At 47.2% G+C, this 140960-nt stretch overlaps 4 protein-coding genes and 1 pseudogene across 9 annotated transcripts; 3 read left to right on the top strand and 2 right to left on the bottom strand.

Moving 5' to 3' along the window:
• The first annotated feature begins 35440 nt into the window (after positions 1-35440).
• DELE1 (DAP3 binding cell death enhancer 1) lies at positions 35441-51261 on the top strand. Its single transcript, XM_016205566.2, has 13 exons — positions 35441-35605; positions 36219-36333; positions 36428-36551; positions 38533-38680; positions 39615-39764; positions 40020-40108; positions 40210-40306; positions 42978-43120; positions 44565-44723; positions 44813-44905; positions 47360-47519; positions 48060-48299; positions 49035-51261. Exons 1-12 carry the CDS (start codon positions 35575-35577, stop codon positions 48296-48298), a joined length of 1548 nt encoding a protein of 515 aa, XP_016061052.2. The 5' UTR covers positions 35441-35574; the 3' UTR covers position 48299; positions 49035-51261.
• A 6198-nt stretch (positions 51262-57459) lies between these two features.
• On the bottom strand, positions 57460-71244 carry PCDH12 (protocadherin 12). The gene is made up of 4 exons (XM_016205565.2): positions 68047-71244; positions 64665-64762; positions 62568-62719; positions 57460-58280 (listed from the first exon to the last, which is right to left on the bottom strand). The coding sequence occupies exons 1-4, from the start codon at positions 70924-70926 to the stop codon at positions 57811-57813; spliced, it is 3600 nt and encodes a 1199-aa protein (XP_016061051.2). The 5' UTR covers positions 70927-71244; the 3' UTR covers positions 57460-57810.
• Positions 71245-84811: 13567 nt separating this feature from the next.
• On the top strand, positions 84812-104147 carry RNF14 (ring finger protein 14). 5 transcript variants are annotated; one of them, XM_016205562.2, is made up of 9 exons: positions 84812-84918; positions 88297-88424; positions 89651-89820; positions 91160-91311; positions 94352-94879; positions 95768-95996; positions 98573-98745; positions 100523-100653; positions 102751-104147. In XM_016205562.2, exons 3-9 carry the CDS (start codon positions 89667-89669, stop codon positions 102806-102808), a joined length of 1425 nt encoding a protein of 474 aa, XP_016061048.1. In that variant the 5' UTR covers positions 84812-84918; positions 88297-88424; positions 89651-89666; the 3' UTR covers positions 102809-104147. The 5 variants fall into 5 exon arrangements, with proteins under 5 accessions (XP_016061048.1, XP_016061045.1, XP_016061046.1 ...); XM_016205559.2 differs by having other exon boundaries at positions 88297-88470; XM_016205560.2 differs by lacking the exon at positions 84812-84918 and adding an exon at positions 85207-85364 and having other exon boundaries at positions 88297-88470.
• On the top strand, positions 86281-87870 carry LOC107531486 (small ribosomal subunit protein uS2 pseudogene; annotated as a pseudogene).
• A 9796-nt stretch (positions 104148-113943) lies between the features above and the next one.
• Positions 113944-125040, bottom strand: GNPDA1 (glucosamine-6-phosphate deaminase 1). 2 transcript variants are annotated; one of them, XM_087816297.1, is made up of 7 exons: positions 125033-125040; positions 124014-124143; positions 120696-120797; positions 119125-119307; positions 117944-118128; positions 115986-116160; positions 113944-115350 (listed from the first exon to the last, which is right to left on the bottom strand). In XM_087816297.1, the coding sequence occupies exons 2-7, from the start codon at positions 124135-124137 to the stop codon at positions 115250-115252; spliced, it is 870 nt and encodes a 289-aa protein (XP_087672423.1). In that variant the 5' UTR covers positions 124138-124143; positions 125033-125040; the 3' UTR covers positions 113944-115249. The 2 variants fall into 2 exon arrangements, with proteins under 2 accessions (XP_087672423.1, XP_016061044.2); XM_016205558.2 differs by lacking the exon at positions 125033-125040 and adding an exon at positions 124465-124575.
• Between the last annotated feature and the right edge of the window lie 15920 nt (positions 125041-140960).

Below are 140960 nucleotides of genomic sequence, written 5' to 3'. Positions count from 1 at the left end.
TTGAGGCATCTGCAGACCCCAGCCAGACCTGCCAGCCACTGTTACAGTCTTGACTCTCTTCTCCTCTCCAACAAAACCAAAGCCAGCCCCTCTAGTCAAATCCAAAGTCTTTGGCCCAGCATTTTCAGCAAAGGGCTCAGGTTCAATCTCCTTTCCCCACTTGCACCCGGAATACCTGCCCCACATTTGGAAATCCTATCCCAGGCTCTATGACAGACCACACTCACCCCACTGAAGGCAGGCTTTGGTGCACCAGGAATCCTCCCCAGGTTTCTCCACCCCACAATGGCCTCTCCTGCCTCCAACTCACAGCTGCTTATTGTCTGCCCCAATCCCTCAGCAATGAATCACTGCTACCTGGGACACCACAGCAGTGATTCATTGCTAAGGGATCGGGGCAGTATTGTGCACCTATTCCTGAGTCCTCCACCTCTCCAGGCAAACACCAAACATCCTGAAGGAAGGGACAGGGCTCCCTGCATTCACTCTCCAGGTCCCACCCATGCTCCTTCACAAATCTGAGTACTCTCTAGCTGCACTTACAATGTGCCAAGCCTTGTCCTGGGTACTGGGACACAGCAGCAAACAGGACAGATGCAATCTGCTGTCATGGATCCGTCAGTGGTTCTAACTCAGTGGCCACTTGTCAGTTTTGTGTGGTTGTACCCATTTGGCACATGTAAGGCAGCAGCAGGGTGGAGAAGAGCAGGGACTGTGACATTGAACAGTCTCAGGCAAACCCCAGCTGCTCACTTCCTGACTACATGAGCTGGAGAAAATGATTTAGAGCCTCAGTTTCCTGATCTATAAAATGGGAATCACACTACCTATTTCCTAGGGAGTTTGAAATCATGTGGGCTAAATGCCTAGTAACAGTGAGCATTCAACAAATGCCCCCTAGCCCAGCCAGGCATGGCTCAGAGGTTGAGCACTGACTTAGGATCCAGGAGATCGTGGTTTGATTCCCAGTCAGGGCACATGCCTGGGTTGCCGGCTCGAGCCCCAGTCGGGGGCATGCAGGAGGCAGCCAATCAATGACTCTCTCATCATTCATGTTTCTATCTCCCTCCCTCTCCCTTCCTCTCTCTGAAATCAATAAAGATATATTTTTAAGAAAAACAAAAACAACAAGTGCCCCTAAAAGCACAATTGTAGTTACGTAGTTGTTTGGGAAATAAACTGTATTGTTTGTCTTTCCTACAAGACTGAGAAGAGAGCAGGAGAGCCTCTGCTTTGTTTACTCCTAAAGCCTCAAGATCCCACCTTGAATGGGAATACAGTAGGCACTCAGTAAGGGCTCCTGAATGACTGATTATTTTAGCTCCCAGGCTTAACTTGTCCTGGCACTTTTGGTGTGGTCCTTGATAGTTTTCTTGCCCAGTTCCCCTACTGAGAACCTGCTGGGGTCAAATTTAATTTTTCTCTGGTTATGTCCATAGTAGACTCTCAGCAAATGCTCACTGAACATACAGATTCCTTACACAAGTTAAACACTTCACTTCCTCGCCATGGCCTACCCAAAGCCCAGCCCCTCCCTGGTCACTTCTCAGAATGTGCTTAAAGTATGTGAGATCATTATCAGATTAGTGTGTGCTTGTTCCCAACGACAATCTTAATGTCTTCAAAAGAAGGAGGAATTTCCCTGCCCTCCCTAGGCTTCCATTCTGGAAGAGACAGAAAATTATCAAACAAACTGTTATACAATGTAAAAAAAAAGAACTTATATGATGTTCCATTTGGATTTACTCTCCACCCATTTTCCCTTTACCTTCATGGACCAGACACAGGGCTTATCTGACCACCATGCCCGAACCCAAACACACCTGTCTCCAAAGAACCTCATTCCCCTCTGGGCACCTTATTCTGCCTCACCCTCACTCCCACCCCACCCCCACAGCGCACACACAACGGGATCACTGTGCGCACCAATTCCATGCATAAGTCTTGACAGGGTTGGGGTTACAAGGGAATTACCCTAAACGTGACAAAGAGGAGAAATAAGGCAGTGATTCGTTGCCTCCACTCACGCTCTTCAGATCAAGGATTCTTACACTTTTTGGGTCACATTCCACCTTTATGAATTTTATGAATCTATGGTTCAGATTTTTCCAAGAAAAATGAATGCTCACAAATTTTAGCTACAAATTCAGAGGTCCATGGTTTGTCAGAGTTAGGGTGACTTTGATTTGTAGCTTGGGTTTCCTTCCCCATCTCAAGGTCACAACCTGGGGGTCTAACCCCTCTGGCCTCCCAGCAGTACAATTCTCTCTCTCTCTCACTCTTAAAAGATCCCTTGCCAACCAGCAGAGGAGCCAGGAAGGGATCATGGTATTCAACTTTTGAGCTGGAAAGAGAACCACAAAAGAATATCCAAGGCAAGGAAGGTAGGGGGGGAGCAGGGGAGTTCCTGAGACTTACAAAGGATATGGGGGGGATGGGGTTGGGGAGGGTACCCAGAGTAGAGGCTAGAGTTGAAGAGGGTTTAGGCCCTTGAAGCACCTGGAGAGGTCCTTTAAAATGAGGATTTTTCTGGCCCCACCCTTAGGAATTCTGATTCCAGAAAAAGGACCTGGAGAAATCTCCCCGCAGCAGAAAGCAATGGCCCTGAACTTCTGGAATCAACTTTGAGATACACTAAATCCTAGGAGTTCAGTAGTGCTAACTCTGTCATCACCGCTTTTATCCTCGTCTTGCCTGTCATCACCAGGACCCAGTTAACCCTCCCTGATATTTTACTGCATTTACATATATTATTTCATCTAATCCTCCCAACCCTCTGAAGTGAGTACTATTTATTATTACACGGCTCCCCACAGCACAGATGATAAAATTGAGGCTCAAAAAGAATGATTAATTGTCTTAGAATTGAGAAGTAGTCACAGAAGTAGAAAGTGGAAGTCAGGGTTTGAGAAAGACAATGCCTCTTCCTATCTCAGAGACTGAGGGAAAGGTGGATGGGGGAGGGGAAGTCAACAGAAATCACCCACCAGGCTAGAATATGTTTGCTATGTACCCCCACCCCAACACACACACACACACCCCATCCCTGGGCTGCCAAATCTGCCAGGCAAGGAGGGAAACAGAAAGAGAGAGCCTAGGGTTCAAGGCCTGAAGAACCCCAGGCCTCCCAGGCTGCTTCAGGGACCCTAGGGATGTAGGGAGATTCAGAGCAGCCACGAACAGCAGTGAGGCAGCCCTTCCTTACCCCTGCTCCCACCATCCCTGAACTTTGTCCCAGTGGTTAGTTATTGGGAGTCATTAGAACCCAACGGCAGCCTTTGAAACGGTTAGTGCCTTATCTGCCCCTCCCCAAGCCCTGGCTGCCTTCCTGGCAGGGTTGTCCCACCTCGGCCCAGTGACATGGGCAGCCAGGACCCTGAGAAACCAGATCTTCAGCAGGGATACTGACTCGTCCTTCTTAGGTCTAAAGAATACAATGAGATGAAGCAGAGTCCAGGGAAGGTCAAAGAAAAACAGTATCTGTGTCAACATCTGGGAAGGGGGGAGAGCAGAGGTGAGGGTTCACCTGGAAACGTCATTTCCAGCCACCTCGGGATCAGGGTCCACTTCCTGCTGAATGCTGAGGCCACAGAGGAAACACAGAGATAGCTATCAATATCCCAGTGACCAGGTCAGCCCTGGATCCTGCAGTCCCCACCCCTGCACTGTTACACAACAGGCACCAACAGGGAGCACAAGACATCAAGGGACTAAGTGAATGTCTGGGCGGGGAGGGTAAGTAAGCAGGGCTGTGTGGGGTGGAGCTGTTCAGAGGCCTCCCACAGTGAACAAGTGCCAGCCAACCCTCAGCTCCTCTCCCTTCTCTTCCACAACCTTCTATTAACTTTTGCAGGGCTTCCAGGCACCTGCATTCTTCAACCAGAGTGTCAGGGTTCAAACCATTGCTCCACCACTTCCTAGCTGTGTGACCTTGGCCACGTGACTTCACCCTTCTGAACCCATTCCCACACTGTGAAATGGAAATAATACATCCTGCCTCTTGAAGTTATTTGAGAGGAATTAATGAGTAAGGGCTGATGCATCAAGGCCTATTACATTATAACGGATACATAAACATGCATGTGGGCATATGTTCTTATCACTGACTAGAGCACTTTATTCCCAGCATCAGGCATATAGTAGGTACTCATTGGTTCAATAAATAGACAAATCAATCCCCTGCCAGTTGGGAAGACCTATGAAGACAAGGGTGGTATGTATATTACTACTGTACTGCATGCTCACCAACCACCACGGGCCCCGGCAGACAGGTGCTCCACACATTGCTGAAAGAATCTCGCTGCAGCACCGACTCTCCTTGCTCACGGCAGGGGCAGCCCTCCCCCTGCAGCAGGAGGGCCTCCTCCATTTCCTCTCCCCCAGCCTTGATTCCCACTCAGCCACACCCCCACCCTTGCAGGCCCTCTTCTGGCCCTTCCATCCCACTCTTCCCAGCAGTTAGCTCACTCCCTCCATCTGAGCAGCTACAGCAGCAGCTCCTCTGCCAAGAGGACGCCAGACCAACATGACACCCCTTTTTCAGCCGATCCCGTTTGGAATCGGGGATTGGGTGCGGGGAAGCAGGAAAGCCAGACCTGCTCCCCTGCCACACTGTCCCCGGCATCTCTGGAGGCCTTTCTCACCCCTCTCCCATCAGTTCCACCCCATGCCCTGGTCTAGCTGTAATTAGAAATTTCAATCTTTCCAGATACCACGTCAAGAAAGTAACACCCTGCCCCTCCCCTGACACACACCCAGGCCTCTGGGCTGTCACAAACACCTGCTGGGTGCCCTCTTTCCTGGCAGTAAGGCTAGGGTTGGCCCAGAGCAGGTAATGGAAAGCTCCCTGAGTCTCCCGGCACCACGTCCTGGACCCTGCGGGCCAGGGCACCCTCTGCCTGCACCGCGGTGGTCAGCCGGCGCTCCCCGCACACACCCAGGGCGCGGGGCGTCTCCTTCCAGCGAACACAGGAGTGTTGAGAGTGGGGGAGAGGGGGCGATGGCGACAGTTCCTCCACCATCCTCGGGATCGGGCGGCTCCACCCCCACCCCGGCGGCGCCGGGCCTCGGGGAGCTCCAGGCGAGTTGGAGGCACCGCGCGGTGAGAACGCGCCATGGCCAAAGGGCCCCTTGCGCCCCCCGCCCCAGGGGCCGCCGCGGGGAATCGCTCCTCCGCATCTCCGGCCTCGGGTCCCCCGCAAGCCCGCGTCTGCCGGAGCCACGCAGCGGGCTCCGGGAGGGGGCGGGAGGGATCTGGCGCCGGAATCACAAAGCCGCGAGCCAGGCCCGGAGGGGACGTTCTCACAAAACGACCCTCTCACGGCGGGCGGAAAAGGGGTCTTTGCCCCCGCGTGCAATCCTCAAAGACCTCCACGCCGCCCCGACTATTTCCTGCTAGCAGGAACAGTCGCCGACCACTCCTGGGGAAACTGAGGCCAGAAGTCTGGGCTGGCGAGGACAGCTGGGGGGAAGGGGGTGCGCGTTCATCTCACCTACCAATTTTGCTCCTGCCCGCGCCGCGATCTCCCTTCTGGCCCCGGGGCCTTGCAAGGCGCACGGGACTCGGGCCTGCCGCCGGGAGCCCGCGGAGGCGGCGCCCAGGTGCGAGAGGGGAACAGGTGTGCTGGGGACCCAGGTGGCTCCGGGAACGCAGCTACGCGGCCCAGGGAGGGTCGCCGACACCTCGCCAGGCTCGCGCCCTCTGCGAATGGGCCCAGGGCTCCGGAGCCCCGGGAAGGCGGGATGGCGCGGCCAGCCAGGTCCAGCTGGTTCCGGGAACACCCCGCCGGCCCTGCCCCGAGTGGGGGTGGGGAGGCGCCGGGGGGAAGTCGGCCCCGCCGGCCTCCGGGTTCCCGCTGGGCGGATATTTACAACAACAATGTGATTACGGAGAAGGGGCCTTGGGGGCTCGCAGGGTGGCCCCGGCTTCCCCGGACGGAATCCGGCCTCCGAAGGAGAGGGACAGAGTGTGTGTGTGCGTGTGTGTGCGTGTGTGTGTGTGTGTGTACGCTGCACGGTGTGATGTGACACTGTCGGTGCAAGGTGTGTGAGACACCCACAGATAAGACGTGTGAAACTGTGGGTTTCGTGTTTGTGACCGTGAGGCGCCGCTGCAGGTGCCTGACCGCGCTGGGGTGTGTGCCCTCCGGGCGTGTGCCGAGACGCCGGGGTGTGCGTTTATGTGGGTGCAGTGGAGGGGTGCAAGCCGGCCTGTGATGTGTACCTGTGTCTGGCCGAGGGGGCGGTAACGTAATGTGTGTTAGGGTGTGCTCCTTAAAGGAATATGTGTGTGTGCGTGTGCGAAGCCAGGTTTTGCGTGTTCATCTGGTGAACCGCGGCCGTGAGACTCTTACACGAGGGCACAGGATTGTGTTTGTGTCCGAATGTCACACCGGCTGTTTCCGCCGCTCCGTATGGCCACCGGCTGTGTGTCCCCGCGGCTGAACGCGCCGGCACTGAGGCGGTTTCCGAGCCGGCGCCGGTGCCCAGCGGGCGCGGGTGTGCGGGCGGGTGTCTGTGCGCACGTATGAACGGATGTACGTTTGCGTGTACATATGTCCGCGGTCTGGTCCTCAGGGTGCCCGCGGGGAGCTGGAAGTGCCCGAGCGAGCAGCGCTGGCTGCCCAACAAGTGTGTGTGTGCGTCGTGAATGAGGGTCCTTGCTGTTTCGTCCTCGGGGAGGCCCCGCAAACTGAGGGCTGCGTTCCCCCAAACCATCTCCATCCCGCGCGCTCCTAGAGTCTCCTATTCCCGCGGCTCCAAGCGAGCATGGGTGCGGGACGCCGAAGCTGGGGTCCGGTTCTGAACCCCCTCTCCCCGCTCGGCTTCTCGCCGCGGACCCTGGAGGCCAGGGTGCCCCGGCCGCAATCCCCACCCCGAGCTCCCAGCCTCTCCCACCTCTGTCCCTGCACGCTGAGGACCCGCAGGGCCCCCTTGGCCTCAGCTCGGGTGAGCGCCCCTCCCGCAGCTCCCGCCGACCATGGCCGCTCCCGGCCGGGAGCCACCGCCACCGCCGCCGGATCCTTACCCGCCTCGGGGCAGCGCCGGCAGCGGGCCTTGCAGTCCATGAGCCACCACCGGCCCCGGCCCGGGCTGCGGCTCGGCACGGCTCGAGCTGGCGCTGCGGTTCAGGCTCCGGCTCCGGCTCCGGCTCCGGCTCCGGCTCCCGCTCCGGCTCCGGCTCCGGCGGGCTGTGGGCGCAGCAGCCCCGGCGGCTCCGCGTCCGCGCCGCGCTCCCGCTCCCCGAGTGTGAGGCGGCAGCGGCGGCGGCGGCAGCGGCGGAGCCAGCAGCCAGCAGAGCGCACAGCCGTCCCGCCCCCTCCCTCCTCCCCCCTCCAGGCTCGCCCGCCCGCCTCCCGCCCGCCTCCCCGTCCCCCCCGCCCCGGCCGGGAGGTGGAGCTCCGGACCGCTCTGGTCCCACTGGGAGGGGACCCCGAGCGCCGCTCCCCAAAGCCAGGATCCCCCTTTGCTACCTTCCTACTAGCCGGGCCCGGATACACAGGCCGTCCCCCTCCCTGGCTTTTCACTTTACACTTATCCTACCCGAGCCCCCATCTGGGACCCCTCCCGAATTCCCTTCCTAACCTCACTCCAGCACCTGTCCCTATCCTGTCCCCCGGGAAGTCGAGGCAGAGGAAGTGTCTCCCCTAGTGCCTTCTTCCAGGGCCATCTGCACCTCCAGATCCATCCTGTTCCCGCCAGGACCCCCAGATCACCCCCAGTGGCCCTCCCTTCCCACTGCGCTCGGGGCAAGTCCACCCCTCCCCCTCTGGCCGAAGCCGCAGAGCGGTCAGCCTCGGTGGCCGCCGCTAACCGTGGAGGTGGGGCTGTGGAGGTGGAGGGTAATGGGACCCAGGGCCTCCTCTAGAATGAGAAAGGGGGAGATATGCAAATGTGAGAGCGAGGCGACGCGCCCGAGTGGGGCTTTTTGAGGGTCCCCCGATCACCTGCCCTCAGGGTGGCAGGGAGCTGTGGTCCCACACATTTACTAGTGACATACGCACATTCACACAGAGTCACACGCGTCCCTGCCCCGCGAGGCCGCGCAGTGTCACATGCCCTCGCAGTGCCGCACGTTCCCTGTCACACTCACACTCACCGAGTCACACACAGTGTCACACGCAGTGTCTTACACATTTGGATACTCTTGTTTCCCTCGCCCAGCTCTGGCTCTCTGGCGCCATCTAGAGGTCTCGGAGCAGCTTGGGAACTCCCTTCGTTCAGGGCTTGGTACCGCAGGCTCCCTAGTGCCCCAGTTCGATATGACCTCCCGCCTTTCGCCACCTAGACGCACACGCAAGGCGCTCTAGGTCAGAAGAACGAGGAAGGCTGTTCCTGGCAAGGCCTGGCGCTGGGTGTGGAAACACCTGTTATGGGATGACTGGTTGCTGGGCCTCTATTTGCCACAGCCTCGAACTCCCCCCCTTGCCCTCCCCCATTTTCCCACCCATACCACTCTTCTATTCCTTGTTTCTTTCCTCTGCTTCTCCCATTCTTATACCTGGCCTCTCTGTGGAACACTCTTCAGGGTACGGGTGGGAGCTCTGGCCAGCTAAGGAGGCAAGCAAGGACTGCCCAAGATCTCTCCCAGAGCAGCTCCCCTCAACTGGACTCCCTTTCTGGCCTGGGCCCTAATCTAGCCCCCCCCCCTCAGCCCCAGTGGCCCAGATCAGGGGCTCTGGATGAGAGATGGGGTGAGCTAGTGAAAGGAGGATCTGTCCTGTAAGTGGCTTCTCTCTTTACCCCGCGAAGCTCATACTCTCCCCATCACTGAGCACAGCTCCAAGGAAGGAATCAGTGGCCCAGAGAGAAGAAATCTTCCACAGAGGAGCTGCCCCAGCCTCCCTGCCCCCAGCATGTGCCTGCTGCCCACTGCAGCAAGCCCTCCCTGGTCTGCTTGCTGGGAGTCATTCAAAGGCTCCTCTGTTCTCCTCCTTTGCTCCGGGCTGAGCAAGATAGGCAGCCGCAGAGCTGGGCAGGAAATGCTAATCTCCCAGATGTTCTCCTCCGTCCCCCTTGCCTCACCACCATCAAGCCTAAATCCTGCACCAAGTGGCAGGAGCAGAACTGGGACAGGTCAAACCAAGGTGTGCTCACTGTTCTCCCTGCCCCCATCCCCTCCTACCCAAGCCGGGCTCTGTGGGGCACCTGAGCCTGTATTGTACATTTGGGGATCAGAGCTGACTTCCCCAGGAAGGGGGTCTGGCAAAGGACAGGGACTTGGAGGTGGCATTTGAAGAGGAGAGAAGCCAGTCTCCTGGCCTCATACCATACTGGGAGGGGAATGGGGTTGGCAAGTAGAGAATTGGAGAGGGGGTCTCCTGAAACTGATGGTGCCTGAGATTCCAGCTGAAATTGTGGCCTGGAATTGAAGTCTTGGGGATGCTAAGTGTGGGAGTGGTTGGGATGTTTGTGGCCTAAGGCTCTTGCTGTGACGTGTGTGCCTGGGATGTAGCTAAGAGGACTAGGATGCTGTAAGGCCTGGCATTGTAACAGAAAGGCTGTTGCCTCTGATTGCAGTTGGACTACTGTAGTGATGCTGTGATACTGTGCCTAGGTTACAGTCAGAATAATCAGGTTACCAGAGAGGCTCTTGCCAAGCTGTGTGTGTGTGTGTTTCTGTGTGCATGTTGAGGAGAGGGCTGCAACTGTAATTCCATTGGGCCTGAAGCTATAGGCGTGAGGCTGGCACACCTGAGACTGGTGATAGTCGAGAACCTGTTCTCTGCTAATATGATGTAGGTGGCAATATAGCTGGATCCATTGCCTAGTTCCTAGGAGATGAGAGGCTGTTGCTAGGAGTCTGTTCTTGGGAGGAAGGCTGTTACCTGGGATAAGAGCAAGCTACTGTTGTGTATTACACTGTAACTGGGATGCTATTGGTCCTGAAGCCATAGCTGTGATGACAGCGTACAGGGATTGGCTATAGCTAAGATGCTGTTGCCCAGGCTTGTGGCTGGGTTGTTACTGTGTGCAGGACTCTAGCTGGGATGCTGTTATGCCTGCAGCCATATCCCTGAAGTTCGAGTGTAGCTGGGAGGCCATTTCCTGGTAATATAGCTGGACCACTGTTGTGTAGGGGCCAAAGCCCAGACTATGTTGCCTAGGAGATGAGAAGCTGTTCCCTGGGATGCTGTTCTGGGAGGCAGGATGTTACCTGAGATGGGAGCTGATCTGCTGTTGGAACTGATCTACTGTTGTGCTTGGGACATTCCGAGTGGCTGTTGCTGCGTCTGTGGCTGACTGGGTGGGGGAAGGCAAGTGAATTCTGCCTTGAGGTCTGAGCGGGGGCTGCTGCTCTGGGGAGACCAGCAGCTGCTCTGCTCTGGAGCTGGGAAGCCTGTTTTCATTACTGTTTTAACTCTTTTTTTAACCTTGTTTTTCTCTAGGCTGCACTTTCGCTCACTCATTAATTTTGGTATTTTTCTCACGGTGTCTCAGCCCCTGTCACGGCTGCCATGGCAACAGGAGACAGTGTGCACAGTGCCAAAATATCTGATCAAAAAATAACCAAAATAAGCAAACACCAAAACGGCTGTGCTGGGGGCTATAGTCAGGGGAGAGCCAATGGCTCAGGTCCAGGAAATCCTAGGTTCCCAAGGGACGCCTTTCACCACCCCCTCTTCCCAGGGAAGCTTTGCTGAACCTTCTGATAACCTGGAAGGCTCCTTCCCAAGGGACCCCACAATATTCTTCCAGGACTCAGAGACATCCAATGGTCCCTGCCCAAGAGGAAGCCTTGCCTGAGGTGGGAGCCTTGGGAGAGTGTGAGGGCTGGGACTCACTTCCCAGGAGCTGAGAGTCAAGCCTCTATGAAGCTCACTACCTGCCCTAGCCACGCCCACCCACCTACCCCTCTCCTGGCCCCTCCTTCTTTAGGCTTCAGATTTCTCAGCTCCCACCCCCTACTTGGCCACCTCTACTTTTTTCTTTCCATAATCAGATCCTGACAGGATGGACAGAAGGGAGGCAGCTGCAGCCTCCAGGCCCACCCCCAGCTCCTCAGTGGAGGTGCTGGGGAGGGACGCCACTCCTAAGCTTCTGGCCTCCTCTAGCTCCAGTTGCCTAGGGCACATTCCTGAGCAGCCCTGAACCCCCACACCCACTTCAATTTCTTCTCCTATTTCCTGGGGCCGTCCAGTTTCCTGGGGGCCTCCTTTTTTCAAGTGGGCATGTCCCCCAGGAAGGGTAAAATGATGGACCCTCGCGTGAATAGCAAGGGCAGAGCTCTTGGTGCTGCTTGTGTCCCTGACTTACCCATTAATTTCCCTCTGAGGGTGCTTGTCTAGATGTCTGGAGCGGGGAGAACCGGAGGAAAAGCAAGGAGCCCCTCAAGTCCGCCTCAATCACATCATTCAATTACATCTCTGGCCCCTCTTCCTGATGCCCGAGACTCCCCACCCCTAACAGGGAACGTCTCACTCTCAACAAGTTTCCTCCCCATCTGGGAGTAGCGGGAACTCAGCCTGCGCCTCACTTTCCATTCCTCTTCCCCCTCCCCCTCAAGAGCAGTACTGGCCTTGGCCTCCTGGCAGAGCCTTCCTGGGCCTGTTTCTATAGAAACCGGGTAGTCTGTGCATTGCGGGAAGGGGAAGGGAGACCGGAGCAGGGAGGAGAGACCAGACCTCAGGGAAGACCCAGAAGTAGGGCCACGGGCACTGAAAGAAGGGGGGAAGCTGCCCCACCAAAGGGAAGGTGGGACCTTGATTTGGGGAGGGGGAGAAGAGGTAGCAGAAGTTTCCTAGATCCTGTCCCCATGCACCTTGCTGTGCTGCCTCCTGAGGAAGAGCCACACAACTGTTTTCTCTCCAGGTGCAGGGAGGTGGGGTCCCCGTCCCCCCCAATCCCGTTTTACCAGGACCTGCCTGATCGGGATGAATCGCTTTCCTGAAAGCCGCCAGTCTCTAAGACAGGGATCATAGGGTGCCTTCCTCCCTCAAGCGTGCTCTGGAGGCTGGGCAGCGGGGACCCGGTGCCCGCCGCTGACCCCGTGGCGTGCGGCTCTCAAAGGCTCCATTCATCTCCGGGGGCTGAAGGCGCCATTGTCCCCGGGGGGGGGGGCAGTGGGGGGTCTCGACTCAGAGGGAAGGAATGCGTCTGGAGAAGTTGCCCCCAGGGCCCCAATCTCCAGGTCCCCACCAGATCTGCATCGGGACCCCTTCGCGACCCCGAGCCCTTTGCCTCGCTGGCTCCCAGCAGCCTCCGCGCGCCTCCCGAGGGTGGGGACTGCCCCGCGCAGCGGCGGCCGCGCCCCACCCCTCCCGCCAACTCCCGAGCGGCCTTTCCGGGGCTGGGAGCTGTCCAGCACCTCGGGTCCTGACGGGCGGCTGGGTCGCCTAGGCGCCATCGGACCAGAGGGTGTTCAGGGCCAGCCCAGGGGGCTCGGGGGCCTCCACCCCGGCTGAGGCCACAGATCACACGGCCTGGGTGGGCACGAGCGCAGCTCCGCACTGGGGATCCCTCCGTGCTGAGAGCTAACCCCAGGAGCAGCTGACCCCTGCCCTATCTGAGCAGAATTGAAGGGTCAAGTGCCCGGAGGCCACTCGCTTGGAATTCGGTTTCAAACTCGGAGGAAGAAAGAACCCTGAGAGGTCAGGCCCTGGCACATCCCTTCCCCCATCTCTCCGCGCCTCTGTTTCTGTTTCCCTCCCTCTCCCCTCCAGCCTCCTCTCCTTCCCTCCCTGCTGGGTTGGGGGGCTGCTGAATTATCATTTCTCAGCTCTGCTAATGTGCTCCCTGCTGTGGGAAGGGATCATAATTCTGGGAGATGATTAAGTTTCAAATTGTTTTTCTTTGTGTTGTTGAAGATGAGGCTTTAATATGGTCCCTCCCCAGACAGGGGGCCTGGCCTGGCCCCAGCCCCTTGCTCCCACCCCTCCTCCGCTTGCCTTTTCCTCTCTGATAAGCCAGGTTTGGGACCATGTCCCTGAGGTCCCCTCTAAACTTTTGTGTATGGGGGTGTGGTGGGGGTTTGGACCTACCTTTAACTCGGAGGGGAATACATATAATATAGTGGCGAGAAACCCTGGTTTTGAAGTCAGACAAGTCAGAATTCAGATCCTAACTCTGCCACTTACTACCTGTGTGGCCTTGGATGAGTACTTAAACTAACTGAGACTCAGTTTCTTCATCTATTAAATGGGGATAATTTAATAATTGCCTCTAGAGTGGCTTGCGTGGATTTGCAGTGATAATTCATGGAAAGTGCTTAGCAGAGCGCCTGGCTCCTGGTAGAACTTGGCAAATGTTAGTGGATATTAGTACCCACAAACTCCATCCTCTCCGATCCTGCCCCCCCCCCCCCTTGTTCTTCAGTTCAGTAAATGTATATGGAATACCTGCTATTTCCCAGGCACCGTGTAGTAGAGATTGTTTCCCAGGAGCGAGGAGGTTGGTTTTCTCACTTATCTGCCCTCAAACACCTCTTCATTCGCCTCCTCCCCCCCTTTCAGTTCAAGATCCCCCCATTACACCCTCCCACCCACTTCTTCGTTGCTCCCACTCCGCTCTTCCTTCCTTCACTGCTGCCTTAGTGCTTCACCCTGGTTCTTATCCTCCTAACACACATGCATCTTCTACCTTCTGTATCATTCTTCATCCCATTTGGGGCCATCCTAGTAAATAAAGGGGTTGAATTTTCAAACTAGAAGAGAGAATCCTGAGTCCCGGTGCGTGCGTGTGTCTGTGTGTGTGCGTTTGTCTAAGGGTCACACACAGTAATTCACATTCCCTGGTGGATCTGTAGCCAGCTTCTGAACCCCTCACATCTGAACCATGTGCTTATTTGCCCGTCTGACCCCAATGTATAAATCATACGCCCCTTGAACTATAAGTCTGTTTCTTTGCCTAACTACCTACCTGCTCTGCCCTGCCTCTATCTTTGTTAGACCTTGAAAGGGAAAGTCTGCTGACTGTCAGTAAGAGAAGCTGGTTTATGATAAGGTATTTTTGTCTCTGCTCACTAGCTTCCTACCTTGCACTATTCTTGCATTTATTTATTTATTTATTTATTTATTTATTTATTTATTTATTTATATCATGAGAATTTATTTCACTCATTTTTAAAAATTTATTGTTGCCCTAGCCAGTTTTTCTCAGTGGTTAGAGCGTCGGCGTGCAGACTGAAGGGTCCCGGGTTCAGTTTTGGTTGAGAGCACATACCTTTTTTGCAGGTTTGTTCCCCGGTCCTGGTCAGGACACATGCAGGGGGCAACCAATCAATGTGTCTCTCTCACACTGATGTTTCTCTCTCTCTCTTTCTCTCTCTCTCTCTCTCTCTCTCTCTCTCTCTTTCCCCCTTCCACTCTCTCTGAAAAGCAATGGAAAAAATATCCTCGGGTAAGGATTTTTAAAAAAAATTATTGTTGACACTATTACAGATGTCCCCATTTCCTCCCCCTTTACCCACCTTCACCCAGCCCCCTCCCCCTTCCCTCTGGCCATCACCACACTGTTGTCCAGGGGCTATGCATATATGTATTGCTTTTTTTTTTTTTTTTTCCATTTTCTGGAAGAAATCTTTTCACAACTCTTTGAGGGCTTGTTTCAATGCAGAAAACAGAACCTACAGTAGGTATTTTTAACTGAAGGGATTTTAATATAGGGAATTAAGTGTTTACAAAAACATTAAAAAGACTTGTGCAATGGACTCCTAGAAATTGTACCAAGAGAACTAATATCAGTAGGAGAACTAATACTTAGGCCATGATCAGAAAGATGGGGACTCAGAAGGCCACCATTGGAACCACTGAATTAAAGAACACAATGCCAGAGATTTGCCTTTTAGGAATTAGGAAGAAGAGACCAGGAAGCTGGAGTGGCTCTTACAGGAGAACCCCATGTCTCCAGGATCCAGTTTGCCAGCAGGAAGCCAAAAATAGCAGGAAGAAAGCCTCTTCCTCCTTTCTGCCTTCTAGTCACACAAGTACACTTAATTATAAAGGACTCAGAGAAATGTACTTCAGCCTTCTAGTCTCTGTAACATAGTAGAAGGAAGTAAGAATGGAGGACGCATGTCAATTGACAGCATTCAACACTAATTTAGACCCTGCCCATTTAAGAGTTCACAGATCAGAGGAGGTAACACCAGGAGCAATGCAGGTTGAAAGGATGAACCAGAAAGTGCCTGTGACAGACCAAATTTCATCCACATGAGATCTGGGACCTTAGTAGTCTTAAAGTGATCCCAGACCTAATTTGGAGCTATAGAGTTCAGGCTCTGCTAGTCACTGGAAGAACAAAGCTGAAGTCAGTGCACTGGGGAGAGAGGAAGGCAAAGGAGAGACCACGACCCAATGTCCAAGACAGTTCTCGCTTCCTGGGAGGGGTTGTACACAATAATTCAGGGCCCTTAGTGCAGTCCCAAAAAAAGAGGGCCCATGCTTGGTGGCAGTTTCTTTCTCACACTGATTGGTTTTGGTTTCTGTGGCCTTATGTGGCTCACTTGTCACTTGCCTCAAGACCAGTGATGAGCCCCCAGGATCACCATGGGGAGTAGAGAAGCACAGAGGGAAGATTAACATGGGCCTATCTCCCAAGCAGGAGGTCCTGAGCCCAGGAGTGTTTTGCTGGGAACATCGAAGAACTGGCACCTTCTACTTGCCTGTATCTGCTTCTTCCTGTAATTCCAAATGTTTTGGCATCTTTCCTCTTCTCTGACTCCAGGAATCAAGGTGCTTCTAGGACAAGGAAATAGTGGCAGCTTCTAAGATCCCAAATAAATCCCCAGTCCACAAATGATATCAGTTTATATCTGCTGAGTGAGTAGTAAAGTCTAAGGATGAGGGGCAGGCTGGCATCTCCTCATGGGCTTAAAATGAAAGGTAGTATATCCTGGTGGATAAACATGTGGCCTCAAGAGTCCTGTCCCGGATCAGCTGCTTTTTAGTTGTGTGACCTTGGGTCAATATCTTTGAACTTGTTCCCCATTTGTAAAATGGGAGTAATGTGTACTTACCTCACAAGATGGTTGGAGAATTCATTGAAATAATTATATATAAATATGTACAAAATGTTTAGCCACATGCCTGGAATATAGTAACCTTATAGCTGATAGTATTTTTGTTATTATTATTGATACCGTATGTTCTCAGCAACAAACATCTTCCATTTTACCAGTAAATATCTGGAAAAGGGGGTCCCTCATGCAAGGCCTGCTCCAGAAATAGGAGCTCTTAGTCACACTGTGGAAAAGTGGGGAGCTGGGCCTGTTCTCTCTAGCTGAGGAGTCTCTGTCCCCTTCAATCCTAGTACTGGCTCTCTGTGGTTCCATCGGGTATTGCCCAGGAAGGGGGACATGATGTCACTCTGGTGGGTGAGGAAGGGAGAGACTGGTGATCTTCAGAGGCCCAAATCAAAAGAGTTTGGAGCCATCTGCTCTGACATTTTGTGCCCCTTTCCTTCCTTCTTTGCTCTTTTCCCTAAACCTTCCAGCTTCATTTAAATTTTATTGGGTATCTGCTATGTACCAGGCACTATGCTAGGCACTGGAGATACAGTGAAGAGCAGAGAGAAAGGCAGCCCCTAACCAACTGAAGTGCTCCGTCTACAGGAACCACGAACTATACATAATCGTGCAAACAATCACTTAATTACAGTTATAATAGGTGCACCCACGGAAAATAACAGACAGTAATGAGAGTGAATAGTGGGGTTACTTAACCTCCCTGATTAATCTCGGGGGGAAAGGAGAGGCAGAGAAGGCGAGAGCAGGCCAGAAGCATGAGTAGGAGTCAGCCAGGAGGGGAAGAGCCCTGGGTAGAGCGAGCTTCTGCCAAAATGTTAGATGACAACTTTATGGTGTGTTGCCTTGACCAGAGGTGTTTGATTCTTAACTGGGGACTCCCAAAGGCATAACTATTTAATGGTGGGATTTTTGAGAGGCATGTGACCCAACTAATAGGATCAGGAAGCCTTCTCAGCAGCATCCAAACCCAACCATGTGGCCAGGAGGCTTGTCTCTGTGTTTATAGTGAGTGTGTGTGTGTGTGTGTGTGTGTGTGTGTGTGTGTGTGTGTGTAGGAGTCTAAGTGCATGTTTGTGACTGTGAATGTCAGTGCAGGTGTGTAGAGATAAATGCAGAGCTGTAACTAATAATTTTTATATTGGGGCCAAGCAGCTGAAACGTATCTTTAAATCCACAGATATGCTATCTCACGGGGGAGTTGGGGGAGAGCAGAGAAGGAAAGCTGCACCCTCATATGCACATAGGAGCCCCCAGCAGTTGGATTTCTTACCTTTGACCTTGGACATCCCAGATCATTTATGTCTGCCAAGTGTGGGGGACAAACTAGCCAGGCCTGCTAGGGAAGCATTGGCATTGAAGGAGAGGGAAGAGGAAAAGCTTTAAAATTTGCATAGTCTTTTAGAAAATTATTATTTAAAATGTTGGCAGCCTCCATATTTTTGTTCCTGGGCCCCTGGTGAGAGTACCTTTATTGAAACTTTGAATGTATGCAAGGAGATGTATGTGTGTGAATATTGACTGCATGTGCTTATGTGTATATGAATTGGTGTTTGGGGACCACAGTGGAAATTGTGATAACTAAGAGCCCTGTGAGTTTGGGGCCAGCACACCTGTTTGTGTGCTCTTTTCCTCCCACTATGCCTGTCTCTGCTGGTCTCATGAGAAGCAGAGGCTGGTGTTACCTGCTGGTCAGGGCTGAGTCCCTTCACATTAACAACAGACTGAAAATGTACTGACTGCAACAAGGCAAACAGAAATAATATGCTCATATTCTACTTCATTCCATAAAGCAAGTAGAACCTGGGCCCATTGCAGTGAGTGAGCCTCAATAATTCATCCCAGCTGCCAGTGTGGTATTGACATAAAGCTAATTTAACACTGGGGGAGCCAGGGGACATAAGGAGCAATTATGCTTCACCTGCAGCCTGGTCACTTTGCTAGCTCTCTGGTGCTATGCTGAAAAGCAAACTCCCGGAGTGAGCAAAGGGCTGGGGAGGCCCCTGTCCCCTTCCCTCCTTGCAGCTGGCTGTCCGAGGCTATTGGAATGGTGTTCTATTTTCTTCTTGATAATATCCTTGAGTAGAGACTTGCCACCCCCATCTCAGGATTTGAACTTCCCAACAGTGAAGGATATGTTTCTTAGGTGGGACCAAGTTCTCTTTTGTATTTCTTTCCTAGGGATCAAAACCACCGGCGCTTTCTATGGGGTTTGACAGTTGGAGGAGTGAGGCTGAGGCTTTTCTTTCTAGAGAGAGAGGGAACCCATGGTTAATGTCTTAAATGACATCTGATAACCCTTTTGATTTTCTTTGGTCTCAAAAATAAAAATCACTCATTCAACAGCCAAAAAAATGTGTATTGAGTTCTTATATTTACTTATTCAGTAAATGCTTGGTAAGCATCTACTGGTACTAGGTGAGCCAAACAGTCTGGATCCTTACCTACATGGGTTGGCTGTAGGGTGGGAGAGAGACATTAAACAAATAAACACACAAAGAAGTATATAAATGCAAGCTGCGGTTAATGCTACTTATTTCTATTCAGGTACTTATGCAACCATCAACTCAATGAGAAGGAAGAACAGTAAGGAGCAGCTTTGGAATGGGAAGGCTCTCTGAGCCCTGACAGATGGGGGCCTGAGAAAGAGGGGCAAAACTAGACGAAGAGAGAGAGAGGCAGGGGCATACTTAATGCTTTGCTCCTTGCTGCAAGCAGATGGTTAAACTTGACCAGAGCCCTGGTGGGAGAAAAGGAATTGGAAAAGAGAGATCTGAGTTCAAATCCGTTTTGCCATTTTATAGTTGAGTGGCCTTGGGCAAGTTACTTCTCTCTTGGGCAAGTTACTTGAAGGTCTCGGTCACCTCATCTGTAAAATGGAGGATAACATTTCCTACTTTATAAGAGTTGTTATAAAAATTAAATAAAATAATATTCTAAAGTGCTTATCAGTGTTTGGCATATGGTGAGTGTCAATAAATTACTATTATGGCCATTTTGATTGTCCTCAAATGCTCCAAGTTCTATATTATTCCCATGTTTTGGCACAATTTGCCCCCTTTGCCTGGATCACACCCTGTTCCCTTTACTCACTTATACTCACCTTTCAGGTAACAGCTGAATTGTATTTCCCAAGGACTTCCCTGACTCCTAGATCAGTGGCTCTCAGACTCTGCACGTAAGAGTCATTGTGTGTGTGTGTGTGTGTGTGTGTGTGTGTGTGTGTTTATTACAAAGCAGATTTCCAGTTTTTACAAAGTACCATAGCAGTGTAAGGTGATAACCTTAGGGGAAACTGAAAATGAATGAGAGATATACAGGAACCGTCTGTACTATCTTTGTAGCTTTTCTGCAAACCTAAGATTATTCCAAAATAAAAGTTTGTTTTTAAAAAGCAGATTCCTATGAAAATCAAAATCATAATGAGTTATCAGCTCATACTATTAAAAAAACACACCCAGAAAATAACAAGTGTTGGCAAGGATGTGGAGGAAGCCCTTGTGCACTGTTTGGTGGGAATGGAAAACGGCCACTTTGGTAAATAGTATGGTGGTTTCTCAAAAAAGTAAAAATAGAATTACCATATGATCCAGCAATTCAATTTCTGGGTGTCCACCCAAAAGAATTGAAAACAGGGTCTCAAAGAGATACTGTATGTTCATGTTCACAGAAGCACTATTCACAACAGCCAAAAGATGGAAGCAACTCAAATCTTCACTGACGGATGAATGACTAAACGAAGTATGATATATACATACCATAGAATATTACTCAGCTTTAAAAGAAAAGAAAATTCTGAAATGTGCTACAACATGGGTGAACCTTGAAGACATTATGCTAAGTGAAATAAGCAAGTCACAAAACAGCAAATACTATATGAGGCATCTGTGTGTACGACATGCCATGAATAAGTGGTGTCCACAATGTCCTGCCCTCAACAGCCCCGCTCAGCTCCTGCAGACTCATGGAGTCAGTCCGTCCATCTCATATTTGGTCTTCCTCTCTTCCTGCCGCCTTCTATTTCCCCCAGCATGACTGTCTTTGCCAAAGGACGCTGCCTTCTCAGGATGTGTCTGAAGTAGGACAGCTTCAGTTTTTGTCATTTTTGCCTCTGGCGATGTTTCAGGCTTAATTTGCTCTAGGACCCACTTGTTCGTCTTTCTGTCAGTCCAGGCTATCTGTAAGGCTCTCCTCCAACACTATATTTCAAATGAAGTATCTAGAATAGTCAAATTCATACAGACTGAAAGTAGAATAGTGGGTGCCAGGGGTTAGGGGAGGGAAAATATGGAGTTATTATTTAATGAGTGTAGGGTTTCAGTTTTGCAAGATAAAAAATTCTGGATATTGGTTATACAACAGTGTAAATATACTTAACACTATTGAACTGTACGGTTAAAATGGTTAAGATGATACATTTTGTGTTACATGTGTTTTACCACAATTTTTAAAAATATTTTTAAACAGAAGATTTCTGGGCCCCACCTTCTAAGCTTTTGACAGTGCAGAAATTAAAAAGCTGATCCTAAAATCCATATGGAATTATAAGGGACCCTGACTAGCCAAAACAATGTTGAAAAATAGTAGCGAAGTTGGAAGACTCACATTTCCTGATTTCAAAACTTATTTCAAATCTACAGTAATCAAAATAGTGTGATACCGGCATAAGGATAGACATGTAGATCAATGGAATAGAACTGGGAATGCAGAAATAAACTCATATATCTATGGTCAATTGATTTTCAACAAGGATGCTGAGACCATTCAATGGGAACAGAATACTCTTTGACAAATAGCATGGGATGACTGGATGTATACATGTAGGAGGAGGAGAAGAAGAGGGGGAGGGGGAAGGGGAAAGGGGACGGGGAGAAGAAAATTGAATCCCTACCTCACACTGTATTCAAAAATGAATGTGGATCAAAGACCTAAATGTAAGGGATAAAACTATACATCTCTTAGAAAAAAACATAAGGGTAAATCTTCATGACTCTGAGTTTTGCTATAGTTTCTTAATATGGCACACTAAAAGCACAAAAAAACAAACAAAAAAATTGATAAATTGGACTTCACCAAAATTAAAAACTTATGTATCAAAGGACACCATCAAGAAAGTGAAAAATACCTTTCTTTCTTTCTTTCTTTCTTTCTTTCTTTCTTTCTTTCTTTCTTTCTTTCTTTCTTTCTTTCTTTCTTTCTTTCTTTCTTTCTTTCTTTCTTCTTTCCCTTCCTTCCTTCCTTCCTTCCTTCCTTCCTTCCTTCCTTCCTTCCTTCCTTCCTTCCTTCCTTCCTTCCTTCCTTCCTTCCTTTCCTTGCAAATTGTATATCCAATAAGGTTCTGGTGTCCAGAATATATAACTCAATGACAGAAAACAACCCCATTTAAAATAGGCAAAGCACTTGGATAGACATGTCTCCAAAAAAGAGATGCAAATAGCCAATAAGTACATGAAAAGATGCCCAACATCATTAGTCATTAGGAAAATGCAAATCAGAACTACTATGAGATACCACTTTATACCCACTAGAGTGGCTATAATAAAATTTTTTAAAAAGAAAAATAACAAGTGTTGGCAAAAATGTAGCAACCTTGGAGCCCTTATACATTCCTGGTCAGCATGTGAAATGGTGCAGCCGCTGCGCAAACAGTTTGGTAGCTCCTTAAAAAGAGAAACAAAATTCCCTTGTGAGCCAGCAATTCCACTCCTAGAAATATATCCAAGAGAACTGAGAACAGGGTCTCAAACAAATACTTGCACATGAATATTTGAATATTCATAGTAGCCATATTAACAATGGCCCAAAGGTGAAAACAACCCACATCTCTGTTGATCGATGAATAAATAGGTAAAAAAAAATGTGGTACATACATATAATGGAATATTATCCATCAGTGAAAAGAACTGAAGCACTGATATATGCTCCAACATATATGAATGAACCTCAAAAACGTTATGTTAAGTAAAAGAAGGCAGACACAAAAGATCATATATGCCGTCATTCACGTGAAATGTCTAGGCTAGGTAAATCCATAGAGAAGGCAGGTTAGTGGTTACAAAGAGATGGGGGAGTGGGCATGGGAGTGACTGCTTGATGGGTATGTGGTTTCCTTTCGGGGTGCTGAAAATCTCTTGGAACTAGATAGAAGTGATGATCACACAACATTGTAAATATCCTAAATGCCACCGAAGTGTACACTTTAAAATGGCTAATTATATGTTATGTAAATTTTACTTCAATTTTTTTAAAAATAGCAGATTCCCGGCCCCACCTTCAGAGCCTTTGACAGTACACCTGACATGAGGCCCAGGAATCTGAATTTTCTACAAGTACCTCAGATGCCTTTCACCTGAGGTGGTCCAGGGACCATATCTTGAGAAACATCACTAACCGGTGTTAAACCTCCTGATGAGCTTCTCCCATAGATTCCTGAGCCTCTCCTTTTGTAACATACCTCACAACTGAAATTATTTATCTGAGCTTTTCCCCTAGACTGTAAACTCCTTGAGGTCTTCTTCATGCATCATAATATCCCCAGCATTTAGAAAAGCGCCTGGACATTACGTGTCCTCAGCAGATAGGGGATGAGTGGAATTACTGAACTGGATTTACTGGAAGGGGGCAGAGTAAAGGGGGAAAATCCTACGGAGTCTCTAGTCTTATAGTCCAGGTGGTGGGTTCAGAGTTTAGCCTCCCTTCTCTCATGACTTCCACCACGTGGCGAAGTGGATCAGGCCCCAGTGTGAAAATCAGCACACTCTGGCTGGGAAAGGAGGCTTCCCCAGGACCCTAAACTGGGCTCTCCTTAGGGAGGCACATCTAGGAAGCTCCTGGTCAAGCCTGGGCACAGCAATCTCAGTTCGGAGACCCTCACACATGGCATCCAGAGGTACACCCCTCTGCTGGCATCTCCTAGCTAGAAGACTCGGGCGAGGTTTTCTGGCCGCCTAGCTGATCCCAACGCCATTTGGCTGGGTGACTGCTCTTAATCTTGGCTGTTTCCACTGTGCTGTAGAGCAGAGTCAGCAGAATGACTTCCCTCACTGTCACTGAGCTGGGCCTGGGCCATCCTACTGTCACCTGGGCTGACTTCTAAGGCCTCATCTACACTGCAGGAAGCATGACGCAGCCAAGCTGAAGCCTCATGCCTGGGCCTATCATGTGGGGCCTGGACAGACGTAATTGTCTCACTGCTCTTACCCCTCTCATCCGGGCACCCCCCCTCTGTGTCTTCTCTGAGGGGGAGAGTGAAGCTTTCCAACTCTGCACTAGGCTTATGACTGTCAATTAATCCTAAATCAGTCTCCGCGCCCCTCCCCCCATTTACCGTTTCACACAGGATACCATAAAAGTGGGAAGCTAAAGTGGTTCAAAGGAAAAAATAGGGCCTTTTCCTGATTTTGTCATTTTCTTAATTTTTATTATGTGGCCTCCTCCAAGGCCCCAAATCTTTCCCTCAACATGAAAAAAGTCACTTCCATTGAACACATACTATACACCAGACAATGGAGCTTAGTGCTTTGTACGCATTACCCATTCCTTTCTCACACAATACTACCAGGTAAATGATATTTTATAAACTTAGTTGTGGAATATAACAGGTATACAGAAGATGTCTAAAACACATACTTGTCCCTATAGCATTAATATATTACATATTATTATTACATATATCTGTGATAAACTTTACCTTGCTTTTCTTTATAGTTTTATTACCCATGTATACATTCCTAAATCATATAGTTTAGTTTTGTCTATTTTAAGTATATATAAATGAAGTAACACAATAAATATTCTTTTGAGATTTTTTTTGCATGAATCCTTGTGGAACTCATTTATGCTGTTTCATGTATCTAAAGTTAATTGATGTTTATTGGTTTACACACCATTGGTTGAAATACCAGAATGTATATTTCCACTCAAAATAGATGCCCTTTTTGGGCATCACTAACACTCTTGCACATTAGGTCTGATGTACATGCCTATAATTCTCTAGGGTATATAATTTGTAATAGAATTGCTGCATTATAAGCTATGGGTATCTTCGGCTTTAATGGACAAGCCCAAAAGTTGCTTTTCAAAGTCATTGTGATAAGTGTATTTATCCCTCTCATTTTACTGATGAGGAAACTGAGGCTCAGGAATGTTCATCCCTAGCCCGGGGTCACCAGCTCTAAATGGGGAGCTGGGGTGTACACCAAGTCAATCTGACTTTGAAGCCCAGGCTCTTAACCAGCTCACTACCTACACTCTGTTTTAATTTAAGTACACTCAACTGCTATAGCTAGAAAGCCAGTCATAACTCAGTAGCTTAAAAAATGTGAATGTTTATTTCTCTCTCACATAATGGTCTGAAGACAGTGTTTCAGATCAGCAGGCTGTTCTGTTCCACATAGTCATCAAGAAATCAAGGTTACTCTAGGGCCTGTCATGGGGTGCATGGTTAAGGCCATATTGTTGCCATGTTTGAGATCCAGCTGGTGAAAAAGGGGAAGCGTGTGTCAGGGTTTCTATATGTGTAAGATTCTGTGAACTTGGCCCTGAAGTGGTCCACATCTTTTCTTTACTTAGTCACCAGCTCAATTCTGCTACCATGGAAGAAGCTGAGGTTGGATCTTGGTGGGTAATTATCCATCTCGCTACAGTGTATTGCCTCCCCCCTTCTAGTATTCCAGGGCTTGCTTCAAATAATTTCCCCCTTCCTTTCTACCTCATTGCAATCTCAAGGACAAATCATGTGGCTAATGAATAGGCTTTAGTTTAAGAAGGCAATGGTTTCATTCTAGGTGATTGTCAGGCAAAGTGAACAGAAGTGCCCTCGCATACTATCTGATTCTTTTCAATAAACATATTTTGAGGGCTTACTTCCTGTAAGACACTGAGGACATGCCTAGGCATCATTGTTTACCACACATGGGAGTTTCAGAAAACAGCACACATAAACGAAGGGTTAAGGGCATGTGTACCTGCAGGATGAGCTTAGAACCAAATCAGAGGCCCAGATATGCACCCCTATCCTGCCCTGCAAGGAGAGTCCTACCCAGTGCAGCTTGGGCTGGATGGGATACACTTAGGGAAGGAATGTGCATTCAGTACATGCTTCACAAAGGAGGGTGTGATGGAATAACCTCCCACTTTGAGGACTCCCCTCATTCTACTCAGGACTGAAGATACAGCCTTGGGCCTTAGCAATGGTAGGTCTTAAGGGTCTTGGTCTGGGGAAATCATGGTTTCTTGGCATTCAAATGGTCCCATTCCGTGGTCTCTGGGTCTCTTAATAGCTAGAAGCAACCTCAGATAGAAGCGGCTGCCCTGTGAGGAGATGAGTTCTCTGAACCTGTCAGGGAACCCTGCAAGGAGAGGTAGGAGCCTAGATGAGATGACCTCTAGGTCCCTTCCAAACCTGGGAGTATGTTCCAAGCTTGAATGGATATTGGTCAGACATTCCGAACCCTAACTTCATGGAAAAGAGGGCACCCCCTTTCTGCCAGGCATATGGCATATCCTGGGAAACATGGATGAGCCGCTGGGCAAGGGGGTGGGAGGTGAGATAGGATAAATATCAGAAAGACCTAGGAGTGTGTCCTGGCTCTCTCTTAGCTACTCTCAGTCTCAGTTTCCTCATGTGAGAAACGTACCTGTATTATCTAAGAAAGAAATAATAATTATCCCCATTTTACAGATGAGAAATCTGAGGCTCCTAGAAGTTAACTTGCAAGTAGAGTAGGGATTCAAACTAAGGCCACCTGACTGGAGTTGAAGCTCTCAATGACTAAGATTCACTAGGAGGGGGAGGGCATGTGGGATGGTTTCGGGGAGGAGCAGATCCTCTAACGTTTCACGCTGACATCCACTGTTAGATGTTTCCTGGTTTCCAAACTGTTAAGCCCAGAGAGTAAGTGTGTTCGAGTGTGAAGGGAATGCATAGTGTGAGTGGGCAGGAAGAAAAAGGAGCTGAGACTTAATGTGACTAGACTCCCGCTGTGTCTTTCTCGGGTTTGCAGCCTCGGGCAGGCCCGTGGCAGGGGGTCCGGGGCGCCTGCCTCCGCCCCTCGACGGGGACCCCAGCAGCTCCTCTGCGGCGCGCCGCTGGCTCCCTTCCCCCGGCAGCCAGGGCTGGGCGGGGGCAGGGTGCGCTGCGGCTGCACAGTTTATGCTCCTCCAGAGCTTCCGAGTCAGATTTCCCCAAAAAGCCGTATTAAATAAATAAAAGGAAATTCAGCAGATGGGAACATGAATCAATGAAAACTCCCATATGAGCGCAAAGATTTATGTCAAAAAACAAAACATCAACATCTGGGAGCCGCCGCGTCTCCCCTTGGCTGCTCGTTTGGAATGGATTCTCGGTGTCGCTTTCTGCCTCTCGCTGGCGCTGGGAGAGGACAGAAAGAAATAAAGAATTAAACCCATTTTTTAAAAAAATAGTCATTTTTAATCAGAAATGAACGCTGTTTTCCCCCTCAAGGCTGGAGGGAACGTGATCCGGGCGGCGGGGCTGCGGCGCTGGCCCCGGGAGCGCGGGCGGAGAGAGCCCCCTGCCGGACGCCGCGGGCTCGCTGCCTCCCGCCCCCCGGCTCTGCGGGGTCCGTCACCTCCCGATCTCGCAGCTGCCGCGCCGGCGCGAGCGCGCAGACCCCGCGCCCACCGCACTGCGGCCGCCCCGCAGCTCCGCGCCCGCGCCCGCGCCCGTCACGTGGGCGGGGGCCTGCCGGGGGCGATTCCGTCCGAGCCCGCACCGCCTGCAGTTCGGCCCGCCGCTAGGGAGCTCCTCTGGCCAGACCGGACCTCGGCGTGGGTTCCCCCAGTTCTGGGGAGAAGGATCTGGGACATGCGGTGAAAGGGGAACCTAGGCCATGAAGAACTTGCAGCTCAGATCAAAGCCCGCACTTAGCTCTTAGGCTGCGCCACACAGGGGCTAATTGGACAGGCTTTGGATCGGATGTCTGGGTTCAAACCAGGTTCTGCCACGGCCAACCATTTGACCTTGAGCAAGTTAAGTTTCCTGAGCCAGACTTTCATTATTTGTACAGTGGGAATAGCACCAGCCTCTTAGGGGAATTGTGAAGAGTAAATGATAAAACACATGTAAAGTACTTAGCACAGTGCACACATACATAAAACTGAATAAATGTTAGCTATCGTCATTAGGATCAAGGCTCAAATTATCATAGCCTACAAGGCTTTGCATAACCCACGATCCCAATTCTGTGGCCTTGGAGAGGCCACTGACCCCCCTCCACTGGACACCAGCAGCATGACCTTGCCTTCCACCCAGCAGCCTAGTTCCCTTCCGCCTCAGGACTTTTGCATGTGCTGCTTCCTCTGCCTGGAAGGCTCTTTCCCACCCTCCACTTCAACCCAGCCTGCTTTTTCTTTGGCCTCAATTTACTTGTCATGTCATTCAGGAAACTCTCCCTGATTCTTCCTTCCCTCAAATGTAATCTGTTTGTGTTCTCATAGCAGCCTGGGATTCTCCTCGCTAGCAATGCTCCTAGTTGAGATGTATAGATGTTGTGTGTTTAACATCCATCACCCCCTGGACAGTTCACTCCCTGAGGCCAGAAGTCCACCTTATTGTATTCACTATAGTATCCCCGGGCCCCAGGACAGTGACTGGCCTAGGCCTTCTACTTGTGGTGAATGACCCAGAGTGGATGGTGGGACCCTGAGGCCAGAGGGAATCTTGAGTCTTCTACATTATTTCACCAGTTTCTTCCAGCAGTAAACATGTATTTATTAAGCTCATCTACGCACCAGATCCCATGTTGGGCACCAAGGACACAGAGCCATACAATTCTATCTCTGACTTAATGGAGTGTATAGTCCAAGGGCAGAGACAGACATGTAAAGAGAGGACAATACAGGTGGGGTGTAGATAGCAGTCGGGGTGTGTGTGGGGAGTGGGGATGGCTGTTCCTACAAGGACGGGGCCCTTGGCTCTAGGTGCTATGGGCGGGCTAAGCTGCATGCTTTACCTGCAGTGCAGTATGGAACCTCACCACTATCAGGCCTGTTTCATTCCTAGTGTACAGACGAGGAATAAAGAGCGTAAGCCACCTGCCAAGGGTCACAAAGACAGTAATGGCAGAAGTGACATTCGAACAGGGCACATTCTACTTCGGAGCCAGAGCTCTTAACTCCTTGGCCACTCTGCCTCCTAGCAAACGGCTGCGGGGCCACCCTCCCTGCCCACAAGCCCCACTCTGCACCAGTGAGAGCGGGGCATTGCCGCTTCCCACATCCCTGCCGGTGGGAACGCTGCCACCCAGAAGCGGAGGTGAAGACGGGAATGAACACAGGGCCGAGGGCCAGGTGAAAGCTGCTCCCTGCATTGAGCTTAATGAGGAATGTTCACAGGGCAGCAAAGGAGACCGGCAACAGCTCAGCTAAAAACAGGAGTGCCTCTGGCTTCGGTGCTGCCAAATCCCCAGGCTGGAGGGAGGCCCCAGCCTAAGCCGGGCTCAGCGCCCTGAGGGTGCTGCGCTCACTTTTTACACCCACCTCAAAGCTCCACTGATCCTGCTACATCTCCTCTCACCACCCCTGGGGCTTTTTTCTAAAGGTTAGATTCATATCGTTCATTTGTTCTCTTAAAGGCAGCCTAGCCTGCTCTCCCCGATTCCAGGACTCAGCCAGCAAAAGGTTTGGAGGCTTGCAGGGGAACTCTTCTGAGTCTTCTCTGCTGAGGCCTGGCTGAAATTAGATGGGGGTTCCTTCAAGGATTCGATGCGACCACCCCTCTTTTTCAGGTCATCCCACCCTCCAGCTCTCAGAAAGCTGCATCTTCCAGTGGTACCTGGAGAATTCTGACAGGTGGAGCTGAGGTCAGAGCAGGACATCTAACGGAAAAGTATAGCTGGTGATGTAATACTAGAACCCAAGTAAGGGAACAAGGGCAAGCTAATAACTGTCACCACTTATCGAGCCCTTTCTGTGTGCCAAGCATTGTGCTAACTAAGCACTCTGCATGTGTCTGTCTGCTCAGGGGACCCTCACATCAACCCTGTCAGGAAGGAACCATTATTATCCCCTTTTCACAGATGAGGAATTGAGGCTCAACAAATTCAAGTAACTTTCCCAAGTTCACATAAGTAGGAAGCAGTGGGAGATTCAAACTCAGGCCATTAAGACTCCCAAGTCCAAGCTCTTAACCACTCTACTCTCATTTGAGGGTCAACCCAGAAGGTAGTTCAAGAAAAAAGCACTTAACAGAGAACTGAGACATGGACAATGCTCACACTCAGGGTCAGGAGTCAGAAGAAGCAACTGGTACAGAACAGAGAGAGTTTGTCCACCACTAGACAGAGCCAGGCACTGGGCACTAAGAATGGCAGTGGAAAAAGACTGGCTATTTTATTGATGAATGGTGCCATCCAGGAGCATGAGGAGCTAATGCTCAAAAGCCTGAACTCCCTGATGGTGTGTAGGTTACAGGCCGTACAGGGCAAACTCACAAGACACGGTGGGCTAGGAATTCGGTGTCATGCTGGGAGCTGACAGGTCAGAGGTGAGGTAAGGGTAATGAATCATTTCTTCAGGTCTTCAGGACAGCTCTGAGGTCTGTTCTGGTTTCATGGGAAAGTAGCCAGGGACCATGCCACCTTTGGGTTCAGGAACTGAAACATAACTTAGGTCAAAATGTCATCTTTAGTCTGCCAGAGGTCCCAAGGGCATGACCATCATCCAGGCTACTGTCTTCTGCTGCCTCAGGGGCTGCTGATTATCCAGGGGAAAGGCTAGGTCTCTCAGGGGTATATATATTAAGATGGTTTCTAGAGCTAGGATTTAAAATTAAATTTAATTGAAGCCATAAGACCTTCATTTTCATAATGACAGAAACAGAACAATCAAGGGGTAAATATGGGAGACACCTTGCAAGGGAAGCTGGAGAGGGGACAGATTCAAGGGACTGATGAAAGGATGGCGATTTTTATAGGACCTGGTGACTAGCTGGGTGTGGGAGTGTCTGACACCTTTGGGGTGTCTGTGCAGATCTCAAGAAACCCAGAAAGGAAGCTAGAGAGTGGACTCACTTCGCTGGCTCCTGAGTCTACAGTCCTGGTCTTTCCTGGGTTCCAGCTGCACCCTGCCTTTGGGGTCCATGAGATGTCCCCCCACTCCTCTGTATCCTGATAAAACTTTTCTAAAGAGCTAACTTCAATGAGTTTCTAATATTTGCAATGAGAATCAAAACTAATGTGGGAGAGGACAGAGAAGGGAGCTGAGCCAACCCTGAGTTCAAGGTTTCTTTCCTGAGTAGCTCGGGGAAATGGTACAAGTGGCGGAAATTAGGAAGTGCGGAGATGAGGTGGTTTGCATGGGAGATTTAAGGGGTAGGCGGTCAGCCGAGTCAAGTGCTCTGGAGACTGCGCAAACGCCCATGGTGGTTAATGAGGTGGTCTTGATGACCCTAGTGACAGCCCTGTCAGAAGGACAATCATGGAAGCTGGGGGATAAAGCTGAAAGCGACAGAGTTGTGAAGGAATGGGGGGAGCAGTATGTGTGTTACTTAAGAAATGTGGCCATAGAAAGAAACAGGATGGTAGCTGAAAAAGGCAGGAGGGTTGAATAAAAGACCCCCCCCCCCCCGCCAAGATAGGAAAGGCCTGTGTATATTTTACAGAAAGAAAAAACTAGTAGAGACGTGTGTGCTTTGGCATGAGGGTCAGGATCATTAGACAGGACAAACAGGCAAGATTCTGGAAGAGACAGGAAGGGAATGGGACTGAGAGCACACAGACTTTGGCCTCAGAACAAAGGGAAGAGCGAGACCTCTGCAAATGAGACTCTGTCCTTGTCATGGCCTCTACTCATACTCAGTGCCTTATATTTATTTGTATAGCGTGGAACTAGAAGTCCACAGCTGTCCTCGCAGCTGCTCTCAAGTTAGATCCTTCTTCATTATCGCCATGTATTGACCACGTACCAGGCAGTTTATGTGTTATCTCATGAGAAGGGTACCATTCTCATTCCCATCTTCCAGATGATGAAACCGAGGTAAGAGATGCAATTCACTTGACTGAGGTTACCCAGCTGGTAAGTGGGAGGACTTTGCTGGATGCCAGACAAGCCAATTCTAGAACCTGTGCTCCTCTGTGCCGCTTCCTGAGACTTCAAAGAGTTGAAAATGGTTGCCCCTGGGGAGTGGCACTAGGGAGTAGAAGCTGCACGTGGCAGGGGTGTGCTCTGTTTTGTTATAAGCCTTGGAGTACTATTTGACTTTTTACTAGAGTAGGTGCTCTCTTAACCAACCATTACTTAACTGAGGGGTAAAAGCCACTGAGCCTGGCATGCTCCCTGCTCTCAAGTCACTTCACACTTAGGTATGAATTGTTTGACCACTTGCCCAACCACATGTGCAGATCCTACTGGGTAGCAGGCTTTCTATGACATGTTCATTTTAAAGTTAAAAAACAAAAAACTTGCCCTGGCCGGTTTTGCTCAGTGGTTAAAGCATCGGCCCTTGGACCAGAGGGTCACGGGTTCGATTCCTGGTCAAGGGCATGTACCTCAGTTGCAGGCTCAATCCTTGACCCGGTCAGGGTGCGTGCAGGAGGCAACCAATTGATGTGTTTCTCTCACATTGTTGTCCCTCCCCCCCTTAACTCTCTCTAAAAATCAATGGAAAAATATCCTCGGGTTAGGATTAAAAAAAAACTTGTACAAAGGAGTTTGCATTTTTAAAAATCCTCACCCAAGGACATGCTTAGAGAGGAAAGGAGAGCGAGAGAGAGAAAAACATTGATGTGAGAAACACTTATTAGCTGCCTTCCACATGCTCCCCGACTGGGGATCTAACCCGCAATCCAGATATGTGCCCTGACCAGGAATCGAACTGCCAACCTTTTGGTGCATGGGACTACGCTCAAACAACTGAGTCACTCGGGCTGGGTGAGGTTGCATTTTTTTTATGATAAAAAGTCCTACTAATAAAAAGCAAAAACAACTGATAGCAGTGCTGAGGTGATGACAGCCTTCTCAGTGATGGTGAGGTCACTGGCTAGAAGGGACATGGTGAAAATAAGAGCTTGATCCCTTCAATCCATCACCCACTCAGCAGCCAATATCCTTTTTAGGGTCTCTCCAGCCTGATCACCACCCTGCTTCACTTCTTGATGTCCTATACCCTCAGGACAGAGTCCAGGCATCTTGAAGGGCTTACAAGACTTTATGACCTAGGCCCATTTACCTCTCTGGACTAAAGGGCTGTCACTATCCTATACCACTACCACCCCTTGGACAACCACATTGATCTAAAATTGTGCGCTATTTACCTCCCTGGGAACTTGCACCAGCTGTCTCCCCTGCCAGAGTTGTGTTTTCTCTTCCCCTTCCTCATCTGGCAAGTTTCAAGTCCTCATTATTCAGGTTCATCAGTTTAGATGCCGCTGCCTCCAGGAAGTCTCCCAAGGACTTACATACCTAGGTTATGAGCCTCTCTTAGGTGTTTCCATAACACCCTATACTTTTCCCACTAAAGCACTTGCTAATCTCCAAAGAGCTCTTAACCACTATTCAAGCCCTTGTGTCTCCCCCTCCCACAGTGCTGTGGGCTGATCCTGTGAACTGCTCTAACCCAGAATCCAAAGTGAAACTGTGGGTTCCGGGCCTAAGCCTTAAGAAGCCCGGCAGCTTCCACTTTTGTAGTTTTAGAAGTTCTGGGCCACTGTTTAGGAAGTTCAGCTACCCAGCTGGAGGGGCCGTGTGGAGCATGGCAAAGTGGCTCAGCCCTCCCAATGTCCCAGTGGAGGCTTCATGACTCCAGCCTCAGCTGCCATCTGATAGCAGTCTCATGAAAGACCCCAAGTGAGACTAGCAGAATTGCCCAGCTGAGTCCAGTCAATTCACAGAACTGTGAGAGATAATGACTGTTTAAAGCTACTAAATTTTGGAGAGTTTGTTACGCTGCAATAACTAAAACACTGTTCTCTATTTTAATTGTCTACTGAGTTCGTTTGCCCCGCTAGACTATTTTCTGTGAAGGCAGGGACCACGCTCATTTTTAAAATATTGTTATATACTCAGGACACTCTCCAGCACAGAATAAACTCTCATATATTGGATTCATGCAAATTAAGAATGTCTACCAAAACAAAGGCAAAAACAAAGGTCTAGAACCAGCACTGTGGTGGGTACACAATGGTATCAACAAACGCTGGTTACGTCGACATCTGGATGGTAGGTTCACTTATCTTTGTAGAGGGATTGAGTCAGATTGACTTTGGGTCACAAGCCAACAACACAGAGCAATCTTTAGGAGAGAATGGGCAGTGGCTTGGGCCTGGAAGTTCAGGCAAAACTAAAGGCAGGGGAGCAACGTTGCTGTCCTTGGTGCTCCCCTGGGCTGCACTCACTAGGTGACCTGGTGCGCAGTGAGGCCGCCAGCTGCCCTCGCCATCTACCCACCCACATGGGACTGTCAGTAGTGTTCTCGGGCTTCTAGGGACAAGAGGCATCATCAGGCTATTTTATATGTGGGAACAGACACCTTATCTTCTTCAAAAATTTTCAACTAGCTTCAAACACGAAGGGGCCTCAATGTTTGTATGTGGAATGAATACCTCTCCGCTAGAATCAATAAATCCCATGATTGAGGCCCGGTGCTCTGTATCTATAATCATAGCACCACAAGGCGTCCAGTTAAATCAACAGGCAATGTTTGAACATCTTCTGTGGACAGTTTATGTCAAGCCCAATGTGGGATGCAAAATGGGAAAATGCCATCCCTGCCCCGAGGGAGAGAACTGGAGAGACTAGACTTACACAAATGAGGTAATTAAATAACAGGACAACATATAATTACTGCTAAATAGTGTGGTAAGAAATTAAGTGCTACAGAACTTGGGAAAAGGGGAGAGCAGTGAGGGCTCCAGGAGTTGGGGAGTTGTCACTGAAGCACTGGATGTGGCTGGACCTCGAGGAATGAAATGAACTACAGACAGGCTGAGTGGAAAAAGTGCAGAAGTCCCGGGAGGAACAGTATGCTGATTTTATTTTGCAACACAAGGTATGTGAAAAGTAGTTGCCCCCAAGTCCCAAAGCAAGGATGTTTCCTGAATAGTTCCTTAACAGTCACACTTCTGGGTCTGTATTTATTCAGTTTCTTCTGCTTGCAATGCTGTTCTCCTTTCTCCACCTGGCAAACTCTTACTCATATTTAAAGGTCTAGCTTGGATGCAACTACTTTTCTGAGTCTTTCCATGGTCGCCCATAACCCAGGGCTCATGCTTCTATTGGAACATATCTATTTCTTTTGCCTACTCCCCTCCCCTCCTACAATTAATAGCAACTTACACTTACTAGGCTCTTACTATGTGCCAGGAACTCTGCTAAACATTTTTAATGTACTATTTTATTTAAGCCTCACGTAATTCCATGAGATATTATTTTTCCTATTTTATAGATGAAGAAACCGACGCTTAAAGTGGTTAAGTAAACTGCTCAAGAACACAAAGCTAGGAGGTAAGAAAGCTGGGATTCAAATCATGTGGAATTCCAGAGGCCACTCTTAAAAACACTGGACCACGTGCTACTGGAGGCCACAAATGCTCTTTACTCTGCCTTCACAGAGTCTAGGGTGGTGGCTGACATATGGTTCAAAAATTGAACAAATTAATACATCTGTCTGGTTGTATTAATTGCCTGTGTCTAAAAGTAGGTACCCCCCAGCATTCTTTTACCCGGGGTGGAGACTTCCACTTACCCAGGAGTCAGGTACCTGGGGGGAGGGAGTAGGAAATCTAAAACCTTGTCTTTGAATTTGAGCTCCTTTATTTTATGGATTCAAGTGCGATGAGAGGAATAATTCTATTCCCAGCAGAAGAACACATCCATGGCATTCGCTGGGTCTCAAGATGAGGGCTCAAATGAACAGGCAGGTGTTTGTACAGGAGGTGAGGTGGGGGAAAGGGTTTCTCCCCTTTATTTGAAAAGCAGAAACTCAAGTTGTTCCTGTCACACCAGTTAGGACCAGTCGAGATCACTCTACCTGACCTTCTCCCGAGCAGACTGAGGCCCAGACCGTGGAGGGGGCTGGCCCGAGGCTACACAGTGCAACAAAAGCCGAGCCAGGGCTGGAACCCCGGCATCAGAACCCCGCCCGTGCAGCTCTTCGCGGCCTACCAGTCGGCCCGGCCCCTCCCCTAGCACAGGGCCTTGCGCCGGAAGCGCGGGCTGCGGCTTCCTTTGCGGGATCCTAAGGCTCTTCGCACAGTGGGTCCCGTTACTCCCGCCTCCTCCAGCACCGGGGCCTGCGGAAGGCTGTCCCCCTTTCGCGTCTCCACGGTGCCTGCAAGGCCGCTCTAGCCCCGCTTCTCAAGCGGTTCGGCTTGGCCACCTGCGGTGCCTCCGCGAGCCCCGCCCATTCTTGTGCGGGCCGCACGCCACGCGCGGGGTCCTTGCCGCAGTTCACCTCCCGCCAGCCCGGGACACGCCCACACCCCCACTTCCTCTCGCTGAGTCCCGTCCTTCCGGCCGGGCTCCTTTGTAATTGGCTGGCCGAGAGCTTCGTGGGGTTCGGCGTCGCGGAGGGCGCTGCAGCGGCCGCTGGCGCCGCTACCCCGCGGCTGGGCCGCGCTCTTTCGGTTGCGAGCCTCTAGGGTGTTGGTGACGACATGTGGCGCCTCCCGGGACTCCTAAGCCGAAGTGAGGGGCGTTGGAGCCGCGCGTCTTGAGGCAGCTAAAACTTGGAAGTGGCGGGGGGGGGGGGGCGAGGCCCGCCAAAGCAGTAGGGGGCGGGGTTAGAGCTGAGGAGAGGCGGGGCTGCACATCGGAAGGCGGCTGCGGGAATTTGAGGTGTGGGCGGGGCTCGTGGGAAGAGGGTAGAGTTTACCAAGCCTTAGCGCCTGGAGATGTGTGTGCCTGTTGAAACGTGGGGGGAGCCAATGAAAGGGGTAGAGGCCAATAGAGTAGGCGGAGATTTAGAGACAAAGTGCTCCAAATATTGAGCGAGAGTTTGTGTCTGAATGCCTGGTCATTTTAGAACAGTGGTTGTGAGCCCTACGAGAACATCAGAATAGCCTGGGGAGCTTTAATCAAAATGTAGATGCTCCACTCCGAACGATGTGGTTTATGGGTTCTGGGGTGGCACGCTAGAATCTGTACTAGACAAATGATTCCCACGTGTGTCCTTTAAGAACCTCTGCAGGGGCAGATGCCAGAGATTCCTGGGGTGGGGCACTGTCAAGTGTCAGAGGTGGGACCGCCATTGCCTCAGTCTTGTTTATGTTAAGGTGACTGATTTTTGTTGCTCTGCCAGCTTTTCCCCGTGTGCTAGGACCTGGCCTCCGGGGGGTGACCCCCAAGTCCACCAGCCCAGATGGGTCTCAGACTATCTCCTCGACCCTGCTGGTCTCTGCGCCAAGCTTTGACAGGTGAGATACTGCCATTCTGTCACCAGTCTCCTCACCTGGCCTCCCTCTCCCCCTACCTGGGATAGAACTTAATGGCCTCTATTACATCATCTAGGTCAGGCCCCCATGGCCCAGGTCCAGGCACAAGCAGGGGCCCAAGGTCCCATGGATGGAAGGATGCCTTCCAGTGGATGTCTAGCCGTGTCTCCCCAAACACCTTGTGGGATGCCATATCGTGGGTAAGGCTTCCTCAGTCCTGTCCTTTACCTTCAGTGTGGATGAGAATGATCCTGCATGGAAGTAGAGCCTAGAAACAGGAGCTAGGGCATCATCGTACCCATACTCAAATTTTGAGTAACCTGTGGCATTGGAGCATAGTTAGGGAGGTAGAGCTACTCCCCATCCCCTACCCTCCTTGTATTTATTCCTCCTCTTATTCAGTAAACATTTATTAACACCTCTCTGAGCCATGCATTTTTGGTAGGCACTAGGGAAGTAGCAGAGAACAAGGTAGATATGATTTTTGCCGTCATGGAGCTTATAATAAATAGTGCTAAATAGCTAATATCTTACTTGTTAATGTAAAGTATTATATGTGCAACATCTTCTTTAATCCTTGCAAAATCTTGTAAGGGAAATATCTCCATTTTATAGATGAGGAAACTTAGGCTCTGAAACTTCAGGTAACATGTTTAAGGTTACACATCTTTTAAGTGGAGGAGCCAGATTTTACTCTGGAGCTTATACTCTTACCTACCATGCTCTCTATAGCTTGGTTGGTTGCTGCACCTAGTATGGCTTGTAAAAGCACCTAGTACAGATTTTGGCCCATTATAGTTGCTCAGTAAATGTTTGTTGAATTTGATCTGTAAAGTCAGATGCTCAATCTAATAGGGGCAGAATCTTTGTCTTCCAAGTTGTGCTTATAGGTCATCAGAATGTAGTTGGCACACATATCACTCTTGGGTCTGTCACATCTCATCCGTATCACTTCTATGCTGTGTACTTTGGGCAAGTGACTTGATCTCTCTGAGTCCGTTGTCTCATCTGTAAATGGGTGTCATTAGCAGAGCTGTGCCTGGAGTGTCTCCATGACAAGGGCACTTCTTTCTGGGTAGCTGTGGACTAGAGGCATAGCCTTGGAGAAGGGAGCATTTTCCCATTTTATCAAAGATCCAAACCCTAAGGCAATCCCACAGAGAGTCCTTTGGGAAACGACCTGGATCCCAGGGGTCCTGATGCCATCCCTCAGCTCCGTCACTACAGCCTGTGTGAAAGGGCCTGAGCATAAGCTGTCCCCTGTGCCCTGGGTACATGTCCCTGTTACTGACAATGCCAGCATCTTTTCTTCCTTCTGGCCTCAGCTCACACATCACCCCAGGTGGCATCCCTATCTTGTCAAGCCTCCTCTTACACTCCACGTAAACCCTGATTTGTTTCCTTTTGGAATTTAGCATAATTTGTAGTTATTATATCTATTTCCCTGTGTACTTGGATTTTTGCCTTTCTCCCTTAATGAAGATAATAAACTCTACCAGGGCAGAAACTCTCTTGTTTGTTACTGTACCCAGTGCCTGTTGCAACAGTAAATATTTGGGTGTCTCTTTCTATATACAGGAAGGGACAGGGAAAACCAAGCAGTCGTTGGGCTAGGAGCTAGCTTAGGTCTTCTGCAGACCTGTTGAAGAAGAGACACCAACAAGCCTGTACCTGTGAATGTGTGTGTGAAGGGGTGGCTTGGTTGGGACGGGGGGAAGGGAGGAGCTGGGCCAGGTTAGAGAAAGAGTGAGCCTGGTGGGGAGCTCTGACCCGTCGCTGCATTTGTGACAAAGCCTCAACTTCCCACGTTATCTTTTTGCCTGCTTAGACTTTGTTTATTCAGTAACTCGCTCATGCATTTATTTAGCATGTATATCTTAGCACTGTACTTAGTGCCGGTGATGCATTGGTGAGGAAAACAGACATGGTTCCTGCCCTTGTGGTGCTTTAAGACTAACAGGAGAGTCAGACCTTAGCAAAATAATTGCAGAGATGATTGCCTAAGTACCAGTATGATCGGGGTTCCAGAGGGGAAATGTGGGTGCTGTGAGAGTATGGAGTGGAGGAGCTGCCCTCACCAGGAGTCAGGAAAGGCTTCTTGAAGTGATGTTTGAGCCGAAGGCTGGGACTGTAGGAGCTGACTGGTGGAAAACTGTGTCCCTGATGTGCTGTGTTTCCCAGGGTACCCTGGCTGTGCTGGCGTTGCAGCTGGCAAGGCAGATCCACTTCCAGGCATCGCTGCCAGCAGGACCTCGGCAAGCAGAGCGTGGCTCTTGGCGCAGTCCCCTGGACTGTTTCCTCTCATCTCCCTTGTGGCATCCATGCTCCTGTGAGTTCTCAGTCCCGGGGACAGGAGGGCTGGGCTGGGAGTTTCTCTGGGCCAGGAAGCATCTCTGGACACACCTCAGGAAAAGAGCCATCAGCAGCTCCTTGCCTTTCCTATCTGAAGTCAGAGGAAGGGGAATGTGAGGAAGTTCCATCCACCCCTGGGTGTGGGCCACATCTCCCCTTCAGTGTCCTCCCATCACCTTCCATGGAGGGAGCCCCACAGGGTCCAGGATACTTCAGATACTGGGTGTGGCTTCCTGCGTACTTCTCAGCCAATTAGGTCATTCTCTGCTCAGTTATTCATTAATAAATGAATCTCTATTGAGTAGCTGTTATGTGCCACGGTGCAGAGGCAATAAGCCAATTGGTTAAGGCTCTGGAGTCAGACTGTTGGAGTTCAAGTCCCAGAGCTGCTGTATACTAGTCTTGTGTCCCTGGACAAGTCACTTTAAACTTCCCTGTGCTTCAGTTTCTTCATCTATAAAATAGGGTAATAATGAACCCCATTCTATAGGTATCTTGGGAAGACTAAATGAATTAATATATGTCAAGGATGTATATGCCTAGTACATAGTAAGTGCTCAGTAAGTATTAGTTTAAGTTCTTGTTCTTATTATATAATCATTATCAGCATTCCTGTCAAACAGAGTGTTAGGTGCTAGGGCTACAACGCAGAATAAATAAAGTAGATGCCTCCCTGCCACTGGAAGAATTCAAGCAGAAGAGTGATCTGTGCTTAGGGCAGGAGATCAGCATAAATGGAGCTCCTCTAAACCCATGCAGAGGGAAGCCAGTGAAGGAAATGGAGGAGGAGGTGTCATAGGAGTTCCCAAATTCTTCCTTTGGTCCCCAAAACTTCAGGGAGGACTCATTCAAGCCCAAGTAGGCTGTACTGATCCCCTCCTCATGTGACTGCTGTCGCTGGCTCTTTCCAGCGCTACGGAGGCACATTCTCCCCAGACCCGACAGCCCAACTCCCAGGCACACTGCCTTCACGGAACCCAGGCTGGGCCAGGAAGAACCCTCCACTCAGCCTGAGAGCTTCTCCTTGAGAGCAGCTGGTGTTCAAGATCCCTCTGAGGAAGGTATGTCCCCACCTCCTAGAATCAGCAGAAGGCGGGGGGATGGTGGGGAGTTGGACAGACGAACATTTCTTGCTGTATGTGCCAGGTAAGGGGCTTGTCATTCTTGTGAGGCCCTATGCTTCCTGGGGTAGTTCAGAATTATTGTGATTCCTGGCAGTGGTGCTTGATGGAGGGGCTGGGTGACTGGGAAAGTGGGAGAAGAGGAGAAATAACTTTCTCCTTTGCCCTGGCTGGGTGGCGGCCATTCCCCTGCAGATTCCAGTGATATTGGCTTCCTGCACACCAGCAGTAGCTTCAGCTCCCAGGCAAAACCAGCCCAGCCCCAGCCCACTGGTGAAAAACAGGTATTGTCCAGATTTGACCACCTGGATCTTTCTAACACTGCCCCGGGCAGTGGCAACCCCAGTGAACCTTTTCATGGTGAATCTTCGTATTTCTTCCCCAGGAACAAGATAAATCAAAAACGCTTTCCCTCGAGGAGGCTGTGACTTCCATTCAGCAGCTCTTCCAGCTCAGTGTCTCCATCGCTTTCAACTTCCTGGGTAACTAGGTGGACCTTGCCTCAAAGCAGGCGGATGGGAGAATGGAAAGGGTATGGAGAAGGTCAAATAGAGTCAGGGTAGGGAGTGGTTTAAACCAGGGAGAGTTTATTTTCTCCCAAGTAGGTAGACCAAATCTGGCATGGTGGCACAGTGGTGTCAGGGATCCATTCTCATTCAAACCTCTCTGCCATTCTTAAAACTGGCTCCTATCTTGAGGTCCTGTTTGGCTATTCTAACTCCTGCCCTCATATCCATATTCTAACCAACTGGAAGAGGAAAGGTGGGAAAGCAAAAGAGCCACTCCTTCCCTTTAAGGACATCACCAAGAAGTTGCACAAATCATTGTCCAAAATGTAGGCCTATGGTCACCACTAGTCGCAAAGGAGACTGGAAAATGTAGTTTTTAGCTAAATGACCATGTGTCTACCTGAAAAATCTACTACTATTTAAGAAGGAGAAAATAAATCTTGGAGGACACCTTGCACTCTCTGCCACACATAGGCAAGAGCAGGCTCCTGCAGTTCAGAGTAAGCCCTCAAGTTCATGAATAGGAAGTTCTTAGCCACGGAGACTCCAGATGCCTCTCCACCATTTGTCCGGGTTTCCATAGAGACTTAAGCTTCAGGCCTTCTAGTGTGGAGACCCAGACTCTGAGCAGTGTCTGTTGGAGTCTAGTGGGCAGGCAATTGAGAGGCTAGGATTCATTCAGAACAAATTTATTGAGCATTCTCTTTTTGCTTAGCCCTGGTCTAGGTGTTGCTTAGCCCTGTCTAGTGTTTCACAAGACAAAGTCTTTACTCATGGAACTACTATGGGAGTTGGGGGAGAGGAAAACAATAAGTTGGCAAACAGAATTTCAGATGGCAATAAATGTTACAGAGAAAATTAAATGTGGGGATGTATTCATGATTTGGGCAAGGAACAACTTTTGATTTGGAAGCCCTCACTGATGGGAAGATCCTTGAGCTGAGACCTAATTAACAAAAACAAGCTAGTCTTGTTTCTATCTGGAGAAAGAGCTTTTCAAGTAGAAGCAACAGCAAGTACAAAGTTCCTGAGGCAGGATCCATTTTGCTTTTCAGAGGAACAAAAGGAAGGTAAGTGTGTCTGGAACTTAGAGATCACAGGGAGAGTGAATTCAGAGAATCAGGCAGGGGCCAGATCAAGTGAGCTTTTCTGAGTCATGGCACAGTGTGGATTTTCTAACCGAAACAGGAAGCCATTAGAGTGTTTTACACTGGAGCAGGAAGAGGGGCAGTCACATTATCTGATGTACTTTTTCCAAAGATCTCTCTGGCTCTTGTGTAGATAGATGTGGATTGTAGGGATGCCAGAAGGGGAACAGGAGACTGTTACTGATGACTAAGCAAAATGGGATGGTGGCTTGGTCTAGGTTAGAGACAGAGGAGACTGAGAAGAGTAGATGGGTCAGGATGTGTTGATAGAGCCAGTGTGGGGATTGGGGACAGGGTGGGATCCTCTGCCCTCTCAAGTCTTTTCAAGGACAAGAGGGCTCTGAATCCTAGACTGAGAGTTTTCAGGCAGCAGGGAAGCATCTTCAATTCACTGCTGGTTGAATGCAACCTGGCTTCTGCTTCATTAGCTTTTTGTGATTTTGATGGGCAGACAGTCTCTTCTGAGAATTTTCTTGCTTATCCCTTCATTCATATATTCATTTATTCAGCAACTGCTAAGCACTGTGACAGAACACAAAAGGAGCATAAGCCATAATCATATTTTGCATTTGTATAGAGCTTTCACCCTATGCGAAGTTATTTCTTCTACATTCTTTTTCTGCATCTGCCTCCAGGATTTTACTTTCTAATTGAGGAGACAGGGCTCCTCTTGAAACAGTTTAGTTTGGAGAAAAAGGCTTGTATATTAAGTAAGTGCCAAAAAAGGGTTTCAAGCCTGAGTGTGGCCTGTAGGTTCTAGAGAAGAAACAGGATGTGAAGGCCTGATGGTGGAGGCAAGAAAGATATCCCAGGCAGGAAGCACAGCTTGAGCAAGGGTGAGAGCTGAGAATTGGCTGTGCCCATTTTCTCTCCTGTTTTTCTTTTTGTTTGGAGGTTTTAGACACACCTGAGTTCAGGTCTTTGGTCTTAAATTATCTCTCACAGTGTCTTCATAAAGCAATATTAACAATATCAGCTGTGTCGGGCTGTGTTGGTTACAAACAGCCTAAACCCACTCTGGCTAACTCAAACACAGAAGGAATCTGTTGAGACCTGCTGACCTGCCAAGCCTCAAAAAAGACAGGAATCAGGGAAGCTCTGGGGACCCAGAGGGCAATAACTGATAGTGTCTTCAAAGTGCTATATTCAGAATAAACCTGCAAAAGCTGTTTTTTCCCCTCACCGGTCACAAGGAGATCAAGGGTCAGATTCCTGAGGCAGGTTCTCATTGGTTGGGAAGAGAGGAGGCACAATGATTGACAGCACTGTGGGGAGGGCTGTTCCCAAAGGGAAATCGGGATGCTATTACCAAGAGGATGGCGTAGACGAGGGCAGAACCCACTGATGTGTGTGGCAAACCAGTGAAATGTTCAGAGGATGAAATATATGCAAATGTCCAGCATAAAAAAAGGGAAGAAGCCTGTGGGTACCTGGCCGAGGATGTGGGGAAGTTCCCAGAGGAACTGTGAGTGTCTATGCTCTGTGCTTTCTTACAGGAACAGAGAACGTGAGGAATGGGAACCACACGGTGGCCTTTTCCTACTTCCAGAAAGCTGCACAGCGTGGCTACAGCAAAGCACAGTACAACGAGGGCTTGTGCCACGAATATGGCAGAGGCACCCCCAGGGACCTTAGCAAGGTACTGCACCTCCTCTCCTGCCCCAGACCCATCCCCTGTTCCTCAAGGCCCAGAGTGACCTCCAGAAATGAGCAGTGGGCAGGGCATGGGGGAAGCCTGGTCTCTCTCCCAGCTGTGAGATAAACATTTTTTTTTTTTTTTTTTAAATATAGCTTTATTGATTTCTGAGAGAGGAAAGGAGAGGGAGAAAGAGATAGAAACATCAATGATGACAGAGTCATTGATCGAGCCCTCAACCCGGTCATGTGCCCTGACCGGGAATCGAACCCCGATCACCTGGATTCCAGGTCGATGCCCAACCGCTGAGCCACGCCCAGCCGGGCGAGATAAACACTTTTAAAAAGCTCTTAACTTCTAGCCTGGCTGGCATGGCTCAGCAGTTGAGCACTGACCTGTGATCCAGAAGGTTGCAGTTTGATTCCTGGTCAGGAAACATGCCCATGTTTTGGGCTCGATCCCCAGCAGGGGGTGTGCAGGAGGCAGCCCATCAATGACTCTCACTGATGTTGCTCTCTCTCCCTCTGCCTTCTACTCTCTGAAATCAGTAAAAATATATTTTTTAAAAAAAGCTCTAACTTCTGGGAATTTAGACTTCAAACTCAGGCAGTCCAGGGCCCTTGTCTTTCTTCTTTGCAGCTGTATCCTCAAGGCCCAGAAAGTTACTTTGGTGTGTTAATTGATTCTAAAAAAGTAGGATAAGTACATAAAGATGTTATACAAGAATGTATTTCTTGAAATTGTATATGATGGTAAAGAAAAGGGAAGCAACCAGAAGTTTCCTCAATAGAGAATTGGTTTAATAACATCTATGTGGGCCTTAAAAATAACATGCTAGTCCAGCTGGCATGGCTCAGCAGTTGAGCACCAACCTATGATCCAGGAGATCGTGGTTCGATTCCCGGTCAGGGCACATGCCCGTATTGCAGGCTCGATCCCCAGTAGGGGGCATGCAGGAGGCAGCCAATTAATGATGCTCATCATTGATGTTTCTCTCTCTCCCTCTCCCTCTCAGATCAATAAAGACATATTAAAAAACAAAACAAAAACGTGCTAGATCTATATTGGCAGGGAAAGACATTCATGGTGTATTATATGAAAAAATAGGTGAGAAAATAATGAAGGTAATTCTCCCCCTCTCCTTATATACACACATTTATGTGTGTGTGTAAATATATATAATGTGTATGTGTACATGTGTAAATACATGTATATGAAGAAATTTGCAAGGCTGTGCAGTAAAATGTTAACAGTGATCTTAAGGAGGCAGGATTTCTTGGGATTGTGTTTCTACTTTTCATTTTATCTGTATTTAAAACGTTTTGGCTTATCTGCGTTTTCTGACTAATCTATAATGATGATGTATTATTTAATTAAAATAATGTTTAAAACTTTCACTCAAAGCAAAAGCAGGCTTACAGTAACTGTGTTTCTCTCTTTGCCCCAGGCAGTCCTTTGTTACCAGCTGGCTGCCAGCCAGGGCCACTGCCTGGCTCAGTACCGCTATGCCAGGTGCCTGCTACAAGACCCAGGCTCCTCGAGGGACCCTGAGCAGCAGAGGGCAGTGTCCATGCTCAAGCAAGCTGCAGACTCAGGCTTGAGAGAGGTGTGTGCTATGGGTGGGGTCTCTCCTGAGCACTTGGGACATGTGGGACCTGGCAGTCACCAAAATATGTTTTGCCTTCTTGACCACAGGCCCAAGCTTTCCTCGGGGTGCTTTTTACCAAGGAGCCGTACCTGGATGAGCAGAAAGCTGTGAAATATCTTTGGCTTGCTGCCAACAATGGGGTATGACATCTCCAGTAATCTGGCATGTTTCGGATCGAATCTGATAAAGGAAGGGACTTTGGAACTGGTACTGAGTTCTCTTGTGCTTAGGGAAACCTTTTGATAGGAGTATTGGGTTGGCTTCAAGCCTCTCACTGACTTACCGTGTGACCTTTGCACAGGCCTAGTGGTGTGCTAGATAGAGCTGGCTCCAACCAGCGCGGGAGAGCTGTTGGTGGTGTAAAATCAACTGTGCACCATAGAACTTGCTAAATGCTATAGAGCAGGGCTTTTCCCCTGGAGAGCCAGGTGTTAAATGTTAACCAGCACACTGTTGGGCCAGTCGCCTGTTGATACAAACCTGTTCCCTAATCTCTAAAGTTGGGATAATAGTGCCTGCCTGTCTACTACTTCACAGTGGTGTTGTGAGGATCAAAATCTGACTAAGATAACAGGTATGAAAACACTTTGTCAGTTGTACACACAAAAGGTGCATCGTTACACGTGTGATAGTCTAGGGAACTCAGAAGACGTGGAGTAAAGACCCCGAGCAGGTGCTGGGGGTGGTGTCTAGCTGTCTGTGAACCAGGGGCATCGGCATCAGGCAGCATCACCCAGAGTTTGCTCCACAGAGCACTTGTTTCATGGGATGTTCGTAAGTAATACGTGGGAATTTGGGTTGGGGAAATACTGAATTAAACAGGTATCTTTAGTGCAGGAAATCTCTGAGCTTTTGGTCACTGTGAATCACTGAGAAGGCTTCTGTGGTTTGCTGTACTCCTTAAGTGTATTTGACCAGTGTGTTTCTTTGTTGTTAATGCTTTGTTGTTTCTTTCTTTAAAATATATTATATATATATATAATATATTTCAAAGAAAGGGAGAGGAAAAGAGATATAAACATCAATGATAAGAGTCATTGATTGGCTGCCTCCTGCAATCCCCCTGCTGGGGATCGAACCTGAAACCTGGGCATGTGCCCTGACCAGGAATCGAACCATGACTTTGGTTCGTAGGTCGATGCTCAACCACTGAGCCGTGCCGGCTGCGCCCAAGGATATTTTTTCCATTGATTTTCAGAGAGAGGGAGAAGGGAGGGAGAGAGAGAGAGAAACATTGATGTGAGAGAGACACATGGACTGGTTGCCTCCACATGGACTCTCTGTCATCAGCATACTTGCCCTTTTTCACTCTGTGTTGCCCAAAGTATCTGTAGTAGCCGTCAGAAGGGACTGGTGTCACCAACCAGTACTGTCATCTGTGCCTGTCTTCCCTTGAAAGAGCCAGAGCCTTCACTGGGCTGAGTGGGCTTCATATCCCTGTGCTGGACACGCAGGGCACCTGCCCGCTTTAGTCACCCAGCATGCTACGAGGAGAAATGCGCGAAGGGCTGTCAGCTAACCCTGTGTTGGTGCAAAGGCCTCACACTTATTCACCCCACTAGGAATTTTGTCTTTCTAGGTTTGTGCAGGGTGGGTGTTTTGACCTTATAAATATCCAGTGCTGCTTTCTAAGCCAGTCTATAGCCATGAGTCCACCACATTTATACACTTATTGCATAGACTTTGGTCAGCATGTTATAGAAACTCCTTCCAGAAATTTAACTGTAGAAGAGAAATTGGACCATTGGGAATCAACCAAGTGTTTTGTTTTTAAGTTGGAAGATTGAATATAATGAAAAAATTCCAGTAGAGAGGGAGAGATTAATGATGAGGGCAACTCAAGGTATGAAAATAACAACAGTCATCGAAGTACTTTTCATATATTAACACATTTCATCCTCATGACAATGTAATAAGGCAGGTGCCATTATTATGCCCACTTTATAGATGAGGAAACTGAGGCACAGAGAAGTGGGCTAACATGCCAGAGGTTGCACAGCTGGTAAGTGGTGGAGCCAAGGCTGGAAGTGGGCAGGCTGGCTGTGCAGACTGGGCTTCTAACCTGACCTGACACTGCCTCTCCGAGGTCATAGTTCTCAGTGAGTAGAGAAAGGATCTCAAGCCTTGGGCAGAGAGGGGCCATCCTTTTAACCTTTCAAAGGAGGAGAAATACTTCCTCTGTAATGTATGCTGTGCAGCCCTCTTGGTAAATTCAGGAAGGCATTTGGGAAGCCAAGCCCCACCCTTGCTCCTGGCTCTTTCAGGATAACGTAGGAGCCTGACTCAGGTTTCCCTTAGCTGGGCCGAGTGCTTCCTGCAGACTTCACTTTGCATGCTTTTGGCACTAGCCTTAGAGAAAGAAGCTTATACACTGCTCCCTGGACTCCCTGGGTGGAGGGACCCTTGGCTCCATTGTGTCAGATGGGCTCAGGACCTTTGGCTTTTCACGGTTGAGATCCCGTGGCACTGGGAGGGTCCACACTCGGCCTCGACCTGCGTGGATGAAGACCCAGCATGCCTGACTGCTCTGCCTTCCTCCTGCCTTAGCATTTCAGGTTTTCAGTCCTGCACGTGTATCTCATTTTTTCCTTTAGGACTCACAGAGCAGATTCCACTTGGGAATTTGCTATGAGAGGGGCCTTGGAGTGCAGAGGAATCTGGGAGAGGCTGTGAGGTGTTACCAGCAGTCTGCGGCTCTGGGGAATGAGCCTGCGCAGGAGAGGTTGCGGACCCTCTTTTCCATGGAGACAGCAGGTACAGACACAAGTCAGAGCCCACAGGATTCCTCCCCTGAGCTCAGTACTGGTGACGGAGAAGGGGGTGGCAATAGCTCTTGGTCTCCTTGCCATTTCTTGCGCCAGTGGTGGGTAGGAGCACAGATTTTCCAGGCAGACAAACCTGTTTTAAGCCCGGTGCATCACAGAACTTGGACTCCATGTCCTTGGACCGCACCTTGTTTCTTTGCCTCTGAATGTGAAGGTCCAAGTAGTACTCTATTCATCCGGTGGCTGTAAGGGTTAAATGAGATGACTCTAAAGGGCTTACCCACTTAGCACAGCCTGGCACACAGTAGGTATTAAGCAAATGGTAGCTGCTCTGGTGGTTTTCCAGGGAGAGACGATGTCCTGAGGCTGCCTCGGTGCCCTGAATTACCCTTCTAGGGCTCTGAGAGCCCTGTTCACCCAGGAGTCACTTGGGCTGGTGTGGGTTAACAGTGCCAGGGGGAACCAAGTCTTTAAGAAGTCCTTGCTCCAAAGTAGGAATCCAAGAATAAGCTCTCACCTCTCCTCGAAGCCCTGGAACGCAAGGACCTGGCAGTCACAGGATTGAAGTCCTTCTCCAGCCCCTCCCTCTGCAGCCTGAACACCCTGCTGTCAGGAGCCTCACGCCTCCCACATGCCTGGAGCACAGGGAGCCTTGGCCTCCTCTGCAGAAGTGGCTATCTCGGATCCAGCTCCAGAGACCCCAGCAGGGCTGTCCCCCAAGACCCCTACCCCTTGGAAAGGAGTCTCGTCAGACTGGGTTTTGGCTAAGGTGAGATCAAACACAGTCACTGGTACCTCTTACTGGTGCTTGGGGGAAGGGCAGGGAGTAAGTTGGATGGCAATAAAAACAGGTGTCAGTATCCCTTTCCAGGATGAAAATTCCAGTGGAATTTCCAGGTTCTTAAGCAACTTCAAGTGCATGGCTAATAAATGACTTTGACCTTTGCCCCCAGTTGGTGGCCTCACAGATGAGCAGTGGATACAATTACAAGCATTTCTGGTCTATGCACCAAAAGGATTCATTCAGTGACCTGTGAAAAACTACTGAAGGCTCCGGAAACCCTGGTCCTCACCTCAGTCCTCGTCTTTGAGCAAATCAGTCACCACCTCCTTCCCCATAGTTTCCTCAAGCTTAGACTACATTTTTGCCAGCATCTGATACATGTGCCTCTGGTGGTTCACAAGAGGATTTTAGGTGGTACTCGAATTGATAGTTTTTATTTTAGTAGTTGTATATTTAATATATAATGTAAAAATGTGACTGGCATATTGTAGTTTCACAGACAGTAAGAAGAGGGAATCCAGTTAAAGGAAAACATGACATTGCATAAAGGGGAGCGGGGACCCAGAGAGGTGGCAGAAGTCCTGAGGAGGTTCCATGAACAGCTAAAACTCAGGGAGTTGAGGCAGTTCGCTTTTGTTCATCTCCAGCAGATTCATGAGTGTATATTTTGGAAGGAGTTTCTTTCCTAAATGCCTGATGTATCTGCTTGACCTTTTTCAGACTCTTCACTTCAGCCCTAAAGATGGAGCCTGTGGGTTCTCAGAAGAGATACACAACTTGAGTCCCAAAGAAGAGGCCAGTTATCCACCCACCTTCCCAAACAACCTTAAGTACCTGCCCCAGCACAGGAAAGAAGAGGAGAATATCTGAAGACCCAGGTTCTGGCCATGTCACTTTGCATGGCCGTGTCACCTTGAAGCAGTGGGTAGCCTGACTCACTGCATTGCTTCCGCAGCTGTAGACCAAGGGCAGTGGTATCTCCCCTCCTACCCTGTGGGGCTGGTGGGGCATTTCACTGTGGACCAGACCTTGGTCCTCATGTAGGCCTAGGAGGCCGAGTGATGGTGTGTTTACATGGCTGTGTGAGTCACCAGGCCAGGAGAGGAGCCAGGCCTCCTGACCCCTGGCCCAGGGCTCTTCTGCATTGTTCACCCTGTAATTTTACGTGAAAGCATTTTTATTGTCCTGCCGACGTGGGGGAGTGGATGGAGATGGAGCACCTGGACTCTTGGAGCAAGAGAGTGTGGATTTTGAGATCTTTGTTTGTGAAGGGTGTGCCAGAAATGGATGGGAGTTTAATAAAACAGATACGGGATTATCTCATCACTCTGCCCTTGAGTGTGTTGGGGAGAGCCAGGGAGATGGGCAGGGTGAGCTGAAAGCTGAGGCTCCATTCTCATCTCTAAACTTTCCATTAACCAATTTAAAGGGTCTTAAAAGCTTCTCCAAGACAGAGACTTAGAAAAAATCAGTTCTGAGTCAACGCTAATGACTCCAATTACTGAATTTGTGAATAGCTGTGCCCTGGCTTTTGGATGTTAGCCCAACTTCAATAAGCATAGATGTGGTTGAGAGGAGTATGGGAGGGACTGAAGACCAGAACCCCTAGTGATTGTTCAAATGGGAAAGACCACCTAGCTTGGCCAGTTCAAAGGTGGGAGGAGTTGGAGGAGTTGGAGGAGGGGTCCACATTACCCTCTCTGTTGCTCACCCCTTTCCCCAACCTCTAGTGGTCCTGCCACACTTTCCTGTCACAGTTGGGGTCCTAAGCTTCCTCTAGCTCCACTGCCTCCCCTGCCTCCTGCAGTTTTTCCAGGGCTGCCCTGCACATTGGCCTCACCCTGCCCTCATGTGGGGGCAGCAGCCTTGCCTTCTTTGTATTCTAGTACCCTCAGCACTTAGTACAGGGCCTATGCAGGTAGGGGCTCAGTGCACACGTTGGTTAAAGCTCAGGGTTTTAAGCTGTGCAGTGCACTAATCTCACTCACTGCAAAAAAAAAAAAAAAAGTTTCTGTGGTCAAATTAGTTTGGGAAGCGCTGCACTAGACATCCCCTTTTATAGATTCACAATGCGCATCAGCATATTCAAGGTTCCAAGAAATCCTGCAGTAAAGAACTTGGTTAACCCAATGCTTCCCTTGTGGAGTTGAGCACAGAGCCGGCTCCCTGCAGATTGCCCATGAGCCTTTGTCTGGTACCTCTGTAAAATGTCACATCTGGTCCTCTTGTGGAGCCTACGCACCAGCCTCTTCCCCTCCTGTTGCCGTTTTGGGTTCTCTGATTACCACTGCCTCCTGACCATGCCTGGGGCCAAAGGGCAGTTCAGACTGTCCAGGGACACTGGGTATCCTGTGGTGATTGCCAGATTTGGCCCTCCCTCCCCCTCAGTCATTACAAATTAAGTACTGATTCAATTTGGGGTGCCCAACATAGAGGTGGATATTTTTAAGCTCTTATGGAGAGGGAAGGACAGGAGAGTCGTGAGATGTTGTCAAGGGACCAGAAATCCTTGACTGTTCAGTCACTGCGGTCTCTACACAACCACAGGGGATGGGCTTCATCCAGAGCCCCAGAACTGCTGTGCTTTTGCCATTAAAATTCCGCTACTAATGACTCATTGTCAGTGCCCTGAAAGGAAATGTGAGGGGAGAGACAGGGAGGTGGCCCCTGTCAGCACAGCCAGCCTGGGTCAGGATACTGAGTGACCAGAGGTTCAGGGCCTGGTGCCCTCAGCAACAAGACCCTTGTGCAAGACTTTGCTGCCTCAGTTTCCTTATCCCAAGGTGCTCTTTTCAGGGAGCCCTGACACTGCAGTGGGGACAAGGCTGTTTGGTTCATTATATCTTCAGCATTAATGCAATGTTCAGTAAATATATATATATTTTTAATTTATCTTTATTGTTGAGAGTATTACAGGTATCCCATTTCCCCCCCAATTGATCCCCTCCACTTCCACCCCCTTCCCAGGCCTTCACCCCGTTATTAACTGTTTCCATGGGTTATGCATATAACTTCTTTGATTAATCTCTTCCCACCCTCCACCCCCTTTCCCTCTTTCCTCAGAAATATGATTGTCTGTTGCATGCATCAGTGTCTCTGGATCTATTTAGTTTGTCAGATTCTTATGTTCATTAGCTGCTTCTTAAAGAAGACCCTTCAACTTTTCCTGTAGTGCTGGTCTGGTGGTGATGAACTTCTTTAGCTTTTTCTTATCTGTGAAGCTCTATTTGACCTTCAATTCTAAATGATAGCTTTGCTGGGTAGAGCAATCTTGGTTGTAGTTCCATGTTTTTCATCACTTTGAATATTTCTTGCCACTCCCTTCTGGCCTGCAAAGTCTCTGTTGAGAAATCAGCTGACAGTCCTATGGGTGCTCCCTTGTAGGTAACTAACTGCTTTTCTCTTGCTGCTTTTAAGATTCTGTCTTTGTCTTTAACCTTTGGCATTTTAATTATGATGTGTCTTGCTGTGGGCCTCTTTGGGTTCCTCTTGTTTGGGACCCTCTGTGCTTCCTGGACTTGTAAGTCGATTTCTATCCCCAGGTAGGGGAAGTTTTCTGTGATTGTTTTTTCAAATAGGTTTTCAATTCCTTGGTCTCTTTCCTCTCCTTCTGGCACCCCAGTAATACGAATGTTGGGCCTCTTGAAGTTGACCCACAGGCTCCTTATACTATTTTTATATTTCTGGATTTTTTTTCTTTTTGCTCTTCTGGTTGGGTGTTTTTTGTTTCCTCATGTTCCAAATTGCTGATTTGATTCTCAGCATCCTCTGCTCTACTGTTGATTCCCTGTAAATTATTCTTCATTTCAGTTCGTGTAGCCTTCATTTCAAATTGGTACTTTATTATGTTATAGATTTTCTCAGTTATTTTCCTAACAGTCTGCTTAAACATCCTTATAAACAAAATTCTGAACTCTGTTATCTGTTAGCTTGCTTGGATCTATTTCATTTAGTTCCTCTTCTAGAGATTTCTTCTGTTCTTTCCTTTGTGACATGTTCCTTTGACTTCACATTTTGGCTGCTTCCAGGTGTTTGTTTCTATGTCAAACTTCTATGCTTCCCTTGTGGAGTTGAGCACAGAGCCGGCTCCCTGCAGATTGCTCTAGGTACAGCTGCTATGTCTCCTGGAATTCGTAGAGTGGAATTCGTAGTAGGTGTCCTGTAGGGTCCAGTGGCTCAACCTCCCCAGTCACCTGAGCTGGGCCTTCTAGGTGCTGTGTGGGCTGTGTGCACTGTCCTGTTGTAGTTGGGTCTTGGTTACTGTTGGCGTCCCTGGGAGGAACTGACCCCCAGGCCAATCAGCTGTGAGGACCAGCTGCAACTACAGCCAAAGAGCTGTTGTGCTGGAGACACCCCTGTGGAGCAGGATTTACTTCAGTGGAGCTTTGGTGTTCACCAAGTGCGCCCCTTGAGTGTTTCACTCGTGGATGTGGTAGGGTCGTAATCCAGCATGGTTGAGTCTGACAACCAGGTGCACTGTCTCTGGGGTCTCCCGGGAGGTGCAAATTCAGCCTGTGCCAGTACCTTGCCCAGGGCCACCCAGCATGAGCTACACAGCAAACGGTAGTTGGCTGCTACTTGTGCTGGGCTTGGAGGTGTCTAGGAGAGGCCAAGCTATGAGCCAATGCAGCTGCTCCTAGTGCCAGGCCCCGGGGCCGCTTATTAAGCTGTATGGGGCCCACTGCTGCTTGTTTAAGAGAGTTTAGGAAAGGCCTAAGCATGATGCTTGAGAGGCCACTTGCACAGAAAAGCCCCTGGAAATGGCCTGGATGAGCCTGCAGGTGGGGAGGGGCGGGGCCTCCGGGAATCACGGGGCGGGGCCAAAGGTGAGAGTCAGGTGCTGGCGATTCAAATATGGCGCCTGCCTGCCGGCTGTGTGCGGGGAGGACTCGCCAAAGGAGAATGGCCTCTTCCAGCCCTTCTGCCGGGGAGAAAGCTGTGCCTCCACCTCTCGCCCGGATCTCAGGCAGGTTAGTTCCTCCCCGAGTGTCCCAGGTCCTTTCAAGCTGCTGCCTGGTGCTGGTCTCAGAGGGAGCGTCCGAGTGAGTCCGTGCGCGGGCCCTTTTAGAGGAGCTACTGCGGCTCCCGCAGCCTCCACGACCCTCAGCCACAGTCCCCGCTGGTTTCACAGCCCGGAGTTGTGGGGACGTCTCTTCCCGGCCCTGGAGCCCTGGGCTGGGGGCCTGCTGTGGGGCTTGAACCCCTCACTGCTCCAGGAAACCCCCACTGCCGAGATTCCCTCCCGGGTTTCAACCGCGGCACTGGGTGTGGGCCCGTGGCTGCGTCTGCGGGATTCAGCCCTGATCCGCCTGCGTCTCCACCCCTCCTACCGGTCTCGGTGCTCCTTCAGTTCCCTGGTTGTAGGGCTTCTGTTCAGCCAGATTTCAGGAGGTTCTGAGTGCTGGTGGTTCTGTATTTTAGTTGTAATTTGATGTGGTTGCGGGAGGCGGCGGGTGCAGCTGTTTCCTACCCCATCTTGTTTCTTATCATCCTTCAGTAAATATTTAGTGAATGAGTGACCCTGCATTGCCACTTCTCTACCCAACAGCAAGCCTACCCTGCATCTAGTAGGTGCTTTAAATATTTGTTGAAGAGATTGATTCTATATGCCCCACCCCCTAGTCCTACTTTTTTAAAAAAATATGTGTTTTTTTCATTTTAGAGAGGAAAGGAGAGGGATGGAAACATCAATGGGAGAGAAACATTGATCAGCTGCCTCCTGCACTCCCCCTACTGGGAATCGAGCCTGCAACCCCAGGCATGCACCACAACTGGGAATGGAACCAATAACCGCTTGGCTCAACCATTGAGCTACACTGGCCAGGCCCTAGTGCTACTTTTTATGCATAGTAATTGCTCATCAAATACAAAATGTTTGTTGAGTGTTTCTGATCATATTTCTCTCCTTGCCCTACCCATTATAATGCACCCAATACTTACTAGGGCTGGAAAATGCTGACCTATTTTCTAGGTACATACTACGTGCCCAGCTGAGCCTCCCCCCTCCTGTCTTCTCCGTTTTGGGATTTGGTTCTCTCCAGTGTTACAAGGGTGGTGGTTGCCGTGTCACTCTTTTTTAAAAAAATATATTTTTATTGATTTCAGAGAGAGGAAGGGAGAGAGAGAGAAACATTAATGATGAGAGTCACTGATAGGCTGCCTCCTGCACCCCTCCCACCAGGGATCAAGCCCACAACCCAGGCATGTGCTCTGACTGGTAGTCGAACCATGACCTCCTGGTTCATAGGTCGACTCTCGACCACTGGCCATGCCAGCTAGGCTGCCATCTCACTCTTGTTTCAGCCAGAGGAGAGGTAGGGTCAGTGAGCTGCCAAGCTGAAGTCGGGTGACAAGGCTGCCTGTCAATCTCTGAGCTGCCCCAGGCTCCATGTGAGCGCTGCATTGCACTCCTGGTGCTGGAGAACAGCTGACTGCTGATTAAAAAAAAAATGTCCCTCTGCGCTTTCCAAATTAAGATGACATTTAACTGAGTGCTTGCTGGCTCCCCTGCTCCCTCAGTCTCCCAGGGGACAGAGCCCATCTTGGTGGAAACCGTTCTGAGCATGTCCAAAGTCTCAGCTTTGACATCTTGGCTGATGTCAAGAAGTTTCTGTGACCTTCCTGTTCAGACCACTCAGTTCTGTCCCCCATACCCTGTCTGGTGTTAGCGTGCTAGGAGGGGGTTCCATGGTGCAGGCAAGAGTACAACCCCCAGTACCTACACCCCCACCTCAGCGTAGCTTGGCCCGTGTGTTCTTAAGGCTTTGCAGGGAAGGCTGAACTGACGACTAACCTAGAGGACTGCAGTGATCCTTAACCTTATTTAGGTCACAGACCACCTGAAAATCTGATGAAAGCACTGACTCCTTACGGTAGAAAATGCACCTCCCAATTTTATAAGCAATTCAGCAGGTTCGGAGACCCTGAAGCCCACCCAGGGGCCCCAGGTTAAGAACCCTTGTTACATTAGAATGAACATCATACTAAATCCCAGATCTAGCCCGGCTGGGTGTGGCTCAGCGGTTGAGTGTCGACCTAGGATCCAATCTGGGCGATCAGGGTTCCATTCCTGGTCAGGGCACATGCCTGGGTTGTGGGCTAGATCCCCAGTCAGGGCCTGTAGGAGGCACCCAATCAATGACTCGCTCATCATTGATGTTTCTCTCTCTCCCCTTCTCCTTTCCTCTCTCTGAAATCAATAAAGATATATTAAATCCCAGATCCAGATCCTAGCCCAGCAGCAAACCTGCCCCGTGGCTTTGGGCCAGTCAGCCTTTTCTGTCCTGCCATTTCCTTGCTATAAAATGTTCAGACTCCTTATAACTAAAATTACCCATGTCTGTGGAGGTTTAGATCGTGACTTAGAGCAGTGCTGCACAACCTTTTATAGGTCATCTGTTCCTTTGAGAATCTGATGAGAATTTTGTATCTTCTGCTTAGAAAAATGCCTGTACACAAAGTTTTGCCTAGTATGCAGGGGGGTCCAAGGACTACAGATTTAGGACTTTTGAAATAGAAGGAGGCAGTGATCCAGTGTATCCAATGATCCAGTTGCCAGCCATGGTTCAAGGTTCCTCAGGTCACCTTCTCCCCCCGTCTCTCTTCCCCACCCTTCCAACATCAGCTCTGCACTGAAAATCCAATAGTAAATGGGAGGTCAGCACTGTCCAGTGCTGTGGTTTTCAAGCTTGCTTTCACATATGGAACCTTTTTTTTCCTAATAGAGTCTTACCTGGAGCTCCAATATAGGTAAAAGGGACTCTGAAGCACTGTTCATTCATTCATTCATTCATTCACTCATTCATTCAGTGAGTATTCACCATATGTTGCTTTGTGTGGGTACCTGGCTGGTCAGGCTGGAGACCCTGCCTGCTTCATGTCCCTGGCCTCTCATTGACGGGAACCCAACAGCTTGAAAATCACAGATCTTATAAGGAGAACACTCTCGCCTTGAGTGAGGAGATCAGAGACCCAGAGACCCTGCCCCTGAAACACATTGCTTTTGGGGGCTCATTTTCCTCATCTGTAAAACAGAGCAGTGGGATAAGGAAGCCTCGCTGGATCCTAAGTATGCGTGGCTTCCAGTAGCCCTAGTTAGGAGCATGAAGGACCCATTTATGTGGACAGCGAAGTGAGTACTGAGCTCCACAGGAGAACAAAAGGAGGACTTTTTGCCCTCAGTGTCCAGGAGGGCCCCAGGCTACCGAGAAGCTAGCTGAATGACAGCTTGGAAATTTCCAGGAAAACGATTGCGGCTGAGCCCTGGGGAAATATTTGCTCTTTCTTCACTCCCTCCTCCCCTTGGAAGGTTTGCTGCTGTCAGTGTCCATTTCACAGAGCCGGTTCACACCCTCCTCTCGGCCTGAATTCACAGGCCCACACCTGCTGTGACAGGAATATTTACCTACAAACGGTGGTTTCTGGGAAGGTGACTTCTGTAAGTGACGGGCTGCTCACTGGGAAAGGACAGGATTCTGCAGAGGCCCAGGCCTGCAGCAGGTCAGATCCAGGACCCTTTACTCTGGGCTTGGAAGTGTAAAGACATGCAGGCCTGAGCAGCTTGGGAACTTTCTTCAGCAGTTTCTGGAGGGGAGCTCAAACAGTTCCACTACTGGCAAAAGCTCACCTGTGGGGGCTTTCCTGATCCTTTCCTTGGCTGGCAGCCTAGTGTCAAGGTCAAGGGCATGGGCATGAGTTTTGGTGTTGGACAAACCTGGCTCCAGATCCTGGCTCTGCCTCTCCTCTCTGCTTGATCTAGGGCAAGACACTCAGCCCCTCCAAGGCTCAGATCCTTATCTGTGGAATGGGGATAATAACACCTCCCTCTCAGGGTTGTCAAGAAATTATTAATTAAATTCTATTGTAAGCCTGGTGCCTGGCTCACGTAAATGCTCTCTATAAATAGTCACTCTTTTCTTAGCCCTGATTTTCCAGCTGAGAAGCAGATTATTTGATATCATGGCAATAGAGGAGTGGGGTGAAGAGTGCACATGCCCATCATGTACCTGACACTGCACACTCCTGTCCAGGCCCAGCTCCTGTCCAGGCCCAGCCTGACCCACTTGACAGGGAGGGGAGCAAAGAACCATCGCTCTGTCACTCATTCCCCGTGGGAGGTGTACTCAGGGGAACAAGCCACCGCTTTTCCTTTATTAGTAGGTCAGAGGGCTTCGCCTGGCACCCCAGGATCCAGCCCCCACCTCCCGGTATGCAATAAGGCTGTCCTGTCTTGCTTGTGACGCTCCTTGGCATCTCTTCCGCCGAGGACCTGCCTTCTGTGCTCTGCATGTGTTTTGCCAGCAAACACTTGCCCACAAACTATCTCCATTCTCCAAAAAATTCAGCTAGCTCCCAGCAAGGGGCTGCTTTGGTCAGCCAGCTGCTAATCCTTGGGCCCCTGCCCCCTCTGTAGGGTGTCATCAGTCACCCTGAAGTTCTCAAGCCACCTCTGCTCAGAGTTCAACAAGTTTAGAAATCAGAGTATGTCCAAGGATCCTCAGGGCCTGGGCTCTCTAACATCTCCTGGGGCCCCTGGTTCCCGGATCCACAGGCCCCTGCTGCTGCTGCTACTGCTGGTCCTGCCCTCGGCCCCCTTCTTTCCACCTGGGCCCCCCTGGACGTCCGTGCCCAAGGCCCCACTGGTGGCCAGGTCTAGGCTGAGGGTCCTCCCGCACACGGAGAGCCGCCGCAGCGCCTCGGAGGCGGCCTCCACGGGCACGCTGGCCCGCTGCTCCAGCAGCATCTCCAGCAGCGAGCTCATCTCCGAGAGGAAGGTGCTGGCCAGCCGCGTGCCGGCCGGGCTCAGCTCTGGCCCCGAGCCCTTGCCGAATGTCTGGAAGGTCCTCGGCTCCTCCAAGGCCGCGGTGTCCGGGGAGAACACGTTGTCGCGGTAGTTGGTGGCAAGGGGCAAAGAGAGCCTGGCCATCCAGGCGGGGTCTGGGGCACTTAGCCGGTCCAGGGCCAGACCTGCGGGGGGAGGAGAGAACATAGTGAGGGCTGGGCCCACGGAAGGGCAGGGCGGGGTGAGGTGGGGTGTGGGCAGGGCCAGGGCACTGAACAAAGGAGGGAAGGGAAATGGCAGGGGACAGACGGGGTAGCCAGAGGGGGACAGGAAGGAAGAGGCCCTGACAGGGAAGCTCGCTGGGCAGGAAGGCGGCTCACTGAAGTTGCCCAGGAGCTGAGAGAGGAGGCAGGAGGAAGGCCTAGAATTAGAAATCGGCCTGTTTGTAAAGAACGCCTGGGCCGGTGGAGTGTTTCAGGCCTGGGTGTCTTTCACCATCCCGTATAGCCAGGTGCACCACTGAATGGGGAAAATCCCTTTTCTCAGCCAAGGCTGGAGTTTCTGGCTTGGTGCTGCCTCTGTTTGGTGAGCACTTATTAGGTACTTCAGGGCCAAGCAATTTACATAATTATCTCATTTGACCTCCACACCACCTTTGAAGTCAAGAGTATTATCCCATTTTATGGATGAGAAAATGATAAAGTTCTAAGAAGTTAAATCACATACCTACTAGGCAACCAAATCCAGGTTTGATGCCAGATCTGGTGTCTTTGAAGCCCCCTGTGACTGCACCACCCTATCCACCCTGTAGAGCTGGCCCTTCTTCCCCCTGGATGCTCCAGGTGCCCACGTATGGCCTCTGGAATTCCCAGGCCTGCTAAGGTCACCACCTGGCCCCGGGCTCTCAAGCTACAGAAAACCCTGTCTTAGAGGCAGGCTGGAAAGGGGCTGGCTATCAAAGGGCTGTCCCAGGAAAGGGACAGGGCAGTGAAAAACTGTGTCCTGGATCCCCAATGCCACCATCACACTTCTCCTTTTCCTGTCTCAAAAACTAGTCCCACCCGCCTGGAGTGGCTCAGCAGTTGAGCATCCACCTATGATCCAGGAGATCGTGGTTCAGTTCCCGGTCAGGGCACATGCCTGGGTTTTGGGCTCGATCCCCAGCAGGGGGTGTGCAGGAGGCAGCCAATCAGCATTGATGTTTCTATCTCTCTCTCCCTCTCTTTCCCTCTCCCTCCCTCTCTCTGAAATCAATAAAAATATATATTTAAAAACAAAAAAACCCAACTAGTCCCAGGCCTGATGGTAGAGAACAAGCAGAGGAAAGAATGTCTTGTGGTTTAGACACTGGTCTTAAAAAAAAAGCACAACATCTACTTTAACACGTACTTAATGTTTGCTTAAGGTGAGCTGCTTTAAAATCTGTACATACTGTTGGAGAACGCTGAAGGTACAGCCTCTGTGAAAAGCAGTTTGGAGGTACCTCAAAAATTAAAAATGGAACTGCTTTATGACCCAGCAATTCCACTTCTGGGAATGTATCTGAAGAAACTTGAAACACTAATTTGAACGAATATATGCACCCCTATGTTCACTGCAGCATTATTTGCAATAGCCAAGATTTTGAAGTAGCCCAAGTGCCCATCAGCAGATGAATGGATAAAAAGCTGTGGGACATTTACACCATAGAATAGTACTTGGCTGTAAAAAAGAAGGATCTCTTACCCTTTGCGACAGCATGGAGGGACCTGGAGAGCACTATGCTAAGTGAAATAAGCCAGTCAGAGAAAGACAAGTACCATAAGATCTCACTTCTATGTGGAATCTAATGAACAAAATAAACTGATGAACAAAATAGAAACAGACTCATAGAGAACAGATTGACAGCTGTCAGAGGGGAGGGGGTTGCAGGGCTGGGTGAAAAAGGTGAAGGGATTAAGGAAAAACAAACAAACAAATAACTCAGACAGACATCAGTATGGCAATTACAGAGGGAAGGGGTGGGGAGGTAGTAGAGGTTAAAGGGGAGATAAATGGTGATGGAAGGAGACTTGGGGTGGTCAACACACAATACAATATACAGATGATGTATTATAGAATTGTACACCTGAAACCTATATAATTTGACTAACCAATGTTACTCCAATAAATCAATAAAAAGGAAAAAAATAAAAAATAAAAAAATAAAATCTGTGCATAGGATAAAAGCCTGGAAGGAGATATGTCAAAGTGTTAACTGAAATGACCCCCAACAGGAGTGATTTATTTTATTTTTACCTGCATTTTTCTACATTAAATATTGTTTGTGTAATTCGGAAAAGTTATTTCAAAATACAGCTAATTGTCGTTTATATTGATATAAATGAGTCTCGGTCTCGCCTTGTGAGCATGGGACTGACTGTGCAGCCTGTGAGGCAGGGTCAGGCCACCTCCCAACTGGTCCAGCCCACGCCTGGGACTTAGTGAACATTCACCGAATGATTGAATGAACAAATATTAACCCTGGACATTTGGGAAATGTAAACCTTAGTTCCCCGAGACTCTGGGGTAATAAGGTTGGAACGCCTTTGGTGGTACAGAATCAGGCCTTTCCTTGTGCAGGGGCAGAGAGCTTCAGCAGAAAATCACTGGCGTGGGTGAGAATGGCTGAAAGGCGATGGTGAGTTCACTCTGTGGCAGGTGGGCGCTGGGCCCACGTGGGTTTGATTTCCTCGCTTTGCTGCTTATGAGCAGTGTGACCTTGAGAAAATTGCTTAACCTCTCTGAGCCCCCTTTTTCTCTCATAAAGCGGCGAAATAGCAGTGCTAATTTTGTTGGATTGCTGTGAGCATTCAGTGAGCTCATGCAACCAATAAAATATTATTGTCACATCCTCAGGTGGGGCTTTTATCTGACACAGCCAAGATCCCAATGTCAGACATACTCCCCATGGCCTCATCGAAGTCCAGCCCTATGAGCAGCTCAGGCTTATTTAGCCCTGCTGCCCCCTTCATGAGGCCTCCCCTGTGCTGCTTCCCAACAGGGATAGAATGTGAGCTATAGAGGTCATTTTAAGTTTTCTAATTGCCACATTAAAAAAATAAAAAGGAAAAGTGAAATTAATTTGTAAAATATTTTTATAAATATCATCATTTTATCACGTAATCAATATTTTAAAAATTGAGATATTATAAATTCTTTTTTATACTAAGTGTCCAAAATCTGGAGTGTATTTTGTATTTACATCACATCTCGGTTCAGACTAGCCCTTTTCACATGTGGCTAGGGGCTGCTATATTGTACCTCACAGTTCTGCATTCTAGACAATACAGTCCTACAAAACTTTCTACATATGTGCTGTCCAAAGTGATAGCCATTAACCACATGTGGCTACTGGGCACTTGAAATGTGCCTGGTATGACTGAGGAACTGAATTTTTCATTTTACATGTACTTAATTTTAATTAGATTTCATCTTACTTCATTTTAATTTAGAGTCACACTGCCTGTGTTAATAACCATTGGCTGCACAACCTTGGAAAAGAAAATGACTTAACACCCCTGCCCCTCAGATGTTTCCTTTGTGAAATGGGGATAACGAATAGCCCCCGTCTCGTAAGGGTTTCCTACGAGGCACTTAGAACAGGGACTAGCGCATAGAAAGCACTAAAAAAATGGTAGCCTTATTTTTTTAACCAAGGAAAAGGAAGTGCCTGCCATGCCTTCAGCATGTTTGCGGCCAGATGGAGTGCACAGGGCATGTCCAGATGAGAAACAGATAGTTAACTACAGAAACAAAACCACAGCTTAGGGGTGGCTGGGCCCATGGATGGAGGCCGCAGGGTGCCCACAGCAGAGGGGGCAGCTAGCAGATTCTTGAATTATTTTGTATATATTTTCAAAACTAATTGTTTCTCCAGAAAAATTATTTTTGTTTCAGTTAGAAATGTTAGCACATTCAAGAGTTGATTCGGTTCTCAGGGTAAAAGGATATTTAAAATACACCAAAGAAATTCAAAGGAGTGGTTTAGGAGGTAAGGCGACGTGTCTTGATGACAGGCAGGCCCAGGCTGACTCCCCTTCAACTACTAATGAGCTAAGGGACTCTGGGCAGGCTGTTACCTCTCTGAGCCTCAGTTTACTTATCTCTAAATGGGAGCTCATAGTATCTACCTCCAACGACTGTTTGGAAGCTTAAATGAGATAATGTATATAAGGTGTTTCCTGTACCTGGCACACACAAAGAACTCAGTAATCATTCACCATTTTTATGATGAGTTGTAAAGTGAATAATTAAAGTAGAATCTGGTCTTTAAACAAACAAAGACCTTCTGAAGCTTCAGGAGAAGTAAAGTGTTGCTGATGTTCTTCCCCAGAAAGAGAATGGTTGTGTTTCCCTGTAGTGGATTGGAGCAGAACTCTGAAGCATGGGCATGTGAGTGGACTGTGTGTGGAGCCAGAAGGAGGGTTGGGGTGACCCTGGGGAGTCCCTACCTTTTTTGGGGTCCAGCAAGCTTGACAGCTCTTCTTCTAGCAGCTGCTTCACAGAGAGGTCCTCTTCAAGGTCCAAGGGTCCTTCTTCCTGGTCTGGTTCTGCCTGGCCACCAGCCCTGGTACCTGGGCCATCTGTGTCTGGGATTGGACTTCTGCAAAGGAAACCAACCCAGCCCACAAGTGAGAAAGTTCACACATAGGTTCATTCATTCCAGCTCATGAACATTCTTCTATTCGTGCCGGCATTCATACACCTAAATAGGTCCTGGATACACACAGTCTAACCTTAAGAGTTGGACAACCTGAGTTGCTTGATCCCAGCCCTCCTGCCTACTCTGAGTATGTGACACCCACCTCATGGGGCATGGTAAGGGCCAAATGAGATGTTATATGTAAAGAGCTTAGCGCAGTGCTGGCACATGTGGTTACTCACTATTGTCCCTCCCATTTCTTCATATTGCCTGGCACAGAGCAGGATGTTAATAATGTCAGTTGAGCCAATGCAGTCATCCACCATCCATCCATCCATCCACCCATCCATCCAACCACCCATCCACCCATCCACCCATCCACCCATCCACCCATCTACCCATTCATCCCTCCATCAAAGTATGAGCTCTAGTGAGGGCAGGGATTTTTATCTGTCTCATTCCCTGCTCTCTCACCAGTGCTGAGAACAGGGCCTGGCACATAGTAGGTACTTAATACTTTGTGGATTGTGTGATTGAATGTTCCTTCCTCCTTATTTGAGACCAAATCCTAGACCAGAAGGTCAGGTCGATAGAGGATACAGCTGAAATGAAGCCCCCAAAAGCTATTCAGAATCTACTAACCCCCCCCCCCACTCCTACAGTCTCTTCCCTGGCTCCTCCCTCTCATAGACCCTTCTTGTCACCTGGGGGAGGCCCGTTCCTGGGACTTCCTGGCATGGGGGACAGGCCTGGCCCCTCATCATCCCTGCAGGTGCTTTAAGGCCTGGGGGTCTTTTCTGCTTTTTTTTCTGTGGCGATTTCTGCTGCATGGAGAGATCAGCAGGGAGGTGGCAAGTTTGCAAGTAACACTGACAACAACTCCTGTTACTGAGCAATTACTCTGAGTCAGGCCTTATGCTTTGCAGGGTATGTGCACCTTTTCATTAAACCTTTCACATAGTAAGGGGTTCTCTTGTTACAGTTCTCAGTTTACAAATGAGAAAACCAAGACTTGTGAAAATTATGCAGCTTGCTCAAGGTCCCCATGGATTAAGTAATAAAGTGAGAATTCAAATTTAGGCTGCTGTGACCCTGGAGTACTCACCGCTGCTTTACACTACCTCTCACTATCTTTGCAAAAAAAAAAGAAGTTACAAGTTGATACAGTCAGAGCGCTGAACCAGGAGTCAGGTTTCCTGAGAGCTGGTCCCAGCTTTGCCACTCATTGGCTATATGACCTTGAACAAAGGCACTTTAAGAGGAAAGGACTTAGCATTGCTTGTGTACCTACTATGTGCCCAGCTCTGGGCTATGGGTTTAGAATACATTTGATCATTAAATCTTTACCCCATCACTACAAGGAAGCATTCTGACTTTCCTTTTAAAAATGAGAAACCAAGACCTTGGGGATTTATCTGACTTGCTCAAGTTTACATGACTGGGTTGGATCAAACTAGTTATAGCCTCAGTTTCTCCATCTGTAACAAGGAGTTAGATTAGAAGTCCTCTTGAGGTCTCTTTAATTCTAGGACAGCCCAAAGGTACACACCCACACATTCATGTCCTTAGCCAGGGGCCTTCAGATTATGTTTAAGGGTGGAAAGAAAGCAAGCTGAAAGGTACAGATTGGAAGTCCATAGCCCAGCACCTTTGCAATCAGGGGACATAATCAGAGCCTTGGGGATGAAGTCATTTCCTTAGTGACTCTGTCCTATAAATACTATAAATACAGTTGCTTCAGGACCAAGCAGCCTGGGCTGGGGGAATGGATTCTGTCCGCTGCACTCTCCCAGGGGAGCAGGTCTGGGATGTGCTCACCACCCTTCCTACTGTCACAGAGACTGCAGGGGGAGGACAGGGGAGGAGAGGGGGGCTCGAGAAGCCTGTGGGGACTACGTGTGCTTACCTGCCGCCGCAGGGCTTGGCCGAGTACTTATTTCCCCGGTGGTTTGGTTTGGGCTGGAATTGGCCCTGATGCAGCAAGGACAGCAGCTGGGAGATTTGCTACAAGACAGGAAAAATCTGTTGACTCCACACAATTCCGACCCAGCACACTTCCTCGCCGGATGTTTCCCTCAATGCCGGCGCTTTCTTTTTATAGTCTTTCCTCCAGTTTCAGATGATTGTGTGATCAGATGAGGGATGGTGAGTGGGGAACCCGAGAGAGGCAGGGACCTGTGCATGCAGGTTCCCTGCTTTGCCTTTGTCACCTCAGGACCTGGGTGTCTGAGGGAGAGAGTGGGGACCCTCTGGGCTCATCCCCTCTCATCTCCCCAAGTGACCCGCTCCTGTTGGAATCTGTGGGGGTAGAGGTGAAATAGGCATTTCCTGACCATAAATTCATTATTACTTTGATCGGGATTATTTTAAACAGTTATTTCCCCCCTTCTGCAGTATTCAAGCATGCAGCCAATTTTTGTGGGCCAGAGGCAAGACCATGTTGTAGGGAAGGCAAAAATGGTGTCATTTAATCATTCATTGATTCATGCTTTCATTCATTCAACAAGTATTTAGTAGGTGTGTGTTTGTGCCTGGCCCTGCGCTCACTTATGAGAATAAGTGTGAGAACAAGACCCAGTGTCTGCCCTGAGGGAGCTCACAGCCTCTCAGGGAACCGGTCAGGGGAGGCAGGGCACGGGGCTTACTATAGGGGGTAGCATGGGCTTGAGAAAGGATGGGGGTCTGTGGGAGCAGAGGAGGGCCCCTCACCCAACTTGGAGCAAAGAGGAAGTTGTGGGGTGAAATGGGGGAAATGTATTCACTTCTTCCTACAAATGTTTATTGAATTCATACTGCATGCTAGGCACCTCTGCTGAGACCACGAGGCTCCGTAGGAGTCTGGCAAGTGGAGAGAGGGTGAGGGTCTGGGCCAGGGGTGAAGGGTGTTCCAGACAGAAGCACTGAGCACGGAAAGGTCGGAGGAGACGGCTAGGGAATGGGGCAGAAGTTGGAAGGGATGTCAGGGCCAGACCCTGCAGGGCCTTGGGAGGGAGAAGGCAACAGACCACGTTTTGGGAGGCTGAGTTCTAGTTCAAGGTCATTTCTAGCTTGTGTAATGTCAAGTAGGTTTTTAGTCCTACCCAGATCTTTCCTCATCTCTAAGGTGGAGACTTCTTCATGGGTTGTCAGGATTAATTAGATGGTTTGAAAGTTTAAAATGCTCCATGAATGCATGGAGTTTGGGGTGTTCCTCCTAAAAAACACTGCCTCTGCCTCCTGAGCCCACCCCCACCCCTCCCTGGAAGGCCCACTGGCCTCTCTGGGCAGTTCAAGACAGAAAGTGCCAATCCCAGAGGGGAGTTGGGAGGGAAGGTGGTCAGGACTGGGGTTTCAATGTGACGGGAGGGTCAGGGTCCCATTACCTACCTCAGGGCAGATCCCACCTCCTAAGGCACCTACCACCTTTTCCTGAGTGACAGCCTGTATTTCAGGGACACTCCCTGAGCGCCATCCCCTGAGCTGAGCACTGTCATTCAAGGTCACGTCGCAGTTAGAGCCCAGACTCTGGAGTCAGTTAGACTCAGGTTCCAATCATAAACCTGCCCTTTCCCCAGTTCCCACCTATGAGGCCTTGAGGAACTACTTGAGCATCTGAGCCTCTACTCCTCAGCAGTAAAAAGGGAATTACAATGAGATCCAGGCCAGAGAGTGCTTGTGGTTGTAGGATTAAATGAGTAAAGTATATAAGTCACTTATTAATAGATCTTATGATAAGCACTTAGTAACTGTCAAGTTGTATAGAATCTCATTTAGTTTTTACAAGTCTCCCAGGGGAAGAGATACCATGACACCCATTTTGCAGGTGTATAACCTGAGGCTACACAGCAATTAGTGGCAGGGCTGGAGCTTGAACTTGGATCTGACTCCTTTGTGGCACTGTGCTGCTGGAAAGACAGCATTAGGCGAGCTGCCTCTTACCCTAGGGTTGATCCCAAATGGGCACCCTTCTTGCCATTACCCCAGTGGGGCCAACCATAGTGCCTGCTCTCTGCTGTCTCTGTTTACTATCAACCAGCTTTTGGCACAAAGAACTTATTCAGTAAGCATTTGATGAATGAATGAATGAATGAATGAATGAATGAATGAATGAATGAATGAATGGCTCTGGGCAACCTCTGGGGCCACATAGAGCCCAGGGCAAGACTCCTAAGAAAGCAGCTGGGCCCTCTCCAGGTGGCTTCCTGAGGAGGGGGTGGGGGAAGGAAGCCGTGTCCTTGCTCCACAGGAAGCCTCAGCTGATGGCCCGGCCAAACAGAAGTGTGCTTTGGACAAGCAGCCTGACAAAGGGAAAATTGTCTGGGGTCCAAAGAAGCAGATATGAGTGTGGTATCGGCACCATCTCTGAAAACACTTCCCACTTGTGTCTAATAAACCCTAGGCCTCTAGACACTTTGCCATTTATCATCCCATTTAATCCTCAAAACCCTGGGAGATAGACACAGGGTAAGTTTGCCATCACAACCCCCACTTTATAGATGAGAAAAAAAGGGTCGGATGTTAAAGGACTTGCCCAGGGCTGCCCAGCTCCTAAGTGGCTATGCTGAAATTTGAGCCCAGATCTGCCTAAATCCCAAGTTCCAAGGTTGCTTTCACTGCCCCATCCTGCAGACCCAGCCGGCAAGCTCTGGGGCCTCAAGCAAATGATATGCAGCCCCTGAGCTTGGGCAATGATGCCCATGCCAGCCTGCTTCACAGGGAGGTTCCCCGGGGGGAGATGGAAGGAGCTTTGCAGAAGACATCATAATCATTTGCTGAAAGCTGTCTATGTGCTGGACACTAACCTAGAGTTCTCTCATTTTATCTTTAAGCAAACTTAGGAGATGGGTGTCGTTAACATGGATGTCTTCAACAGAGAAGCTGAGTAGCCTTCATATGCTTCACAGCTAGAAAGCGGTAGAGCCAGGATTTGAACCCAGGCAGCCTTGCTCCAAAGCTTATATTCTTAATTCCTACCTTTGCTGTGTATCTACTTGTGCCAGGCTCCCTGAGCAAGTGCTGTAACTGATTAAATCCTCAGAACAACTCTGTGAGGCAAATACTTTTATAGTCATTCCAGTTTTACAGATAGGAAAACTAAGGCTCAGAGACAGTAAGTAACTTGTCCAGGATCACACAGCTAAATTCTGTTGACACCAGAGCTATGCCCTGAACCAACACACTCAATGCATCATAAAGTGCCCTGTGAGCCTAAGGAATGAATATGAGGATTGTGAGGGTAATGGTGGAGTCTGATGCTGTTAGTAGTGACCCAGGGGTGACCAGAGAGAGAGCTGCCCACAGCAAGGTACCTGAACAGGAGGTGAATCCACAGTGAGCTCCTCTACAGGATTCCTCTCGGCGAAGGCAGCCACAGACAGCCGGACCAGGCTCCGCAGGATCTGTCGGGGGCCTGACTCTTTCTCAGGGGCCACTTTGCCATTGAGATTTCGCTGCCGCCTCAGGGTTGCAGAGGTAGCTGGTGGGCTCAGTGGGACCTCCTCGCTGCCCTGGTCTCCAGGCGGCCTCCCTGTGGGGCTGCCTGCCACCTTCGGGGGCCTCGAGTGGGGCTGGCCCAGTGCAGGCTGGGGCTCGGGAAGGTTCAGGTTCTCCCGGGAAGCGTTCCTCTGCCTGGGGTGATTGAAAAGGAGGTTGACCGTGTCCTGCAGCACCTCTGGACACTCGGCCAGCGCTCCCTGGTTGCCTTGATTACGCAGGGTCCTGTACAGGGTCGGAGTGAGGTGAAAGGGGGTCTGCAGGCAGGGGTCCCAGCCTGCTTCCATTATTGCTTCCTTGCCCACATCCTTGGGGGGCTGCCCCACTTCACCAGGCTCATCCACCTGGCTCCTGAACACAGGCACGAGGTGGATGTCTGCCTTCTGAATGTGTTTCTGGGGTCTCTTGGGCTGGAGGCGGTAGGTGGATTCAGCCTCCCGACAATTATAGGCCCTGTTGTCCTTCTTTTCCGTGCGACAGATGGACATGACCAGAGCCAAGATCAGCCCGAAGATGGCCAGCAGGACAACAAGGCAAATCACTGTCAGCACTGATGTGCTCAGGGCCCCAGGATCATGGGCTGAGTCCCTCAGGTGGTCCACACTGGTGACGAACGAGACCCTCAACAGGGCTTGGGTCTGTAAGGAGGGGCTGCCACGGTCTTCTACCACTATCTCTAGCTCCCACTCTTTCCCAATGAGGCTGCTGGCATTGGTGATGTTGATGAACAGCTGCCCCAGGTGGGGGCTGAGAACAAAGAGGCGGGCTTCATTCCCACTCTGAATGCTGTAAAGGACCTCTCCGTTTGCCCCTGAGTCTGCGTCTTGCGCCACAATGGTCACCAAAAGGAATGGCTGGGAGCTGTGGGTGGCCAGTGATGCTATGTCAGCACCCACTGGACCCAAGCCATTGGGAGTCTCAATGGGCACCAGAAGGTGGCCGGTGGAGGCATTTACAAGCACTGAGAGGCTGGCTTTTCCATCACTGAGTAGGGGATGAATCACCTCTGGGGCATTATCGTTGTCGTCCAGGAGGCTGACCCATACAGAGATGCTGGATGAGAGCTGGGGCTGTCCCCTGTCCTCTGCAATCACGTGGAACTCAAAGCGGGCCATCTGTTCATAGTCCAGTGACCTCTGAGCAATGACCGCTCCCGTGTCTGAATCAATGGCTACCAAATGAGAAACTGGGGAGTCCTGGATTCGATATGAGATTTGTCCATTAATGCCCAAGTCTGCATCGTGAGCTTTCATGGTAATGAGGTGAAGAGAGGGTTGGTTGTTCTCCTTGGTGGAGACCTCATACCTGCTCTTCTCAAACACGGGTGCATTGTCGTTTACATCACTGATCTGAATGCTGAGCTGTGTCTCGGCTGATAAGGGCTGAGGACCCTGGTCTTGGGCAAACAGAGTGAGGGTATATTTGGGCCACTGCTCTCTGTCCAGCGTGGCATTGGTTAGCAGCATGTACGTGTTGCCATTGGTCCTTTTCAGCTTGAAGTGGCCCAGCTCTTGTCTCAGCCAACAGTGGACCAGACCATTGTTTCCTGAGTCCAAGTCGTTTGCCATGACGAGAGCAATGAAACTGTCCTTGGGGAGAGCTTCTGACACCATTGAGGGCTGGGAGGCCCATGTGATGTCGATGCTTGGGGCATTGTCATTGACATCCAGAACCTTGATGAGGACTTTGCAATGGGCTGGGATGGGATTGGGACCCAGGTCCCTTGCCTGGACATGCACCTCATAGGCAGGATTCTTCTCGTAGTCTAGGGGTTGACGCAGAATCACCTGGCCCGTTTTGGCATCAATACTGAAGGTGTCCAGCACCTCTGGAGGCACGTGCTTACTGAAGAAGAACTCCACCTCCCCGTTGGGGCCTTGGTCAGGGTCTGTGGCGGTCAAGTTTATGAGGAGAGTACCAGGGGCAGCATCTTCTTGGATTTCCAGTGCCAGTGAGCTCTCAGCAAACACAGGGCTGTTGTCATTGGAGTCCAGGACGTTGACTTTGACCAAGCTGGTGCCTGACTTGGGGGGGTTCCCACTGTCATAGGCAGTCAACACCAGGTCAAAAAACGAGTGGATTTCCCGGTCCAGCTCCTTCACCACCACGAGTTCTGCGTGTTTGGTCTCATCAGGCCCCACGATGACATCCAGGGCAAAGTGCTCACTGGGAGACAGGGAGTAGGAGTGCAGGGTGTTGGGGCCAGTGTCTGGGTCCAGAGCTCTGTCCAGGGGGATCCGGGTGTGCAGAGAGGCACTCTCAGAGATTTCCAGCTCCTGCTCACCTTTGGGAAACTGTGGCTGGTGATCATTGATGTCCAGCACCTGGATCTCCACATGGATGAGAGCCAAATCCCCTGTGGCAAGCACGTCAAAGGAAACCAGGCAGGGGTCCCGCTGCCGGCAAAGCTGCTCTCGGTCCAGCCGCCTTCCCGTGCTAAGCAAGCCATCCTCATAGTCCACCTGGATGGGGAGCTCCTGAGGCAGCTGCAAGACCTGGAAGGCAGCGCCCCCTCGCCCACGTCTCTCCTCCCAGCCCAGTTCCTGGGACAGCTTCCCAATCACGGTCCCAGGCGGCACTTCCTCTGACACTTGGTATTTCACAGTGAGAGTGGTCACCTCCTGACAATCCCCTGAAAGGAACAAGTAGCCACCTGGCCCCAAAAGCCCCAGCAAAAGTCGCAGGAGTTGCATCATGCTTACCGCCAGAATGGGCTAGATGCAGAAACCGCTAGAGGTCTCCAAAGGCTGGGAAGTCCTCCAGTGTTTCTGGGGGGGCTCGATTAGCCCCGTTCTGCCCCCAGACCTGCTGGCACAGCCTTGTCCCATAATTAGATGATGATGGAACTAGCAGGATTCCCAGGCAAGGCCATCTTCATCTGAAGAGATCCAAGAGGTCCCAGCACCGATGAAGTAAATTGCCAGGGGCACCCGTTGGTCCACTGCAGCCAGTGATGGGCAAGAGCCGGTCCAAGAAGGACTTGACCCAGTAGAGCAGGATGTGGGGATCTGACTTCCAAACAGTTGCTAGGCTGGGGAAACAGAGAAGCAGCTTTTTCCTATGGAAACCCCACCTACAGGAAAAGGGAGGGCTGTGAGTTTCAATGCCAAATAGAGAAAGAGAGCGCGCTTCCCGTGAAGCCCAGTGGCCTGCTGCTGAGGAGGATGCCGTAGGGCTCCGGGGACAGGCCGGATGGGAAGGTGTCATCCACGCAGCAAGGTGGCCGCTGAGGGAAACGAAGCCCCTCTGTGGCCAAGTGAGCAGAGAGCCTGAGCCCCTGCCTGCCGCCCACGGCCTGAGGCCTCTCCTGGGCAAAGTAATGCTCCCTGTCTCTTCCCTGCCTCGTCTCTCTTTGTGCCCAGCGTTTCCCTATTATTTCTTCCCCACTCTTATCTTTCTCCTGCACTCATCTACCTCTAATCTTAACTCTGTCCTCAGCACCCATTTCTGTCGCATGGGAAGCAGCTGTGATTAAGAGAGTGGACATCAGAGCCAAACTGGCTGGGTTCAAATCCTGACTCTGCAGTTTACCAGCTGGGCCGCGTGGGACAAGTCACTGCGCCTCTCTGGGTTTCCACCACCTCCCTTTCAGAGCGTGAATGGGCATAAGAATAGTAGCCCTCCGGCAGGAAATCGTGAGGATGAAATGAAACGCAGGGCCTGCGCTGGCCCGAGTCACAGGTAATGAGGTCATTGTTAGCAGAGGGTGTTATGACCCGCACAGCTCCTCCCACCTGTGGCTGGCTCTGGCTCTCACACTGGCCCACAGGGACCCGTGAGCGTGCCCACGGCCTTGGCTCCTGAAGCGCAAGGCCCTCCCTGGCCTGACCATGTGGCCTCCTACCCGCTTCCCTTCCTGCTTCCCCGCCTGGACGCCCATTGTTCTCTGCATCTGGTCCAGCCTGAGCCCCTGTCTGGGGAATCCCCCGGCCTCCAGCTCCTGGTCTTGGAGGTTTTGGACTTTTCCCTCTCCCACACCTTCCTCTCCCTTTCCCCCCCTTCCTCCAGTTCTCTCCCCACTGCTGTTTATGGCAGAATCCCCTGAATGATAACTCCCTGGCTGCCTCCTCAGCACTCCTCCTGGACATTTTAAAGGGTGCTCTCCCTCCCATTGCCCTCCTCGCAGAGGTGAGGCCCAGGAAGGAGGTGGGTGGGCAGTTTGCTTGGGTGGCCTTTGAGGTGGCTTGCTGCTTCTCAGTCTGCTGTCCCCAGCCTTCTCCCATGCTTACACCCTACCTCGAGGTTGAGTCCAGGGATTTATAAAGCATTCGAAGTAGTGGGAATTAAGGGCCAGCTTCCCCTAGATAGGTATTTGCAGCTGAGTCCTTGGGACCAGAGGTGCCCTGTTGGGACACAAGTGGCTCCAATCAGGGCCTGTTGGCCTGGAGGCCTGTGGTCATTAGGACAGGGGTGGCTGAGGGACCTCCCTAGACTAAGCCCCACCTCCACCCCCTCCTTCTCCTCCTGCTGTTTCTTTCCCACACCCTCTCCTTTTACCCCAGATCCACTTCTGGAAGTTTCCCAACTGTCTTACTAAAGCCGTGAGCCATAGCCAGGGGTCATTTCCTACAGCACAGCTCTGGGGACATACAGAACGCTCCCCAACTTGGAGACGGTGCACAAGTCACTTACCCTCTCTGGGCCTCAGTTTCCTTCTCTGTAGAGTGTGGCTGCGACTCACTTCATGAGTTTGTGGTAAGGATTCAATGAGATGATGCAGGTAGGGGCTTGGCACCGCGCCTCATACAGAGAAAGCTCTTGATACAGGAGACTATGTTTTTACCTTGTGTTCTTTTCCAGGTTTTATGCCTCGGTAAGAGAGTCTTGCATTTCTCCCTTCACTTGGGAAGCTCATTTCCCAGGGCTCCCCGCCTTTCAATGGGCTGCCTCGTCTCATGGCACCCTCACGCCATGCCTGTGGGTGAAGAACCTGGTAGAGAGGGTTAGGTAAGTTGCCCTCCAGAGGGCCCCTCCAGCTGCACTCTGGAACAGGGATTGGAAGGGGATAGAGAAGAGGAAGGGAGAAAGGCCAGTTGGGTGTAAAAAGCGGGGAAGCCTTGGTGCAGAAAACTCTGGTGCTGAGAATGTTTCCAGAATGCCACCTGGTGGCCAAAGGCAGAGGAAAAGGCACAGGGACAGAGAGGTGGGCGCCCGGAGATCACAAACATCCACAACTCCTGACTTGTGCTGCACAGAACACACAAGACCACAGTCGCTTGTCTTAATGGGAAACCTCATGTGACCCAGTGCCTACAGGGGGAACGATGGAATTCATGACTTTATAGGTGTTCACATCTCTATTCTTAAAAGGACATTGTTATAGATACGCATGCTCTGTGTGCGTATGTGCGCGTTGCCTTGACTGAGACCATGGATGCGAGAAACTGGACTCACGGGTAATGAGAAAATTTGAATTTGGATTTCACGGGTAGTTTTATTGTTTTTGTTTGTTTTATTAACACTGGGGGCGTGAAGCTAAGACAACCCTTTAAGAATCCAAAGCCAGCAAACAAGGCCCCAGACTTTTTAAAGGCAGTTTCCTCTGGGAATGGGGTCCCCTTAGTCATTTTCGCTCCTCCTTTCTGGCTGCAGGGGCCAGTTGATCACTGGCAGCCACATGTTGGGGGTGAATGGAGCTGCCACTGGAGTTTGTCTAGAAAGCCTTCATCACCCTGAGTTTTGAAATTAGGTTTGAAACAACTGAGCACAGCCTCCCTCAAGTCTGACTTTTTTTTTTTTAAGGGGTAGAATTGAGGTTGGTACTTGGAGGCTTTGCGTACCACCAGACTTGGGGTTGTTCACGTAAGTCCTTCGCCACAGAGAGGGGTTGGAGGCTGAAGTGGGAAGGGCAGGGGCCAGAGGATCTTTTCAAAACACTGGAGTCCTAAGGAACCTTGAGGAGTGGGACTTTCACCCTTGGGGGATCACAGGCCAGCTGGGAGGCTAAGATCATGTCCCACACTACAAATGTCCTGCTGGGCTGGCTGGCCACCCCGGGGCTCCTTGGGAACCTGTGTAGCTGCTGCCATAGTCGCCATCACCAAGGCAGGGCTTCCTAAAGTGTGCCCCTTCCTCCCTCCCTCCCTCCCTCCCTTCCTTCCTTCCTCCCTCCCTCCCTCTCTCCCTCCCTCCCTTCCTTCCTTCCTTCCCTCCCTTCCTCCCTTCCTCCCTCTCTCTCTTTTTGCAAGATCCTGTTGAAGCTAGAGCAGTCTAGGCGGGAATCTTGACTGTGAAATTCAGGTGAATGTTCAGGGTTGCCTGCTAGTGGCATGGCACTTTGTGGTCTTTGTAGGGACAGATGTCCACTCCCACACAGTGGCACCTCTTTCTGGGTCCAGTACAGAAAGAAGACTGCAATTTGCAAAGAGAAATTTGCCAAGAAATAGGATGTTTCAAGAAATAAAAAGGCTTTCTGTCCGGGTTAACACACAAAGGGAGCCAGATATCAGAATCATTTGGAAAGTTTTAAAAAATACCAGGGACATGGCAAGAAAATGCATACTTTCCCTTTTCCCAGCCAAAGAGAAGTTTATAATTGTCAGCTCCATTTCCTGCCCCTCTAGAAAAGGCTTCATCTTTTAGATGATTTGGGACAGAGTGGGGGAAGTTGGTCCTTTTTGCTGGAGACAGAGATCTAATTGATCTACTTAACAAAAGGAAAAGTAGATGGGAAGAGGAATGGCCGAAGGTTGAGGAAATCAAGGAGGGGGGGTGCACTAGAGAACAGTAAGGAAGTAGATTGAAGATAAGGCCTTTCGAATGAATTGTTGTAAACTAGGGATCTCCTTTATGGTTTGCAAGAAAAGACAATTTATTTTGTGCTTTAATAACCACAGAACAACCCCCAAACTGGACTGTGTAAGGGTTACACATATATTATGTTTCTCTCCCCAACCTGCATAGGGGAAGCGGGCTATTTCCAGCATATAGATTTCAAATCTGATATGCTAGAGGTCATTTCAACATACACCCCATCTCCACCCCAACCTCGTTGAGAACCACTGACTTAGAGCTTCTTAGAAGCACCAGCAACTTTGCAAGGGCCAAACTCTACAGCCTTTGGGCTTTCTTGCTGAGCACCCTCCTGGTCCCCACCACTCCCCGGAGCCTGTCACTGCTCAGCAGAAGCTCTGTGTACACCTGCTTCTTCCCCCGGGTTTTTGCAGATTCTGCTTGTCTGATTCCGCCTTTGGTTTTCCTTGCTTCTGACTCCCAAGGGTGGGCGTGGTCCCCAGATACGGTCCCCACTCTCTCTTCTCATAGGGTTATTAGCCCAGAAATAGGTTTCCAGATTTAACAAATAAAAATACAGGGCGCCCAGTTAAATTTAGATCAGACAAACAATAAACTTTTTTTTTAGTGTAAGTGTTTTTAATCTGGCAGTCCTATCTAGAAATAACGTAAGCTCTCCACACAGGTTTCTTTTCTGCTTTTCTGTGTGTGGTTTGGTTTTTGTTTTGTTTTAGAATTCCGGTTTGCTCAGTGAGTTTGAACATCTATCAGTAAACACAGAAATCAAACATACGGACTGGGAGCATCATGTGAGCGTGAATATTCAGAAGCTGGCTGTGTTGATGGCCTTGTTCCGTTTTCAGCATCTCTGGTGATCCAGGATGGAACTGTTCTCCCACTGCAAGAACCACCCTGCGGGAAGCCTGGATCACACTCATTCATTAACTTACTCAGTCATCCAGGCGCTCATTTATCTGGTGGAATTCAGCATGCTCTTCTCTATTTATAAGGTCATTTTTTTGGCAAGGGAAGTAGCTGAAGTTGACCCACTTTTCCTTCCTCTAACCATCGGGTTGGTTTTCTTTCTTCACATTGAATCTAATCAGCCTAATTCTCACCTTGCTTCGGAAAGGCTCTAGCAGGCAGGAAAATGCGCCTTCCCTGGTTACATAAATCCTCACAGGGCTTCCCTTTATTAGCCTGTGCCAGCCGGGAGTTGAGCCCGGAGCTCCGAGAGAAGCCCCCGCACACTGATTTGTGATGGCAGCTGCTGCTAAATTGCACCCCTCTTTCCTTCTTGCAGAGCCGTGGTACCTTGGGGTCACAGAACTCTTCACTGTTATCCGGCGGAATAATAATAAAATGCCAGGTTGTGAGTATAAACATGATCATTCTGCGCCTGTTACTGTAAATCAAATTTTACTTGCTTCAGAAGCACAGAAAACATCCTATTCTGTCAGCCACCCCAAGCCTTTTTAGGAGCCTGTTTTATGTAAGCCTGGGGTGACCCGAGGGGCTGTCTGAGCTGCACTGACCAGGGAAGCGGGTCACACAGGTGATCTGCTTATTTCTCTTTATAGATGCCACTGACCACTTTCCTTGAGCAAAGTATTAACTTGATTTAAGCATAGCCGCAGGGTTAAGACGTGTGCTCAAGACTCCAGTTGCCTGGGCTCGAAGCTTGGCTCTGTAATTTACCATCTGGGTGTCGGTGGCAGGTCGCTTAATTTCTCTGTCATCAGTCTCCTTAGCTTTAAAATAGGGATGTTGGTGACGGTGACCATGCTACGGGGCTGCTGTAAGGTTTAGCTTAGTCAATACACAGCATTTAGAGCAGGGCCTGTGACACGAGTAGCACTCAGTTACTCACGTTAGTCATTTATAATTGTGCTTTTAGTGTAGTAGCTTCCTTTCTTTTTAAGGATGAACCCCCATTTTAAAGAAAACCAAATTTTTCAGACTCTCATGTGATAACAGTAAAACTTTTAAATTCTACAGGGTGAGCAAATACACAAAGACAGGAGACGACAGGAAGTCAGTGACCCTTCTGTGCTGGGCCAGGGCTCACCACTGTGCTTTCCTCTCCCAGAGTTGGGGCAGGGTTTTCCCTTCCACTTTGCTGCCCCTCTGTGTGTCGAGGCTTGTTTTAGGGGTGCTTGTGAATGATGGCCATTGAAAAGGAGGCCGTCCCTACTGGGCAGGTGGGATGAGCTCAGCAAAGTCTCTGGATGCCGATTGGGTGCCAGCAATGGATGAGATATAGTCTCATGTCTCATAGCCTGTGACTCACTCCTGCTTCTCTACCCAATGCCTTGGGTCTTGGCCTCTGGTCCAGGTCACACCCCCCATCCTCTCCTAGCCCTCGACTCCATCATCTAGCATCCCTGAGGACCGACCATGGAGTTGGGCCTCTTTCTCTCTCTGTGTTGTCATTGTCACCTATCTCTATGTCATAAGCTCCAATTCTAACTTCCCTAGGACCTTCCCTTTTAATTATTAAGGCCAGAACTATTTTGTTCTATCTGTATTTGTTACTAGAAAACTTAATTCTCTTATAGGCTACAGGAGAGGGTCAGGCTGATGAGGAATTGGTCCTATTCCTGCATGTCGCCACTGTATGGCACGGATCAAATCACCTGACCCCTTAGTGCCTCAATTTCCTCATCTGTAAAACGGAGAGACAAAATTACCTTAGTCATAGGATCCTGGGCGTTTAAATGAGATAATGCATGCAAAGTGCTTAACACAGTGGTGGGCTGGGCACACAGAGAAAGCTCAATTTATGGAGTCTAAGAACAACATTTATTTAAAAACTCTTTATCCAATCCTGACCTCAAAACTGAACTCTAAATGTTTAGTCCGCTTTAAACATTCATCCAATTTAACACTGCTTTGAAATTCTCTCTTCTGTTCCCTCCATCCTGAAACCTCTGACATGAGGTCACAGCATGATGTCACAATTCACCTCCTGCTCCAACTCTGTGAGAATTTCTCGAGTTGGTCCTTAGGCCCCCTCACTGTTTGCATCTGGGAGGTCTCTATAGGATTCATGGTCTCACCTCGGAGCACGCTGAGGTAGGGCTGCATGCGATTTGCTCTTGGTTTTATTTCTTTTGGCTAAACCTGAATAATGACCTTAATGAATGACTTCAGAGATTCTTCTTCCTGCCTTTGCATTTTTAAAGAATGCGTTTCTGCTTTTGGTATTTGTTACAGGGATTTAGGTTTCTGTTCTGTGGCAGTCAAGATTTACAGTACAGGAAAATTAAGAGTGATTATTTGCATTTCAAAAGTTTTCCCTCCGTGGCAGCCAGGTAAGCCCCTCCAGTGCCCCAGTTTACCCACTTGGTTTTTCTCCTGTCCTGGGTACAGGATGAAGCAACATAATTTGTGGAGCTTAATGCAAAATGAAGATGCAGAGCCTCTTGTTTGAAAATTATTAAGAATTTCAAGATGGCCATAGCAGATCATTAGACCAAGAGCAGGGCCCTCCTAAGCCTGAGGCCCTCCTGAGCACCGGGCTGTGTGTGTGACCACCCAGGTGGGGGGGCCCATGAAGCCAATCCTACATGGTAGGCAGTGGTGATTGATATCTTTAGGATGCTGTACGCTTGGGCTAAAGACCTAACTCTGCAAGTTGCTTTTCTAGGGGTAGAAGTACATGATCAGGACACAGAAGCTTATTCGGTTACTAGGGGCACATTAGTATGATGGTTCCCAGGGGCAGGAATCAACATCTCAGCATTCCACTTAGATGTGCTTTGTACCTAAATAATTGAGATATAATTCACATAATATTCACCCTTTTAAAGTATACAACCCAGTGGTTTTTAGTATGTTCACAAAGTTGTGCAACCATCACCACTATCAAATTTCACAATGTTTCCACCCTCCAAAAGAAACTCCATCCCCGTTTACAGCCACTTCCCATGCCCTCCTGGCAACCACGAATCCACTTTCTGTCTGGAAGGACTTGTCCGTTCTGAACTCCTCATATATGTAAATGGAGTAATACAATATGTGGTCTTTTGTGTCTCACTTCTTTCACTTAGCATAATGTTTTTAAGGTTCATCCAGGCTGTAGCATGTATCAGTACTTCTTTCCTTTTTATAGCTGAATAATATTCCATCGTATGGATATACCACATTTGTTTATCCACTTATCCATTGATGAACATTTGTGTTGTTTCCACCTTTTGGCTATTGTGAATACTACTGCTATATGTACATCTATCTACACTATATACAAATAAATATACACAAATGTAAATATATACAAATGTAATTATACATTTGTTTATAGATTTTTGTGGTAATATATATATTTTTTAATGTCTTTATTGATTTCAGAGAGAGGAAGGGAGAAGGAGAGATAGAAACATCAATGATGAAAGAATCATTGATCGGCTGCCTCCTGCATGCCCCCTGCTGGGGATGGAGCCTGAAACCCAGGCATATGCCCTGACCAGGAATCGAACTGCTATCTTCTTGATCATAGGTAGATGCTAAACTGCTGATCCATACTGGCTGGGTTGGGGACATGTTTTAAATTCTCTTGGATATATATTTCTATAGGAGAAGGTCTTATTGTAACTCTATGTTTAACTTTTTGAGGAGCTATCAGACTGTTCTCCAAAGCAGCTACACCATTTTTACATTCCAACCAGCAGTGTATGAGGGTTCCAATTGCTCCACATACTCATCGACACTTATTACCTATCTTTGTATTATAGATAACCTAGTGAAAGTGAAGTTGTTTCTCATTGTGGTTTTTATTTGCATTTCCCTGATGATTAGCAATGTTGAGCATCTTTTCATGACCATTTGTACATCTTCTTTGGAGAAATTTCTATTCAGATCCTTTGTCCATTTTTAAATTGAGCTATTTGTCTTTTTATTGTTGAATTGTAGGAGTTCTTTATATATTCTAGATATTAGACCTTTATCAGATATACAGTTTGCAAATATTTTCTTCTATTCTGTGGGTTGTCTTTTCACTTTCTTTACTGTGTTTTTTTAAGCATAAAAGTTTTAAATTTTGATGAATCCAATTTATCTATTTTTTTCTTTTATTGCTTTTGCTTTGATGTTATTTCTGAGAAACTATTGCCTAATCCAAGTTCATGAAGATTTATTCTTACATTTTCTTCTAAGAGATTTATACTTAGTTTTAATTCTCACATACACATCGTTGATCCTTTTTGAGTTAATTTTTGTATATGGCATGAGGTAGGGAACATGTAATTTTAATTCCTGCTCAGGCTCTTAATAATCATGTGCCCCTTGGTAAGTTCTTGAACCTCTCTAAGTTTCAGTTTCCTCATTTATAAAGTGGGAATAACAAATAGTACCTAAATCATAAGGTTATAGTGAAGACAGACAATGTACGTAAAGCACTTAGCGCAGTGCTTGAAGTACCCTAATTGCTTGGTAAATGTGGTATAGTTATTATTGTTTTAAAATGAACAATGAGAGAAAAAAACCAGAGATTCCAAGCTGGTGGTAGACTGAGTGGAAGCTACACTGATACTCTCCCAGGACCAAACTGAAATTACAACTAAAATATAGAAAAACCATCCTGAATAATCAACTGAAGATGAGCTGGAGCGCACCCTCATAGCCCAGGACCTAAAGCGGAGACCACACAGAGACTGGTAGGAAGTGTGGACCCACGAGAGGGCTGGCTGGGCTCCCACAGGCAGCAGCTGGAGGTCCAGAGGGATATCTCAGCTGTGGGGGTTCCCACTGAGAACCCTGGGGCTTAAACTCCAAGCTGGGCTCCCCAGCCTAGAGCACTGGAACTGAGAAAGGTGCCCACATAACATCTGGCTGTGAAAAGCAGCCGTGTTTCTCTCTGCCAGGGAGATACGGCTGGAAATGCAGGCACCCTCTTAAAGGGCCAACACACAAAGTTTCCTGTGCAGCCACTCACCTTGGGCTTTGGCAGAAGGAGGGCAGAGTAGACTGGAGCAGTGTGAGAAGAATCCGGGTTTCAGGCTCTGGAAAGAGAGTTCAGGGGTGGCCATCTGGAATCCTGTGCTGGGTGATTCCCCCATACTGCCGAGGACATCTTTCTCAGGCAAACCTTTGCCAGCCAGGCAGCTTTTGCCTGGGGGAGAAAGCAATTGCCCTGCCCACTGGAAAAACCTCTCACCCCACCCTGTGTTGTTTATGCCTTGCTGTAGTCTACAGCCTGAGGCTTATTAAGAAACTGAGATCAGACTTAGCTGGTTTGGCTCAATGGCTAGAGTGTAGTCCTGCGGACTGAAGGATCTTGGGTTTGATTCCGGCCAAGGCATGTACCTCGGTTGCAGGCTTGATCCTTGGCCCAGGTCTGGGCGAGTGCAGGAGGCAACCAATCGATGTGTCTCTTTTACATCGATGTTTGTCTCTCTCTCTAGCCCTCCACTCTCTCTGAAAAGGAATGCAAAAAATATCCTCAGGTGATAAAAAAAAAAAAAAAGACTCAGCTTGCAGAGAGACTGGTGCCCAGACTGGGGCCAGGGGTCAAGCCTGCAACCGAGGTACATGCCTTGGCCAGAATCAAACCCAGGACCCTTCAGTTCGCAGGTAGAGGTGGACCTCTGGGTGCCTTGAGTCTTTCCCTGATCTGCTTCTGGACCCAGGGCTTAGGAAAAGCAGACTTTGGTGTGCGTCTTGGTCCTGTCCAAATGTATCCAGCTCCAGCGGAGGGAACAACAAGCTCCAAAGAGGGTACTCAAGGCCAATCACAAACAGTGTGTGACATTGGTTTGTCTGATATTGGCCTGCACCAGAGACCCTCCAAAAGACTGAGAGTCCTAGCAGATCTACCTAATACATAGAAACAAACCCAAATAGGCAGCCAAAATGGGGAGACAAAAAAACAAGCCCCAAATGAAAGAACAAGAGAAGTCTCCAGAAAAATAACTAAATAAAATGGAGATAAGCAATCTATCAGATAAAGAGTTCAGAATACTGATTATAAGGATGCTCAACAGCATGAGGAAAAGATATGCAAACTATGAAGGAAATGAAGAATGACATAGCAGAAATAAAGAATACATTGGAAGGAATAAACAGCGGATTAGAGGAAGCTGAGGATCGGATCAGTTAATTAGAAGACAGGGTAGAAAAAAAATCACTCAATCAGAGATCCAAAAAGAAAAAACAATTAAAAACAGGAGGATAGTTTAAGAGAGCTGTGGGACAACATGAAAAGTAACGATATTCACAACATAGGAGTGCAGGAGGGGAAAAGACTAAGCAAGGGATAGAAAATTTGTTTGAAGAAATAATGGCAGAAAACTTCCCTAACCTGGTTAAGAAAAAAGTCACACGAGTTCAGGAGGCACAGAGAGTCTCAAGCAAGAAGAACCCAAAGAGGCCAACACCCGGACACATCATAATTAAAATGACAAAAACTCAAGACAAAGAGAGAATCTTAAAGGGAGCAAGAGAAAAGCAATCTGTTACCTACAAAGGAGCGCCCATAAAGCTGTCAGCTGATTTCTCATCAGAAACTCTACAGGCCAGAAAGGAATGGCATGAAGTATTCAAGGTAATGCAAAACAAGGATCTGAAAACAAGACTACTCTATCCAGCACAGCTATCATTCAAAATAGATGGTGAAATAAAGAGCTTCCCAGACAAAAAAGGCTAAAGGAGTTTATCACCACTAAACCAGCATTGCAAGAAATGTTAAAGGGACTGCTGTAGTAAGTAGAGAGAGAAACATAGGCAGAAAGAATTAAAATGGCAATAGATAGGTACCTATCAATAATAACCTTAAATGTAAATGGATTAAATGCTCCAATCAAAAGGCACAGGGTAGCTGAGTGGATAAGAAAACATAACCCAAGTATATGCTCTCTATAAGAGACCCACCTCTGAACAAAAGAATCACACAGTATGAGAGTGAAGAGATGGAAAAAATTTTTTTATGCAAATAGCAGTGAAAAAAGAGCTAGGGCAGCAATACTGGATATCTAACAAAATAAACTTCAAAATGAAGACCATAAAGAGAGACAAGAAAGGTTATTACATTAATATTAAAAGGATCAATCCAACAAGAGGATATAACCCTGATAAACATATATGGACCCAATATAGGAGCACCTAAATTCATAAAAAATCTTCTGGAGGACTTTAAGGGAGAAATAGACAGCAATACAGTCATAGTAGGGGACTTTAACACCCCACTGACTTCACTGGATAGGTCTTCCAGACAAAAATCAACAAGGAAACAGTGACCCTAAATGACACACTATATCATGTGGATTTAATTGACATTTATAGAACATTCCACCCCAAAGCTGCACATTCTTCTCAAGTGCACATGGGACATTCTCAAAGATAGACCACATGTTAGGACACAAAACAAGTATCTACAAGTTCAAGGAGATTGAAATCATATCAAGCGTCTGCTTGGATCACAATGGCATGAAATGAGAAATCAACTACAATAAAAACACTAAAAAACATTCAAACACATGGAGGCTAAATAGCATGTTATTAAACAATTTCCTCCAAAAATTAAATATGGAACTGCCTTTTGACCCAGTGATCCCACTTCTAGGAATATATCCTAAGAATCCTGAAACACTAATCAGAAGGAACTTACGCACCCCTATGTTCACAGCAGCACAGTTTATAATAGCTAAGACATGGAAACAGCCCAAGTGCCCATCGGTAGATGAGTGGATAAAAAAGCTGTGGGACATTTACACCACGGAATACTACGCAGCTGTAAAAAAGAAAGGATCTTTTATTCTTTGGGACAGCATGGAGGGACCTGGGAAATACTATGCCAAGCAAAATAAGCCAGTCAGAGAAAGACAAATATCACTTACAAATAAGCCAGTCAGAGAAAGACAAATATCACAAATGATCCCACTTACATGTGGAATCTAAAGAACATAAGAAACTGATGAACAAAATAGATTAAGTGACATAGAAGCATGGAACAGACTGAGGAATCTCAGAGGGAAGGTGGGTGGGTGGGGAGAGATTAACAAAGAACTTGTATGCATAAATGGTGATGGAAGGAGACTTGACATGGGGTGGTGAGCACACAATACAGTATACAGGTGATGTATAATTGTACCCTTGAAACCTATATAATTTTATTAACCAATGTCACCCTAATAAATTAAATAAAAAATAAAATAAAATGAACAATGAGTAAATACTTTCATCATGGAGGCGCCAGGAAGACGGGCAGCGTTTCTAAGAAGGCAGTTGGGATCAGAGGAGGGAGAGGAAGCTTGCTTACGTCTCCTTGGAGGAGCAGGTCTGGGATTGTTACGGGAGTGTCAGCCCACATAGGCGGCTGCCTCGCGATCGCCTCTGGGATTGGTAAAAATTGAATTCCCGGGCCCTATCCTCGAACTAATGCAAGCAGCCCGCTGGGCGTGGGGTCCCAGGTACGCGTTTGCGTGCACTTCTCCACCCGCGCAGTGCTTTGGCGGGGCGGTGGTGGGAGCGACGGTGGCCCCGCCTGCAGCGCCGCCTTCGGCCTGAGGGGGGCGGCCGAGGGGCCGGGGCGGCCACGGCGCCTGCGCAGAGCCGTCATCACGCCGGGGCTGCCCCAGCCGGATCCACCTGGCTCAGCTGACAGCTCCTAAGGCGGAAGAGGCGGTGCGCAGGTTGAGCAGGGCGTCTCCAGACCTGCGGGGCCAGAGGCTTTGAGGGGCCTCGGGGTAAGGGCGGAACCTTCGGGCCCGGCGCGGTGGGGCCGCCGGAAGGTACGGTGGGGACTGCGCTCCGTGCGCGCGACACGGAGAAGGGCAGCCGGGCCGGGGCCGCCCAGAGGGCTTCAGCCCCCCCCAAATTGTCCGGCCCGGCTAAGGTCCCCGGGGCGCTCAGAGAGGGAAGGGTGCAGGCCCTGCTTCTCCCGGACCTCGCGCGGCCGCGCAGAGCCTCCGTGTCCAGGCGCTGGGGCAGGCAGCGAGGCTCGGGCCTGCTGCCAGCTGTAGGTGAGTCGCACAGCCACGACTCTGCCCGCTGCTTGGCGAGGTGGAGGGGCCGGCGGGGGCGCGCTGATCCCGGGCCCGGGCTGGCGCCGCCTCTGGAGTCCCGCCGTGCGGCAGGGGAGGCGGAGCGGGATTTCCCGGGCCGCGGGGAACGGGCGGAGGAGGGGCTTCCCTCACCGGCGTAGCGGTTTCCGGTTTGCCAAAACTAATGTTAAACTGTAATTATTTCTTATCTGGTGGTGCCGGGGCTTATCCTGGTTCCTGTGTTACAGGTGAAGAAACAGGGTGGTCTGAATCCAGATTTAGTATATATTAGCTGTGTGGCCTTGGGCCGGGAAAGGACTTAAAATGTCCTTCCTCTCATCTGTGTAATGGAAACAGTGGCAGGACTTGCTTCACGGGTTGTGGGAATCTAACGGGAGTGAATGCGCTTAAAGGGCTTACACGAGGTAAGAGCTCACCAAGTGTTATTGTTCTTGCTGGTTTTATTTTTGTTTAGTTATTGACATAAGATTTCTTTTTTTAAAAACTGAATTTATTGGGGGTGACATTGGTTCACAAAATCATAGAGATTTCAAGTGTACAGCTCAATAAAACATCATCTGCACACTGCATCCTGCGTCCATCGCCCCAAGCAAAGTCTCTTCCCGTCCCCATTTTTTTTTTTTTTAAATATATCTTCATTGATTTCAGAGAGAGAAAAGAAGAGGGAGAGAGAGAGAGAGAAACAGCAATGATGAGAGAGTCATTGATCCAGCCTGCAACCCGGGCATGTGCCCCAACCGGGAATCGAACCCCCATCGCCTGGATCCTAAGTCGATGCTCAACCGCTGAGCCACGCCCGGCCGGGCCGTCCCCATTTTTTACCCCCCTTTGTTCACCTCTCCGCTCTTGCTGCTATTGTGAGGACCAACCCAACCCCTTGTTTCTAGTGGGATGTGGCAGAGAGAGCAGTTACTGAATCTTATGATTCTGGCCCCCCATTTCACTGCATCTCACTCCAGTTCACTTCTAATTTTTTTCAGTGTCTAATGCAAGGCACTGCCAGATGCTGAGAGCAATACACAGATGCTAAAACTTGATTCTTGCCCTTAAGGAACTTATGCAATCTGGTAGGAGAGGAAGTGCAAACTACTGTAATGCAAGGTGGGATGTGGCAGTGTCATAGAAAAGTTACAGTAAAAAAGTTTGCTGGAGTTTTAAAGACAGGCATGATGTCTAATTAGAAATTTCTGCAAGGAGTAAGGGCTTTGGCGGTGGTCTGGAAGGCTGAGTGGATAAAATCAGAGGGAAATGTAGGTCAGGGACCTGAATTAAGGGAGTGGGACCCCCATGGCAGTTTCAGAAGCTGGGGTCTGGTGGGGTAGGTCATGAGGAACTGTTGATGAGAGACACTGCTTGGAATAGATCTCAATCCTAGCTGCAACACGAGATGGCCTGGAGAGGTTGGTTAGCTACTGATACCTGATTTAATTGCTCAGATTATTCTAATATGCAGACAATATGGAGAAAACTAATCTAAAACCAGAAACTATAAATTCATGTCTCATCCCACTTATAAATGTTTAGGAAGAAACAAAGCTTAATTATGTTAAGCTTAATTACTACATCTGGTAAAATTGTTTACAATTAAATAAAGTAATTTGAAAGGACCTAATGCAGTACATAATAGTTACTCAATAAATGTAAATTAATTCTGAATTTAATTTTTAGCTTATTTGGGAGTCATACATCTGAGAATTTGGTTTTCATATTTTTGCATATAATTTTGGGGTGTTCGTAGGAGTCTCCACAACTCATCTGTGGACCATCCTCTTCTTCCCCCATTTCCAGCTCAGAAGTCTGGCTCTAAAAGCTTTTAGAACAGAATTTAGCCTTTCCTCTCTACCCTGAGAGGGGCCTATACATCGTTGTTCTTGGTTCCCATGTAACTTAAAGGGAAACTTGCACGATGTCGGGAGCCCTAGATTTCTTGCAAATGGAGGAAGATGTCCTCAAATTCCTTACAGCAGGAAACCACTTAGGTAGCACCAGCCTTGATTTCCAAATGGAACAGTACATCTACAAAAGGAAAAGTGGTGGCCACTACATCATAAATCTGAAGAGAACCTGGGAGAAGCTTCTGCTGCCAGCTTGTGCCATTGTTGCCATTGAAAACCCCACTGATGTCCTTGTATTGTCCAGGAATACTGGCCAGCGAGCTGTGCTGAAGCTTGCTGCTGCCACTGGACCCACTTCTATTTCTGGGCACTTTACTCCTGGAACCTTCACTAACCACATCCAGGCAGCCTTCTAGGATCCAAGACTTGTGGTGGTTACTGATCCCAGGGCTGACCACGTCTCTCACAGAGATGTCATGTTAACCTGCTGACAGCCACTCTGTGTAACACAGACTCTGCGCTCTGTGGACATTACCATCCCTTGCAACAAGGGAGCTCTCTCAGTGCGTCTCACGTGGTGGATGCTGGCCTGGGAAGTTCTGCGTATGCATGACACCATTCCCCATGAACACCCATGGGAGGTCATGCTTGATCTCTGCTTCTACAGAGATCTTGAAAAGGAAGAGTAGGCCACTGCTGAAAAGGCTGTGACCACGGAGGAATTTCAGGGTGAATGGACTGCTCAGCTCCCGAGTTCACTGCTCACCCGGAGGTCACTGGTGTGAAGGCGTGCAGGTATCCTTTGCCTATTCAGCAGTTTTCTACTGAAGACTGGTCTGCAACCCCCACTGCTCAGGCCACTGAATGGGTAGTTGTTCACTACTGAGTGGTCTTAAGCTGTTCTTCCACAAACTCGTAAACAGAATGGAAATAAGGTTGATGGAAAATAAACAGTTTCTAAAAAGAAGAAAGTTTGTCTGTGTGTGAACATGTGCTAGCACTTTTAAACATCCTGCTGTCATGCTTAAATTACCTAACGTGGAGCATCCCTGGCAGGATTAATTCATTAGCAGGTGAGAGGAAGAAATGGAAGGGGATAGGAAATGAAAGACTAGAAGCAGCAGAAGAAAAAAGGAGAAACAAAACCCCACAGAAGATGTTTGTCAAGGGATGCGGTATGCTGTCCTCTCGTGACCCTGACATTCCTCCTGAGCTCCACCCAGGGCTGAAGCCTGTAAGATAAGACCTCTCTCATGACCCTGATGGTCCTTCTCAGCTCCTCCCAGGGCTGAAGACTGTCAGATAAGACCTCTCTTTGCAGTGGACTTGTAAATGCCCCTTTAACCACAGGGCTCATTTAGGCTGTTCTAGGAGAGTAGTATGCAGATAGAGATTAGGATTGACTCTGTTTGGATGTGTTTGATTTATGTGGCAATGATGGAAATTCAGAATTAAAATTTGGAGAGGGTGCTAACACCATCTTTTGTGTTTTTTTCTGCAGATGGCAGGATTTCTATAGTATATCTAGTATGAGTTCCACATCTTGGCCTCTTACCCAACTTCAGCAGTCTCATCTCCACCATCTGGAGAATAAATGGGATATTTGCATGAATTCCAGACTGAACTGAAGTAGGCTGCAGTGTTAATATTCTTTTCTTCTGGTTGTTATTAACAGGTACTAACTGACCTCAAATGGAACATGTCACTGTGTCTTAGATAAGCGTGTAGCATAAGCAGAACCATTATCATCTGCTGGAACAAAATTATTATTTGAAAGTGGAATTATTTTAAATGAATTTGTCTAAATTTTGTAGTGTCACCTTTTATAATGTGAAAAACCATGTCCTAACTTTTTAGTTTTGTACATTTAAATTAAAAAAGTTTTTGGTTGAGGGGGAGCATATTTGCAAATGCAGTTATAGTCCCAATATTTTAATTGGCAGAATGGTAATTTTTTGTTTGATTAAATAATTTTCATTACATATTTTTTTCACATTTAAATTATATGAAATTGTGGTGCATCTTTTAGTCACTGTGATTAAAAAGCACTGATTCACGCTTTAATTGCAGCATATTTGTGTTACCTAAAATAATGGTAAATTTTAAAATTGATTTGACAAAATCTGGTATTATTTCCAAAATTTAATGTTATTTTGCTGCTTCCTCCTTTATCTAACTCTCTTATATAGTATCTGTGCCTATCACATTCTCTAGAACAGGGTGTTCTGAACTGGGAGTAGTTTTGCCCCCTGGGGACATTTGGCTATGTCAAGATATTTTTGATTGTTACAACTCTTCAAGGAAAGGGATGCTGTTGGCATCTAGTGGGTTGAAGCCAGGGATGCTGTTACACATCCTATGTGCACAGGACAGCCTCCCACAACAAAGAATTATTTATTCCGAAATATCAGTAGTGCTGAGGTTGAGAAAACCTGCCTTAGAGATTCCTACGGATTTTAAAAATTCATTTATTTTTTAAAAGTTTATCAAATATACTTTGACTCCTTTTGTGGGCAAAGCACGTTGCTAGGTTTAGTGGACAAGTAAAAGTAATTTGTGATTTGTCCTTTCAAAAACTTTTATTTAATTATGCTTTTTCCCCCCAAATCAGTCATACTAACTGATAAAGTCAGCAGTTAGAAGCACCACTGTTATTCTTTTTGAAAAAAAGACTGTTACTATTGCAAAGCTACTAGAATATTAGACATGCCTGTCATTTTTTAGCCTACCAGAATAATGAGAATATTGAATAATCCTTTGCACTTGTTTGTGAGGAACTTTGTTGTTGTTGTTGCCACTAGACTTTCCCATCTCAGCCTTTTCTATTCTTAACTGATTTGAATGATTGTCTTCAGCTCCTCAGAAAATTAAATGTCGTCAGAAGACCGAGAAGCTCAGGAGGATGAATTGCTGGCCCTGGCGAGTATTTATGATGGAGATGAATTTAGAAAAGCAGAGTCTGTCCAAGGTGGAGAAACCAGAATCTATTTGGACTTGCCACAAAATTTCAAGATATTTGTGAGCGGTTAGTTAATAATGTTCTCTTCGATTTTTCTAAATAAAGGTTATTCTCAATTTCTTAGTGAAACCTGAATTTTTTTTTCCCGATTACAGTTTACATTCAGTATTATTCTGTATTAGTTTCAGGTGTACAGCTAAGTGGTTAGAAAATCATGTACTTTACAGAGTGGTCCCCCAACGCTTCAAGTACCCACTTGGCCTGGTGCATATATTTCCTATGTTGTAATCCCCATCTCTGTAACTGTTCTGGAACTACCAATTTATACTGCTTAATCCCTTCATCTTTTTCACCCAGCCCTCCTCCCTCTCTCCCCTCTGACAGCTTTCAGTCTGTCTGTGTGTCTGTGAGTCTGAAACCTAATTTATCACCTTATGCTTCTAGACATTGGCGATAGATGGTATTATTACAATTTAATGCATATTTCTGTTTTAAGTGAAAATTGAACTGGGAGGTAAACAGTTTTCAGTTTGATTCCACTTTTTGACCATTGAATTTGGGATATTATCCTGCATATTCCATGTATCCTAACCTTCTAACTAGAAGTTTATCAGCCATGAGCCATTGGCTATTAAATAGGGATAAGAAAAGAGGAGATGAAATAATGTATGTGAAAACACTTGGAAGCTTTAAAGTACTATGGTGTTTGTTAATATTATTTGGTTTCCAGAATCATTTAAACTACCATAAACATTTGACATATGCTATTACTCTGTGACCCTTTGCTTCAGAAAAAACAAACAAAAAAGTGCTTTATTTGATACAAACATTTACAGAAGACTTTGATGCACACTTTCTCAAATGTTTCTACTATTAAGGCACTGAGAAAAGAAAGTGTGATAATTTAAAACGAAACTTTGATTGTGAGGATGTTGTGTACTGTACCTTGTCCTCAAGCCTGAGATCATTGTGTTGGCACAAATTGTCTCATCTATGATTCATGGGTAGTTGATACATGCTGGTCTAAGTAGGTCATGGCTCTTTGATAGAAATAAACATTCTTTTCTCTAGATTGTGTTTTTAATCATCTGTAAAACAACAACAAAAGAAAACATTGTGTATCACTTGCTCATTAGTGTTAGGAATTGTACTCAAAAGTGTATACAAGAATAACTTGTGTATCTTCATGATAAATTTCATGGTGCTTAGTAGATTTTTCAAGGGCTTACAAGATTTTTTTTAAAGGTGGTGGCTACGAAGTTAAAATTAGGAAATAGAAAGTGCTTTGGGGGAGGGTTTTTATCCCCTTAACAAAAGCATTAAGTCTTTCTTGAGCATTGCTCAACAGTAATGGACACTCAAGTGTTGACCAACTGATCCTGTCTAATTTTTGTTTTTGGTTCAGGCAATTCAAATGAGTGTCTCCAGAATAGAGGCTTTGAATACACCATTTGCTTTCTGCCTCCACTTGTGCTGCACTTTGAGCTGCCACCAGATTATCCATCCTCTGCCCCACCTTCATTCACACTTAGTGGCAAATGGCTGTCACCAACTCAGGTTAGACCCAAGACTTAATTTCTCCTATCCATTTTTAGAATCTTAAAAATTCATCTTTAATTGAAGACTACCTTGATCTTGATTGACTTCAGTGCATGAAGAACAGATGGTTTTGATTTTGTAATTTTCCCCCTTGCATTCATGAATCCTAATGTTAATGAGTTGAAAATGTTTGGTGTTTTAGAAAGGAATGGCAGTAATTAAAATGATTAATCACTATGAGTTGCAGTGGGAGTAATTTCTAATCAAGTCTATTGTTTCTTGTTTTGCTATTTTCCCATTTAATCTGTATTGTGATGAAACTATAAGGTCCTCCTCATTTTCCTTAGATGTTAGAATTACTCTTTTTTTCTTAGTTTCTAATCCATTCCTTAAAGAAAGACTTAACTGTAATTAGAAGGACTACACTGATCTAATGTAGTGAGAATAAACAAATGTCCTAAGTAAACATAAGAGGTGCTTTTATTTTTGAAGATCTTTATAATAAGAACAAGTAATTGTTGACTGGTCTCTCACTGAGATATAGTTACACACAAATAGAAATGTGTGTGATTCCTATAGCTAGCTCATGAAGGCTCGAGACCTTATGAACCGTTATTTCTTCCGGATTATATGTCCTCTTCTAGCAACAACCTTAACTCTTTTTTTTTTTTTTTTTTTTAATCCTCAGCTGGGGATATTTTTTCCATTGCTTTTAAGAGAGAGTGGAAGGGAGAGAGAGAGAGAGAAAAACATTGATGTGAGAGAGACACATAGATTGGTTTGCCTCCCTCACGCGCCGGGTCCTGGGCCAGAGATGGGGCCTGCAACCGAGGTACGTGCCTTTGGCTGGAATCGAACCCAGGACCCTTCAGTCCGTGGATCAACATTCTAACCATTGAGCCAAACCGGCCAGGGCGGACCTTAACTCCTGATTGAGACATAAATATGACTTGAAGCTAATATAGAGTGTTCTCGGTAGATAATGGATCAATAGCAGCTACTTTTCTAGAAGTCATGATGAAGATTGATAGGTTGATATATAATAAGACAAAAGCTGTCAGGGTTACTGACCTTAAGGAACAGCTTGTCAGTTTTTCCTTTTTGATCATGAGTTTTATCAATCCCCCACTTCCCCATGCCGCAACAGTCTAATCTTTAGATGAGAATGCTTTTATAAAATTGAGCTCACAATTGAGGTTTAAAAACAAAATTAAACTGAAAAAAAAAAAGATAATACACATAGAATAAAAAGGAATATTACCTTATATTCTAATAGCTGTGCCAGAGGCAATACATGCTATACAGTGGATTATTTGCCCACTTCCCAGTATTAAAGCATATTGGACATTTAGATCACTGATAGTTGACTACATTATTTAGATATTTATAGTCCCATTTCTCAAGAGAGCTCTTGATAAATGCATATGCGCACACACACACACACACAGAGTACAACACGAGGATAGATTAATAGGGCGTGTGGCTGTAGTTTCAGATTCCATCCTAATAGAACCTACTTAATGCTGGGTTTGGAGGGTGTGGGGAGAGGAGAGGTGTTACTTTATGACGTAGCTAAAATTACAGTAAGATTTTCTATCAAATAAAAATTTTGTGTATATAATGATATTTAACTGGTCTCTTATGCTCCCTCTTGGTTTAGTTGTTGTTTGTTGCTGGGCCCTAACTCCTTGGCATTGTGAATTTCACCTGTTGATAGTGAAGTTGGCACGTGGACCGGTCTTTCACTGAATTGGGCTTGGTAAACAGAAGGGAAGTAGGTTTAGTTTCCTGGTATTTTCCATTATTCCTCCCCAGTTTATATACATGCACAGTCTCTCTCGTTTTCTTTTCCCTTTCTGCCTGCCCCTTTCTCACATTCATGTACATCCCAGATCCCTCTTTGAGAAGGGGCTGGGGAGGAAGAGGAGGGAGGTGAATGGCTTCTTCACTGGATTTGGTGGCTCAAGTAGAACTCTAAGCTTCCCTTTTAGTGTTTATTCCATTTTGTAGCTTTTAGCAGGTTTCTAAAAAGTGTGGTTGATCTTACAAGCATATTCACGTAAATGTGGAAGAGCATTAGTGGTTTAAGTTCATGCCTGTGTAGGGCTGAGTGAGCAGCAAGGAACAGAAGATGTGGTCCTTGTTCACTTGTTACTTAAATCTACAAACTTGGTTTGCATCTGGAAGGCCTTTTTTTTTTTTTTTTTTTATGTTTACCTAAAAAGAAAAGCTGCTTGTAAGTCCTGAGCTCTACTTACAAATACTTCACATTTCTAATGGAAAGTCCTCTTATATTTGTCATTTAAATAGAACAGACTGGTTTTAAGGTAGGAAAGTTGAAATAGTTTAAACTTTGGTTGCTTAGCTTAGAAAGTTTGAACTTTTCCTATAGCAGCCAACTCACGTTGCAGGTTTGTAATCATGTCCAGGCTCAATATTGGTCTGCCTGCTGCATTAACCAGGATCTGGTATAAGCCCAGATTACTCAGTTAAAACCAGCTTGTAAATCTGAATAACAGGACTCTGAGGTTGGATCCTGTTACTGATTCTTTTCACATGAATTCACTTTTTGATAGGGCTGAAAGAATTAATTTTAAAACCTTTAAACTGTTTTCTTTCTAACCGTTATTGCAGGGTACTTACAGGGCCAGGACTCCACAGGAATAGAAACAGCTCATTTTATAACTGGATCTCTTTCTCCTACATGAGTTATATAGCAGTAACACAAGAACAGTTAAAGAACAGAGAAAGTCCTCCATTCAGCGGTGCATATGTAAACCTAGTTCTCCGTGTTGTGAGGTCATACCATCTCTCTTGTTTTCATGCTACTTCCTCTAGCTTCTGACTTTGTTTTCTACTGTGGCTCATGGTTGCTGAGTAGTTTAATAAGTGCTCCGATGAGAGTATTAGTGCTGTTTTGCAGCACAGTTTATCACAGCAGTAAAATGAAATCATTTTAGGAAGTGTGAGAGCCGAAGTTAAAGATTTCAAGGGAAATCAGGAGTTGAAGGCATCTTGGTCTTTCCAAACTCACCAGCATCCTCGTGTTTTCTCCTAGCTGTCTGCTCTCTGCAAGCACTTAGACAACTTGTGGGAAGAACACCGTGGCAACGTGGTCCTGTTTGCCTGGATGCAGTTTCTTAAGGAAGAGACCCTGGGGTACCTGAACATTGTCTCTCCTTTTGAGCTCAAGATCGGTTCTCAGAAAAAAGTGCAGAGAAGGACGGCTCAAGCCTCTGTCAACACAGAGCTAGATTTTGGAGGAGCTGCTGGATCTGATGTAGACCAAGAGGAAGTTGTGGATGAGAGAGCTGTGCAGGATGTGGAATCATTGTCAAGTCTGATCCAGGAAATCTTGGACTTTGATCAAGCTCAGCAGATAAAATGCTTTAATAGTAAATTGTTCCTGTGCAATATCTGTTTCTGTGAGAAGCTGGGTAGTGAATGCATGCACTTCTTGGAATGCAGGCATGTGTACTGCAAAGCCTGTCTGAAGGACTACTTTGAAATCCAGATCAAAGATGGCCAAGTTCAACGCCTCAACTGCCCGGAACCCAAGTGCCCTTCGGTGGCCACTCCTGGTCAGGTAACTCTTTACTGACAGCTGCATCCTAATTTTCTTTCACAAAGGGAGACATTTCAGGAATTTCCTTACTAGAGCTCAGGAGGGCATTCTCACGTTGTGGAGCCAGCCCACAAGTTGTTTCACTGTATCAATCAAGAATGCTATGGTCTTACTTTACCATTTAAGCATACATAAATGCTTCCTTTGCTGGCCTCAGAATGGGCAATTCTTGGCAGGGGTGAATGTTGAAAAGGTACAAAGTAATTCTGGTGACTTTGTATATTTACTAGGATGCCATAGACCTTGGAGAATCACTAGCTGCCTTTTGGGTGAGGTTGGGATCTGAAAGGGATATCTCTTGGAATAGTTAACTGAATCATTTACAGACTTTAACATAAGGACAGCCTGGTTGGTGTGATTTATTTATTTTTTAATCACATTTATTAAGGCATAAATGTACCTACTTAAAGTGTACAGTTTGCTTAGTTTCTTTTTTTTTTTTTTTTTGGCCTACTTGCTCTTTTTAATTAAATTTTATTTTTAGAGAGCAAGGAAGGGAGAGAGAGAAACACCGATTTGTTGTCCCACTTATTTATGCATTTATTTGTTGATTCTTGTATGTCCCCTAACCGGGGATTGAACCTGCAACCTTGGCGTATCAGGATGGTGCTCTAACCAACTGAGCTACCCAGCCAAGGCCAGTTTACTTAGTTTTGGCAAATGTGTAGGTCCATGTAACCACCATCCCAGTCAGGATACAGACTTGCCATACTTAGTTTGATCTTGAAGTGAGGGAGAGTGGTTTAATTTATGTGCATCTGATTTGCACCAGCAGCCTAAGAATATCCTCAGGATCAGAACTGGTTGGAAAATTACCAGACCTATGTGTTTTTAAATATTTTCCTCCAGGTCAAAGAGCTAGTAGCAGCAGAGTTATTTGCGCGTTATGATCGGCTTCTTCTCCAGTCCACCTTGGACCTGATGGCAGATGTGGTATATTGTCCCCGCCCATGCTGCCAGTTGCCTGTGATGCAGGAGCCTGGCTGCACCATGGGCATCTGCTCCAGCTGCAATTTTGCCTTCTGTACCTTGTGCAGATTGACCTACCATGGCGTCTCTCCGTGTAAGCTCACTGCAGGTAAGTTGTAACTGTGTGAACTCAGTTCCCCTGTCCCCGATCCCCCCACTAAAAAAACCTTAAACTTATCACTTCAATTTTTCATTTGGAAATGTTCATTCAACAGATGTTTTTCTGTTAGTTACTGTCCTAGCTTCTGTGGATATAGTAGTGACCAAATGCTCTCATGGAACTTACATTCTAATGGAGGAGACGGGCAAACAACATAAATAAGAATATCAGATGGTAGTAAGTGCTAAGGAGGAAAAAAATAAATCGAACAGGATATAAAATGTTCTGAAGAGGAAGGAGCTTGGGATTTTACTTTGGGAAGCCAGGGGAAGCCTCACTGGCAGAGTGATTTGAGTAAAGACTTGAAGGAATTAAGGGAACAAGTCATGCAGATATCAGAGGAGAACAGTCTCGGGAAGCAATGACAAGGTAATTTTTATCTGTGAACATGAAATAGCATTAATCCTGGCTGGCAGATGCATAGCTGTCACTCTTGTTTCCATGGCACATATGTCTGATCATTCATCAAGTGCTTTCTCATTGATCTCAGGGAGGCCTCAGAACCTTCCTCAACACAGCACTTCAGAAAGCCACCCTCTGTTGAAGTAGGCACAGGGTGTGGAACCTGTTTGCCATTCCTGATCTAGATAAGAATTGAGAAACCAGGCCCTTGACAGCGGTTTAACTGTACTCTGGTGACTTAGTTTTTCTCAAACTAAAAGGCATGATGATAATAGCCACTCTTAGGGTTGCTGTAAGGAAGAGATGCTCTGTTGTAGTGCTGCTCAGAGTTGTTATACTGGCCTGTGGGAAGGTAAATAGAGAAATTGAGAGTTAGGATTCGAAACTTCTATAGCAGTGTCACAGTAATTTTCCTCAGTCAAGTCTAATAAAAATTAAGGCTTATATTTTTTGTCTTTTTACTTTTATTTTTCTAATAATTCATTTGATTATACTTTTCAAAAGTATTGGTCAGAGGTGGGGAGAAAAACTAGTCTTCACCATAGATAATTTGAGAACAGTGGGCTAATACACGTGAGATGCAGAATGGTAACTGTTAAAGCCATTGTTATTTAGGTACTAGTTGGTACTGTTAGCGTTGTTATCTCCAAGCAAGTACCCTGGGAGGAGGATGAGTAGATTCTTCCAGGCCCTAGAGCATAGTCTTTTAGTGGGTCCGGGCAGATGGGACGGAACACTCACCACAGCGGGATTATAAGCCATTTCTTAGATTTCTGTAACTTTAGCATTGAGAGGCTAAAGTACATTTCACATGTTTCACAGCATTTGAGGAAGAAATCGAAGGTAGGCTTGGGGGCTTGAGCAAAATTTGGCATGTCATTCTCTCTATCATATTTATATACATGCTAGATATTACCACATAAAGTATATGAAACACTAGCAAGTTTATTATTTTGAGAACATTAGAGCAATAATCTTTGTCCTTAAGATGTCTAGGAACACAAAACTGTTTCTAATTATTAGAGGCATAAAAATGACAGGATAAAAAGATACATGTTTCCTACACCTAAGCAGAGGTGATGGAGCGTGGGAATGCACAGTGCAGAGGCAGGGTTCACAGGTGAAGGAAGAGTGCGGTAGCATTCTGTACCAGAAGATGGCCACTGCATAAAAGGGCGATGGTGCTCTAAATATGAGGAAAATAAACTAATAAATAACTACAACGTTGTTGAGAATCTTTAATTGGTCCCTGTGTTGGAAAATTAAGATAATAGGATTGTAACTAAAGCCTTCGTCTATGAGTAAAGCCTTTAGGAATGGCTATTTGTTTAAGAGATAAAACAACAGAAACCAGGTTGAAGAATGTCAAGGGGGAAAGTTGGCAGGAGGGACTTTTTCAGTAGCTGTGGGTGGCAGATTTTATTCACTGACTTATTTTTAAGATACCGACAGTTAGTCTTTGCTCTTAAGTCAAAGGCACTTTTGTTTATTTGGTAGGCCTTGTTATTATCAAGTGGTGAATGGTGCTGACTTAGTGGAAAATCAGTGTCTGTTTCAACCTCTGCGTTTTTTAGATAAGTCAGTCTTTATGAGACTGACGCCCTAACTACTGCGCTAACGAGGCACCTAGATAAGTCAGTCTTTAACTGTATACTACTAGTTGCACAAATATATCAACGTTAATACATTAAAAATCAAAGGAAAAAGATAACCTATTATTCTACCACCTTTAGCAAGTCCAACTTTTCTAGTTGGAGGATTCCTTTTTGTTCTTTGTCATTTGTGCATGTCTAACATTTACCTAGTTATAACCTAAATATGCTTTTTTCTGGATTCTATAATGAGCATTTTAATTGAGCTGTAGCTATCCTAATGATAAGTTTTTAATAACTGAATATTATGTCATAAATGGCTCTTTCACACATAATTATTCCCTTGGACATTTAATTTGTTTGTCATTGTTATGAGCACTTCCATGCATATAACTTTACTTTGGATTATTTCCGTATGATAAAGTCCCAGGGATAGCATTATTGAGTAGTCAAAGGCTAAGGCCATTTTTAATAGTTTTTCATCAGCATTGCAAAGTTGTATAAAAGTTAATTTTCCATTTCACTTTCTAGAGAAATTAATAGACTTACAGAATGAGTACCTGCAAGCAGATGAGGCCACTAAAAGATTTATGGAACAGAGGTATGGTAAGAGGGTGATTCAGAAGGCACTGGAAGAAATGGAAAGTAAAGAGTGGCTAGAAAAGAACTCAAAGAGCTGCCCATGTTGTGGGACTCCCATAGAGGTAAACAGACTTCCAGGCATATTACTATTGTCTCAAGAATACTATTAATTTTATGACTAATTAAGAAAATATTTTGGTACTTACTAAACCTTCTTACTGGGACAATGCAAATTCACCGAAGGGTCTTGGGTTCGATTTCCAGTCAAGGGCATGTATCTGGGTTGCAGATTCCATCCCAGGCCGGCCAGTCAGGGCTCATGCAGGAGGCAACCAAGCAATGTGTGTCTCACACATTGATGTCCTCCCCTCCTGCCCCGCCCCCTCCCACCCCCTCAAAAAAAGAAAAAAATCAATGGAAAAAATATCCTCGGGTGAGGATCAACAAAAAATATATATATATTGTTATCAACCTTGTATGTAGACGTCCCTTTTCAAAGTGCTTTCATACAGTGACAATTGTTCTCACATTATATGCCCTCTTAAAATTGAATGGGTTATGAGGAGGCCATACTAGATCCACAATAAACCCTAATTCATCTTTGTCATTAAAAAAAAGATCATGCCTGACTTCTCCTCAGAACTATTTATCCTGGAATTTAACACACCTGTTTAACAAGTATATGCTTAGGAAATGGAGACATTTTCCCATGAATCTGAGCCAAAATAGATAAATCTAATTGCCTTTTTGACAAAAATCTTAGTATGTTTTAAAATCGAATATATCTTTGTATCTGATTCTACTGTTTCAGTCCATTACAGTAATCCTCCCTTATCTATGAGTGATATGTTCCAAGACCCCCAGCAGATGCCTGAGAATAGTACTGAATACTATGTATGCTATGTAACAAAATAGAATAATTATAATTATATACTATAATAAAAGTTATGTGAATGTGGTCTCTTTCCATCAAAATATACTGTACTCACTCTTCTTAAAATGATGTGAGATGATACAAAATGAGGTGACTTGACTAATATAGGCATTGTGGCATAGCGTTAGGCCATTATAGGAGTTGCTTGAATACAAGTGCCGTGATATGAAAACAGGCTTATGGGAAGGGAAGATTCACGCCCTTGTTGGGGCGGTGCAAGATTTCATTTCTCTACTCAGAATGGTGCACAATTTAAAGCTTATGATTGTTTATTTCTGGAATTTTTCATATAATGCAGGGTGAGGCAAAAAGAGGTTTTATTTACAGTTGTTTATATGGAAAATAATACAATAATTAATAAATAATACAAGGATAAACTGTGTTTTATGTACTCACAACTGTAAACCTACTTTTGCCCCACCCTGTATTTTTGGACCATGGTTGACCGTGGGTAACAAAACTGCAGATAAGGGGGAACTCCTATATATCTGAGCCGAACCTGGTGGTTTTTCCCTTATTATTCCATTAAGGAAACTGACATTCTGCCTAACCAATTTAACCACTTCTGACATGCCTCAGCCATATGATAGAGTGGAGAACTTGATACCAAATGTTTTCTTAGATTTATGTAAAAAGTTTAAAATCATACATGTTAAATCCAAACACTTTAATATTAATCCAACTACATGTTCCACATACAGTATAGTACATATTTGGTTTGTATCCTGAGTTTATCAAAAGAGAACTTGCTAAGTATCTAGTTGTAGGAATACCTGCTAAATATTTCCTGTTTCACTTGTAATGCAAAAGAGTAGGCGGTAAATAGCTATCACTGTGTTACCGCATAGTTCAGCCCAGTTTGAGAGAAGGGACTAGGAGCATGCTGTCCTGAATCTTTTTGGCATGTGCATTTCTCTTTTGCTTTTACAGCCATGATATTTTTCTCTTTGTGTCTTTCTCACCAGAAATTAGATGGCTGTAACAAGATGACATGTACGGGCTGTATGCAGTACTTCTGCTGGATTTGCATGGGCTCTCTCTCTAGAGCAAACCCTTATAAACATTTCACTGATCCAGCTTCCCCGTGTTTTAACCGGTACGTACACCCAGAATTCCCTGGGCTCAGCAGCAGTTTTTGGTACTTGATTTGCAGACCACAGATCCAGTGTTTGACTTACTAGAGAATTATCTTACACATTTTCCCACATATCTGAATTTTCATATAATTTTCTTGAAAATGAGTTGTATGATGAAAATACACTATCTGGAAATTTCCCCTTTTTTATCTTTCTCAACTTTTTATAGTGAAAATTTTCTTTTCTTTTTTTAAATATATCTTTATTGATTTCAGAGAGAGGAAGGGAGAGGGAGAGAGAGATAGAAACATCAATGATGAGAGAGTCATTGATCGGCTGCCTCCTGCACACCCCCAGCTGGGGATGGAACCCGCAACCTGGGCATGTGCCCTGACCTGGATCTCTGGGATCCTAGGTCTATGCTCAACTGCTGAGGCACACCTGGCTGGGCTATAGTGAAAAATTTCAAACAGAAAAGTTGAGCCCTAGCCAGTTTGCTCAGGGGTTAGATCAGTGACTTGCAGAATGAAGGGTCTCGGGTTCGATTCCAGTTAGGGACACATACCTTGGTTGCAGGCTCGATCACCGGCCCAGGTTGGGGCTCGACCCAGAGGCAACCAATCAATGTTTCTCTCTCTCCCCTTCACTCTGTTTAAAAAAATCAGTGGCAAAAATATCCTTGGGTAAGGATTGAAGGGAAAAAAAAAAATATATATATATATATATATATATATATATATATTTTATTCAAGCACAGCTGCAGGCCTGATCCCCGGTAGGGGGTGTGCGGGAGGCAACTGGTTGATGTTTCGCTCTCACATCGATGTTTCTCTTTCTCCCTCTCTCTAAAAAAAGTTTAATGACAATTTCATATTATCATCTAATAAACATTTAAAACCTCCCAGTTATCCCTAAAGATATCTTTTAAAGTTGTTTTATTGGATCTAATCGAGTTCATTTTATTTACTTCTGTCTCTTTAGTCTCTTAATGTAAAAAGTTTTGCCCACCTTTTTTTTGTATGTGTTGAGGGATACATTGACCTTTTGAAAAGTCCAGACCAGTTGTCCTATATAACATCTTACCTTCTAGAATTTTGTTTCCCCACGGTTTCTTTTAACTCCTCTATTCTCTATGTTCTATAAACTGAAAGCTAGATCTAGACTGAAGTTGGACTAGATTTACACTAACATTTTTTACAAGAACACTTCTAAGTGATCTGTGGGGATTCCTTGGCACAATGTGAATATCCTGTTCTCCACCAGCTCCAAATTCAGCATCAGTTGATCAGATGATCTTTATTAATAGGCATCTGTATAGTACTTATTGTCATTGGTGCTATCAGGCTATAAAGGAAATTAAAGAAACAAGCTCTGCTCCTGAACTATTGGAACTCTGGTGTTGAAAATTGCTTAAGTTTTAGGTAACATAAGGGAAGAAAGACAAGTTGGCAACTATAAAACATTCTACAAATGGAGACTGCAGGGACAAGGAAGATAGAGAAAATGGAGTGATTAGCATAAAATAGAGTTATAGTGTCCTGAAAGAGTTCAACTGCTTCTAGATTGCTTGACTTCCCCAACCTTGGCATATTCCACATATTGTATACACTGAGTGTCAGTTTTGTGATACCCATCTTCCATTATTTATCTTGTCCCTAGAGAGTTTGTCTGGATCCTAAAAGGGCTAGTCTAGTAGTCTTTAAGGCAGCTTGTTCAGAGGGACCCATATTTCAGTTCTCATCAGTGGAAGATTAAAGAAGAGGAAAAGATAAAGATGTTATCAGAAAAGTACAGAAAGTGTTTTTGAGCCCTGACTGTTTTGGCTCAGTGGTTAGAGCATCACTCCTCGGACTGAAGCATCCTGGGTTCAATTTCAGCCAAAAGCACACACCTCGGTTGCAGGCTCAGTCCCCGGCCTCGGTTAGGGCTCAAACCAGAGGCGACCAGTCAATGTGTCTGTCTCACATCCATGTCTCCTCCCACATACTCTCTGAAAAGCAATGGAAAAAATATTCTTGGTTGAGGATTAAAAACAAAAAAAAGAAAGTATTTTTGGGAGAAGGAATGGAATTATAGTTTCTTCCAAGTTTATAACATTGTACCTTATATGCTTCCAGGTTGTTCCATGCTGTGGATGTTAATGGAGATATTTGGGAAGATCAGATTGAAGACTAGTTAATGCCTACTGCTCAAGATGTGGAAGTGAAGTGGTTTACCCTGATCTTTTGTTGAGTTAAAAAGTAACTTTGCAGGATATTTAGGGTTACTATCCATTCACTCTTCCAGTGTAGAAGATAAGGAAGAGCCAGGTTTATATTTTCATGTGGCACTACTGACTTAAGGCATGTTCATAGATTTTTCAGTGTAACATAATTGAGGAAATTGTAAACCAAAGGTTCAGAAAATGAAAACTAGAGAGTATTAAATATTATGTTCCCAAAGCTCTGAATAATTAAAAATTTAAATATTTATTTTCTTCCCCAAGCTTTAGGTAAGGAGAGGGGTCAAGAGTTCAACTTCTCAACCTTTTTATCTCTGAGAAGCATCCCTCTAAGACATTCTATGGGAGTCCCCTCAGTACGACTCCTTACAACCAACCGGTGGTTAGAAGCCTTATTACAGTTGTACCGAGAGCCTGATCTCACTTACTCCATGTTACATTCCTTCCAACCTAAATTTCTGCTAAGTTCTTTTTGGAGGGAGCCCTTTATAACTGACTGGATGGCCCAGTGTCATTTTGGTCTACTGCTTTTCAGAATAAAAATTTAGAATTTTAAGAATATTTTTTAATGCCATAAACAATGTGGATCACCTGATATTTGTCAGCGGCACATAGTTCACTGGTTTTGAGCCAGATCTGTTATTTAATGACAGTGGCTCAGAAAAACTTCAGCCCTGTTCAGCTGTCCTGAGCAGTAGAGCCTAGATTCAAAACAATGCCTTTCATCCTGCATTCTCTCCCTTTACCCTCACCCAGCCTTCTGTTGGTAAGGACAATTTTAATATCAACTCCATCAGCTCCTAGTTTTATTTCCTCTGCTGGAATAGGAGAAAGCCTAATATATTCCCAGGCTGAACAAGCTAAGCTTTCTTTAATTATGTGCTTTTTGAACTCCACACTACTCTAGTTCAATCCCCACTTTCTAAGTTCTTTTTATAGTTCTTCTCTAATGTGCTTTGGGAATTTGGTTTCCCACCTTTTTTGCAACAGCACTGTTTTGGGGATTTTGGCTTGCTTAGATCCCTATTTCTGGGTTTATTGGCTTTTTGAAAAATTGTCTTTCCTTTTGGTTTAGTGAGTGGTTTGGTAGCAAAATAAGATTTTTTTGAAAAAGGGCATATTTCAGCTGCAGCTGTGAAAATGTTTTTTTCTTCCTACCTTGTCACTGAAAATTGGGGAATCACTTTTAATTATTTTATTTGTGTGTATCCAAAGAGTCAGCAGTGACTGTTTCTGAACTGTCAATGAGGATGCTTAATCTTAAAAATAAAAATAATTTAAAAATTGTCTTATGATTAGAGCAGAGTTGCTGATATGTCTTTTGTCACCAAGGGCTTGTAGTCTTATTTTTGAATAATGTCCTAGAAATAAATGATCTTGTTAAAGGTTGGTATATCAAGAAAGTACATGAACAGAGAGTGTTGTACCTAACTTAATTTCATGAAGGCCAATTTTACAAGTGGACTGAGATTTTCCATAAATTGACATGAACCTCGTGGGTCCTTTTGGTGAGAGAGTTCCCTTTGCAGATTGCCAGTTCATCCTGCCCAAAACTAGTTTGAAGAGGCCGTGCTCTCTTGATTTTATGTAAAAGGTTTGGATCTAGAACTGGTAGATGAAAATAAGTTACTAAATGACTTTTTAAGTCAAAATAGAGATTTTGTGACATTTTAAGCTTGTGATTGAACTAACAGGCCTGCCTTTGTGAACTGAGAGCCATCTTGTCCCATTTATTTATTTATTTTTGTTGTTGTTTTATCTTTATTGTTGAGAGTATTACAGGTGTCCCATTTTTTCCCCCCAATCGACCCCCTCCTCTTCGCTCCCACCCCCTCCCCAGGCCTTCACCCCATTATTAACTGTGTCCATGGGTTAAACATATATGCATATAACTTCTTTGGTTAATCTCTTCCCACCCTCCACCCCCCTTCTCTCTTTACTCAGAAATATGATCGTCTGTTGCATGCGTCAATGTCTCTGGATCTATTTAGTTTGTCAGATTCTTTTGTTCATTAGCTTCTTCTTAAAGAAGACCCTTCAACTTTTCCTGTAGTGCTGGTCTGGTGGTGATGAACTCCTTTAGCCGTTTCTTATCTGTGAAGCACTTTATTTGACCTTCAATTCTAAATGATAGCTTTGCTGGGTAAAGCAATCTTGGTTGTAGTTCCATGTTTTTCATCACTTTGAATATTTCTTGCCACTCCCTTCTGGCTTGCAAAGTTTCTGTTGAGAAATCAGCTGACAGTAGTATGGGTGCTCCCTTGTAGGTAACTAACTGCTTTTCTCTTGCTGCTTTTAAGATTCTGTCTTTGTCTTTAACCTTTGGCATTTTAATTATGATGTGTCTTGCTGTGGACCTCTTTGGGTTCCTCTTGTTTGGGACCCTCTGTGCTTCCTGGACTTGTAAGTCCAGGGGAAGTTTTCTGTAATTATTTTTTTCAAATAGGTTTTCAATTTCTTGGTCTGTTTTTTCCCCTTCTGACACCCCAGTAATACAAATGTTGGGCCTCTTGAAGTTGTCCCAGAGGCTCCTTATACTATTTTCATATTTCTGGATTCTTTTTTCTTTTTGCTCTTCTGGTTGGGTGTTTTTTGTTTCCTCATGTTCCAAATTGCTGATTTGATTCTCAGCATCCTCTACTCTACTGTTGATTACATGTAAATTATTCTTCATTTCAGTTCCTGTAGCCTTCATTTCAAATTGGTACTTTATTATGTTATCGATTTTCTCAGTTATTTCCCTAATAGTCTGCTTAAACATCCTTATAAACAAAATTCTGAACTCTGTATCTGTTAGCTTGCTTGGATCTATTTCATTTAGTTCCTCTTCTAGAGATTTCTTCTGTTCTTTCCTTTGTGACATGTTTCTTTGCCTCCACATTTTGGCTGCTTCCAGGTGTTTGTTTCTGTGTATTAGGTAGAGCTGCTATGTCTCCTGGAATATGTAGAGTGGCTTTGTGTAGTAGGTGTCTTGTAGGGTCCAGCGGCTCAGCCTCCCCAGTCACCTGAGCTGGGCCTTCTAGGTGCTCCCCTGTGTGGGCTGTGTGCTCTGTCCTGTTGTAGTTGAGCCTTGGTGGCTGTTGGCGTCACTGGGAGGAATTGATCCCCAGGCCAATCAGCTGTGAGGACCAGCTGCAACTACAGCCAAAGAGCTGCTGTGCTGGAGACACCCCTATGGAGTAGGATTTACTTCAGTGGGGCTTTGGTGTTCACCAAGTGCGCTCCTTGAGTGTGTCACTCGTGGATGTGGTAGGGTTGTAATCCAGCGTGGTCGAGTCTGACCACCAGGTGCACTGTCTCTGGGGCCTCCTGGGAGGTGTAAAGTCAGCCTCTGCCTGTGCCTTGCCCAGGGCCACCCAGCATGAGCTACACAGCAAACCCTAGTTGGCTGCTACTTGTGCTGGGCTTGGAGGTGTCCAGGAGAGGCCATGCTATGAGCCAGTGCAGGCTGCCGCTAGTGCCAGGCCTGGGGCTGCTTATCTAGCTGCATGGGGCCCGCTGCTGCTTGTTTGAGAGAGGTTCGAGAGGCCACTTGCATAGAAAAGCCCCTGGAAATGGCCTGGATGAGCCTGCAGGTTGGGAGGGGCGGGACCTCCGGGAATCACGGGGCGGGGCCAAAGGTGAGTCAGGTGCTGGCGATTCAAACACGGCACCTGCCTGCCGGCTGTGTGCGGGGAGGACTCGCCACAGGAGCCATGGCCTCCACCAGCCCTTCTGCCTGGGAGGAAGCCGCCCCTCCACCTCTCGCCCGGATCTCAGACAGGTTAGTTCCTCCCCAAGTGTCCCAGGTCCCTTCAGGCTGCTGCCCGGCGCTGGGCTCAGAGGGAGCGCGTCCGAGTGTCTGTGCGTGGGCCCTTTGAGAGGAGCTGCTGGGGCTCCCGCAGCCTCCTCGACCCTCAGAGACAGTCCCTGCTGGTTTCACAGCCCGGAGTTGTGGGGCCGTCTCTTCCCGGCCCTGGAGCCCTGGGCTGGGGCCTGCTGGGGGGCTGGGACCCCTCTCTCTGGGAAACCTCCACCGCCGAGATTCCCTCCCGGGTTTACCCTGCGGCACCGGGTGTGGGCCCGTGGTGAGTCTTCGATTCAGCCCCGATCCGCCCGCGTCTCTGCCCCTCCTCCCGGTCTCGGTGCTCCTTCAGTTCCCTGGTTGTGGGGCTTCTGTGCAGCCAGATTGCAGGAGGCTCTGAGTGATGGTTCTGTATTTAGTTGTGATTTTGCTGTGGCTGCAGGAGGCGGCGGGTGCAGCTGTTACCTGTGCCGCCATCTTGTTTCTCTCCAACAAAGCGAAGTTTATTAGATCTACTGCAATGAGGGAGAACATCACCTTGATAGTCTCGGTGGTGTCTCAAAAAAGGAAATTAGGGCAGGGTATCCATGTGGCTTTAGGGCCTAGGATGAATCCCAATTTATTTTTTTTAAGTAATTTTTTTAACTTAAAGTAAATATACTTAAAATACATATCCCTTCCTGTTGAGAAGAATAGTAGAGAGAAGACTTGGCAGCCGTATTCCCAGACCTATAGCACTAACAGCAAGGTCATTTTTTAGTTGTAGAGAGTTCTAGTTTACATTAGATATTAATATACTTACTTTTTTGTTGTTAAGAGAATTAGAGTTAATCAGATATGATAATCATAAAGCCATTCGTGTGGCTCCCTGCTTTGGAAGGGAATTTTACAGTTATTGGCTGAAATTTTGGAGATCCCAAGTAGTAACTTTGCCATCAGCACCAGCAGCAGGTGGCAGCAGTTCCCATGTTATAAAAGTTCAGTAAATGGTTAAGACTACAGAAGTAGTTTTATGTCTGGGATTTTAATTTTCCTTACTGTGTTTCATTATAGTCTGTTATACACATTGGTGGGTAGAATCGCATCTAATGATAGCAGCAAGGCAGGAATAGGAGTATTACCAAAAACTGTAAGGCCACCTAAAACTGTACTTGAACCACAGCTGACATCCAGTTGTTATGTAGGAAGGTGTCACTCCTGATAGTAGCACTTGTCTGCAGCCACTGAAGAAAATAAGTTATAGCTGAAGCCCCTAAGTAGGATGGAGAAATTATGACATTGTGGTGCCCTCTGGTAAGAGTAGCTGAATAGTCTGCTCCCTGAGCTTTGGCTCAATTAAAAAGTCGGCCAGCATACCAGCCTGAGGGTTTGTAGTCAGAAAGTTGGCTTTGAAGATGTTCTTACCAAATTTTATGATAATTATCAACTTTCAGCACCCAGAGTCTAGTCTGCCCAATTCTAAGGTTTCCTGTATTCTGAGCTAGAGGATGCTTTGGAGAAGATTGTGCACATTGAAAACTTGGTGAGATTCTGATACCAAAGTTGCTAAGTACAAAGTCAGCACAGTTACTTCTTTTCCTTGCTTGGTGCTTTTTTTTTTCTTCCTTCATTGAGTCAACAAACAAAACTAATATTAATACAACATAAATGCATATAAATTTTAAAAGTGATTGTTTTACTTTCAATCCCATTCCTTCTCTTGCAGCCTATTGTGTTTCATAGTATAGAATGTATTGTCTAATTTAACAAGTATTTACTGAGCACTTCACAATGAGCCGGACTATTTATCTAGGTACTGAGAATGTGGCAGTGAATAAAACAGACATAACTCTCTCTGCCCTTGTGGAACTTAAATTCTGTTGGAAGGACACAGACACTAAGCAAATTACATGGTTCATCAGAAGACGAGCACTCTGGAGAGAAGTTGGGAGAGGGTGTAGATCAGGGGTGGGGAATGTCCGGCCTACAGGCTGTATAAAGCCCATGAAATCATTTGGTCTGGCCCTGCCAAGGCCTCACCAAAGAGAAGCAGTTCCAGCCATCATATTAGGGGTGAGTTAATTAAATATTTGACCAAATATAGCAGGCTAATTTTTAAGTTGATAATTTTGTATGGCCTGAGAGTGATGTTATATTCAAATGGCCCTTGGCAGAAAAAGGGTTCTCCACCCCTGGTATAGAGAGTTAGGGGAGGCAGAGTGGTATTGTAATTTTAAAGAGTGGAGAAGACATCATCAGATAGCACTTGAACAAAAGTTCGGCAGCATGGGAATGAACCCTGTGGACACCTGAGAGAGGAGAGTCTAGGCAGGGGGAACTGGAAGGCCAGAGGCCCTTGGGGTAGGAGCATGTTAGAGGGTTTCAGAAGCAGTATGATTGTAAGAGCTGAAGCAGACCAAGGAAGGGAGAATAGTAAGAGGTGGGATGGGGGAGTGGGTGGTGGTGCAGACTGCCTGGGGCCTTGTGTGAAATTTGGCATCTACTTTGAGCTGGGAGCCTTTGGAGGGCTTTCAGCAGATGTGTGATAGGGTCTGACTTATATTTTAGGGGAGTGGGGTGAGCAAGAGGTGAAACAGACCAGGTAGGAGACTACTGTAGTAACTCAGGTAAGAAGTACAGGTGGCTTGGAAAAGTGTGCCAGCACTTGGAATCTTGAGAAGTGGTCAGATTGTGTACTTGCCTTAAAAGTAAAATAAATAGGACTTGCTGATAGATTGATGTATAACGTGAGAAAGTGAGGCATCAGAGTTGATTTCTAGGTCCTTTTGTCTGAGTAGTTGAGATGGAGAGACCTGTAGGTAGCATAGGTTTGCAGGTGAAGAGCAGGAATTCAGCTGTGGACAGATGAGTCTGAGATGCCTTGTAGTTATCTCAATGGAGATGTTAGGTAGGCAGTTGGATATTGTATCCTGTAGTTCAAGGATGGAGATGTAAATGTGGAAGTCAACATACAGGTGGTATTTAAAGCCATGAGACTAGATGGAATTACTAGGGGAGTGAGTTGTTTAGAAGAGGTCCAGAGACTGAGTTTTGGGGCACTCCACATGCTAAGAGGTCAGGGCAATGAGGAGGAACCAGCAGAGACAGAGTGCACAGTAAGGTAGGAAAATCAGTAGAGTGTGATATCCTGGAAGCCACGTCCAGTTTGAAGGAAGGAGTGGTCTGCTCTATCAGGTTCTGCAAATAGGTCAAATAATAGGAGCTCTAAGAATTGACTGAGCAATCAAAGCAGAGGTCATTGGTGACTTTGACAAGTACTCTTTCAGTGGAGGGGATGTGAAAACCTGGAGTGTTTGAGAAACAATGGGGGCATCCTTACAACAAGAAAAAAGCTGAACAAACAAAATCAACTTTTTGTAGATCCATCAGAGAACCAAGGTCACATGGCAAACCACCACGAAAACTAGAGACTGGAAAATGCAGAAAATACAGATCAGCTCACTTAAAGCTGAAGCTGCTGCAGTCATTAACCAGGACTTGCTAGAGGCTGAGTATGCACTAGCTGGAGAGTTAAAAATTCCTGGGGCCCCCACACTTTAATGCATTTTATCTCCAGAGGTTCCCCCAGGCTCTCACTGTAAAAATGGCAGAAAAATCCTCCTGTATCCATTTTGAAATACCCTTAAAGGTTTGTTTCTATGGCAGAAGGCTACCCTCGGGGAAAAGTACTTTGCCTGAGCTTTCTCTGACCTAAGGGAAGGGCAGTTGGATGGCTTGAGACCCCTCTAGCCTTCCTGGCTCACAGGAGGGGGAGAATAAAAGAAAAAGCCAAGAGACTTTGAAAGCCTCAGCCCAGGGACTCCAGCCCACTAAAAACAAAAACAAAACCCCCAAAACAGATTTAATCATGATTATTGAATGCCGCTTCTCCCTAATACCATACCACCAGTAGGGCTCCAGGATTGTAACAGTGGATTACAGCTCTTAAGAGAGCTGTAAAACAGACTGTTTGAAGAAGAAATTTCTAGGGAAACCTGAAGACAACGGTGGAGACAAAAACAAGGACACTGAAGGAAACTGAAGCCTCTGATGCCTCCAGTAAACATTAAACATGGTTTAGCTGCTAGCAGATCAACATAAAGCCTCACACTAAAGGCCTGTTTACCTCAGTTCCTGTCACCCAGTAGATCATGTCCAGCTTTCAATAAAAAATTACAAGGATGCTAAGAGGCAGGGGAAAAAGTCTGAAGAGTCAAAGCAAGCATCAGAACCAGACTCAGATATGGCAGAGATTTTAAGTTATCAGACAGGTAATTTTTCTGTGATTAATATGCTAAGGGCTGGCCGGCTTGGCTCAGTGGTTGGGCATCGATTCCCAGTCAGGGCACATGCCTGGGTTGGAGGCTCCATCCCCAGTAGGGGGCGTGCAGGAGGCAGCTGATCAATGAATCTCTTGATGTTTCCCTCTCTCCCTTCCTCTCTCTGAAATCAATAAAAACATAATTTAAAAAATATATGCTAAGGTCTCTGATGGAAAAACCCCAACATGCAAAATCCAGATGAGTAATGTAAGCAAAAGATGGAAACTATAAGAATCATAAAGAAATGCTAAAAAAAACCCCGCAACCCACTGTAATAGAATGAATGCCTTTGATGGACTCATCAGTAGACTGAACACAACTAAGAATCAGTGAGCCTGAAGAAATGTCCATAAAATATCCCAAACTGAAATTTTAAAAGGAATGGGTGGGGGTGGAGCGGGGGTTGTTACAGAATATTCAAGAACTGTGAGACAATTACAAAACGTGTAGCATATGCATATTGGGAATACCAGGTAGACGGAACAAGAGGGAAAAGATTAGAGCCAGCCCTGGTCAACCGGCTCAGTTGGTTAGAGCATCCTGATATGCCAAGGTTTCAGATTTGATCCCAGGTCAGGACACAAGAAGCAGCCAGTGAATGCATAAGTAAGTGGGCCAACAAATCAATGTTTCTCAAATTTTTTTAAAAGCTGAGAGCCAGAATATTGGTAACTCTAGAAATTTTGCAATAAAAGGGATCAGAGAATGAGGCTGTTACAGGAAGGGGCAAACAGGATAGTTTTGTTTTTAAAGTTTATTTTGTATGCTCATAGGAGTGATCCAGGAAAGAACGATTTAATGCTGCGGGAGGGAGGAGAGTCTTGCTGGAGCAGAGCCTTCAAGGAGGCAAGAGAAGATGGGATCTAGTGTGTCAGTGGAGGGACTGGCCAAGAAGCAAGTAACAGGAAGAAGGCAGAGTATGAGGGCAGGGCTGGCAGGTATGGTGGGAGCTTGTTCTTTCCTGATTACTTCTACTTTCAAGGTCATCAGCTGCGAAAAAAGCTGGGGGAAGAGAGATTGGATGCTGGAGACCATATGAATTAGTATTCAAGAAGACTGAATGGACTATGGTGTGATTGGTGTTAAGTGCACCCTTGAGGTCCAAATTACTGCGTTCTGTTTTACCCGTTAGTATATAACTCAGCATTCTTTCACAATATCTCATTGGAAACGTATGCATCTCATCACAGTAAGGGTTACGGTTTCCAGGAAAGGCATCAAATTTGCAAAGTTAGATCTCAGTAGGCCAATTGGCTAATCTATTATCATATAATATGCTATTGTTTCTCCTGGTTATTGTATATGATCACTACTCATGGGGGTAACTGTCAGGCTTACAGCAAATAATGTGTGCCTTCTAGAAATTAAAGCACTGATAGGGACAGGATAGAGCAGTATTTAGAGTCTGCTTTCATGAAGTTTACATTTAGTGGGAAACAAAATCACTACAAGTGGTAAAGATTTGAGAAAACAGAGCAGGGGGGAGAGGGAATCAGGATTGCTACTTTTTGTTGGACAGGGAAGCTCTCTCTGATAAATAACATTTGAACAGAGATCTGAGGAAGTTAGGGAGTAAGCCATAGATATATCTGGGGGGAAGTGTGGGCCAGGCTCCTGTGTCCATCTCTAGAAGAGGTGACACATTTATGTCAACATGCTGCCACTTAGAACTTTACATATATTCTATCCCCTCTTCCTGAAATACAACTCTGCATGTATACTTCATATTTTTCCGTTTTGAGGATCAGACTTGGGGTTTCAGACTCAACTTTTTCTTAACTATATTTAATATTTCTTCATTGATCAAATCGTCACAACCTGGCCATTGGGAGCCCCGTTTAACAGGCTGCTTTGTCCTCTTAATACTGCCTCGTTTTTAGAAGCACCTTTGCTTTCTGGCAACAAGATATTCCAGGCCCACTGTGATCCCTGCTCAAACCCATGAAATTAGCTTCTGTCCAAGAAGCCCTGCATAGTGTCAGAGGCCCAGCCTGGCCCAGGATCCACGCAAGAACTGGTTGAAGCAGATGACACTGCTGTTGAGCCACCAGGGAAACACAGGCCTGGGAAATACAGCTCTTTGTAAGGTCCTGAGTTCATACAGATGTCTTAAGTTTGGCAGTCATCACAGTCCTTTTTCCTTTCATTCTAATATAATTTTTTCTGTAACATACCTACTTAAAAATTAACCCCTTTTTACTGGATAAACAAGAGGACATACTCATATAATGGAGTACTCTTCAGCAATAAAAAGGAATGGATTACTGCTGCATGTTACAGGAACCTCAAAAACATGTTCAGTGAAAGCCAGACCCAAAAGATGTCATGCTGTATGATTCCATTTATGTGAAACATCCAGAAAAGGTAAACCTGTAGACAAAGCCCACTAGTGGTCACCTGGCATGGGACAGGAGTAGGGAGCTTTTGGGGATGACAGAAATTGATTGTGGTGAGAACCTGCACAACTCCATGCAGAAACTTAATAAAAATCATTGCATTTATATTTAAAATAGGTGAATTTATGGGCACATAAATTATATGTCAATATAACTGGTAAAAAATTAAACCCTTCTTCCAACTTCTACTTGTACTTCAGTTGGTTATACTGACCCAATATGTTCCATTATTATTGATTTTTAACTTTAAAAAACAAAACTAAACCTATTTTCCATACCATGCAGTTTTTGTATCCCTCCTGTTCACAGATCTGCCTTGTTCTTTTTAACAGCTATATCCTTGTTTGGATCCCAAATACAGTTAGAACATGACAATTTATTATTCTACTATTCATTCCTGCCATTTTCCACACAGGTGCTTCAGTTTTATGAAATATTTTCTTTTTCCCCGAGTAAATGCAAAAGATCCAGTTGCTATGATTGTGACTTCCTGCAGAGCTGTATGAGGAGTGTAAAGCTTTGTTCACCAGCCATTCCCAAAATATGTATGAACCCAGACCATCTTCTGACCTTTTAGGGGATTGGGGGTGAAGTCCACAAATGACAAATTTGAAAATATTGGATTTAATAGAAAACATCACATTGTAAGCCAGCCCACTGACCTATAACAGCACAACCATGTATAAAAGTTGGACAAAATGCTGGTACCCAGCACAGCACAGAAAGATCTTCATCAGAAATAGAGGTGGCAGCAGCTTGAAGCAGGCACAAAGAGGGAGCAGGAGGCTTAAGAGAGTAAAAGGCAGGCAGAGCAATAGACTCGTCTTGTGAACAGGGTGAAGGGTACAGGGACAGAAGGGTTCTATTTCCCGATGTTCTGGAAACATCAGAGCTCACCACATGAACCCAAGAGGGTGAGAAGGCCAGGGTATTTTAGGTGGGGAAAGGCGGCTTTAGAAGCATTTGTATGTAGTCTTGGCACTCAGCTCCTAAGGGAAGCAGGAGAACATGTCACTGGTGTTGTGACTAAACTCATAATTGAGCTGCTTACCCCAGCCCCCGTCACCTTGGCTGAACACATTGAAATTTTGCCAGTGTTGGTTGCCCCAGTGGACCTTCTGCGTATTAATAAGTATGTAAAGGGGGAGCCAGTGAGACCTTGGAACAAAACGCAGGGCACTGGTGGGAAAAGGGCTTCTGCCTTCCTGCCGGTACTGGAAGGTCCCTGAGGGAGAGGAGTTTGACGTTGCTGGGCCCTTTGAGGTTCTGAGCTTATCAGCAAAGCCTTCTCTTCAGCCTCCCCTCCCAAATCCTCCCCAAGGAGTCCTCAGAGTTCATGGAGAGGACAACTGAGAGAGAGAAAAAAAGAGAGAGGGAAAGGAGGAAAGAAAGTAAGGAGCACTTTCCATGGCACTTGTTACTGACCAGAGGGACTGCCTCCTAATGCTGATTTTATATATTGAGAGTTTGTCCCTTAATCTGGAACAGTGATTCTCAAATAAGGGGCAGGCCTGCTCAAGAGGGGCTCTCAAGCCTCTCCAAAGAGGCTCTGTCCAGTACAACAGCCCCTCTTTCCCCCACTGAGAATCTGCACATAATGATAGAAATCCTGACTGGAGTGTGCTGTACATGTGAACAGTGTCAGAGGCAGAACAAAGCGCCAAAACCCCTCATCTGTGGAGCAGACATCAAAATTACGGAGTGTTTTTTTTCCTGATTAAGTTACAAACAAGTCATTTCTCCTATAGCTAAACTCCACCACTAGGCTCCATGCTGCAGAGCCAGGAACAGTAAGTTCACCTGTTCATCTGGAGTAATCATACTGGATTAAAAAAATACAATTCTGTTCTCCAGACAATTTCCAGAAAGATTGGCCTGTCCCAATGAGGTACTTGACACTAGGGTCAGCACAGGTTAATCACTGTACGGCTTCTTAGAAGACTGGCTTCTCTCTGTTTCTTTCTCTTTCATACTGTACAAGGGGTCCACCAACTTGTTATGAACAAGCATTAAACCTACAAAAAATAAAAATAAAAACAAAAGGTACTTAATGCAGGTAGAGGCAGAGTTCCACAACTGTCCACAGTAATGTCCAAGAGCCCTCAAGGTTTGTCCTAGAACTGATATTCATGTGTCTCTGTGGCTCCAACTGATAAAACACCCCAAGAATAGGAAAACAATTTGTTATTCCCGAAGAACGCAGGAATCCACAGGACTTTTGTAAATGCAATCTCTAGGAGAGTTGGCCATTAAAGAGTTAATCTTTTCAGCAAAGAACAAATTCCCAATTTGCTCAGTAAATGAGGATTTTTCACACAAATTTGCTTAAAGCAGTGTGTCCTTTTCAGGTAGATTTAATAACAAAAGAGCCTCAGGACCGTTTGCTCAACAGTCCTGCCAACATCACCACATAGCCCTTGGACTACAATTTTTCATTTTCTTCCCTCCGCCTCAGAGCAAACAGGTCTCCAGAAATGGACCCTCACAGGTGTGGATGGAAGAGAAATGACTGTATTCTGAGACAGGGTTTGATTTTTATTAAAAGCAGAGTTGATGATTAAAATGTCCAGAGCATGAAAGCCGGACCCACTCCCCACTCCTGGCATATCCTGAACTCGGCCACCGGCTCCCAGACCCACGCCTCCCTCACCTTTGAAATACTTCACGGTCTTCACTTTCAGCTCCAGGGTGGCGTCCTCATCGCACACAAACACGGTGCGGGGGTGCTGCTGGAAGGCAGACACGGTCCACATGTGGTTCACTCCCTCCTCGATGGCTTTGTACAGAGCAAACGCCTTGTGAGCACCTGTGATGAGGATCATCACCTGGGGACCAGAGAACAAGCCCATGACGGGGAGGCACAGCGAAACCGCAAGCCCAGGCCGCCCCAAACAGCCTAAGGACTGCTGTTCCATATCCCACCACAAGTTCTCAGCGTGCAACACACTGCTCCGCGCCCCTTGCGCTGTCCCACGTTCCCTGAGCAGGGAGCATCACTACCCCCATGTTCTATGACGAAATGGGCTGGGGTTGGGGGCCAGGGTTAAGTAACCCGCCCCAGGGCGTTTCTGACCCTAAGTGCATGTTCTAGACCACCCATCACTCCATAGTGCCTCCTGGCACCTTTGATGGGGACTGTGCAAGCGCCCTGTGCACAGATAGGCCATACAAAGGCCCGCCTCTTAGCCCAACAGTTCTCATACTGGGTTCTAGAAGGTCCTAGGCTGGGTGGGTTTTCACAATCATGAGCAAAAAGATGGGTCCCAATCTGCCAGGAGACCTTGGAAGCAACGCTGAGTCATCTGCATGGTAAAGCTGAATCCCAACAAGGCTGCCCCTTAATCCGCTCATTTTCATTTCCGAGTATTAGACCTACTAATGTGACTTGGGGTAATGATTTGTGTTTAAATAAAGCCAAGGCACAGACTTCCTTCAACAGTTAAAATACCAAGTGCTGGACAGTGATCGTAAGGAACACTTCTCTATGGATTTCCTTTCACTGTAATTCAATTGCACCACGGAGTTGTGAACAGGGTTTACTGTTCCTTTCTTTTTTTTTTTTTTTTAATATATCTTTATTGATTTCAGAGAAAGGAGAGGGAGAGAGAGATAGAAACATCAATGATGAGAGAGTCATTGATCAAGCCCACAACCCGGGCATGTGCCCTGACCGGGAATCGAACCCCGATCGCCTGGATCCCAGGTTGACGCTCAACCGCCGAGCCACGCCAGGCCGGGCACTGTTCCTTTCTTAAAAGGTGAGAAAACAGAGGCATAGAGAGAAGATGACTCTTTGTTTAGGACCCCAGATCTATAGAAGAGAATTTCCTGGCATCCAGCCCAGGCTCTTTCTCAGATTAGGGCTGAGAACAGTGGAGTGGCTGCTCTAGGCACTGATTTCAGGCTGCCCAACAGAAATCTGGCGCCATTGCGCATTGCACAAAAGTCACTTTAGACTCAGATGTTTGTTTACAGACTCCGGCAAAGAAGCTGAAAGCTAAAATGTCTGTAGCTGTTTCCCACTAAATATACCCCAGGAAGAAAAAATGTTTCTAAAATTCTAGTGAAAGGCAGTAGGAAACTGGAACCACAAAAAATTCAAATGTTACCCAACTTTCTAGGGAAAAACTAAATTCCGTTTAGGACATGTATTTTCAATCACACTTTTCCACATTTAGGAATCCCTGAACACAGGCTATGACCATGAACATCTTGGAGTTACAGAAGCTCCCTTCAAACAGTGGCCCCCCTCAACTGCAGGAACCAGAGGGTTCCTCTTAGTACCTGGGCAGGTGCAAGTTCACATTCAGACATTAGTGGTGCTGGGCTCCTCTGCCTGTGAGGAGCTCGAAAGAGGTACACATGCAGAGGCCTGGGTCCTGGGGTCTCCTGGGCAGTCGGTGCTCAAAGGAGTCACCTCACACTTGGAACAAGGGTTCCCTCCGAAGAGGGGGAGGAAGTCATAGGGTCAGTGGGATTTTACCCTCACTTATAATGTCTTCATTTTTAATACAAATGTATTCAGGCGGTACCTGTGACAATTAAAATTTTTTAACAAAAAGACTAGTCCAACCCCCCCATTGAAGGCCTGTGCCCTTGCACCCTTACCTCTCTAGCATCCATGACAGTGCCCACACCCACTGTCAGGGCCATGGTGGGCACCTTGGTCAGATCTCCATCGAAGAACCTAGCATTGGCCAGGATGGTGTCCATGGCCAGCGTCTTCACACGGGTCCTGGACACCAGACTTGAGCCCGGCTCATTGAAGGCAATGTGTCCATCGGGGCCGATGCCTGCCCAGGGGAGACAGCGAGGGCAGCCCCATCAGTGCCAGGGACCCAAGGCTGCAAGGGCGGGTACTCTCTCCTTCCCCACCTGGGGTCTGCAAAACTCCTTGAAAACCATGTCTCTTCTCATTCACCCCTGGGCAGGTACGCTAAGTATATGATATTCCCCTCTCCCCCCTCCTGCCCATTTCTTTCTGGAGCACACACAGTCATTGTTAACTTATTACCATCCTCAAAAAACTAAGTAAGGGGTATTCCAAATAGCTTCTGCCTCCCCAGTTCATCGAAGTGTAACCCCTATCCCTCCCCTGCCAATAGTCAGGGGTTCTGCTACCAGGATAGAGTGGCAGTGAATAAAACACGGGGCCTGGACAGGGGCTGCCAAGTTTATGCAGTCTCAGATCACAAGCACTCCTGGCTTCTTCCTCCCCATCTTGGTAAAGTTAAATCTAGAACAGTAAAAGGCAGTCCAACTTCACACCCCTGTGGCTGACTCCAGAGCTGGCAACACGTGGGAATGTAAGAGGGCAGCCCAGGGTAGGAACGAGGGCACAAATCCAAGAGGAGCCCCTAGGCTCCTGCCTTGTCTCCACTACTCTGGCCAGTTAATCTTGGGAAAATCACAAAACTTTCCTGGAGTTTACTTGGCTATCTATAGCGTGCAGGGGCTGAGTGTGGAATCTTCTGGAACTCCATGAGCCTATGATTTTACTTGACTGAGCTACAAAACTTTAAGATTGGGAAATAGAGTCTCAGAGCCCAAATTCAAACCTCTCAATTTTCGTACAAGGCATTGAAGTGCAGGAAGGGGAGATATCCAACGTCACACAGCTACTGAGCTGCACAACCAAGGCAGGGGGGAGGGGCCCCACTCTGCCTTCCCTGCCTCCTCAGAGCAACAGTGGCTCCCACCATCACTAGCACAGAGAAGAAGCTGTTTGAGACAGGCATGTGTTCTAACCATGCTGGGTCTGGCCTAGACTCCTGCAGTGTCACGCTCACCTCCGACAAACAGCTCAATCCCGTCCGCAGCCTTGATCTTCTCTTCAAAGGCGTCACACTCAGCCTGCAGGTCAGCTGCGTTCCCGTCCAGAATGTGGGTGTTTTCCGGGTGGATGTCGGTGTGCTTGAAGAAGTTGTTCCACATGAAGGAGTGGTAGCTCTCTGGGTGGTCCCGAGGAAGACCTGAGAGGCCACGGCCACACTCAGTCATGCCCAGGCTGAGCCAGACTCTTCCGAGGAGGATGCCAGGGTACCCCCAGGCCCTAAGAGATGCTCTCAGAGGAATGCCAATCAGGGAACCTTGGGCACCAGCCCTCTGACCCTCACCCCCTCGGGACAGGCTGAGCTGATGTCCCAGAGTAGCTACACACCAGAGGCCTGAGGAATCTCATGTTGACCTTTCATAAGGGAATGAACATAGGCTGGAGGCCAGGGTTCCTCTGGGCTTCTGCAGGTGGCCTAGGCACCTGGGGGTGAGGCTAGGCCCACCTGGGAAAGGAAGCAAGCACACCCCTCCCCCCGTGCCTCCAAACCCCACCATTCACCTCATTATACCTGCTCAGCCTGAACCTCAACCTGAACACCAGGTGGTTAGAGAGAATTATCTCAGGGCTTCCCAAAAGAGATGTTTTTCAGCCAAGAAGAAAAAGAATGTTTAAAGTGAATATCTAAGTGAGCCTTAAAAAGGAAGGAAATTCTGACACATGCTACAGCATGGATGAACCTCAAGGACATTATGTTCAATGAAGTAAGCCAGTCACAAAAAGACAAAATACTGTATGATTCAGTTATATCAGGTACCTGGAGTAGTCAAATTCAGAGAAAGTAAAATGGTGATAGCCAGGGGTCGGGGGAGTGGGAAGTGAGGAGCTGGTGTTTGATGGGTATAGAGTTTCAGTTTCGCAAAATGAAGAGTTGTGGAGATTGGTCTCACAACAACGTGACTATGCTTAACGCTACTGAATGCATATAAAAATGGTCAGCGCGGTACATTTTATGTATGTGTATTTTGCTACAATTTTTTTTTAAATGTTTAAAGTGAAGCCTTTAAAAATTACGGGGTGGGGCATGGAAGGAGGTGACAAGACCAAGGTGTAGCTTTTCAGCAGTGGAAAGGACACCAGTCTCAGCTCCCCTCCCAATGTACTGGCAGAAAGGGAGGCTAGGGGATGAACACTGCAGAGAATGTCCAGACACAGACACAGGGACACACCCCAGCCACCATCCCATTTCCAAATATTTGTTTTAAAAAGATAGGAAATCGAGTTGGGGAGGAGGCAAAGGAGAAATGACTCGAATACTAAGTGCTTGTTCTAAACAAGAGGCTTCCACATCTGTTATATTATTTAATGCTTACAACCTATGAGGTGAGTTTTATTAGCCCCATGTTATAGCTGAGTGAACCAAGGCCTGGAAGACAGGTATCAGTAACTGAGCCTATCACCAGATGTCACTAGTTTCCAGACACATCCGAATTCCTCTCCAGGGCGGAGCCTGTGTGTGTGGGGGGGGGGGGGGGGGGAGTACAGACTCTCCTGGAATCAGATAAAGATTGAAAGGAAAAGACTCACCCACATACTCATCCATGTTGAAGGTCTTCACGTATTTGAAGGACAGGTCTCCATTCTTATAGTACTCAATTAGCTTCTTGTAGCAGCAAAGTGGGGTGCTCCCTACAAGAGAGGCCAGAACACCCTTCGATCGTATCCCCTCCCCGGCCCTGCTCCTGGAAGCCCAGAGGGCGCCCGGGAGTGAGTCAGGGTCATGGCTGTTCAAACGAGTCAGATCTGAAGTCCTACCCAAATGCTGCCATCCTGTCATGCTTGCTGACTGCCTATTTCCCCACTGGACTGTAAGCTCCAGAGGGTCGCAGCTGTGTCTATTTTGTCCATTGCTAAATCCCCATTGCGCAGCATTCTGATGATTGAAATGACTGTGATTATTACTTGAGGGAACATCAGACTTAATCACTAACATGACACGCCCTGAGCAACTACTATGTGCCGAGGCAGAAGGGCTGGTGATGGGGACACAGGGGAACGAGAGACATTGCAGCCACCCTGGAACAGCTCACTGTCTCGGAGTGGGGGCAAGAAGCAGTGATGTCAGCTGTGACGGGTAAGCACAGGCCAGCCTGCGGGTTCACGGAAGACTTCTCTGAGGAGCACAAACTCTCAGGTTGAGTCTTTAATTAAAGAACCAGCCAGCCCGGCTGGCGAGGCTCAGTGGTTGAGCATCAACCTATGATCCAGGAGATCGCAGTTCCATTCCCGATAGGGGAATCCCCAGTAGGGGGCGTGCAGGAGGCAGCTGATCAATGACCCTCTCATCATTGATTTTTCTACCTCTCTTTCTCCCTTCCTCTCTCTGAAATCAATAAAACATTAAAATAAAAAGTCAGTCACAAAACACATAAAAAAGGCAGGAGGACCGCTACAGACTAAAAGACTAAAGATCAACATGAAGCCTGATTAGACACTGGGTTAATTTTTTTAAGTTATGAAAGGTAAATGTGGGAATTAGGGAAAAAAAATATTTTTAAATGTATTTTTGTTGATTTCAGAGAGAGAAAGGTAGGAGAGAGGGAAACATCAATGATGAGAGTAGTTGATCAGCTGCCTCCTGCAAGCCTTGACTGGGGATCGGTCCAGGCATGTGCCCTGACTGGGAATCAAACTACGATCTCCTGGATCCTAGGTCGATGCTCAGCTGCTGAGCCATGCTGGCTGGGTAGGGAAAATATTTTTAATATAGTCTGTTTATTAGACGATATTGTGGAATGATTTTTCATTTTCTTAGATATAATGGTATTGTGGTTATATAAGTTAAGGTTATATAATGCCCTTAACTGAGGAGATAGGTGGTAAAAGACTTAAGCGGTAAAGTGTCAGGACGTCTAAAACTTACTTTCAAGTAATACAGAAAAAAAAACTGTGTGTGTGTGTAGAGACAGAACATGAGCCAGAGGAGATGAAGGCAAATATGACAAAATGTTAATAACTGGTGATTCGAGGTAAATAGTATAGTACTATTCTTTCAGCTTTTCTGAATATTTGAAATGTTTTAAGATAAAAAGATTAAGAGCCCCACCCAAATCAGATCACTCTACAACCCACCAATGACTTCTCATTTCACTATGAATAATAACCAGTCCAATAAAGGCTCTACAGAACCTGGCCCCTGGCTCTCTCTCTCTTCGTTACTTACCCGGCTCGAAGCAATTCTACCTCAGGGCCTTGGCACATTCCCTTTGCCAGCAGTGCTCTTGCTTCAGGCATCTGCATGGCTACCTCTCACCTCTTTAGGCCTTTACTCAAATTTTTCTCAGACCTTCCCTGCCACCATATCCAACACTGCAACTCCCACCCCCGTCTAGACACTCCCTGTCCCCCTTCCTTGTTTAAGCTTCAGGAAGGAAGAAATTTGTTCACTGCTGTATCCCTGGCACTTACAACAGCCTGAGCCAACAGCTTCCCTATCCTTCCCCTGGGCTAGTTTATTTACCACCCCGTCCCTTTTCCAAACCTCTAGCCTTCCCATCAATTTTGTAAGCTCCCCAATCTCTAGCCAACAAATTCCTTTTCTGTTTAAGTTAGCCAGAGTTGGTTTCTGTGGTTTCCACCCAGAACCCTGCCTGGTGCTTCATCTAACAGAAGGAATGTCCCAAGGAACCTATATGGAAATGCTGTGCTGGTTCAAGTGTGACAGTCAGAAAGGGGCCAGGTTGTGGAAGGCCCTAAATGCCACTCTGAGGAGCTTGGATCTGAGTCTGCGGCTCATGGGGAACCAGGGAGGGTTTCAGCAGAAGCCCAGACTCTGACCCAGTTAGACAACAGGATGTTAGTGCAGCTCCCACATGGCCTGAGGTATTGGTTTCACAAGTACTAGCAGACACTGCTCCCAGACCTCCAGCACTGAGGTCTGCAAACTTCGGCCTACGGGCCAAATCGAGCCTGCTGCTGTTTTTGTCCAGTTCACGAGCTAAGAATGGTTTTTACATTTTTTAGGTTTTTAAAAATCAAGAGTATTATTTTGTCACATGAAAATTATACAAACTCTAACTTCAATATCCATAAGTAGAGTTTTATTGATGTTCATTCATTTATGTATTGTCTATGGCTGCTTACAAGCTACAAGGGCACAGTTAAGTAGCTGCAACAGAGGCTGTATGGCCAGTGAAGCGTAAATATTTACTATTTGACAACTTAAAGAAAAAAATGGAAGACCCTTGCTCTAGTGGATGGGCCTCTGGGACAAATCCCCCCCACTTCTCTGAAAGAAATAACCAGGACATTTGTTTTGAGGAGCTGGGGTCAAAATTTCTTCCTATAAAGGCAACATTCTGATTTTTCCCAAAGAAACTGGGACTGTTCCGCTTTGAGTGACTATCTTCTCAATTCTCCCAAGGATGGTGGGACTAGCTAAGGATGGTGGGACTAGGTAAGGATGGTGGGACTAGCTAAGGATGGTGGGACTAGGTAAGGATGGTGGGACTAGGTAAGGATGGTGGGACTAGCTAGTCGCACTCCAGATGCACAGAAAAGAAATTTATTCATTACATAAAATGCATGCCTTAAGGCACTGGGACTTAATCCTGCTAAGGGACCCTGGCTGACAGGGCTGACTTAAGATGTAGCCCCAAAATCAATTTCCTCCTGCTCCAGGCCTCAAGAGCAGGCAACTCAACCAACCCATAAGGACGCGGGGTCCTCTGTTTTGCCTGAAGGGGAGGCAAGGGAGTTGTTCACTCATAGCACCAGTACCTCTGAGCCCTCCTTAAAGTCCCTTGGCTGAGTGAGCCACCCACCTGGCCCCCTAAAATCCCCTAATGCCTATTCTTAGGCCACCCCACTCCCAACCCATGGCACCCTCTCCATCCCACAACGCACCAGTGGGGAGCCCCAGGGTGAAGTACTTGTCTGGTCCTGGGTTAAACTGGATGATGCGGTTCCTGATGTACTTAGCGGCCCACTCGCTGGCCTGAGAATAGTCGTCCAGGATGATGAGCTTCATCTTGTCCTGCAGGGGGCAGGTGACAAAAGGGCTTAAGGGTAAGGGGCGGGGAGAACGGGATGCAGGTGGCTGGGGTAGGGGAGAAGCCCCCCCTCACCCAGTAACCCCCCCCAGGTGGTCTGAGCCGGGAAGAGGAAGGCGCTAACTTTCAGTTCAGAGGATTGACAGGTGGGCCCGGCGCCTCCACCCCCCACCAGGGGGCGCCGCTGCGGCACAGGCCTGGGCTCTAATCTCCTTCCTTCCTTTACCTACTGCAGGACCTGGGTCTAAGGACCCAAGTCCTCTGAGCCCGTTTTCTTATGTGAAAATGGAGACAAAAGTACCTACCTGGCAGATTTCACAATGGGGAATATTAAATGAGAGGATGCGTGCAACCACGCTCTTCAATATGTTGGCTATGATCTTGTAGCTCGAGCCAGCCCCCCAACCCTTCCCGTCCGCCCCACCCGCTGGGCATTCTCTACCCACGGGCTCTTCAATAACTAGAGGGGCCTGGGTTCATCCTGGGCCACCAGGGCGGGTGGGGCCGCGGGCTGTGCTGAGATGTGTCCCCCCCCCCCCCCCCCCCCCCCCCGCCTTGCTTGTGGATCTGGGTTTTCCCGACAGCTCGCGGGGAAAGGTAATCGCTCCAGGAGGGCGTTGGCTCCCCGGCCCCGCGCTCAGAGTGGGGAGGCCCGCGGCGGAAGTGACGGAGGCGGCCGTCGGTGGGGCGCCGGGGTGTCTCCCCCACCCCACGGCCGTCCCGTCGCCCCTCCGGCCCCGCCTGGGGAGGGAGTCCGAGCCCATCGCTGGGGTCGCGGCCGGGGTTTTGGGGGACAGCGCAGCGCCCGGAGCTCCGCCCGCTCGCCCGCCCCGCCCGACGGGAGGGTCCCGGGCAGCCCCGCTCCCCACTTACGCAGACACCTCCCGCCGCCGCTGGGCCCCGCGCTGGCGGCCCAGCCCCCGCCGACCACGTGGCCGCGAGTCACGGGGTGCGGGGCGCAGCCCAGCCCCCGACTCCGCGGGGCGGGCGCCGTGGGGCGCACGGCGCGGCCGGGCTCTGGGCCCCTCAGGGGCACCCACCTTCTTTTCTCTGCAGGCCTGGGGCGCGGGAGGCGTGTTTTGAGCGGGAGAGGGGCGACCTGGAGGCGCTGGTGGCTGGTTTCCTGGAAGGCGGTCCCAGAGCCCTGGGGCTAGGGCTGGGTTTTATTGCTGGCACAATCCCTTCCTGAGTCCCCGGGGGTTGGGCCTGGGTTTGCCTTCAGTTTCTTTGGGGCTTTGTTTGTTGGTTTTTTAAAGATGTCACTTATCTATATATTACAGTTATTATGTTGTTTTAAATACGATTGGTGCTTTTCTGCCTTTTCTTTTTAAAGCTCAGCCCATACTAGAGAAAAAGGCAGGTCCCTGGTCTCTCCACCAGACTAAACTGTTTTTCCTTGAATATACTTACATTGTATTTTACGGAAATGGGAACACACCACCCAAGCTGTCCACAGTCAGCTGGGCGGCCACACTCTCCAGGTCCTGTGACTGCCCTGCACCCAGGGCCCCTGGGCTGCCTGCCCCTCCCCTTGGCCCAGGGCTGCTCCAGACCAGCTTCATTCAGGTGGTTTAATCTTGATGAGACAGGGCGGTGGAGCTCATCCCTTCAGAGTCGGAGGGACTTGTGCTTTGGCCTCGGGGTTTGTATAATTTTTTATTTTTATTTTTTTATATTTTTGAGAGAGATTGATTTGTTGCTCCACTTATTTATGCATTCATTGGTTGATTCTTGTTTGTGCCCTGACCGGGGATCAAACCTGCAACCTTGGCATATGGGGCTGATGCTCTAACCAACTGAGCCACCCAGCCAGGGCCTTGGTATAGTTTGTTTTTAATTCAGTCAGAAATCTCATCTCAGCATGAGGATTGCAGATGTTTCACAGTGAGATTCCAGCTCCAATCTTCAGACACATCAGATAACATGGGCCTGGCATGCAGCCGCTGCTTTCAGCCCTTTCCAGATGGCTGTAAACTGCTTGGCCGTTTATCAGTCTCAGTTTCCCTGTCCTGGCTTACTAGCCTGTCTGAGAATTTTCTGTGTGTGGATGGATGATTTTGTACTCTCTAATATGCCCTTGGTTGTTGTTTTTTAAAGCCTCACCAGAGAATATTTTTTCCATTGCTTTTCAGAGAGAGTGAAAGGCGGGGAGAGAGAGACACATCGATTGATTGCCTCCCGCATGCACCCTGACCAGGCCGGGGATCGAGCCTGCAACCCAGGCACTCACCCTTAGCCAGAAACGAACCACAATCAAACCAGAGACCCTTGGCTCTAACCACTGAGCCCAACCGGCCAGGGCAAATACATCTCCTTGCTTTGAGCAAACATCCTGCTCTTTTGCCTCCAAAACCCTGCTTGGTTCATGGGCTCATGTGAGTTTGATAAACCTGGCCCTACCAATTAGAGACTTCCATGCCCCTGGCCGTGATCGGTTCAGGGCTGGGTGGTCATGGAGGAGACTAACCCAACAGCCAGTCACAGACTTCCTTCTGCCTCGCTTCCAATGTATTAGCTGGAAAGTCTAATACTCTCCCAGCTTCCCTCACTAGGGGAGTGGCCAGGTAACCTAGTTCTGGCCAATGAAGTAAAAGGATGGCTTCTGGAAAGATACTTTACTTTCTGAGAAAAGTGGAAAAGCTGATGTGTCAGGAAAATGAGATCCACTTCCAATAGCCGTGTGAGCCAGCCATCTCGGAAGTGGATCTCAGCCCAAGTGAAAGCCTTCGGATGGCTGCAGGCCTGGTCAGTATCTTGAGTAAAATATCATGAGAAACACTGAACCAGAATCGCTCAGTTTAGTTACTCCTGAATTCCTGACCCACAGAAGCTGTGAGATTAAAAAAAATGTGTGTTTTTAAGCTGCTAACTTATCCAATATTTGGTTAGGCAGCAATAGGTATCTAATACACTCAGATTCTACATGCAGAGTGGATGGTGCGCAGGACATTCAACCCTTATCTCTCTCCCTTATCTCTGGCCCACCAGAGACATTCCACTCCTCACCCCCACACCCCCACACTGTGCTGCCCTCCCTGTGTTTGTGGAATCTCCTGCCAAGGCTTTCCCCGAGCCTTTCTTCCTGTTCCTTGCTGTCTTCTACCTTCTAACACTCTGAGGCCATGTCTTACCTCCATTGATAGCTGTATCTCACTGATCTTTGCATTTCCCACTCCACCTAGCTCAGTGCCTTGTAAGTAAAAGCCAAAGCCCTGGTGGTGTGGCTTAGTTGCATGGGTGTCATCCTGTGCACTGAGAGGTTGCCAGTTTGGTTCCTGGTCAGGGCACATGCCCGGGTTTTGGCTCAATCCCTGGTTGGGGGCAGCATGCAGGAGGCAGCAGATCGATGTTTCTCTCATTGATGTTTCTTGTTCGCCCTCTCTCCCTTCCTCTCTCTCTAAAATATCAATTAAAAAAATCTTTAAAAAACAATTTTTTTAATTAAAAAAAGTTGACACTGGTAAAGCCTTTGGAACTGTGCCTGACGCATGGTGATCGCTCAATCAGTATGAGGTAGGTTGAACCCTATGACATTGCCATTTTTCTGGGTCAAAAACTTAAATATCAGCAGTTTTACATAGCTTAACCTCATATTTTTTCACCAAAGTTCTGTTCAATGAAACAGTCTAGCAGACAAAAACAATTAAAATTTTTATTAATGTCTCTAGAATGATGTCAAAGAGGATCCACATCAGAACTCTGGGTACCTCTTGAAATCCTCCTTGCCCCGTTCGTCTTAGTGCCACCAGCAAACCTTTCTCCATGTTCATGCTAAACTCCTGGCTAAAAACTCTTTTCCCAGCGCCCATCCCACACAACCAGCCCAAGGGGGTTCCTGCCCTGCCCTCATTTACCTCCAGTCTGCTCTTTCTTGTAGATTATTTCCTCAGTCCCTCTCCATGCAGATGCCTTGGTTTGGCTTCTCAGTTGTCCCATCCTCTCTCTCAAAAACTCGGACATGAAATTGCCACAGACCGGCTTCTTAGCAGAAGAGAGGGGAAAAGCTGAGAGGGCAAAGGCAAAATTCCTTTTTCTTTAAAAAAAAAAAAAAAAAAAGTGGTTTTTTGGTTAACCCCCACCCGAGGATATTTTTCCCATTGATTTTTAGAGAGAGTGGGGCGGTGGGGGGGGGGAGAAACTTTGGTGTGAGAGAGAGACATCGATTGATTGCCTCCCGCATGCGCCCCAACTAGTGCTGGGGATGGAACCTGCAACCCTTCAGTGTTCGGGCCAGTGCTTCAACCACTCAGTCACACCAACCAGGGCTCAAAATTTTTAATTGCGGTAAGAAATGGAACATAAAGCTTACCGTCTTAACTATTTTAAAGTGTACAGTTCAGTGCAGTTCAGTACATTCACATTGCCGTGCATCCAATCTCCAGAACTTTTTCATCTCAAGCTGAAAGTCTTTACCCTTCAAACACCAACTCCTCCATTCCCTCCTTCCCCCAGCCCCTGGCAACCACCACGCTACTTTCTCTCCCTGTGAATTTGATTGCTCTAGGTACCTCACATACGTGGAATCATATAGTAGTTGCCTTTTTGAGACTGGCTTATTTCATTTAGCATAATGTCCTCAAGGCTCAGCCACGTTGTAGCATGTGTCAGAGCATCCTTCCTTTTAGCGGCTGGAAATTATTCCATTATGTGTGTATAGCACATGTTATTTACTCATCTGTCTGTGGACACTTGGGTTGCTTCCACCTCTTGGCTATTGCAGAATTCCTTTTAAAAGGGGGAAGTGAGCTCAAAATTAGTAATTTTAGGCTCCTTCACAAGGGAAAGACAATATAAGAAACTGCACAATTGTGTGGTTCAAATTTGAAATGGGAAAGCAGGTCAGAGACTCAAGAGAGCCACATAGAGCAGAACAGGACAGGAGCGGGTGGCCTATGCAGGGATGGACTCCAGAGCCACACTGTCTGGCTCTGAACCCCAGCTCTACCACTTACTGATTGGGTAGCTTCTGGTAAGTCACTTAATTTCTTCCTGCCCAAATTGCTTCATCCATTAAAAAAAAGAAAAATAACATCTTCCTTAAGCTGTATACTATTATTACTGAGAGAAATTACCTTAGGAAGGAATGAAGACTTGATGCACGTAAGGCATTTAGAGTAGTGCCCGGCACAGAGTTAGCTGTTACTAAGGGCTGTTATTAGTACCAGGGTTTTGAGTTGGACCTTGAAAGAGAATTAGGGCCCTGGCTCAGTTGGTTGGAGTGTCGTCCGGTACAGCAGAAGGTGGCGGGTTCGATTCCTGATCAGGGCACATACCCAGGTTGCAGGTTCCATCCCTGCTTGGGGCACGTGTGGGAGGCAACTGATCGATGTTTCTCTCTCCCTCTCTTCCTAACATGGAAGGAAAAAAGGAAGGGAGGGAGGGAGGGACGGAGGGAGGGAGGGACGGAGGGAGGAAGGAAGGAAGGAAGGAAGGAAGGAAGGAAGGAAGGAAGGAAGGAAGGAAGGAAGGAAGGAAGGAAGGAAGGAAGGAAGGAAGGAAGGATTGATTTGGTCATTGAAGAGAAAGATGGAGGCATTATAGACAGAGATGACCAAAGCTATGGATGCACAGAGGCTGGGAGAGTTGTGTTTCCAGGTTAAAGAAATAAAAACACAGGGTACCCAGTTAAATCAGAAATATTTCTAATTGCCTATACATACGTACTTTGAGGTAAAAGAATAATATTGCATGAGGTATACTCACTCTAAAAACATATTTACTGTTTACCTGAAATAAATTGTAAGTATCTAAATTACAGAGCTCTTTCTATTTTTATTTTTTTTTTAATCCTCACCCGAGGATGTTTTTTTCTATTCAGATAGAGTGGAAGGGAGAGAGAGACAGAGGGGGAGAAACATCGATGTGAGAGGGACACATCCACTGGTTGCCTCCCACACGCGCCCCCACTGGGACTGGGGATCGAGCCTGCAACCGAGGTGCATGCCCTTGGTTAGAATCAAACCCGAGACCCTTCAGTCTGTGGGCCGATGCGCTAACCATTGAGCCAAACTGACTAGGGCCAGAGCCCTTTCAATATATTTCCCTGGTGACTTGGCTCTCAATAGTTCCTTGTTTTGCAGAATTTTCTTTTACGATCTATGTCGATTTACATTTTAACATGGTTTCTGCAGTGATCACATCCAACTTCTTTGGTCCTTGGCCATTGAAAATTCATGAGTGAGAAATTATGGCCAGCATTAGCATTATGAGCCAGTATATGGAACATGTACTGGCATGAAGTTGACGTCTCTGAGACTTGCTCTTCAAATTTGATTGGTTGAAGCTCACAATACATACCATCTTTCATAGCATGACTTGCTTTTCCACTTTTTAGGATTACATTGCATTTAGAAAAGCAAGAATTTATTGGCTGCAGCAAAAACACACTTAAGACTGTGAAACAAGGAAGGGCACAGAAGAAGCAATAGGAGAGCCCAGGCGGGGCTGCTTCGGCTCCCTGGGAAGTCAGCGACAACGGGCCTCAGGGACAGGTTCAGGGGGTTAGTCTGGGAGGAGCTGCCACGCCCCATTGCCCCCCTGGTTGCAAGTCTCTAGGGTCCCTTGGAGTTTAGGAGATCTGTGCCTGTGGGGGAAGGAGAGGGAGAAGGGAATGGCATGGTCGTGCTCCCTGGAGGGAGAGAGCCTACATGGCATTTCTTGATCAACAACTTTTTAAAATGTCCACTAACAAAAAGAAGCACTGCCATCAATTGTCATTCCTTTTTCTTTGTGCTCCACATGATGATTCCACTTGTTCCCACGCTGAAATAGGGTTTCGTAACATCCATGTAAAATAATAGAATTTTCAATGGATGAAATTCATTTCAAAAGGGATTCATAGCAAGTGGTACAGTCCTTATCCTCTCTGGCCTGTAATTTATTTTCCTGTTTATACATAATGTTGTCCCTTTTAAGAACAGCTTTGCTAATAAAAGGTTTGCTAATAAAAGGGATGAACTTTTTATTAATTCTTTAACGTATTTAACAAGTTCCTTTAAACATGGACTACTTCAATAACACTGTTTGCTTTCCTTTCATTTTGCACAATCCTATTGCTAAAATGATATTGAAAAATGAACAAGGGGGTGGGGTGGAAGAGGTCAATGGGGGGAAAAAGAGGAACATCTGTAATGCTTTCAACAATAAACATACATTGTTTTAAAATAAACAATAAATAAGTAGACTTTATCCAGCGCAATATTTCAAAAGTCAACCAGAACTTTGGGATCTTTTTCTTCAGAATTAAAGTATAATGTCAGTAGTTCATATAAATGGAGGATTCCCTCAATGACATTTTAAAGTTTTATTTTAGAGAGAGAGGAAGGGGGAGAGAGAGAGAAAAAGACACATCGATGTGAGAAACATGGATTGGTTGCCTCCCATAGGCACCCCAACTGGGGACTGAACCAGCAGCCTGGGTATGTGCCCTGACCAGGAATTGAACCCGCAGCCTTGGCGTATGGGGATGGCCAGAGCTAATGACTTTTGTTAAAGAGTCGGTGGTCTTGGAATGTGAGAGAACAGTTTCATGGCAGTTACTTCAGTCTCCAGAGAAAAGACATCAGACGCTATTGGGCAGCACTATGCGGAACGCAGGCGGGACAAGCAGTACCTTCCACAGTGCTCATGCTTTGCTTCAGCTTTGAATGAACATTGTACCCTTCTGTCCATCAAAACTTTCATTTTCTCCAACTAAGTAATAAGACATTTCTAATTAACTCTTTTTTATATATACCAAAAATTGCATATACTTAGTGTGTGTAATTTGGTGAGTTTGGACATGTGCGTGCATCTGTGAAACATCACCACCATCAAGGCAGACATATATATCCCTCCAAAAGCTCCCTGTGTTCCTTTGTTTTTGGCGTGTGTGTTTATCATTGACAATAACAGTTTCTGCAAAAACTTACCAGTTTCTGAAGCTTTATCTGGAAAGAATTCTACTCCCGACAGCCTTATAAGCAAGGCATTTTCACAAGAAAAACACTGCACTGAGGAAAAGTTGTTTCTGCGTTGTGATGACGTGCACGGCAGCTATGCCACAGAAAGGCGAGGCGTTTCCATCTTTGGTAATCTCTAATGATAAATGGAGCTGTTGCGTTTTTTTATTATGGAACTAGATTGCATCCTCGCATTTGGAAATTTGCTTGCAGTTTTGTAGCCAGAAAACACTTCTGGTAGGAGTTCGCTCAGGTATTTGAGCGGAAAGACTCAGGAAGTCCATTACATTTCTGCTGTGACTGTTGTATCCTCCTAATCTGAATTTCTCCTGATCCAAAAAATTGTTGGTTTATCGCTTTTTTTAGTCCTAGTTGAAGAACTCGTCCATCTCCCAGGTTTAGCTGTTAATATATGCTGGTTTATATCTGACTTTCCACCCTTTTATGTTAAATGAACATAATGTAGTCTTGCATACTACGGAAAGTTTCAAATGGAATTTTCCCTCATTTCATAAATGTCTGCTGCACAAAAAGTTCAGCACAAAATTTTTACTTGCTTTTTAGTATTTGGGGTTCAAATATACACAGAAAATAGGTAATAGAAACCACTGTGAGAATCAAAGAGACCGAATCTGATAATCTCACAGCTGCAACAGTGTACTTGTCACTCACAAGTCTGAACTCATAACTGTTAGCAGGGCTCCAAATTCATTAAATTGAACTTGACATCTGATGAAAGAAGGTGAACTTCCAGTTTGTCTGAGAAGGAGAACTGTACTTTTAAGGCAGAGTCTCCCCCGCACAAAGCCAGAATTGATTTAGGGTAAGGTTTCGGGAAGCCTGGAGCGGGGGCCGGTGGACTTTCAGAAGTGCTTCGGGATGTGAGGCCTTGCCGCTGTTGTTAGCTCATCTCTGGAGCAAGGCTGCCTTTGACTCGCTGACATCAAGCACGGGTGGGCTGTCACTGATTTGCTGACTGTCAGAAACTGGGGTCTGCCATGGATTTGCTCACTTTCAGAAGCATAGAAACTGGGGTGAGAGTATTGCTGACAGGTTGAATTTCAGAATAAAAATTGTGTTATTTCTTATTAGCTAAGGATGGTTACTGTACACGACTTATCCAAAGAACAAATGATACTATACATGTTTTCCTTTCTTGAACATGAAAATAAGTACCTATAATTCCCGGTCTCCCCTTTTGTACTTCCCTTAGCCAAACCTGCAGGAAACCATAAGGAACTGCCCAGGTCTTTATTTGTGGAGATATGCTTTTCAGCTAGTGTTGCTAGTCATGTGATTTAAGTACCAATTACTGTGGAGAAAATTGCTCAGATGCATTTTTGTAATTCCTTGGAAAAAAGCTGCATGCAAGCTATTCAGGGTGTCCTGACAGTCAGTCAATACAGAATGCAGGGCAAAATACAGGACACAGCTTGTGTGCAGGCACCTCTGTGGAAAAGTGCAAGGGGAAAGGGAGGAACCCCACCCCTAACAGAAAGAAGTCTGATTCTCATTTCCTTCTGGGAGGGCATTCACTGTAACCCTGCTTGTTAAAGGGAAATATTGGAAACAGTCTGAATACCCATCAATTGTGAAATGGTTTGATAAAATTTCGAGTGCCTACAAAATGGAATACAAGGCAGTCATTAAAAAGGTGTTGGAGTTCTGTGAACACCATGATAGATAGTTAAGTTTAAAAAAAACGAGATGCAGAACATCTGTCATTTGTTCTAAAGTATGCATGGGGTCATGGAAGTAGTAATAAATATATTTTCCCACATGAATAAACTATCTCTGGAAGGATAGTCAAGAGACAGTTGTGATGATCTCTTTTGGGAGGGAGCCAAAAGGCTGAAGGGCAGGGAGCAGAAAGAGTCTTCCTTTTCTGGGAATCGATAAGGAAACTGAGCCTTAAAGAGGCTTATAACTGGCCTATGGACATGCTGTCGGCAGAGATTCAAAACCAGGTCAGTGTGTCTCCTCTCCACTACATTCTCTGATTTCTTTATCTGTTGTGAATGCATTACCTCTACTTAACAAATCTAATTTTTTTAAAACATGATTTTTAAAAATCAAATGTGTGAACTGGGCAGGGACAAGAGGCATGGGTTTGATATGTGTAGGGCCAAAGGGGTGGTGGTGAACAGGATGTTTTCTGAGCCCGGTGACCCTTCTGCACCAGGATGGACCTCTGAAGCTGGCTGGCCAGCAGTGTGGGATGTGTCCCACATCTTACGTCTCCTCCACATCACAGGGCACAGGAAATAGCCTGGGACTGCGAGGGGAGTGATATCATCCCACAGAGCAAATGACTGAGAAACAGAACTCACAAGAAATGCGCTAAATTGCCCAAGTGGCCAAAGGGAACAGGAGCCACTGTAAAGTATCCTGCACTGAGTTCACCTCCTGGGAGCTCTCTGCTGCTGAGGGAAATCAAAACCAAGAAGGGGCCTCCAGAGTGTCCTTGGAATTTCACTGCTGGAGGTCTCCTCATTTGCGAGTCAGCCCACTTTGAGCCTAATAGCTTCTTTCCTGGCAAAACAGATCTCTGCAGCACAAAATGTACCACAGAGAGATAGTATGACAAGAACTTTGGAAAACAGAGGGATGGAGAGCAGTGGAACTCACTGTAGCAGATCATCAGCATTATTATAGCAGCAAATATTCACTGCTCACTTACCATGTCCTAGGGACTGTTCAAGTGCTTTGTGTGCATTATAATCTCAGTCCTCAGAACAACGCTGAGGCAGGCACAGTTATTCTCTGCTGCTAGCATGTGTGAGGCTAGCTGTAAGCCTCTTTAAGGCTCAGTTTTCTTATCTGTAGAAATGGAGGTGATCACACCGTTCATTCATTCATTCATTCATTCATTTGAGGGCTTATTGTGGACCAGGCCCTGGGGGTAGTGTGAGCCATCATGGAGTTTACAAAATGAAGGCTTGGGGGAGGAAAGGAGGGCCAAGGCGCAAATTATTTTGCAAAGGGAAGAATCTTTTTTGTCATGAAAACAATCACTCCCACCCCGCCGGGCATGGCTCAGTGGCTGAGCATCCACCTAGGATCCAGGAGGTGGCGGTTGGATTCCTGGTCGCCGCGCATGCCCAGGTTGCAGGCTCGGTCCCTAGTCCGGGGCCTGTGAGAGGCAGCCAATCAATGACTCTCTCATCCTTGATGTGTCTATCTCTCCCTCTCCCTCCCTCTCTCTGAAATCAATAAAGATGTATTAAAAATAAAAATTTAAAAAAACCCCAAAAACCCCACAATCACTCCCCGTAATTACAAGTAGTGAGTGAGTACATTCAGGTGGGCCTGCATATTACCCCTCTCTGTTCCCAGCAGCCAATACAGGGCCTACCGAAAGAGACATGTCATTTAGAGTTCTGGGCTGGCAAGCAGCAGCAACTGAGTGGCTTGGTTTAACACGGCTTACTGGAAAGAGATCGGCAGAGCTCCCAGGACTGAAAGAATAGCTACCCAGTCAGTCCTCTGGGAGGTGGGGGAGAGGCCAGGCAGTGACAGGCATCTCAGCACCAGCTGCTTTTCGCTGTGCCTCCCCTGGGGCTGCACCTTTGATGACCCTGCTCTGACCTTGTCTCCCACCCGACAGTGCCCTAATTGCCCCAGCTATGGACACGTGTGGCAGGGTGCTGCCTGTAATTGCACAACTCCAGGGTGAGGTGGGGGGTCTCCTTTATGTCATAGTCATCGGAGGTTGGAAATCTCATTATGACAATTTTCTAGCAAATAACAGTGAAGTGTTTTGAGGAAGGGTGTCTTTGTATAAAGTCACAATTGGGGCTGATAGAGCCAAACCCAGTCTGGAACTAAAAGTGAAAGTCAGCTTGGGTGGCAAAAGAGAAAAGCCGGCTTGGAGGAGAGGGAAGCTAAGCCAGCTGCAAAGCCACAGGAAACAAGCACATAAGTGGCATTGTCCCAAAGCCATGCCACAGCTGCAAAGTGTCATGAGGACCCCCTCACTGGGTGACCACTGCTTTCTAACCTAGGACAAAAGCAAAGGCCTGCTTTGCTGTTCTTATGTGTCACTGGGATAACCAACTGCCCAGCCCTCCTCACCTCGTGATAGCCCTCGATCCAGAATTAATCTCTGCCCTTCTCAACCCCAAATCCAAAGGAGCAACCAGACCAGGAATGATTCCTGCGTCACTTGGGTCCCACTCAGAATCCCTGAGCTGGAACCCCAAATTCTCAAAAAGGCTGCCTCATTCCTGGGTCCTCAGGAATGCTCCGCCTTGCACATCAAGGCGAGAAATCGGACTCCGGCAGACTGCAGGCTGGGCCCTGGTGGCCTCTGGCTAATTAGGTGTCAATGGGACTGTTAGGGGCTAGATTAGAAGTCTGACTGGCAGCCATGGGATGGGGTGTGAAGCTCCCCAAAGGAAAGTAGACTGCTGTCATCAGGAAAAGGTGAACATATTGGGCATTCAGACCCAAGAGATGGCTCTTGGAGTGGTGCTCAATTAATGCTAATTGTTATTAATGAGGCCACATTGTTAGAGACACTACAGCAAATATCTTATAAAATTATAGATAATAATGATGCCTCATAGTGATTGAATACTGGCCGTGAGCCAGGCACTGTCTCTCTGTGACCTCATTTAATTCTTATAGCGACCTCATACCTGTTTTACAAGCCTTTGCCGTGTCTAGGACATACTCTGTGCAGGGAGAGACAGACGTCCAGCATGGTGAACGCTGGAGGCAGGTTGCTCCCTGCTCTGGGCTCCACCTCAGCAACTACACTGCCCCGCTCTCTCTGGATCTTTGTGGGGACCTGTGAGGTCAGAAGCGGCTATAGATCCCACTCACCCTACTCCAGGACGGGACTCACACTCTCCTCTGGCAGTACTAATAATAATAACCACTGAAAACACTCCTTAGCTGTTTTCCTACATGCGGGACTGTGCTTAGAGCTTTGCATGTATCACCTCGTTTAATCCACAGAGCAGCCCCGTGAGGTACAGGCTTCCTTATTTGACAAATGAGAAAACTGAGGCCAGGGGATGTTTCTAGCTAAGGTCACACAGCTGGTGAATGACTGAGCAAGACTTGAACTTGAGGCTGTGTAGCTCATGCGCTAAACCACAAGGCTGCACTGCTTGACTGACCCGCCACCTGTAAATGCGGCCTCCGATTAGATTTTGTATTTGTCTGTTTATGCACTTGTTCATGTGTAAATATATTTTTAATGAATTAAGGAAGAAAGCACTCAGCACCGCCTGGCTCCTGAGGCTCATGAGTCATTACAGTTGCAAATAGGAGTGTTCTTGAAAAGTATGTAAATCAAGTTCTGTTTTCTCTGTACCTTTAGCTTCGGGTCCTCGCTTACCCTCCTTGCTCAGTGATGTTCCCTTTGCCAATAGCTCTAAAATGCTGTCCATCTCTCCCCTGAATGCCATCTGCCAAACTCCCCCCCCCCCCCCCCCCCCGGCTCTTAATGTGGCAAACAAACACATAAAGTGAAGCACCTAAGAAAATAAAAGCATCTCTTCGCAGATTCTTTGGGGAAAGAAAGAATCCTGTTGTCATGGGGTAAATAAGTCAGTCTTTCCAACTTTTTTGTTCATGACCTCAGGAACTGGGGAGGGATTTGGGGAAATAAAGGGGAACAGAGGAGACTAGGATGACTGTCCCACAGACTGGGGAAAGCCCAGGGGAGTCTCTGTCACTGACAGTAGCCAGAGGGGCTCAGAGAGTGGGCTCTAGCTGTTGCATCACTGGCATCATGGGCAGCTGGGTCAAAATGCAGGTTCCTGGCCCCCACCCCAGGCCCACTGAGGCCATAGCTCTGGAGATGGTGCCCATGAACCTGCAGTTAGCATGTTTCCTGGTGGAGAGCTATATAGTCTTATTCTAAGGAGTCTGGGGCAGGGCTGGAGTCACTGTCAGGGGAAGAATCTGGTTAAAAAGTGTCTCATGGATGGCTGTCTTTTTAGGGGGGTTCCTGAGTTGGTTCTCACACATCTTCTCTCCACATCTTTTCTTCCTGGATGCACTTGACTTATTAACACCATCTTACTGCTACACTATTGTGCTAACACTCCACCTCCGGAGAATGCGATGGGGAGACATCACTTTCCTGCCTCTCCCCACCCCGAGAGACACATTTCTGCTCCCAGAAAGCAGCTTGCACAGGACCTAACATCTTCTGGTCGTGGCTGCTACTGTTCCGTTGTTGGGGAGGTGGGGGGGTGGTCTTAAGAATGCGCAAAGACCCAGGCCCTTTGTGAGGTTCAGCGGTGAGATTCATATGAATCACTTCACATTAGGATTTGGGGCACTGAGACTTTGTACCTATATGGGCTGGACGGAGGGAATTAGGGCCCGTTTGTTTATCCCCTCGGCTGACCTTCCCCTCCCTCCTTTCTGCGTTTATTTCCTGTCTCCACTGTTGCAGGCTCCAGTGATCCCTCCGGTGGGCCTTGGAGATGCCCGCGGAGGGGGCAGGGCCCGAGCCTGTGCCAGCCTAGGGGCTTAAGAGGAGGCTCCGGGGCATTGCGGAAAGAAAGAAAGGAATCAATGCATGTAAACACCTCGCCACAACTCAACCACCAAAACCCTTCAAGCTCAGAAACTAGCAAAGGACTTAGGTACACGTTTCTTCAGGGAAGATATACTGGTGGACTACCGAAATCATCAGGTGTGCGCCCCGCCTTGGGGACCCTGGCCTAAATTACGGGGCTCAGAGTAAATTATGGAGGCGCATTCTCAGGCTGGAGAGGAACACGGGTGTCCTGGGCTCGAGGGCCTTCCTGGCGGTGGGTTGGGATCTCACCTGCCTCTGCTGTGCATGAGCCCAGAGCACTGTCTTCAGCGGGGCCGATGCAGTCAGAGGCGCCTGTCTAAAGTTTTAGAATCACTCCACACTCCTCTGAGCACTTGCAAATACTCCTCATTTTTGGATATGCAAGTGCTCGTATTTCCATTCTTCCTCCTTTCAGCCGAGCTGGTTGCACTCTGCTCCGCCACACCCGAGGGCAAGCCTCTGCACTGCAGGCAAGTCAGCTGACTTGAAGGGTGACTTTGGGACTCTGAACAGTGTCCTCTGCTTGGCTTGTCAGCTGAGCTGAAAAGCCACAGGCTAATTTTTCTTTGCTTGATATGCCCCCAGCCCTCTTTTTAAAAATGTTTATTTAAAAAAAATTTTAAATATGTTTTTATTGATTTTTAGAGAGAGGAAGGGAGAGGGAGAGAGAGAGAGAGAGAGCGAAACAGCCATTCGGGAAACATCAGTTGGCTGCCTCCTACACACCCCTTACTGGGGATCAAACCTGGGCATGTGCCCAGACTGGGAATTGAGATGGTGACCTTTTGGTGCATGGGACCATGCTCAGCCAACTGAGCCACCCCGGCCAGGGCAAAAATAATGTTTTAATGTCTTGTATTGAAGTATAACTTTTAGATCTTAAAAGTTATGTACAGCCTGATGAATTTTATTGAAGTATACACCCATGAAGCCACCACTCCGATCAAGATACAGTCCTGTGCTGTTCAGTACAGTAGCTTCCAGCACCAAGTGGCCACTGAGCAGCTGCAACGTGGCTAGTTGGAACTGAGGTGTGCTGTGTGAAACACACTCTTGACAACTTATTACAAAAAAACAAAAGGAAACTGTAATGACAGAAAAAGGCCTTTCTTTTTCTTTGCCGTGGCAGTCCACAATTTATGAGAAGCGCCTGGTAATTAAGCCCCAAGATTGTTGGCTCCTCTGATTCAAACAGCCCCTCTGTTCAAACTGCAAGACAAGATAAGCTACTCTCAAGGCCATATTCTTGCATCGCCCTCCTCCCTGCTGTTTTCACAACTCAGGGACAATTCACACCAAGGAGTCTCTAGTTAGCAGAAAGTTCCCTTCCCCCTCCCCCTCAAACAAGCCTCCTTTGAACTCCTCATAACTTTTGCTCTAAGCATGTTTTACAGGCTTGGGAAAAATACTAATAAGACACCTCCCTAGGACACCTTCCTAGGACTATCCCCTGGAAAGCAAACAAAGTATAACTTTTCAAGACAACCTCCCTGGTATCTGCTCAACTTCAAAACAACCCAAACTCGCCCCTCCTTGTTGCCTAGCAACAGTACCTGCTAATACCCCAGGCAGGCCCTTTGTTTCTTGCCCTTGTATTGATTAGCAATGCACCGGCCCTTTCCCTTTGGGAAAAGTTAAAAAACGTTCTTTCTGCATCTCTTCTCTTAGTTGTGAAATCTTTCACAGCCCCCTGTCGCAGGCCACAAACCCTAACAAAAACATTCATTGATAATTTTAAAATAGTGATTAAATATACAGTTATTTTGGGTTTATTGCATTCAATGAAAATATATCATTAAACTTAATTTCACCTGTTTCTTCTTAGCTTCTTAAATGGCTACTAGGAAATTTTAAATTACACGTGCAGCTTGCATTATATTTCTTTTCGACAGTACCAGTATAGAACATTCCCAGCACCTTGAAGTTGCCCTCATGTTCCTTTCTCATCAATACCATCCCTAAAGGTATCCCCTATTCTGATCTCTGTCGTCATAAGTTTGTTGTGGGTGGCAGGAACAGCACCAGGTGTTAGACCCGTGGGGTCAGACCAGACCTGGGTTCAGCAACCTCAGTACTTGAGTTCGGGCTAGGAAAGAATTCAGAGCCAAGACTCAAACTATAAAAGAACATTTATTTGGAAAATCACAGAGATAGAAGAAGTAATTCATAAAGTTAATGGACTGAGGAAACAAGTTATAGAGGCAAAGGAAGGGCCCTTGGAACTTAGAAGTGAGGAAGGTAATGGTTATAGCCTGGGGCATGGGGAGGGGAAGGGAAAGGCAAGGGCATCTCCCTGGAGGGAGAGCACTCTGGGTCC

This window comes from Miniopterus natalensis, chromosome 4 (assembly GCF_054644295.1).
Source record: "Miniopterus natalensis isolate mMinNat1 chromosome 4, mMinNat1.hap1, whole genome shotgun sequence".
NCBI classification, from domain to species: Eukaryota; Metazoa; Chordata; class Mammalia; order Chiroptera; family Miniopteridae; genus Miniopterus; species Miniopterus natalensis.
Note: the sequence above shows the minus strand (reverse complement) of the source record. Positions and strands in the feature narration are given on the sequence as shown.

Excerpts from the sequence above, each read along its gene's own strand:
- RNF14 (XM_016205562.2), top strand. The coding sequence starts at position 89,667 with ATGTCGTCAGAAGACCGAGAAGCTCAGGAGGATGAATTGCTGGCCCTG. Across the intron at positions 94,880-95,767 it reads CGGTGGCCACTCCTGGTCAG|GTCAAAGAGCTAGTAGCAGC; the intron begins GTAACTCTTTAC and ends ATTTTCCTCCAG. Across the intron at positions 95,997-98,572 it reads TCCGTGTAAGCTCACTGCAG|AGAAATTAATAGACTTACAG; the intron begins GTAAGTTGTAAC and ends TTCACTTTCTAG.
- DELE1 (XM_016205566.2), top strand. The coding sequence starts at position 35,575 with ATGTGGCGCCTCCCGGGACTCCTAAGCCGAA. Across the intron at positions 35,606-36,218 it reads CCCGGGACTCCTAAGCCGAA|CTTTTCCCCGTGTGCTAGGA; the intron begins GTGAGGGGCGTT and ends TTGCTCTGCCAG. Across the intron at positions 36,334-36,427 it reads TCTGCGCCAAGCTTTGACAG|GTCAGGCCCCCATGGCCCAG; the intron begins GTGAGATACTGC and ends TACATCATCTAG.
- PCDH12 (XM_016205565.2), bottom strand. The coding sequence starts at position 70,926 with ATGATGCAACTCCTGCGACTTTTGCTGGGGCTTTTGGGGCCAGGTGGC. Across the intron at positions 64,763-68,046 it reads TGGATTCACCTCCTGTTCAG|CAAATCTCCCAGCTGCTGTC; the intron begins GTACCTTGCTGT and ends CCTGTCTTGTAG. Across the intron at positions 62,720-64,664 it reads GCCAAGCCCTGCGGCGGCAG|AAGTCCAATCCCAGACACAG; the intron begins GTAAGCACACGT and ends TTTCCTTTGCAG.
- GNPDA1 (XM_087816297.1), bottom strand. The coding sequence starts at position 124,137 with ATGAAGCTCATCATCCTGGACGACTATTCTCAGGCCAGCGAGTGGGCC. Across the intron at positions 118,129-119,124 it reads GATTGAGCTGTTTGTCGGAG|GCATCGGCCCCGATGGACAC; the intron begins GTGAGCGTGACA and ends TCCCCTGGGCAG. Across the intron at positions 115,351-115,985 it reads GACCGTGAAGTATTTCAAAG|GTTTAATGCTTGTTCATAAC; the intron begins GTGAGGGAGGCG and ends TATTTTTTGTAG.